At 42.8% G+C, this 118,117-nt stretch overlaps 2 protein-coding genes across 4 annotated transcripts; one reads left to right on the top strand and one right to left on the bottom strand.

Annotated features, from left to right (window-relative positions):
* Positions 1-2,436: 2,436 nt before the first annotated feature.
* LOC139562723 (leucine zipper putative tumor suppressor 2 homolog) lies at positions 2,437-94,611 on the top strand. Of its 3 annotated transcripts, XM_071380688.1 has the most exons (10): positions 2,437-2,869; positions 45,289-47,283; positions 47,472-47,598; positions 82,750-82,989; positions 83,365-83,779; positions 86,378-87,112; positions 88,107-88,229; positions 89,127-89,273; positions 89,385-89,915; positions 90,261-94,611. In XM_071380688.1, exons 4-10 carry the CDS (start codon positions 82,787-82,789, stop codon positions 90,546-90,548), a joined length of 2,442 nt encoding a protein of 813 aa, XP_071236789.1. In that variant the 5' UTR covers positions 2,437-2,869; positions 45,289-47,283; positions 47,472-47,598; positions 82,750-82,786; the 3' UTR covers positions 90,549-94,611. The 3 variants fall into 3 exon arrangements, with proteins under 3 accessions (XP_071236789.1, XP_071236790.1, XP_071236787.1); XM_071380689.1 differs by lacking the exon at positions 45,289-47,283 and having other exon boundaries at positions 2,445-2,869; XM_071380686.1 differs by lacking the exons at positions 2,437-2,869; positions 45,289-47,283; positions 47,472-47,598 and adding an exon at positions 62,677-62,938.
* A 3,677-nt stretch (positions 94,612-98,288) lies between these two features.
* On the bottom strand, positions 98,289-106,715 carry LOC139562626 (PDZ domain-containing protein 7-like). The gene is made up of 5 exons (XM_071380444.1): positions 106,298-106,715; positions 105,839-105,932; positions 104,495-105,043; positions 104,100-104,176; positions 98,289-99,045 (listed from the first exon to the last, which is right to left on the bottom strand). Exons 3-5 carry the CDS (start codon positions 104,745-104,747, stop codon positions 98,860-98,862), a joined length of 516 nt encoding a protein of 171 aa, XP_071236545.1. The 5' UTR covers positions 104,748-105,043; positions 105,839-105,932; positions 106,298-106,715; the 3' UTR covers positions 98,289-98,859.
* Positions 106,716-118,117: the final 11,402 nt, after the last annotated feature.

The raw sequence follows: 118,117 nt of genomic DNA, 5'->3' as shown, positions 1-118,117 counted from the left end.
ACAAACAAACAAAACAAAGCCAAAGTCTTATGCTTTGTTCATTTTGAAAAATCCTTTGACTCAATTTGGCATGAGGGTCTGCTATACAAATTGATGGAAAGTGGTGTTGGGGGACAAACATACAACATTATAAAAATCCATGTACACAAACAACAAGTGTACGGTTAAAATAGGCAAAAAAACAGACACATTTCTTCCCACAGTGCCGTGGGGTGAGACAGGGATGCAGCTTAAGCCCCACCCTCTTCAACATATATATCAACGAATTGGCAAGGAAACTAGAAACGTCTGCACCACCCAGCCTCACCCTACTAGAATCTGAAGTCAAATGTCTACTGTTTGCTGATGATCTGGTGCTTCTGTCACCAACCAAGGAGGGCCTACAGCAGCACCTAGATCTTCTGCATAGATTCTGCCAGACCTGGGCCCTGACAGTAAATCTCAGTAAGACCAAAATAATGGTGTTCCAAAAAGGTCCAGTCGCCAGGACCACAAATACAAATTCCATCCAGACACCATTGCCCTAGAGCACACAAACTATACATACCTTGGCCTAGACATCAGCACCACAGGTAACTTCCACAAAGCTGTGAACTATCTGAGGGACAAGTCAAGAAGGGCCTTCTATGCCATCAAAAGGAACATCAAATTTGACATGCCAATTAGGATCTGGCTAAAAATACTTGAATCAGCTATAGAACCCATTGCCCTTTATGGTTGTGAGGTCTGGGGTCCACTCACCAACCAATAATTCACAAAATGGGACAAACACCAAATTGAGACTCTGCATGCAGAATTCAGCAAAAATATCCTACGTGTACAAAGTAAAACACCAAATAATGCATGCAGTGCAGAATTAGGCCGATACCCACTAATGATCAAAATCCAGAAAAGAGACGTTAAATTCTACAACCACCTAAAAGGAAGCGATTCCCAAACCTTCCATAGCAAAGCCCTCACCAACGGAGAAAAGAGTCCCCTAAGCAAGCTGGTCCTGGGGCTCTGTTCACAAACACAAACAGATCCCACAGAGCCCCATGACAGCGACACAATTAGACCCAACCAAATTATGAGAAAACAAAAAGATAATTACTTGACACATTGGAAAGAATTAATTTAAAAAACTGAGCAAGCTGGAATGCTATTTGGCCCTAAACAGAGAGTATACAGTGGCAGAATACCTGACCATTGTGATTGACCCAAAATAAAGAAACGCTTTGACTACGTACAGACTCAGTGAGCATGGCCTTGCTATTGAGAGAGGCAGACTTGGCTCTCAAGACAAAACAGGCTATATGCACACTGCACACAACATGATGTGGAAACTGAGCTGCACTTCCTAACCTCCTGCGAAATGTATGACCATATTAGAGACACATATTTCCCTCAGATTACACAGACCCACAAAAAATTCGAAAACGTATCCAATTTTGATAAACTCCCATATCTACTGGGTGAAATACCACAGTGTGCCATCACAGCAGCAAGATGTGTGACCTGTTGCCACAAGAAAAGGGCAACCAGTGAAGAACAAACACCATTATAAATACAATCCATATTTATGTTTATTTATTTTCCCTTGTGTTCCCTTTTGAACTCTTTGCACATCATTACAACACTGTACATAATATTACATGTCTATTCCTTTGAAACTTGTGAGTGTAATGTTTACTGTTCATTTCTGATAGATTATGTCACTTTTGTTTATTATCTATTTCACTTGCTTTGGCAATGTAAACATATGTTTCCCATGCAAATAAAGCCCTTTGAATTGACATGAATTGAGAGAGTTATATTTATTTTTCCTTTTGTATTTTAACTATTTGCACATCATTACAACACTCTATATAGACATAATATGACATTTAAAATGCCAATGAAGCCCCTTAAATTGAATTGAAATTGAAGTGAGTCAGAGTTAGAGTTCAACAGTGACCAGGGTCTCAGGCATCAGTCATGTTATATACTTGACACATCCCTGACAATGAACCCATTCAGACACAATAACAGCTCCCGTTTCAAAGCTGTCAGACAGGTAGTGTAGTGCTTAGAGGAATTAAAAATTTAGTTTCTACAGGTTAGTTAGTGAGGGGATAGGATGTCCCTTGGAATATCCTGTTTTTCCCCCAGTTAGGATCCTCTGACTCAAGTGTCTGACTAAAGAGATCTCAGACAGTGAGAGACCAGCCAAGTGGGACATTTTACACACCACGATTTGATCTATGTTGCATTCTATGTTAATACAAGCGCTAGATTATACACTATTTATATGACAAAGGACACATGAACTTTGAAGCAAAGCGGTCGACAGTAAAATTATGTAAAAAGGGATTATTTGCATCAAGCAACGGGATACCGGCCGTCGGAATACCCCCTACGAACGCTCTCTGGTCCCCTCCTCCCCTCACCGGTCATAAACCTTGTCGCTTCAGATAAGCGGTCGAGCCCCGACAAGAGGAGTAAGTTCACCCGCGATGCTCCGTTCGTTTCCTTCTGTCTGCGTGAACGTTTGCACGCACGCGGACCGTGCGGTGGGGGCTGGGATACACACCGTGTGTGAGAGAACAGAGAGAGAGAACGGGACTTGACGAGCACGAGTCGAGCCTGTAGCAAATCTGTTTATTTTCCAAGCGGAAATTTCCACGTGTTTGGGACAGACACAAGAGGAAGAGTGAGAAGGATGAGGGGGGAAGCCTGAGTGGCTTCTGGTGAAAGAAGGAAAAATGTATAGGAAATAGGCCTATCAACGAACAGAGACCGGATTTGTACGGTTTTAAGCTATATCAAGAAAATAACTTACTTATTTCAACCAAGACACATCTGGAAATAGTCGTTCCTCGGACGTTCTCTGCAAGAATTAGATTGAGAGGTGAGTTTCTTGAATGGAACTAAACTGTCAACAAGGTTTTCAAATTGTGTTCATGGAATCGATTGATCCTGTTCTGCATAAAATGTTGTTTATCCCTGAAGTTTCTAAATAGGCTTATAGAGTCCTACGTATATATATATACAATGGACTCAAAAATTACTGGCACCCCTGACTGGCAATGCACAAACACTACTTAAAAAATATAAACAATATAATTATAGAGATAAACTCAAAATACCAACATGTGAAAAATACTGTACTTTATTAATGTTTCAATGGATCATTACAAAATAATGTAATGATTTAATTTAAAATCAATGTCCTCCAAATCAAGGCTTCACAATTAATGGAACCCTTAAATATTATTGTTAAAATCTACACAAATTAAACCAGGAATTCAATTCCACTTATTTAAGTTTATCTAAGTGTTAAGGAACTATATTGAGCCATTACATCACTTCCTTTTTCACTGGGGTATAAAAATTTGGTAACACGTGTAACAGTTTAACTTTAGTCATTTCACATCCGTTACACACGCATCAATATCCCATTGTCATCCAACACCATGAACAAAAGAAAATCCCTGGCAGTTCAAAAGGGGCAGATGGTCGTAGACCTTCATTAATCTGGTAATGGCTACAAGAAGATCCACAAACGATTGAATATACCACTGAGCACTGTCAGGGCAATTATAAAAAAAATCTAAAGATATGGAACAGTTGAAAACCTCACGGGCAGAGGACGTAAATCCTTTTTGCACCCCAGGATAGGGAGGAGGATCGTGATAGATGCAACAAAATCCCCAAGAATCACTGTGATAGAATTGCAAGCCTTGGTGGCGTCTTGGGGTCACCAGGTTTCAAAAAGCACCATGAGACGCCACCTCCACAACCACAGGCTCTTTGGAAGGGTTGCCAGAAGAAAGCCCTTAATGACCTCAAGACACAGACGCAAGCGCTTGGAGTTTGCCAAACGTCATTTAAATTATGATTGGAAGAAGGTGCTCTGGTCAGATTGGACCAAAATTGAACGTTTTGGTCACATACAGCATCGGCATGTTTGGCGTCGAAACAGAGATGCATACAAGGAGAGGCACCTCATACTCACGTTGAAATATGGTGGTGGGTCAGTGATGTTTTGGGGCTGTTTTAATTCCAGAGGTCCAGAGGCACTGGTTAAGATTGATGGCATAATGAATTCCACCAAGTACCAGGCAATTTTGGCTGACAGTCTGGTTGCCTCTGCCAGAAGGCTGGGACTTGGCCGTAGGTGGACTTTCCAACAAGACAATGACCCAAAACATACCTCAAGATCCACACAGAAATGGTTCTGTGACAACAAAATCAATGTTCTGCCATGGCCATCTCAGTCGCCGGACCTCAATCCAATCGAAAACCTGTGGGCTGAGTTGAAGAGGGCAGTTGATAAGCGCAAACCCAAGAATGTGAAGGATCTTGAAAGGATCTGCATAGAGCATGTGTCAGACTAAGATACAGTGGAATAGGATAGAATACAGTATATACATATGGGTGGTTACCTAGAATACCTCACAATCAAATGCAGACCGTATTACCTCCCAAGATAATTATCTTCAGTTATAGTCACAGCCATGCATATTCCCCCTCAAGCTGATACCATGACGGCCCTCAAAGAACTTCCCTTTATGCAAACTGGAAACCACATGTCCTAAGGCCGCATTTATTGTAGCTGGGGAGTTTTACTTTTTAGGGATAGGGGGCAGCATTTTCACTTTGGATGAAGGAAACACTCTGAAGTTTCTAAAACTGTTTGAATGATGTCTGTGAGTATAACAGAACTCATATTGCAGGCAAAAACCTGAGAAAAAATCCAACCAGGAAGTGGGAAATCTGAGGTTTGTAGGTTTTCAAGTCTTTGCCTGTCCAATATACAGTGTAAAATGTGGTCCGATTGCACTTCCTAAGGCTTCCACTAGATGTCAACAGTCTTTAGAACCTTGTTTCAGGCTTCTACTATGAAGGGGGAGCGAATAAGAGCTGTTTGACTAAGAGGTCTGGCAGAATGCCATGAGCTAAGTCAGGCACGCGGCCGTGAGAGCGAGCTCTTGTTCCTTTTCATTTCTAAAGACAAAGGAATTGTCCGGTTGGAATATTATTGAAGATTTATGATACAAACATCCTAAAGATTGATTCTATACATCGTTTTACATGTTTCTATGAACTGTAATATAACTTTTTGACTAAGTGCTTACGCCTCTTGAATTTGGATTTGTGAACTAAACGCGCGAACAAAAAGGAGGTATTTGGACATAAATGATGGACTTTATCGAACAAAACAAACATATATTGTGGAACTGGGATCCCTGGGAGTGCATTCCGAAGAAGATCAACAAAGGTAAGTGAATATTTATAATGCTATTTCTGACTTCTGTTGACTCCACAACATGGCGGGTACCTGTATGGCTTGTTTTGGTGCCTGAGCGCTGTACTCAGATTATTGCATGGTGTGCTTTTTCCGTAAAGCTTTTTTGAAATCTGACACAGCAGTTGCATTAAGGAGAATTATATCTTTAATTCCTTGCATAACACTTGCATTTTCATCAACATTTATGATGAGTATTTCTGTAAATTGATGTGGCTCTCTGCAAAATCACCGGATGTTTTGGAAGCAAAACATTACTGAACATAACGCGCCAATGTAAACTGAGATTTTTGGTTTATCGAACAAAACATACATGTATTGTGTAACATGAAGTGCAATGAGTGTCATCTGATGATGTTGAAGATCATCAAAGGTTTGTGATTAATTTTTACCATGCATTGAAATTATTCTTTAGAGTGATATCTCCAGCAGAGCGTTCAGAACCATGAGAGAGCCATGAGTCATTTCCCCACTGAGATCTCCAGAAAGTACTACGAGCTAAACAACAATCGCAAATCGAGTAAAAATTAAAAGAAACCAGCCTTGCACACCATATAGATTTAAATGATTGAGTGAGAATAGTTTAAGCATAACAAAGATAACTTCCAGACCAAGAAACAACAAAGAGCTTGCTCACTGCCTATACTGCAGGTAAAAATAGCAAAGGTGAGAGAAAAATATAATAATAAATATCCATTACTACAGTAGTCCGCTGCAGTTAGAATGAAAGTTAAATCACCTTAGAGCCGGGAGTGAGATCTGCTCACATCAGAGGTAGCTTATCTAAGTAGCCTTTGTGACCACAGTCTATGATAGTCCTCAAGGGGGAAGGCTGATTTCGGATCCGTTGATGAAAGCGCACCCTCCGATGAAGTAAGCCGCTTTCCCCTCTTTTCGTGCTTTTTCCACAGCTGGCCACAGTTTCTCCTTTCTCTGTCTGCTTTCGAGAGGTCTTCAGCAAACCACAGGTTGTTGTCATGTAGGAAGGTAGATTTCTTTGCTGCTTTCCATGTGGCGTCCCTGTAAATCCGTGATCTGAACTAGAGAATGACACCTCTGGGCTTGGAGTCATCATGCCTTCTCGTGCCGAGGCAATATACAGTGTCGACAACATCTGCTATCTTAGCCTTCTCCTCAGGTAGGACAGCTTGGCAGACTTTGAGGGTCTCTTGCCGCACGTTCTCCCCATCTGCCTCGGGAACGCCATACAGTCTCAGATTCCACCGTCTGCAGTAGTTTTCAAGTTCTGCAATTCTTCTTTGATACAGGTCCATGTTTCCCTCCTATTTTTCGACACGATTTTTGATGTGGGCAACCTTCTTAACATCGTTGATTTTCATGCATGCAAAGTCAACTGTTTTTTTTAAGCCCTCGATTTTCGTTGCGTTGTCGCCGACCATTTACTCTATGACATCAGACCTGGTATTGATGAGCTTGAAAAGAGTGGCGATAACATTGTTATTGGCAGCAGCATCAGGGCCCAGTTCAAAAATGTCTTTCTTGGAAGCTGGAGGTTTGCTTGGGGTTATAGGCAAAGAAGGAAAATCCTTGTCTGACACCGTAAGTGTCATAGAGTCTGTCAGGCCAGTATAGTATAAGGACATTGGATGACGCCTGAGCATTTCTAGCTGAGGAGGTAGCGATAAGATTTCTCTTTCTGTCAGTGCGCTGTGACATTTTTGAAAAATATCATCTTAAATCATCCATTCATTTGGTAGTTCAAAATAATACACTTTTCACTATCTTTCAAAAGTTGGTATGCAGAGCTGGGATTAGCGTGGGCTCAAGCTGCCATCTTGGAGCCTCCCTGTCACTCTGCTACAAACCAAAGCTAGTGGGAGAGAAAAATCGTCTCCAACTACAGTCCCACATCAGAAGCTCAGCTCACATGACGCAGCAACCTGGTCTCAGAGCATTTCCTTTTCTCTATGTATATAAATCCGAGACACTTAATTTAGTATAATATGTTACGTTTCAGCCATATCTGAACCCTGTTGTTGCCAAATCATCCATACTGAAAACATGCAGAACCTAAGGCTATTTTTACCCTGTTTCAAAGGTTATCGTCTCTTAGGAAATAATGTCAATTTCATGGCCTACTCAGTTAAGTCTGTCCCGTTTATATCAGTGGGAAAGTGTCTGTCTACCCACTGGGCACACACTGGTTTAATCAACGTTGTTGAACCAATGTGGAATAGAGATTGAATTGACGTCTGTGCCCAGTGGGAATAAGATGATTTACTTGACATTCCTTCTTTTTGAGATTTGCTACAAAGTGTTTATTGTCTTTAATCATTGACAAAAAGCTATGGACAAATCTCCCATATTTCTCATCATATTTCCAGGATTCTGTCGCCATTTCAGCTGTCTTCCCTCAGACTGCTGTGAGTCTCTGGAGCAGGAATGCTGGGTAATAGTGTGTCTGCCTCTGACTACACAGCTGTTTCAGTGTGTAGTTTCTGAATCCCCCAACCAACCCCACTGGCATCACCCTGTTTGGAAACACACACACACACACACACACACACACACACACACACACACACACACACACACACACACACACACACACACACACACACACACACACACACACACACACACACACACACACACACACACACACACACTCACTCACACTCACTCACGCAAACATGAATAAGAATGCACGAGCATGAGCACACACATACACATATACACACACTCATTCTAGGGTGTCCACCCACTCTGCCCACAGTTGATGAAAACGTGCTTTGGTGATGACGTTTCACTTTCTTATGTCATAAAATACATTTGACCAAGACAAATATGATTCTTCATGTTCTGAATCGCTCAGTGGGGTCGTTCTCTGACGTCATTAATATTATATCCTAGAGGTCATATTTCATAACCTAGTACATCTGATAAAAAGCACTGAGCTCTGTTGACAGAGTGGTGCAGCCTCATCGTCTAAACTTTTGGGGATTTTACATTTTGTGGTCGTCGTCTTCCAAGTTGTTTCCGTGGGTCGCAAATAGATAAGTTAGCATGACACGAGCTGAAATAAATGTAAAAGGCTTTGTAAATAAAAAGCTTGTGGTACGCTCAGTGCTCCGTTGACATTTCACAGAGATACGTCTGTTTTTGTGAGAAGTCTTCGGGGGGGGAAACAGGAACTTCGCATCAATTTGGAAAGCATAAAATAAAATATGAAAATACTAAATGTCATGTCTCAAAATCGATATCTATCTTACCTCTATATTGTTTTATGTCCTCTGGATTTGAAAAGAAAGATGACGAGTTCAATGATAGCCCACTGGGAACAGTTCAACTTCTAGTTTTTATTTGCATTTGGTTGAGTTGTCAACTAATGTAAATTCATCGTAAAATCACCACTTGTTTTCTCAGGCCTTCATTGATTTAGTCGCCCAATTTTGATCATCCTACAAAGGTAAAAACTCAAATAAGTTTGGAACGGATGATGATAGAGACATGAGCTGTAGACCATGGGGTTTCTTAGAGGAGTGTCTACACAATGAACATATTATTTTACACATTGGTCAAAAGATGCGTTTTGATTCGACACCCTACTCATTCCCGCTCGTACCCAGAGTCTTGGCAGAAAACTCTCAGTCTGTTTCTCATGCCATCCCCAGTTGTTTTAGTGTCTCACCGTCTGAGGAAAAATCATGTCTAACACACACAGGGAGAGGAAGAGAGAGAGGGGGGGGTGGAAGAGGCAGAGAGAATGAGGGAGAAGGGGCAGAGAGAAAGCGAGAGAGAAGGGCAGAGAGAAGAGGAGGCATGGAAAGTGACAGAGGACACAGTACATCAGTGAAAGCTGCTGGCAGACAGAGCAGGTGAGAGAGAGGACACAGTACATCAGTGAAAGCTGCTGGCAGACAGAGCAGGTGAGAGAGAGGACACAGTACATCAGTGAAAGCTGCTGGCAGACAGAGCAGGTGAGAGAGAGGACACAGTACATCAGTGAAAGCTGCTGGCAGACAGAGGAGGTGAGAGAGAGGACACAGTACATCAGTGAAAGCTGCTGGCAGACAGAGCAGGTGAGAGAGAGGACACAGGGTGAGAGAAGGAAAGAGAGTGAATGAGAGGGCCGAGTTAGAGTTAAGTTGTGACACTGTAAAAATATATTTGTTTCATGTTCTAAAGTCTCAAGGCCTGTTTTAATGTTTTAATACAGTGTATGGATCAGAATTGGTAACGCTGCTGGTCTGATTGGACCATAAATAATCCTCACACAGAGAGATAAAGAAATGGGATCTTTCTCTCTCTTCTCAATTCAATTCAAGGGGCTTTATTGGCATGGGAAACATATGCTAACATTGACAACGCAAGTGAAGTAGATAATATGCAAAAGTGAAATAAACGATAAAAATGAACTCTAAATTAAATTCGCTTTATTGGCATGACATAATAATGTACATATTGCCAAAGCTTACTTTGGATATTTACAATATGAAAATAATAAGAATCAAAATTGTCAACGGGACAACAGTAACAACAATAAGCAAGGGTCAAAATAACCATACATTGAAGAATAACAATAAGCATACAGTAGAGGACATGTGCAGGTTGATTGGTCTGTCAGACACTGTCCCTCATCTCTCTCTCTCTGTCTCTCTGTCTCTCTGTCTCTCTGTCTCTCTGTCTCTCTGTCTCTCTGTCTCTCTCTGTCTCTCTCTGTCTCTCTTTCCCCCTCTCTCTCTCCCTCTCTCTCTCCCTCTCACTCTCTCTCTCTCTCTCTCTCTCTCTTTCTCTCTCTCCATCTCTCTCTCTCTCTCTCTCTCTCTCTGTCTCTCTCTGTCTCTCTTTCTCCCTCTCTTTCTCCCTCTCTTTCTCCCTCTCTCTCTCCATCTCTCTCTCTCTCTGGCTCTCTCTTCCTCTCTCTCTCCCCCTCTCTCTCTGCCTCTCTCTCCATTAATCCCCCTCTCCAACGTAATTTTCACATTGTCTAAAGAAGTAATCTAGTTGATGTTTATTTGTATTTTATCGGAAACATCTGCTGTATCAGTAATTTTTATTTGGCAGGAGAGTAACAATTCCAGCCAGAATAACCTACTGTTTTTTGGCGAACTCCAAGGTCTGATAGCAATAGTCCCGTGCGAATCGACATCCCTGTGTTTTGAGAAATGTCTGAGATTGACAGGTGTTGCTCGCGGTTTGTGCAAGAAAACAATAACTGATTTGATAAATTGAGCATAAGCTATATATGAATGGCCTACATGTAGCCTATCAACTTTCCCAGTGAATGCTTTTGTATATATGTTTTGTGCGAATTAATTGAATATTGCCAAATGGATCAGTAAAAAACATTGAGCCTATTTAATGCAACCCTTGCTGCTAATAGATGCATACAGCTGACCTACTGTCACGATCCTTATAATGAATCTCGGACCAAGGCTCAGCGTGCGTAGATTTCCACATGTTTAATTTATGAAACTCACCAAAACAATACAGAAACAATCGAAACGTGAAGTCATTGAGTGCTCACAGGCAACTAACCAAAAACAAGATCTCACAACAAACAGGTGGGAAAAGGCTGCCTAAATATGATCACCAATCAGAGACAACGATAGACAGCTGCCTCTGATTGGGAACCATACCAGGCCAACATAGAAATAACAAAACTAGAATGCCCACCCTAGTCACACCCTGACCTAACCAAAATAGAGAATAAAGGATCTCTAAGGTCAGGGCGTGACAGTACCCCCCCGCAAAGGTGCGAACTCCGGCCGCAAAACCTGACTCTATAGGGGAGGGTCCAGGTGGGCATCTAGCCTCGGTGGCGGCTCCGGTGCGGGGATTGTCGCCGGAAGCTCCGGACCATGGATCGTCGCCGGAGGAACCGGACCGTGGATCATCGCCGGGGACTCCGGACCGTGGATTGCCGCCGGAGGAACCTGGCCGTGGATCGTCGCCGGAAGCTCCGGCCCGTAGATCGTCGCCGGAGGAACCGGACCGTGGATCGTCGCCAGAGGAACCGGACCGTGGATCGTCGCCGGAAGCTCCGGACCGTGGATCATCGCCGGCGACTCCGGACCGTGGATCGTCGCTGAAGGCTCTGGACTGGGAACCCTCGCAGGATGCTTCGGACTGGGAACCCTCGCTGGAGGCTCCGGACTGGGAACCCTCGCTGGAGGCTCCGGACTGGAAACCCTCGCAGGAGGCTCTGGACTAGGCACCCTCGCAGGAGGCTCTGGACTGGGAACCCTCGCAGGAGGATCCGGACTAGGAACCCTCGCCGGAGGCTCTGGGCTGGGAACGCTCGCCGGAGGCTCCGGGCCATGGATCATCACTGGAGGCTCCGTGCCATGGATCATCACTGGAGGCTCCGGGCCATGGATCATCACTGGAGGCTCCGGGCCATGGGTCATCACTGGAGGCTCCGGGCCATGGATCATCACTGGAGGCTCCGGGCCATGGGTCATCGCTGGAGGCTCCGAGCCATGGGTCATCGCTGGAGGCTCCGGGCCATGGATCGTCGCTGGAGGCTCCGGGCCATAGATCGTCGCTGGAGGCTCCGGACTGGGAACCGTCGCTGGAGGCTCTGGACTGCAGACCGTCGCTGGAGGCCTGGTGCGTGGAGCTGGCACAGGGCGTACCAGGCTGGGGAGACGCACTGGAGGCCTGGTGCGTGGAGCTGGCACAGGGCGTACCGGGCTGGGGAGACGCACAGGAAGCCTGGAGTGTGGAGCCGGCACAGAACGTACTGGGCTGTGGAGGTGCACTGGAGGTCTGGAGCGTAGAGCTGGCACAACGTGTCCTGGACAGATGACAACCTTCGCACGGCAAGTGTGGGGAGCTAGCACAGGACATACCGGGCTGTGGAGGCGCACTGGAGACACGGTGTGTAGAACCGGCACACATTGTACCGGAACGATAACACGCTCCTCAAAGCGAGTGCGGGTAGCTGGCAGAGGACGTACTGGGCTGTGGAGGCGCACTGGAGACCTGGTGTGTGAAGCCGGCACAGATGGTACCGGACAGATGACACGCTCCTCAGGACGAATACGGGGAGCTGACACAGGTGGCATCGGACGGCTAACACGCTCCTCAGGGCGACTGTCTTGCCTCTCCAGCCAAACCAACAGCTCCTCCGCTTCACTCTCCTCACATTTTGCCAACCGCTCCTTGAAGGTCTTTATCTCACCCCTCCGTTCACTCTCTCTCAATCTATCCATCGCTTCCTCCATGGTCTCTGACTCACCCCTCAGTGTCGCCGACCATCCCGTGTGCCCCCCCAAAAAAATGTATAGACGATAGACAGCTGCGATAGACAGCTGCCTCTGATTGGGAACCATACCAGGCCAACATAGAAATAACAAAACTAGAATGCCCACCCTAGTCACACCCCGACCTAACCAAAATAGAGAATAAAGGATCTCTAAGGTCAGGGCGTGACACCTACACGTTTGTAAATGACAGGTTCACTTTCTCATCCATAGCCTTAAAATGCATCTCAAGTGCAATTGCACTGTTTAGGTCACATCTGAAGGCTGGAGGGGTGGGGGCATTTAGGACGTGCTGCGGATCGCTAAAATATTCTAATGATTATGATCACAGTTCCTCAATTCAATTACTTTGGCCACACTATCGGAAATATGGTTTGGTAGGGTTTAGAAACTTGGGAACCAAGCTTGAGTTATCAGTGTGGCCCTGTCACGTGGACATGTTGGAATACTGTATCTTCACGCCTAGAATAAAAACTTAAAGAAACAATTACACGGGGCAGTTTGTAAAATACGAATGCCGCCTGAATTGTCCTTTGGAATAACGGACATTCTGGAGTAATAATTACATAACCAACGTTCTCGAGTAATACTAGTCCTGTGCGAATAGGTCTTTGGTCACGTGATTTTATTTTTTATTTTTATTTTTTTCACCTTTATTTAACCAGGTAGGCCAGTTGAGAACAAGTTCTCATTTACAACGGCGACCTGGCCAAGATAAAGCAAAGCAGTGCAACAAAAACAACAACACAGAGTTACACATGGGATAAACAAACGTACAGTCAATAACACAGTAGAAAAATATATATACAGTGTGTGCAAATGTAGTAAGATTAGGGAGGTAAGGCAATAAATAGGCCATAGTGGCGAAATAATTACAATTTAGCATTAACACTGGAGTGATAGATGTGCAGATGATGATGTGCAAATAGAGATGATTAGGTGCAAAAGAGCAAAAACAATAACAATATGGGGATGAGGTAGTTGGGGGTGCTATTACAGATGGGCTGTGTACAGGTGCAGTGATCGTTAAGCTGCTCTGACAGCTGATGCTTATAGTTAGTGAGGGAGATATAAGTCTCCAGCTTCAGTGACTTTTGCAATTCGTTCTAGTCATTGGCAGCAGAGAACTGGAAGGAAAGGCGGCCAAAGCAGGTGTTGGCTTTGGGGATGACCAGTGAAATATACCTGCTGGAGCATGTGCTACGGGTCGGTGTTGCTATGGTGACCAGTGAGCTGAGAAAAGGCGGGGCTTTACCTAGCAAAGACTTAGAGATGACCTGAAGCCAGTCGGTTTGGCGACGGATATGTAGCGAGGGCCTGCCAACGAGAGCATACAGGTCGCAGCGGTGGGTAGTATATGGGGCTTTAGTGACAAAACGGATGTCACTGTGTTAGACTACATCAAATTTGCTGAGTAGAGTGTTGGAGGCTATTTTGTAAATTACATCGCCGAAGTCAAGGATCGGTAGGATAGTCAGTTTTACGAGGGTATGTTTGGCAGCATGAGTGAAGGAGGCTTTGTTGCGAATTAGGAAGTCAATTCTAGATTTAATTTTGGATTGGAGATGCTTTATGTGAGTCTGGAAGGAGAGTTTACAGTCTAACCAGACACCTAGGTATTCTTTAGTTGTCCACATATTCTAAGTCAGAACCGTCCAGAGTAGTGATGCTAGTCGGGCGGGCGGGTGCGGGCAGCGATCGGTTGAAGAGCATGCATTTCATTTTACTAGCATTTAAGAGCAGTTGGAGGCCATGGAAGGAGTATTGTATGGCATTGAAGCTCGTTTGGAGGTTTGTTAACACAGTGTCCAAAGAAGGGCCAGATGTATACAGAACGGTGTTGTCTTGGCCAGGTTGATGAAGACGGCTGCACAGTACTGTCTTTTATCAATGTCGGTTATGATATCGTTTAGGACCTTGAGCGTGGCTGAGGTGCACCCATGACCAGCTCGGAAACCAGATTGCATAGCGGAGAAGGTACGGTGGGATTCGAAATGGTCGGTGATTTGTTTGTTAACCTTTCTAGCCCCAGCGTTCCGCTAGCAGAACTCCTCCCACATTCCACTGAAAAGGCAGAGCGCGAAATTCAAAAAATATTTTTGGGAAATATTTAACTTTCACACATTAACAAGTCCAATACAGCTAATGAAAGATACACATCTTGTGAATCCAGCCAACATGTCCGATTTTTTTAATGTTTTACAGGGAAAACACAATATATATTTATGTTAGCTCACCAACAAATAGAAAAAAGCACAGACATTTTTCACAGCACAGGTAGCATGCACAAAATCAACCAAACTAACCTAGAACAAACCAAAGAAACCAAGAAACAACTTCATCAGATGACAGTCTTATAACATGTTATACAATAAATCTATGTTTTGTTCAAAAAATGTGCATATTTCAGGTATAAATCATAGTTTACATTGCGGCTACAATCAGAAATTGCACCGAAAGCAGCCCGAATAATTACAGACACCAACGTGACATACCGAAATACTCATCATAAAACATTTCTGAAAAATACATGGTGTATAGCAAATGAAAGACAAAGATCTTGTGAATACAGCCAATATTTCCGATTTTTTAAGTGTTTTACAGCGAAAACACAATATAGCATTATATTAGCTTACTACAATAGCCTACCACACTACCGCATTCATTCATCAAGGCACGTTAGCGATAGCAATAGGCACGTTAGCGTTAGCGAATAAACCAGCAAAAGATATTACATTTCACTAACCTTCATAAACCTTCCTCAGATGACAGTCCTATAACATCAGGTTATACATACACTTATGTTTTGTTCGAAAATGTGCATATTTAGAGCTGAAATCCGTGGTTATACAACGTAGCATAACGTAGCATAATGTGCTAACGTAGCATCTTTTTCCCAGAATGTGCGGATATTTCTATTAGACTCTCACCTATTCTGACCAAATAGCTATTCATAAACATTACAAAAAAATACATGTTGTATAGGAAACGATAGATCCATTAGTTCTTAATGCAATCGCAGTGTTAGAATTCTAAAAATATCTTCATTACGACATAAGACTTAGTTATGGTAAGGGAATAACCAAAACCTGAGCGCAAAGCTACTAGTACACAGTTTGACAGATATATATGAAATAGCATCACAAAATGGTTCCTACTTTTGCTGATCTTCTATCAGAATGTTGTACAAGGGGTCCTTTGTCCAGAACCGTCTTTGTTTGGATTCAGAACGTTCTTTTTCCCTCTTGAATTAGCAAGCACACTGGCCATGCGGCGCTAAGCTCTCCAACGTCAACAAAGTCAAACAACGCAACACGCCTAACGTCCCGAATAAATTTCAATAATCTAATGAAACTATAACATACTTTAGGATGATATTGTAACATGTATCAAATAAAATCAAAGCCGGAGATCATATTCGCCCATAACGACAGCTTTCCAGTAGGCAATAACAGGTCCCAACACGCGCCTTGCAGAAAACAGAAAATGAGGGACACGTTGTTCCAAGAGGGCTTATTCAACGTCAGACAGAGATAATCAACTCATTTTTCCTCTCACTTCCTCTTGACATCCGGGTGAAGGTGTATGACGTGCACGTATAGTCATACGTATCATGCCCATTTATAGGCAGTCACTTGAACAGAACATAGATTTCAGACTTTCCACTTCCTGGTCACAAAGTGTGCTGCCAAATGAGTTCTGTTTTACCCACAGACAAAATTCAAACGGTTTTAGAAACTAGAGAGTGTTTTCTATCCAATAGTAATAATAATATGCATATTGTACGAGCAAGAATTGAGTACGAGGCCGTTTAAATTGGGCACGTTTTTCCCCAAAAGTGAAAACAGCACCCCCTGTCCTCATCAGGCTTTCAAAGACTTTAGAAAGGCAGGGCAGGATGGATATAGGTCTGTAACAGTTTGGGTCTAGAGTGTCTCCCCCTTTGAAGAGAGGAATTTCCAATCTTTAGGGATCTCAGATGATACGAAAGAGAGCTTGAACAGGCTAGTAATAGGGGTTGCAACAATTGCGGTGGATAATTTTAGAAAGAGAGGGTCCAGATTGTCTATCCCAGCTGATTTGTAGGGGTCCAGATTTTGCAGCTCTTTCAGAACATCAGCTATCTAGATTTGGCTGAAGGAGAAGCGATAGGGAGGCTCGTACAGGTTGCTGCGGGGGGTGCATGGTCGGGTGGAAAGCATGACCGGCCGTAGAAAAATGCTTATTGAAATTCTCGGTGGTGACAGTGTTTCCTAGCATCAGTGCAGTGAGCAGCTGGGAGGAGGTGCTATTATTCTCCATGGACTTTACATTGTCCCAAAACTTTTAGGAATTAGTGCTACAGGATGCACAGTTCTGTTTGAAAAAGCTAGCCTTTGCTTTCCTAATTAACTGGGTATATTGGATCCTGACTTCCCTGAAAAGTTGCATATCGCAGGAGTTATTCGATGCTAATGCAGTATGCCACAGGATGTTTTTGTGCTGGTCAAGGTCAGTCAAGTCAGGAGTGAACCAAGGGCTATATCTGTTCTTAGGTTTTTTTTAATTAATGGGGCATGCTTATTTAAGATGGTGAGCAAAGCACTATTAAAGAACAACCAGGCATCCTCTACTGACGGGATGAGGTCAATATCCTTCCAGGATTCCCGGGCCAGGTCGATTAGAAAGGCCTGCTTGCTGAAGTATTTTAGACTGTGATGAGGGGTGGTCGTTTGACCGCGGACCCATTACGGACACAGGCAATGAGGCAGTGATCACTGAGATCCTGGTTGAAGACAGCAGAGGTGTATTTGGAGGGCAAGTTGGTCAGGATGATATCTATAAGGGTGCCCATGTTTACGGATTTAGGGTTGTACCTGGTAGGTTCCTTGATAATTTGTGTGAGATTGAGAGCATCTAGCTTAGATTGTAGGACGGCCCGGGTGTTAAGCATATTCCAGTTTAGGTCACCTAACAGTACGAACTCTGAAGATAGATGGGGGGCAATCAATACACATATGGTTTCCAGGGCACAGCTGTTGGCTGAGGGGAGTCTATAACAAGCGGAAACAGTGAGGGACTTATTTCTGGAAAGGTGGATTTTTAAAAGTAGAAGCTTGAACTGTTTGGGCACAGACCTGGATAGTAAGGCAGAACTCTGCAGGCTATCTCTGCTGTAGATTGCAACTCCGTCCCCTTTGGCAGTTCTATCTTGATGGAAAATGTTGTAGTTGGGGATGGAAATTTCAGAATTTTTTGTGGCCTTCCTAAGCCAGGATTCAGACAAGGCTAGGACATCAGGGTTGGCAGAGTGTGCTAAAGCAGTGAATAAAACAAACTTAGGGAGGATGCTTCTGATGTTAACATGCATGAAACCAAGGCTCTTACGGTTACAGAAGTCAACAAATCAGTGCGCCTAGGGAATAGGTGTAGTACTGGGGGATACAGGTTCTGGGTTAACCTCTACATCACCAGAGGAGCAGAGGAGGAGTAGGATAAGGGTACGCCTAAAGGCTATAAAAACTGGTTGTCTATTGTGTTGGGGACAGAGATTTAAAGGAGTAGATTTCTGAGCGTGGTAGAATAGATTCAGGGCATAATGTACAGACAAGGGTATGGTAGGATGTGAGTACAGTGGAGGTAAACCTAGGCATTGAGTGACAATGAGGGAGATTGCGTCTCTGGAGGTGAGGTCTCTGCATGTGTGGGGGGTGGTACAAAAGATCTATCTAAGGCATGTTGAGCGGTACTGGGGGCTCTACAGTGAAATAAAACAATAATAACTAAGTGAAACAGCAGTAGACAAGGCATATTGACATTAGAGATAGGCATAAAGCAATCACAGGTGTTGGTCAGGAGAGCTATGACAACAACGGGTAAATGGCGATGAATGGGCAGAGAGGGTCAGTTAGGTACACACAGGACCTGAGTTCGAGGCTGGGGCCGACAGACATCGCAACGGAAAAGCCTGTTGAAACCACATCGGACGATTACGTCGGCAGACCAGTCGTGATGGATCGGCGTGGCTCCGTGTCGACAATAAAGGGTCCAGGCCACTTGGCAAAAGAGGTACTGTAGCCCAACAATTATCTGGTATACGCCGTCTGCTGGCCGGGAGATGGGCCTAGGTCGAGGCTAGCTCAAGGCTAACTGGTGCTTGCTTCGGGACAGAGACGTTAGCCAACAGTAGCCACTCGGTTGCAGCTAGTTAGCTGCGATGATCCAGTGTAATGGTCCAAAGCTTGCGGCAGGAATCCAGTGATGTGGTGGAGAAAAGCGGTCCGATATGCTCTGGGTTGATATTGCGCTGTGCAGACTGGCAGGTAATTGTCCGAGCTAAAGATGAAGACCGCTAGCAGTGGCAAACAATGACTAGTAGCTAGTAGCTAGTTTGCTGGCTAGCTGCTGATGGAGGTTCCAGTTATAAGGTATTAAAAAAAATGCAGATCCGTACCACATTGGTTGAGGCGGGTTGCAGGAAAGTATGTTTAGTTCGTAGATGGAAAGTGAGATTAAAATATATATGAAGAAAAACGAAAAACAGCCTATTTACAAACGAATTAAACTTCTTATGGCTGCAATCCTGTTAATGGGATGATATGACAATAGCCAATGAAAGCGCAGGGCGCCAAATTCAAACAACAGAAATCTCATAATTAAAATTCCTCAAACATACATGTATTTTATAGCATTTTAAAGGTCATCTTGTTGTTAATCCCACCAAAGTGTCCGATTTCAAATAGGCTTTACAGCGAAAGCACCACAAACGATTATGTTAGGTCACCGCAAAATCACAGAAAAACACACCCATTTTTCCAGCCAAAGACAGGAGTCACAAAAAGCAGAAATAGAGATAAAATTCATCACTAACCTTTGATGATCTTCATCAGATGACACTCATAGGACTTCATGTTACACAATACACATATGTTTTGTTCGATAAAGTTAATATGTATATCCAAAAACCTCAGTTTACATTGGTGCCATGTTCAGAAATGCCTACAAAATATCCAGAGAAATTGCAGAGAGCCACGTCAAATAACATAAATACTCATCATAAACTTTGATGAAAGATACATGTTTTACATAGAATTAAAGATACACTTGTTCTTAATGCAACCGCTGTCAGATTTTTAAAAAAAATTACGGAAAAAGCAAACCATGCAATAATCTGAGACGGCGCACAGAAAAGAAAAAATTTTATCCGTCATGTTGGATTCAACAGAAATCAAAAATAACATTATAAATATTCCCTTACCTTTGATGATCTTCACCAGAATGCACAGGATGCACTCCCAGGAATCCCAGTTCCACAATAACTGTTTGTTTTGTTCGATAATGTCCATTATTTATGTCCAAGTAGCTACTTTTGTTAGCGCGTTTAGTACACAAACCCAAACTCTCGTGCAGGTCCAGCAGAACGTCGGACGAAAACTTAAAAAAGTTATATTACAGGTCGAAGAAAATTGTCAAACTAAGTATAGAATCAATCTTTAGGATGTTGTTATCATAAATATTCAATAACGTTCTAACCGGAGAATTCCTTTGTCTGTAGAGAAGCAATGGAACGCAGGTCGCTATCATGTGAAATGCGCGTGACCAGGACCTGGCACTCTGCCAGACCACTGACTCAAACAGCTCCCATCCGGCTTCACATCACAGTAGAAGCTTCATTCAAGGTTCTACAGACTGTTGACATCTAGTGGAAGCCATAGGAAGTGCAAACAAATCCATATCCCACTGTGTATTCAATAGGGGCTGGGTTGAAAATCGACCAACCTCAGATTTCCCACTTCCTGTTTGGATTTATTCTAAGGTTTTTGCCTGCCATATGAGTTCTGTTATACTCACAGACATCATTCAAACAGTTTTAGAAACTTCAGAGTGTTTTCTATCCAATACTAATAATAGTATGCATATATTAGCAACTGGGACTGAGGAGCAGGCCGTTAACTCTGGGCACCTTTCATCCAAGCTACTCAATACTGCCCCTGCAGCCATAAGAAGTTAACACGGGACAAGACAAACACATGTCCGACTGCTATCCCATCTTGGATATGTGATGCATGTGTCACGTAAAGAGAGCAAGGTTTAAGAGAATAGGGAATGTTAACCTAAACAAATGAGGGATTTCTGTAACGGAACTTTTCAATCAGAAATGGCTGTAATTATATTGCAGCTTTAACGAACATGGAGAGCGGGATAAAAAAACGTTGATGTTCTGTGGTGGTCGCTGCAGCAGGGAGGAGAGAGAGACATTGGGTGCTAGTCAGTCACTCGCTGTTTTTATCTTTAACACAGCGCAGCAAGTCTGAGCCTGGCCCGGCACAATCAAATCAATTGCTGGTAGGACTCCCTCTAGTCATTTGTGTGTCTTAATTATTTAATAAACCCGTGTGCTTAAAGCATCAGACAAGTTCAGTGAATATAGTTGATTTGATTAAAACACATAGAATGTGTCAATATATGGAAAACATTGAGTGAGAGACTTGAGAACTCTCAGAACAAAAAGAGTGAGAGACTTGGGAGGGCTGTCCCCGGCAACAAAAAAAAACCTTGGTCGACCAAGAGTCAGAGTTCTCAAGTCTCTCACTCAAGGTCAGCTTTATTGGATTTAGGATTTACAGTCAAACGACCATCTCTCTTTGGCTTCATTTACTATGGCTCAACTCCATGCACAAACCTTGTAAGATCATGTAAGAGTATTACAAAGTGCTCACAGATTTAAAAAATGTGGTCCTCTGGCTCCCAGAACCTATAACTGGGGATTGGGAATTCTCACACATTCGCCATCCTACCCCTGGCCTGTTGTATGGTTCTGGTTGAGTAACCCTGGTTACCCTGGTGGCATCACTCCCAGACAGGGACAACAGTGAAGTAGGTCAAAGGGCACTGGAGCGTCCTGTCTGTGTCGGGCTGGGGACCTGGAGAGGGGGTTGGAGGGTGTTTGGAGGAGAAGAATTTGGCTGTCTGTCTGGGAGTTTTGGCAACGGGTGTGGGGCCTGTTTGGGGGATTTAACGCAAGCTAATATTATCTTGTTTGTTAGCAAAAGTGTACTTGACTGGAACTTGTTACATGTTTTGGCCTGGTTTGTTCCTCTTATATAAAGAGACAATGGGAAATCACAACTAATTATGGTAAAACCTTGATGATTCAGGGATTTGACTTGAGAAAAGAGACAAAGGGAGAGAGAGAGAGAGAATCACAAGAGACACCTGCCTTCTAGTCCTTTACCAGGGTAAAAGGGAGCAAAGGAGAGAAAGAGGAAGAAAGAGAGGGGGAGATGGAAGTAGCATGTCATCTCTTATTTTCTCACTGCAGCGCTGTAAAGAGATTTGATTCAATTACATAACCCCCTACCCCCCTCTCTCCTTCCCCCTCTCTTTCCCCCCTTCCTATTTCCCAACAAATTCTCTCCCTCTTCTAGAGAGAGGATAGATTGCTATTCAGACATCTTTCTAATTGCTATTCAGACATATTTTATTCTGTATTTGTTTGTTTGTTCATCCTCTATTCAGGATGTGAGAGAGAGAGAGAGAGAGAGAGAGAGAGAGAGAGAGAGAGAGAGAGAGAGAGAGAGAGAGAGAGAGAGCGAGAGATCAGAATGAAGGGAGAGGAAGACAGAGAGTGGAAGATGAAAGAGAGAGAATGATGGAATTGGAGGAGAGAAGAGGAGGAGAGGGGGACATATTTATAGTTCAGCCTGCTGTTGGTCTGGAGCGCATGGCCTAGCATCCATGTCAGTCCTCATCAGCTACACACACACACTCCCTCCCTGGGGCAGTAAATACAGGTTGTCACGCAAACCTGGGAATGATGACATCCTGTCACAGAGAGCATTATCTGAGATTGTGCGTGTGCGTGTGCGTGTGCGTGTGCGTGTGCGTGTGCGTGTGCGTGTGCGTGTGCGTGTGTGTGTGTGTGTGTGTGTGTGTGTGTGTGATTGTATAATACAGACTGTGCCTGTCTTCTGCCTTTTTGTCTCAAGCAAACAGCTAGCCATTCAGCATAGGTCTTCAATCAACTCTTCTCTCTCTGTTTTTCTGTCTCGCTGTGCGTCTCTCTGTTTCTCTGTGTCTCTCTCTGTCTCTCTGTCTCTCTGTGTCTCTCTCTGTCTCTCTGTCTCTCTCTGTGTCTTTCTCTGTCTATCTCTGTCTCTCTTTGTGTTTCTCTGTCTATCTCTGTCTATCTGGGTCTCTCTGTGTTTCTCTGTCTCTCCATTCTGTAGGTGTAACTAAAGGGGCTCCCAGAGGGTTCGCTCTAATGACATCAATACCTTTGTTCATTGTCCCTGCTTTAGGCGGAGTGACTGCAACCAACCACACACACACACATTACTACATTGATCATCTCTCTTAGGTCAGTGTGTACAGTAAGTACTGACCTGTCTGTCAGGCAGTAACCTGGCCAGCTGTAAGTACTGACCTGTCTGTCAGGCAGTAACCTGGCCAGCTGTAAGTACTCAGGTGAGTAGATGACTCATGTTTCTATCTGTACCATCATCTGTGACAGCACGGGCAGTGCCATTGAGGCCAACTCCATTTTGAAGAAGTCAATTGTCTTCTTCTTTTGTTTGCATAATGTATTCAGCTTATATTGGTGATTTACCGCTACCTGCAGTGCAGGAGTCCTGAAGCAAATCCCCTTATTGTTTGGGATACCTTTAAATGTACCTTCAGAGGTCATTCAATTCAATATTCATCAATAATAAAAAAGCAGTTTCTGGCTAATGAGACAAGACTAACAAGGGAAATCCATGAACTAATAGTACAGGTAGATAGCAATAAAAACTATACTACGACGCAAAATAAGTTAGAGGAAAAACTAAAAGTACTTGAGGAACTTATTCAAGCACGATCTAATGTAATCTATTACAAAAATAAAGCAAATATGGAGAAAAATTCACAAAATTCTTCCTGAATCTCCGCTAACAAAAAGAATTTGCAGAAACTCGTTACTAAAGACTGAGTCATCTATGATTCTCAGAATTATATTTTAAAAGAGGAAGCTAAATATTTTAGGCAGATGTTCTCTTTTCCATCTCATCCTCTCCCACTGAATGAAGATTACGTTATGGAATTCTTTCCAAATAATATAAAAAATTTAAAATCAACAAATGTATAGAAAGATCAGTGTGAAGGCCAAATTACAGAGGAATATCTTGTTGAGGCTATTAAATCCTTTCAGTCTGGAAAAACCCCAGGGCTGATGGCATACCGGTAGAGGTATATCAAGCCTTTTTTTTATACTAAAAGCTCCATTGTTAGATTGTTTTATCTACTCCTATAGAAATGGTAGTCTGTCAGGTACTCAGCAGGAAGGTCTGATTTCTCTATTATTAAAACAAGACCCAGATGGCAAATATAAAGACCCAGTTTATATAAAAAACTGAAGGCCCCTTACACTTCAATGTTGTGATGCAAAAATACTAGCGAAATGCATAGCACTCAGAATTTAAAGGGTTTTAACAGGTATTGTTCATCCTGATGAGACAGGTTTTTTACATGGACGATACATTGGAAATAATATACAATAACTACTAGAAATAATAATGTATAGCAACCCCAGGTGTAAAATAGTAAATAACGGCTACTTCTCAGAGAGTTTGTATTGTCAAGAGGAGTTAAACAAGGGTGTCCACTGTCACCATATCTATTCGTTTTTGCCATTGAAATGCTAGCTATTAAAATCAGATCCAATAACAACATTAGAGGATTAGAAATCCAAGGCTTAAAAACAAAGGTGTCCATGTATGCTGATGACTCAAGTTTTATATTAAGTCCGCAAGCTAGATCCCTGCAATGTACCATTGAAGATCTAGTAACTTTTCTGGACTCACTGTACTAAAACCGAATTATGATAAGTGTACAATATTACGTATTGGATCTTTAAAAAATACAACTTTTATGTTACCCTGCAGTTTACCTATAAAATGGGCTGATGGTGAAGTAGACATACTTGCTTTTCATATCACAAAATATATAAATAAGCTCTCCACAATGAATTTCAATAGAAAACTTGTAAAAAAGAAACAAGATCCTGCAACCATAGAGAGGTAAATACCTGTCTATTTATGGAAAAAATTGCCCTGATTAACTCCTTAGTCATATCTCAGTTTACTCACTTACATATGGACCTGCCTACTCCTGATGATTAGTTTTTCAAATCATATGAGCAAAAAATATTTTGCTTTATCTGGGACGCTAAACCAGACAAAATAAAACGTGCCTATCAATATAATGAATATGAATTGGGTGGGTTGAGATTATTAAATATAAAAGCACTAAACCTCTCTCTACAAGCTTCACTTATTCAAAAGTTTTACTTGAACCATAAATGGTTCTCAAGTAGATTACTAAGAAAAGCTCATCCATTGTTTAAAATTGCCTTTTTGCCTTTGTGCAGATTGCCATGTCTCATTTTCTATTAATTGAACATGATTCTTTTTTCAAAGTATCTCTCTTTTTCAAACAAGCATTGCAGAGCTGGCTACAATTTCAAATTCATCCCCCTGAAAAGATAGAACAAATATTACAACAAATATTATGGCTGAACTCAAATGTGCTGGTTGATAGAATATCTCTATTTATGGGATGTTTGAAAAGGGTATTTTGTTCTTAGCTGATATTGTAAATTGGAATGGGATTATGTTATGTCCTTCATAGAGTTGTCACATTTGAACGGGAAGGTCTGCTCAATCCAAGAGTACAACCAATTGATTACAGCATTACCCAAAAAATGGAGGAGACGGGAGGCAGGTGGCAGCGGGAGGAGGTAGGGAACTGGTCTGTCTGCCCAATATAAAGGAGCAAAACTTGCGGAGGAATAAAAATAGCATACATAGGAGAGTATACCAGTTTCATTTGAGGACCAGGATGTTGACAATTGTGCCATACAGATTGCAAAATAGTTGGGAAGACATTTGATGTACCAATTCCATGGTACAGAGTGTATGAGTTGATTCACAAAACAATGCAAGATTCAAGACTTTGTGCTTTTCAGCTAAAATTATTATATAGAATTCTTGCCACCTACAAAATGTTGAATATTTGGGGCATAAAATCATCGAAGCTCTGCAGATTTTGTTGTGAGGATACAGAATCAATAGACCATTTATTTTGGTATTGCCCTCAGGTAGCCTGTTTCTGGTCCCTGTTTCTGGTCTCATGGCTGAAAATGCATAGCATTGATCTAAAATATACCCTAGAAATAGTACTGTTAGGAGATATTTTTATTTTTATTCTTGGGGGGACCGTGGGAGTGGTCTCGAATGGTTGAGGGACAGCTATTAGGGAACTGTGGGGGGATCTTGGAGGGTTCGGGTTCACGTTTTTTGGCCTGGTGGGAGATCTGTCAACATGCCCTTGAGCAGGACATTGACCCTGGATGCTTCTGTGTGTCGCTCTGAATCTGTTTGTTGAATGACTGGTATGGTGTAGTTGTTGAGCGGCTTCACTGCAAGTATATTGAATGTTTCGGATATTCAATAAAAAATGTAAATAAAAAAATATATTTTGTCACTAGATGGCGGTTATATAGCTTAATGGCATTTACAAACCAGGTAACCCAATTTGAAAAAGAAGAAGACAACGCTCTGATCATTGGTTGATCCCTCCCAACCCATAGGAATACCCACCCAGTTGACTACTTTAAAATGGTGGGAGCCCTCAATGGCAATGTCCGTGCTAAAACACGTTATATCCAGCTAGAGGTCTGTAACTATCTCAATTGTCTAGTAATGGAACAGGACCTGAAGTTCTACAGAACACTGTGTGTTCCTGCTCCTGTCTCGCCATACTGAAATAACAAACTGTACTGTAGCCACAGCGCGCGCACACACACACACACACACACACACACACACACACACACACACACACACACACACACACACACACACACACACACACACACACACACACACACACACACACACACACACACACACACACACACACACACACACACACACCCTAGCCACAGCACACAGGGTTGATGGAGAGGGCTGTAAACCCAGCAAAGAGACTTAACACAACATGGAAATCATCCCTTGTTTATTTCTCTCTCTCCAAGGCCTCATTTCCCTGGCAAATATTAATGTTTCTCACTCTCTCCCCATCTCTCTCTCTCTTTCTCCATCTCATATATATATATATATAGTCTCTCTCTGTCAGTCTCACTCTCTCGCTCCTTGCTCTCTCTCTGTGTGTCTCTCTCCTCTCACTCTTTCCCCCTCTCTCTCTTTCTCTTCTTTCTTCCACTTTCCTCCCCTCCCTTCTCTAATTGTTTAGTCGTGTTCGACAGTAGATCTGTGGCAAATATGCTGACAGGTTTGCACCCATGGCAACTCCAACAGGCAAGCTCAGCTCTCTGTTTTGAGCAATAGAGATGGAGTAGAAAGTGTCCGATTATCTGTGAGAGAGAGATGTAGGGTTGAAGTGAATCAGAGTGAAGGCAGAGGAAGTCAGAGAGGTAGGGTTGTAGGGTTGAATTGAGTCAGTGAAGGCAGAGAGAGAGCCAGACGCCACAGGAGTTCTCACTGATGACGAAATTATGAAAATAGGAGGCTTGTGTGAAAAAGAGGAGAAATCGAGACAGAAAAAAAAGAGAGTAAGCTGGTCTCATATCATCTCAAACATTCCTACATACCCTCAGGGAGAGAGAGAGAGAGAGAGAGAGAGAGAGAGAGAGAGAGAGAGAGAGAGAGAGAGAGAGAGAGAGAGAGAGAGAGAGAGAGAGAGAGAGAGAGAGAGAGAGAGAGAGAGAGAGAGAGAGAGAGAGAGAGAGAGAGAGAGAGAGATGCCCTCAGATCAGACCTATGCCACTCCTGCCCACCCCATGCACCCCACCCCCGCAAAGAGGGCATCAACATGGAAGTCACACATACGCCCAGGTAGTGAGCGGGCAAACAGGCCCAACCCCCACTCTTACACTCGCCCAAGCCAACGGCATGTACCAGATGCTCAGCAGGCTCTGCTCACACTTACTGGCCTGAGGCCAAACCACACGGCCAACAACATTGGACACTTTATGGAACAAAAAGCCTTCACTATATCATCCTGGAATATCCAAGGCCTGAGGTCATCTGCTTTTGGCCTAAAGAGCAGGAACCCGGACTTCACCAAAGAAATCGGTAATGCAGACATTGTCATCCTGCAAGAAACCTGGTACAGAGGAGACGGACCCACTGGTTGCCCTCTAGGTTACAGAGAACTGGTAGTCCCATCCACCAAACTACCAGGTGTGAAACAGGGAAGGGACTCAGGGGGAATGCTAATTTGGTATAGAGCAGACCTAACTCACTCCATTAAACTAATCAAAACAGGAACATTTTACATTTGGCTAGAAATTCAAAAGGAAATTATCTTAACAGAGAAAAATGTCCTCCTGTGTGCTACCTACAGTGGGGAGAACAAGTATTTGATACACTGCCGATTTTGCAGGTTTTCCTACTTACAAAGCATGTAGAGGTCTGTAATTTTTATCATAGGTACACTTCAACTGTGAGAGACGGAATCTAAAACAAAAATCCCGAAAATCACATTGTATGATTTTTAAGTAATTAATTTGCATTTTATTGCAAGACATAAGTATTTGATACATCAGAAAAGCAGAACTTAATATTTGGTACTGAATCCTTTGTTTGCAATTACAGAGATCATACGTTTCCTGTAGTTCTTGACCAGGTTTGCACACACTGCAGCAGGGATTTTGGCCCACTGCTCCATACAGACCTTCTCCAGATCCTTCAGGTTTCGGGGCTGTCTGTTATGCTGATGAAGGAGGACCCAAAAGCGACGAAATAGAAACAGAGTCTTTATTCCAGTCATAGACAAAAACGATACTCCTGAATATCTAAGGTAAAAACAAAACAGGAAAACTGAAATCCTCTCGTCAGTAGAGATGAACGACTGGAGACGCGACCCCTAGACACCTGCTCACACGCAGCATCTGATGAAGGCAAAAACACGATAGGGCGGAACAAGGACACAGAAACAGCAAACGTCAAACAAGAATCCGACAACGACAGGAGCGGAAAACAGAGGGAGAAATAGGGACTCTAATCAGAGGGCAAAATAGGGGACAGGTGTGAAAGAGCAAATGAGGTCGTAGGGAGAATGAGAAACAGCTGGGAGCAGGAACGGAACGATAGAGAGAGAGAGAGCGGGAGAAAGAACCTAATAAGACCAGCAGAGGGAAGCACAGGGACAAGACATGATAATCAATGACAAAACATGACAGTACCCCCCCACTCACCAAGCGCCTCCTGGCGCACTCGAGGAGGAACCCTGGCGGCGACGAAGGAAATCATCAATCAACGAACGGTCCAGCACGTCCCGAGAAGGAACCCAACTCCTCTCCTCAGGACCGTAACCCTCCCAATCCACTAAGTACTGGTGACCACGTCCCTGAGAACGCATGTCCATGATCCTCCGTTCCTTGTAAATAGGAGCGCCCTCGACAAGGACGGGAGGGGGGGAGGGAAGACGAACGGGGGCGCGAAGAAAAGGCTTGACACAAGAGACATGGAAGACAGGGTGGACGCGACGAAGATGTCGCGGAAGAAGCAGTCGCACAGCGACAGGATTAACGACCTGAGAGACACGAAACGGACCAATGAACCGCGGAGTCAACTTGCGAGAAGCTGTCGTAAGGGAAAGGTTACGAGTGGAAAGCCACACTCTCTGACCGCGACAATACCTAAGACTCTTAATCCTACGTTTATTGGCGGCTCTCACAGTCCTCCCCGCAGACGAAGACAGACCGGTACTAAAGTCTAAGGCGATCTGAGACCATGGTCGAGAAGGAATGGGAAGCGGTCTAAGACGACCGGCAGGAGGAGAGTTACCTGACTTAGTCTGCGCGCAGTCCGAACAAGCAGCCACGAAACGGCGCGTGTCCCGCTCCTGAGTAGGCCACCAAAACCGCTGGCGAATAGAAGCAAGCGTACCCCGAACACCGGGGTGACCAGCTAACTTGGCAGAATGAGCCCACTGAAGAACAGCCAGACGAATAGAAACAGGAACGAACAGAAGGTTACTAGGACAAGCGCGCGGCGACGCAGTGTGAGTGAGTGCTTGCTTTACCTGTCTCTCAATTTCACAGACAGTCAACCCGACAACACGCCCCTCAGGGAGAATCCCCTCGGGTTCCGATGACGACAATCGATGAGAAAAGTAAGCGCAAGGATGGACCTTATCGTCAGACTGGAAGCGCTGGGACAGAATGGCTCCCACGCCCACCTCTGAAGCGTCAACCTCGACAATGAATTGTTTAGTGACGTCAGGAGTAACAAGGATAGGGGCGGATGTAAAACGCTTCTTGAGGAGATCAAAAGCTCCCTGGGCGGTACCAGACCACTTAAAACAAGACTTGACAGAAGTCAGAGCTGTGAGAGGGGCAGCCACTTGACCGAAATTACGAATGAAACGCCGATAGAAATTAGCGAAACCGAGAAAACGCTGTAACTCGACACGTGACTTAGGAACAGGCCAATCGCTGACATCCTGGACCTTAGCGGAATCCATCTGAATGCCTTCAGCAGACAGATAATCATCGAGAGCCTTACGTTCGGGAGCCGACAGAGAGAATAATCTACCCCGAGGAGAAGTGGTCCCCGGATGGAGATCAATACAACAATCATACGACCGGTGAGGAGGAAGAGAGTTGGCTCTGGACCGACTGAAGACCGTGCGTAGATCATGATGTTCCTCCGGCACTCCTGTCACATCACCAGGCTCCTCCTGAGTAGAGGGGACAGAAGAAACAGGAGGGATAGCAGACATTAAACACTTCACATGACAAGAAACGTTCCAGGATAGGATAGAATTACTAGACCAATTAATAGAAGGATTATGACATACTAGCCAGGGATGACCCAAAACAACAGGTGTAACAGGTGAACAAAAAATCAAAAAAGAAATGGTCTCACTGTGGTTACCAGATACTGTGAGGGTTAAAGGTAGTGTCTCATATCTGATACTGGGGAGAGAACTACCATCTAAGGCGAACATGGGTGTGATCCTCCCTAACTCTCTGAGAGGAATGTCATGTTTCCGAGCCCATGCTTCGTCCATAAAACAACCCTCAGCCCCAGAGTCTATCAAGGCACTGCAGGAAGCAGCCGACCCGGTCCAGCGTAGATGGACCGACAAGGTAGTACAGGATCTTGATGGAGAGACCTGAGTAGTAGCGCTCACCAGTAGCCCTCCACTTACTGATGATCTCTGACCTTTAACTGGACATGACATGACAAAATGTCCAGCAGAACCGCAATAGAAGCAAAGGCGGTTGGTGATTCTCCGTTCCCTCTCCTTAGTCGAGATGTGAACACCTCCCAGCTGCATGGGCTCAGTCTCTGAGCCGATGGAAGGAGATGGTCGAGATGCGGAGAAGGGAAGCCCCGCTAACGCGAGCTCTCTTCCCCGAGCTCGGTGACGAAGATCTACCCGTCGTTCTATGCGGATGGCGAGTGCAATCAACGAGTCCACGCTGGAAGGAACCTCCCGGGAGAGAATCTCATCCTTAACCTCAGCGTGGAGTCCCTCCAGAAAACGAGCGAGCAACGCCGGCTCGTTCCAGTCACTGGATGCAGCAAGAGTACGAAACTCTATAGAGTAATCCGTTATGGATCGATCACCTTGACATAGGGAAGCCAGACCCCTGGAAGCCTCCTTCCCAAAAACTGAACGATCAAAGACCCGTATCATCTCCTCCTTAAAGTTCTGATAAACGTTAGAACACTCAGCCCTTGCCTCCCAGATAGCTGTGCCCCACTCCCGAGCCCGACCAGTAAGGAGTGATATGACGTAAGCGATCCGAGCTCTCTCACTAGAGTACGTGTTGGGCTGGAGAGAGAACACAATATCACACTGGGTGAGAAAAGAGCGACACTCAGTGGGCTGCCCAGAGTAACATGGTGGGTTATTAACCCTAGGTTCCGGAGACTCGGAAGACCAGGAAGTAGCTGGTGGCACAAGACGAAGACTCTGAAACTGTCCAGAGAGATCAGAGACCTGAGCGGCCAGGGTCTCAATGGCATGACGAGCAGCAAACAATTCCTGCTCGTGTCTGCCGAGCATTGCTCCCTGGAACCCGACGGCAGTGTTGAGAGAATCCATAGTCGCTGGGTCCATACTGGTCGGATTCTTCTGTTATGCTGATGAAGGAGGACCCAAAAGCGACGAAATAGAAACAGAGTCTTTATTCCAGTCATAGACAAAAACGATACTCCTGAATATCTAAGGTAAAAACAAAACAGGAAAACTGAAATCCTCTCGTCAGTAGAGATGAACGACTGGAGACGCGACCCCTAGACACCTGCTCACACGCAGCATCTGATGAAGGCAAAAACACGATAGGGCGGAACAAGGACACAGAAACAGCAAACGTCAAACAAGAATCCGACAACGACAGGAGCGGAAAACAGAGGGAGAAATAGGGACTCTAATCAGAGGGCAAAATAGGGGACAGGTGTGAAAGAGCAAATGAGGTCGTAGGGAGAATGAGAAACAGCTGGGAGCAGGAACGGAACGATAGAGAGAGAGAGAGCGGGAGAAAGAACCTAATAAGACCAGCAGAGGGAAGCACAGGGACAAGACATGATAATCAATGACAAAACATGACACTGTCGCTGGGCAATACGGACTTTCAGCTCCCTCCAAAGATTTTTTATTGGGTTCAGGTCTGGAGACTGGCTAGGCCACTCCAGGACCTTGAGATACTTCTTACGGAGCCACTCCTTAGTTGCCCTGGCTGTGTGTTTCTGGTCGTTGTCATGCTGGAAGACCCAGCCACGACCCATCATCAATGCTCTTACTGAGGGAAGGAGGTTGTTGGCTAAGATCTCGCAATACATGGCCCCATCCATCCTCCCCTCAATACGGTGCAGTCGTCCTGTCCCCTTTGCAGAAAAGCATCCCCAAAGAATGATGTTTCCACCTCCATGCTTCACGGTTGGGATGGTGTTCTTGGGGTTGTACTCATCCTTCTTCTTCCTCCAAACACGGCGAGTGGAGTTTAGACCAAAAAGCTCTATTTTTGAATCATCAGACCACATGACCTTCTCCCATTCCTCCTCTGGATCATCCAGATGGTCATTGGCAAACTTCAGACGGGCCTGGACATGCGCCTGCTTGAGCAGGGGGACCTTGTGTGCGCTGCAGGATTTTAATCCATGACGGCGTAGTGTGTTACTAATGGTTTTCTTTGAGACTGTGGTCCCAGCTCTCTTCAGGTCATTGACCAGGTCCTGCCGTGTAGTTCTGGGCTGATCCCTCACCTTCCTCATGATCATTGATGCCCCACGAGGTGAGATCTTGCATGGAGCCCCAGACCGAGGGTGATTGACCATCATCTTGAACTTCTTCTATTTTCTTCTATTTTCTAATAATTGCGCCAACAGTTGTTGCCTTCTCACCAAGCTGCTTGCCTATTGTCCTGTAGCCCATCCCAGCCTTGTGCAGGTCTACAATTTTATCCTTGATGTCCTTACACAGCTCTCTGGTCTTGGCCATTGTGGAGAGGTTGGAGTCTGTTTGATTGAGTGTGTGGACAGGTGTCTTTTATACAGGTAACGAGTTCAAACAGGTGCAGTTAATACAGGTAATGAGTGGAGAACAGGAGGGCTTCTTAAAGATAAACTAACAGGTCTGTGAGAGCCGGAATTCTTACTGGTTGGTAGGTGATCAAATACTTATGTCATGCAATAAAATGCAAATGAATTACTTAAAAATCATACAATGTGATTTTCTGGATTTTTGTTTTAGATTCCGTCTCTCACAGTTGAAGTGTACCTATGATAAAAATTACAGACCTCTACATGCTTTGTAAGTAGGAAAACCTGCAAAATCGGCAGTGTATCAAATACTTGTTCTCCCCACTGTATATCCCCCCACTAGAATCCCCATACTTTAATGAAGACAGCTTCTCCATCCTGAATGAGGAAATCAATCATTTCCAGGCCCAGGGACATGTATTAGTCTGTGGCGACCTAAATGCCAGAACTGGACAAGAACCTGACACCCTCAGCACACAGGGGGACAAACACCTACCTGGAGGTGACAGCATTCCCTCCCCCATATGCCCCCCTAGGCACAACTTTGACAACATAACCAACAAAAACGGGTCACAACTCCTGCAGCTCTGTCGCACGCTGGGTATGTACATAGTCAATGGTAGGCTTCGAGGGGACTCCTATGGTAGGTTCACCTATAGCTCATCTCTTGGCAGTAGCACTGTAGACTACTTTATCACTGACCTCAACCCAGAGTCTCTCAGAGCGTTCACAGTCAGCCCACTGACACCCCTATCAGACCACAGCAAAATCACAGTCTACTTGAACAGAGCAATACTCAATCACGAGGCATCAAAGCCAAAGGAACTGAGTAACATTAAGAAATGCTATAGATGGAAGGAATGCAGTTTGGAAATCTACCAAAAAACAATTAGGCAACAACAAATTCAATCCCTTTTAGACAATTTTTAGACAACTTCCTGGGTAAAACGTTCCACTGCAATAGTGAAGGTGTAAACTTGGCAGTAGAAAATCTTAACAGTATATTTGACCTCTCAGCTTCCCTATCAAACCTAAAAATCTCAAATAGAAAACCGAAGAAAATGAACAACAATGACAAATGGTTTGATGACGAATGCAAAAATCTAAGAAATAAATTGAGAAACCTGTCCAACCAAAAACATAGAGACCCGGAAAACCTGAGTCTACGCCTTCACTATGGTGAATCACTAAAACAATACAGAAATACACTACGGAAAAAGAAGGAACAGCACGTCAGAAATCAGCTCAATGTAATTGAAGAATCCATAGACTCTAACCACTTCTGGGAAAATTGGAAAACACTAAACAAACAACAACACGAAGAATTATCTATCCAAAATGGAGATGTATGGGTAAACCACTTCTCCAATCTTTTTGGCTCTATAACAAAGAATAAAGAGCAAAAACATATACATGATCAAATACAAATCCTTGAATCAACTATTAAAGACTACCAGAACCCACTGGATTCTCCAATTACCTTGAACGAGTTACAGGACAAAATAAAAACCCTCCAACCCAAAAAGGCCTGTGGTGTTGATGGTATCCTTAATGAAATGATCAAATATACAGACAACAAATTCCAATTGGCTATACTAAAACTCTTTAACATCGTCCTTAGCTCTGGCATCTTCCCCAATATTTGGAACCAAGGACTGATCACCCCAATCCACAAAAGTGGAGACAAATTTGACCCCAATAACTACCGTGGAATATGCGTCAACAGTAACCTTGGGAAAATACTCTGCATTATCATTAACAGCAGACTCGTACATTTCCTCAATGAAAACAATGTACTGAGCAAATGTCAAATTGGCTTTTTACCAAATTACCGTACAACAGACCATGTATTCACCCTACACACCCTAATTGACAACCAAACAAACCAAAACAAAGGCAAAGTCTTCTCATGCTTTGTTGATTTCAAAAAAGCCTTCGACTCAATTTGGCATGAGGGTCTGCTATACAAATTGATGGAAAGTGGTGTTGGGGGAAAAACATACGACATTATAAAATCCATGTACACAAACAACAAGTGTGCGGTTAAAATTGGCAAAAAACACACACATTTCTTCACACAGGGTCGTGGGGTGAGACAGGGATGCAGCTTAAGCCCCACCCTCTTCAACATATATATCAAGACTGTGCCTGTCTTCTGCCTTTTTGTCTCAAGCAAACAGCTAGCCATTCAGCATAGGTCTTCAATCAACTCTTCTCTCTCTGTTTTTCTGTCTCGCTGTGCGTCTCTCTGTTTCTCTGTGTCTCTCAACGAATTGGCGAGGGCATTAGAACAGTCTGCAGCACCTGGCCTCACCCTACTAGAATCCGAAGTCAAATGTCTACTGTTTGCTGATGATCTGGTGCTTCTGTCACCAACCAAGGAGGGCCTACAGCAGCACCTAGATCTTCTGCACAGATTCTGTCAGACCTGGGCCCTGACAGTAAATCTCAGTAAGACCAAAATAATGGTGTTCCAAAAAAGGTCCAGTCGCCAGGACCACAAATTCCATCTAGACACCGTTGCCCTAGAGCACACAAAAAACTATACATACCTCGGCCTAAACCTCAGCACCACAGGTAACTTCCACAAAGCTGTGAACGATCTGAGAGACAAGGCAAGAAGGGCATTCTATGCCATCAAAAGGAACATAAATTTCAACATACCAATTAGGATCTGGCTAAAAATACTTGAATCAGTCATAGAGCCCATTGCCCTTTATGGTTGTGAGGTCTGGGGTCCGCTCACCAACCAAGATTTCACAAAATGGGACAAACACCAAATTGAGACTCTGCATGCAGAATTCTGCAAAAATATCCTCCGTGTACAACGTAGAACACCAAATAATGCATGCAGAGCAGAATTAGGCCGATACCCACTAATTATCAAAATCCAGAAAAGAGCCGTTAAATTCTACAACCACCTAAAAGGAAGCGATTCCCAAACCTTCCATAACAAAGCAATCACCTACAGAGAGATGAACCTGGAGAAGAGTCCCCTAAGCAAGCTGGTCCTGGGGCTCTGTTCACAAACACACCCCACAGAGCCCCAGGACAACAGCACAATTAGACCCAACCAAATCATGAGAAAACAAAAAGATAATTACTTGACACATTGGAAAGAATTAACAAACAAACAGAGCAAACTAGAATGCTATTTGGCCCTAAACAGAGAGTACACAGTGGCAGAATACCTGACCACTGTGACTGACCCAAACTTAAGGAAAGCTTTGACTATGTACAGACTCAGTGAGCATAGCCTTGCTATTGAGAAAGGCCGCCGTAGGCAGACATGGCTCTCAAGAGAAGACAGGCTATGTGCTCACTGCCCACAAAATGAGGTGGAAACTGAGCTGCACTTCCTAACCTCCTGCCCAATGTATGACCATATTAGAGACACATATTTCCCTCAGATCACACAGATCCACAAAGAATTCGAAAACAAATCCAATTTTGATAAACTCCCATATCTACTGGGTGAAATTCCACAGTGTGCCATCACAGCAGCAAGATTTGTGACCTGTTGCCACAAGAAAAGGGCAACCAGTGAAGAACAAACACCATTGTAAATACAACCCATATTTATGTTTATTTATTTTAACTTGTGTGCTTTAACCATTTATACATTGCTACAACACTGTATATATATAATATGACATTTGTAATGTCTTTATTGCTTTGAAACTTCTGTATGTGTAATGTTTACTGTTAATTTTTTTTGTTTATTTCACTTTTGTATATTATCTACCTCACTTGCTTTGGCAATGTTAACACATGTTTCCCATGCCAATAAAGCCCCTTGAATTGAATTGAATTGAGAGAGAGAGAGAGAGAGAGAGAGAGAGAGAGAAGAGAGAGAGAGAGAGAGAGAGAGAGAGAGAGAGAGAGAGAGAGAGAGAGAGAGAGAGAAAGGGAGATGGAGGGAGAGAGAGGGAGAGAGTTAGCTGGTCTCATAGCGTCTCAAACATTCCTACAGAATACCCTCAGGGGGAGAGAGAGAGAGAGAGAGAGAGGAGAGAGAGAGAGAGAGAGAGAGAGAGAGAGAGAGAGAGAGAGAGAGAGAGAGAGAGAGAGAGAGAGAGAGAGAGAGAGAGAGAGTTAGCGTCTCAAACATTCCTACAGTATACCCTCAGGGAGAGAGAGAGAGTTAGCTGGTCTCATAGCGTCTCAAACATTCCTACAGTATACCCTCAGAGAGAGAGAGAGAGGGAGAGTTGAAGCTGGTCTCATAGCATCTCCAATATCCCTCCACACAACACAGTATACCCTCAGAGAGAGAGAAGAAAAAGAAAAGTATTTATAACAGAAAGGAAATGATTCCCACCCTCCAGACTGAATTCCCTGAGACATGGACTGTATCAGGAAGTTTGAGAAACTCTGAGAAAGGCTTCGGGTTACGGACGTGGATGCAGTGTAGTTTTGAGAGGAGGAGGGGAAGGAGGAGGAGGAGAGGAGAAGAAAAAGAGAAGAGAAGGAAAGAAAATAGAAAAGTTGTTAACAGCAGACCATTAGATCACCATGGGGATGATGTCCAGGTTACCGTGGAAATTAGATACTTTCTCAAGGGACCTCCGGGTTAAATAAAGGAGAGGTAAAAAAAAAGCGTGCTGGTTGAGTGTGTTGAATTAGTCAATTAGGCAGAGTCTGAGATGGTCTGTCCAGAAAGCTCCGAATGATCTGGAAACATAACGGCAATGAGGGTCCTTCTAATGCCATCGAAAGGAACATTTAAAGATTCGACATATTTTCCAGATTAGGACTTTGGCTTAAAATACTATTTGAATAAGTTCATCATAACTACATTGCCCTTTATGGTGGTGAGGTCTGGGGTCCGCTCACCAACCAAGAATTCCCAAAAAAACGAACGTGTGTTTGAGTGTGTTGTTTCATTAGGCAGAGTCTGAGAGTCTTCCAGAAAACTCTGAATGATCTGAGAGATAAGGCAAGAAGGTCCTTCTATGCCATCAAAAGGAACATAAAATTCGACATACCAATTAGGATCTGGCTAAAAATATTTGAATAAGTTATATAACTCATTGCCCTTTATGGTGGTGAGGTCTGGGGTCCGCTCACCAACCAAGAATTCCCAAAATAGGATGAACACCAAATTGAGACTCTGCATGCAGAATTCTGCAAAAATATCCTCAGTGTACAATTCTGCAGAGCAGAATTAGGCCGATACCCGCTAATTATCCAAATCTAGAAAAGAGACGTTAAATTATACAACCACCTGAAAGGAGGCGATTCCCAAACCTTCCATAACAAAGCCATCACCTACAAAGAGATGAACCTAAGCAAGCTGGTCCCGGGGCTCTGTTCACAAACACAAACAGACCCCACAGAGCCCCAGGACAGCAACACAATTAGACTCAACCAAATCATGAGAAAACAAAAAGATAATTACTTGACACATTGGAAAGTATTTACAAAAAAACAGAACAAACTAGAATGCTATTTGGCCCTAAACAGAGAGTACACAGTGGCAGAATACCTGACCACTGTGACTGACCCAATATTAAGGAAAGCTTTGACTGTGTACAGACTCGTGCGCATAGCCTTGCTATTGAGAAAGTCCGCCGTAGGCAGACCTGGCTCTCAAGAGAAGACAGGCTATGTGCACACTGCCTACAAAATGAGGTGTAAACTGAGCTGCACTTCCTAACCTCCTGCCAAATGTATGACCATATTAGAGACACATATTTCCCTCAGATTACACAGACCCACAAAGAATTTGAAAACAAATCCAATTTTGTTAAACTCCCATATCTACTGGGTGGAATACCAGTGTGCCATCACAGCAGCAAGATGTGTGACCTGTTGCCACAAGAAAAGGGCAACCAGTGAAGAACAAACACCATTGTAAATACAACCCATATTTATTTATTTTCCCTTTTGTACTTTAACTATTTGCACATCGTTACAACACTGTATAAAGACATAATATGACATTTGAAATGGCTTTATTATTTTGGAACTTGTGTGAGTGTAATATTTACTGTTTATTGTTTATTTCACTTTTGTTTATTCATTTCACATGCTTTGGCAATGTAAACATAAACTCAGCAAAAAAAGAAACATCCTCTCACTGTCGACTGCGTTTATTTTCAGCAAACTTAACATGTGTAAATATTTGTATGAACATAACAAGATTCAACAACTGAGACATAAACTGAACAAGTTCCACAGACATGTGACTAACAGAAATTGAATAATGTGTCCCTGAACAAAGGGGGGGGTCAAAATCAAAAGTAACAGTCAGTATCTGGTGTGGCCACCAGCTGCTTTAAGTACTGCAGTGCATCTCCTCCTCATGGCACCTGCAAGTTCCCGGACATTTCTGTGGGGAATGTCCCTAGCCCTCACCCTCCGATCCAACAGTTCCCAGACGTGCTCAATGGGATTGAGATCCGGGCTCTTCGCTGGCCATGGCAGAACACTGACATTCCTGTCTTGCAGGAAATCATGCACAGAATGAGCAGTATGGCTGGTGGCATTGTCATGCTGGAGGGTCATGTCAGGATGAGCCTGCAGGAAGGGTACCACATGAGGGAGGAGGATGTCTTCCCTGTAACACACAGCGTTGAGATTGCCTGCAATGACAACAAGCTCAGTCCGATGATGCTGTGACACACCTCCCCAGACCATGACGAACCCTCCACCTCCAAATCGATCCCGCTCCAGAGTACAGGCCTCAGAGTAACGCTCATTCCTTCGACGATAAACGCAAATCCGACCATCACCCCTGGTGAGACAAAACCGCGACTCGTCAATGAAGAGCACTTTTTGCCAGTCCTGTCTGGTCCAGCGACAGTGGGTTTGTGCCCATAGGCGACGCTGTTGCCTGTGATGTCTGGTGAGGACCTGCCTTACAACAGGCCTACAAACCCTCAGTCCAGCCTCTCTCAGTCTATTGCGGACAGTCTGAGCACTGATGGAGGGATTGTGCGTTCCTGGTGTAACTTGGGCAGTTGTTGTTATCATCCTGTACCTGTCCCGCAGGTGTGATGTTCGGATGTACCGATCCTGTGCAGGTGTTGTTACACGTGGTCTGCCACTGCGAGGACGATCAGCTGTCCGTCTTGTCTCCCTGTAGCGCTGTCTTGGGCGTCTCACAGTACGGACATTGCAATTTATTGCCCTGGCCACATCTGCAGTCCTCATGCCTCCTTGCAGCATGCCTAAGGCACATTCACGAAGATGAGCAGGGACCCTGGGCATCTTTTTTTTTGTGTTTTTCAGAGTCAGTAGAAACGCCTCTTTAGTGTCCTAAGTTTTCATAACTGTGACCTTAATTGCCTACAGTTTGAAAGCTGTTAGTGTCTTAGCGACCGTTCCACAGGTGCATGTTCATGAATTGTTTATGGTTAATTGTTTCATGGGAAACAGTGTTTAAACCCTTTACAATGAAGATCTGTGAAGTTATTTGGATTTTTACAAATTATCTTTGAAAGACAGGGTCCTGTTTCTTTTTTTGCTGAGTTTATGTTCCCATGCCAATAAAGCCCCTTGAACTGAATTGAATTGAGTTGAGTCTACCCTCTGCTGGTGGGTTGTAGTACAACACTGTCACTTCAGAGCCACTGATATCACAGCAAGCTTGATCCAGCCTGATGCCCTCTACAACTCTGTTATGATAATATATGACTGTAATGGTGAAAACAATGTAGTAGACAATAGATCTGAAACAAAGTCATGGAAGGAAGGAAGGAAGGAAGGAAGGAAGGAAGGAAGGAAGGAAGGAAGGAAGGAAGGAAGGAAGGAAGGAAGGAAGGAAGGAAGGAAGGAAGGAAGGAAGGAAGGAAGGAAGGAAGGAAGGAAGGAAGGAAGGAAGGAAGGAAGTCATTAGATTGTCAAAGTACTACTCCACCAGGGTTAATGTAGAGTAACCAGGATGGATCCTAGTGTCCACTGGCCTTAGGGGATCCATTCACTGAGTTTAACGAACCGTATAGATCTATCGTCAGGGCAGTACAGGCAAACACAGTCTCTTTTTACTTCATCTTAACTAGACGATAAATGGTGTTCATTAATCATCACAGTCATTTGACGTGTACATTGTCTGGAGGTCATTACCTGTATTCTCTCCATTCTCTCTCTCTCATTCTCTATCGGTCTCTCTGTTTCCTTCGCTCTCTGTTTCCCTCTCTCTCTCTCTCTCTCTCTCTCTGCAGAGATCAGAAGACGACTGTTTAGCTCTAGTGTTGTCTGCCACCAAATCCCCCTTTGAATAAAAGTCAGAAATTGAAGCGGGCAAATCATGTTTTATGTATGTGTGATTACACAATGAAAGCAGAGGGAAAGTGGGGCAAGCATCACACAGCTTGGCGTATTATAGCAACAAAGCTGCTTTCCCCCGTTTCTTAGAAAATAAATGACAGCAGCAGAGAGAGAGAGAGAGAGAGAGAGAGAGAGAGAGAGAGAGAGAGAGAGAGAGAGAGAGAGAGAGAGAGAGAGAGAGAGAGAGAGAGAGAGAGAGAGAGAGAGAGAGAGAGAGAGAGAGAGAGAGAGAGAGAGAGAGAGAGAGAGAGAGAGAGAGAGAGAGGACTTTAGCTAATGACTAGCAAAGCGGAAGGAACACTACATAATAATAGCATTAGCTTCCTACTGTACGTGTTCTATCTGTGCCACTAACTCTTGGGTTTGATTGAGTTGAAGAATACAGTGAGACTGGCTGGGTTCAGATGGAAACTAGTGTTGTACTGCAGTAGGCTGAATCAGGGTCACACAGAGTGATTCTTGGTAGTCTTAAACAAATCTACTTTGAAACAAAAGTATCCACCTCACACACATCGGTATGGGCTTAAAAAAAAAAATTGAGTTTGCATCCCAATATTACACTTTATAAAGTTGAAGTCGGAAGTTTACATACACTTAGGTTGCAGTCATTAAAACTCGTTTTTCAACCACTTCACAAATTTCTTGTTAACAAACTATAGTTTTGGCAAGTAGGTTAGGACATCTACTTTGTGCATGACACAAGTAATTTTTCAACAATTGTTTACAGACAGATTATTTCACTTATAATTCACAGTATCACAATTCCACTGGATCAGAAGTTTACATACACTAAGTTGACTGTGCCTTTAAACAGATTGGAACATTTCTGATAGACTAATTGACATCATTTGATTTAATTGGAGGTGTACCTGTGGATGTATTTCAAGGCCTACCTTCAAACTCAGTGCCTCTTTGTTTGACATCATGGGAAAATCAAAAGAAATCAGCCAAGACCTCCACAAGTCTGATTCTTCCTTGGGAGCAATTTCCAAATGCCTGAATGTACCACGTTCATCTGTACAAACAATTGTACGCAAGTATAAACACCATGGGACCAGGCAGCCATCATACCGCTCAGGAACGCATTCTGTCTTCTAGAGATTAATGTACTTTGGTGCGAAAAGTGCAAATCAATCCCAGAGCAACAGGAAAGAACCTTGTGAAGATGCTGGAGGAAACAGGTACAAAAGTAACCGCCATAAAAAGCCAGACTACGGTTTGCAACTGCACATGGGAACAAAGATCGTACTTCTTGGAGAAATGTCCTCTGGTCTGATGAAACAAAAATATAACTGTTTGGCCATAATGACCATCGTTATGTTTGGAGGAAAAAGGGGGAGGCTTGCAAGCCGAAGAACACCATCTCAACCGTGAAGCACGGAGGTGGCAGCATCATGTTGTGGGGGTGCTTTGCTGCAGGAGGGACTGGTGCACTTCACAAAATAGATGGCATCATGAGGAATGAAAATTATGTGGATATATTGAAGCAACATCTGAAGACGTCAGTCAGGAAGTTAAAGCTTGATCGCAAATGGGTCTTCCAAATGGACAATGACCCCAAGCATACTTCCAAAGTTGTGGCAAAATGGCTTAAGGACAACAAAGTCAAGGTATTGGAGTGGCCATCACAAAGCCCTGACCTCAATCCTATAGAAAATGTGTGGGCAGAGTTGAAGAAGTGTGTGCGAGCAAGGAGGTCTAAAAAACCTGACTCAGTTACACCAGCTCTGTCAGGAGGAATGGGCCCAAAATTCACCCAACTTATTGTGGGAAGCTTCTGGAAGGCTACCCAAAACATTTGACCGAAGTTAAACAATTTAAATGCAATGCTACCAAATACTAATTGAGTGTATGTAAACTTCTGAGCCACTGGGAATGTGATGAAAGAAATAAAAGCTGAATTTTTTTTTTAAATAAAATAAAGTTGTGATCCTAACTGACCTAAGACAGGGAATTTCTACTAGGAATTGTGAAAAACTGAGTTTAAATGTATTTGGCTAAAGTGTATGTAAACTTCCGACTTCAACTGCATGAAAACCAGGCCTGGTGTCCCCGATATTTCATAGTATTCTATTGTTTCCAGTACTTGTCTTATATTATCTCCAATGTATCATCCATGTAAAAAACCTGTCTGATTAGGATGAATAATATCTGACAATACTTTTTAATTCTCTGCGCCAAGCATTTAACTAGAATTTTTGCATCACAACACTGAAGTGTAAGAGGTCTCCAATGTTTTAATGGACTGGATCTTTATATTTACCACTTGGATCCTGTTTCAGTAAGAATGAAATCAGACCTTCTTGTAGCGTGTATGATTTATCTACCATTTATATAGGAGTGGTTAAATCATGCTAATAATGGTGCTCTGAGTATATAAAAAAAGGTTTGGTATACTTCAACTGGTATGCCATCCAGCCCTGGAGTTTTCCCAGCCTTAAAGGATTTAATTGCACCAAGAAGTTCCTCCTCTGTAATTTGGTCTTCACATGAGTCTTTCTATACAGATGTTAATTTTACATTATTAATAGGGGAAAAAATTCATACAATTAGCTTCAGTTAGTTGAGATGGGGGAGACTGAAACAAAAATATATTCTTCAAGTACTTTACTTCCTCTTTCAAAATATCATTAGGTGAATGATGCCTGACTCCATCTTTTGTAACAAGTTTCAATAAAAAAAATTGGTAGCATTTCTATTTTGAAGATTTAAAAAGTATTTGGTGCATTTTTCCCCATATTACGTCCAGTTCACTTTATTTTTATAATATATTACACTGGATCTTTCTTGAATAAGTTCTGCCATTTCTTCTTTTTTTAACTTATTCTGAGCCTATATGGTACAGTTTTTATTGCTATCTATCTGTTCTGTTAATCCTTCAATTTCCTTTGTTAATATGGGCTCTTTGACCTAAATTGCTTTTGTTTTATAGATGAGTACTGAATTGCATGGCCTCAAAAGGCACATTTAAAAGTGTCCCATACAATAAGGGGATCTGCTGTACCTATGTTATGTCGGAAAAAGACAGTTATAAATTATTCTGTCCTAGTTAAAAACAAGTTATCATCCAGTAGGCTTTGATTCAATTTCCAATATCCTCACCCACGTGGAAATTCTGTAATATATATGCCAATTATGTGATGGTCCGACCGCATTCTGTCCCCTATCAATACTTTTTAAACTTTTGGTGCCAGAGAGAATGTCATAAGAAAGTAATCAAGACGACTAGCTTGATTAAGCCTCCGCCATGTATATCTCACTAGGTCAGGGTATTTAATCCTCCATATATCCACTAATTCCAATATATCCAGGACATTCATGATTTCCTAAGTGCCTGAGGGTGATAGTTTGTAGTGTGATTTCCTTTACGGTCCATAGAGGTATTTAAAACCGTATTAAAATCTCCCACCATAATAATAGAGTCTAGTGCTGCTTGTAGAGTTGATAAATTCTTATATATATTTTCAAAGAAGCTTGGATCATCATTATTTGCACCTTATAGGTTAATAAACCATATATGTTTATGGTCCAATAACATATTTAAAATGATCCATCTACCTTCCTGATCTGTTGGACATTTTGCACATTTGGATCAAAATTACTGTTAATTAATATCATCAAAACTTTTGAGTTTCTTTGCCCATGGGAGAAATATATTTCACCCCCCAGTCCCTTTTCCACAAAACTTAATCTAAAATTGTTGAATGAGTTTCCTGTAAACAATAGATATTATATTCCTTCTCTTTTAGCCAGTTAAATACTGATCATCTTTTCTTATTATCTGCTAAACCATTACAATTGTAACTGGCTATACTTATTTCACCACTTACCATAATGAGACACAACTTTCAATTATATTTATATATGTTTGTAAATGTACCATTAAAAAGTAGCATGAAGATTGGGTGTCTATATAGCTGTACCATATTTGGATTGCTACTAAGTAAACCTCCAATTGGTCCCCACTATTTCACAGCTAAAACCCCTCCTCATCCCGAGTTGGGTTGTCATCCCAATGCCTGGCAGACCACCCCCGACCCCCCGGATCCCATGGCCCCGGAGAGACCGGGGCCCATCTTTCGAAAAGAGCCCACAGAGCCACCCACAGAACAGAAGCAGATCAACCACCAAATGCATTTCCATCGCCCTCACCTCGATTTGTATTATATATAGCCATTAAAAATATATATATTTTTAAAAATCGTGTTATATCGTGCTCTGCATGCATTATTTGGTGTTTTACATTGTACACTGAGGATATTTTTGCAGAATTCTGGAGACAGGAGGACAAGCCCTGGTGTCTCTCCTTCCTTCAGGAGGATGATTATGATACTGTTCTGCTCTGTACTTGTGTTCAGCTGATTAGTGGTCAAGGGGGTCAGTATTAAATAAATCATATATTATTTATGTTGGATACACAGACTGAAAGGGGGGTAGGGAGTGGGACATCATTTTTTGTTATTCTTGGTCTCATCTGTTCATCACTATAGAACACTATAGGCTGAGTATAGAACAGTTTCAATTTATCTTGCTCATCCCAATGAAATCAGGGGGACCCCCATTAGCCTAAAAATATTAACTTGACAGACACACCCCCGATACAGCGTTTAACACTGTTACGCTATATCAGAAACACACTGACAGAACAAAGTAATAATCATCCTGAGAATACTTCCAGAACCACCTGAATGTCACTTTACGGCAACTGCAGGAAGAGAGGTTAAAGATACAGCATGACACTGCAAGTAGGCCGAAATCAATCAGCTGAATTCTATCATTCATCAGAGAGGGGAGAGAGAGAGATAGGGATAGAGTTAAATGTTGTCCTCCACTCTCCTCCTCTCTTCCCTCTCTCCTCCTCTCTTCCTTCTCTTCCCTCTCTCTTCTCTATCTCCTCCTCTCTTCCTTCTCTTCCTTCTCTTCCCTCTCTCCTCCTCTCTCCTCTCTTCCCGCTCTCCTCCTCTCTCCTCTCTTCTCTCTCTCCTCCTCTCTCCCCCAATCTTCCCTCTCTCCTCCTCTCTCCTCCTCTCTTCTCTCTCTCCTCCACTCTCCTCCTCTCTTCCCTCTCTCCTCTCTTCCCTCTCTTCCCTCTCTCCTCCTCTCACCTCCACTCTTCCCTCTCTCCTCCTCTCATCTCCTCTCTTCCCTCTCTCCTCTTCTCTTCCCTCTCTCCTACTCTGTTCCCTCTCTTCTCCTTTCTCCTCCTCTCTTCCCTCTCTCCTCCACTCTTCCCTTTCTCCTCCTCTCTTCCCTCTCTCCTCCTCTCTTCCCTTTCTTCCCTCTCTCCTCCCCTCTTCCCTCTCTCCTCCTCTTCCCTCTCTTCCCTCCTCTTTTCCCTATTTTCCCTCTCTCCTCCTATTTTCCCTCTCTTCTCCTATTTTCCCTCTCTTCCCTTTCTCTTCCTCTCCTCCCTCTCTCCTCATCTCTTCCCTCTCTCCTCCTCTCTTTCCTATCTCCTCCTATCTTCCCTCTTCCCTCTCTCCTCCTATCTTCCCTCTCTCCTCCTATCTTCCCTCTCTCCTCCTCTCTCCTCCTATCTTCCCTCTCTCCTATTGGATGTGGATCAGAGAATGTTGTTGTTTCATGTTGAAGTGACCTATTTCGGAATGTGTGAGAGAGCACACACACACACACACACACACACACACACACACACACACACACACACACACACACACACACACACACACACACACACACACACACACACACACACACACACGCGCGCGCAAGATGAGACTGCAGTCAAAGCTATAAATGGTAGAGATAAACAAACACAGAGTGTAATATCACTCTGCTCTCCCCTCAGATGTGTGTGTTTGTGTGTGCGTGTGTATCGGGGTCTGTGTGTGCACTTTTTTTGTTGGGGTATTGTCCTGTGAATATCACGGTGGCCGTGGCAGTTTGCCTGAGTAACCAGAAGGAGGCAGTGGATTCCTCTTCTCTCCTTTCACAGAAGACAGCATTTTGGGTAGTACATTTAACTGAATGACCAGTGTATTGTACTAAAAACTGTTACTTTTAAGATATACTACAGAGTTACAGTTTCACATGATAAAAGTCATAGAAATTGCTACTAACATATATTTGCTGTTCTGTTTCTGTATGTGTATTAAGTCCTTGTTCCTCTCTGTCTCTCTTTGCTCTCTGTGTTTCCAGGCTCCAGGTCAGTGGGTGTAGTGGAGTAGAGGCGTCCCAGGGAGGAGTGAGATTCTGGGGATGAGAGGTACCTCTTCCCTCCCTGTCTCCCGCAGAGAAACAGGAGAACACTGGGACTCACTAACAGGTATGACCAGGGCTTAACATTCTATTCTCTTTCAATATCCCTATGGATCTAGCGTGCATGACTATATGGTGTTGGTCTACCATTTTCCCATACAAATGAAAACACCATTTGTGTTATATTATCAGCTATGTACATGTTTTAGCAATGTAGGCCTACCTTATTGCTTCTTATCCCTTGTGCAAATAGCCTACAGCTGTGTCTGTCCGGAGATCACTGGCTTGGGAAACTCTGAGGGCCCAGAATATTTGATCAATGTTGCAAGTTTGCTAGAGCAACTTCAGGACCAACTAGGTTGATAGTTGATACAATGTTTCAAGTTCCTTGCAGACAGGCCATGCGTAGCCAATGGGATGGATAGGATCCTTGCAGACAGGCCATGCATAGCCAATGGGATGGATAGGATCCTTGCAGACAGGCCATGCGTAGCCAATGGGATGGATAGGATATGTATTTTTATCAGGATATGTTCTACCTTCAGGGTGCAATGTTTTTATTGGTTGGCTTTATGTAGGCTATTTTTACGTAGTTGGCAATAGAAGTTACTTTTAGATTTGTATCATTTTCATTTAGCTTTAGATAGACAGTGATTTTGAGGTATGAAGACATTATAAATGAAAATGAAACTGTTCCACAAAAATGTGCATATGAAAACCATAACTGGCACGCAGATTGGTAGAAATGGTCAAATAAATTGGCACTTGACATGAAAAAGGTCGTCGACCCTTGGTGTAGCCAGTTACTGGCAAGAGAGGATGGTCGGGTCGGGCACGGGTGTTTTCTTCTGGTTATGTTGATCTCTGGCTCCGTCTTGAGTAATTTGTGCGTCTTAATTATTTAATCACAGTGCCCTTAAAGCATCAGACAAGCTCAGTACATATAGTTGATTATATTAAAACACATAGGGTGTGTCTATAGATGAAGAAATACACCCTTAAAAATTTTGACCAATCGAAACAGACAACTTTCTGTCGACCAAGATGTTTTGGGGTCGGGGACAGCCCTGAAATAGTTGTTGTAAGAATAGTAGGGAAAGATAAAGAAAAAGGTGAAAATGGGTGGTATGTACGATGTTGTTTGTGCTCCAGTGGTTGCTATTTTCTCATGGCAACGGGCCACAAATCTTACTGCTGTGATTGCACATTGTGGTATTTCGCCTAACAAATGGGAGTTTATCATTGGCAAAAAAAGTACCCAATTGTAATACTTGAGTAAAAATATAGATACCTTAATAGAAAATGACTCAAGTAAAAGTGAAAGTCAGCCAGTAAAATACTACTTGAGTAAAAGTCTAAAAGTATTTGGTTTTAAATATACTTAACTTTTACTTGGTACTCATCCCGGATCCGGGAGCACCCCCCACAGTAAAAAAGCTGACTAGCATAGCCTAGCATAGCGTCACAAGTAAATACAAGCATCTAAATATCATTAAATCACAAGTCCAAGACACCAGATGAAAGATACAGATCTTGTGAATCCAGCCATCATTTCTGATTTTTAAAATGTTTTACAGGGAAGACACAATATGTAAATCTATTAGCTAACCACGTTAGCAAAAGACACCACTTTTTTTACTCCACCAGTTTTTTACTCCATCAGTAGCTATCACTAATTTGACTAAATAAAGATATATATAGCCACTAACCAAGAAACAACTTCATAAGATGACAGCCTGATAACATATTTATGGTATAGGATATGTTTTTTTAGAAAAATTTGCATTTTTCAGGTATAAATCACAGTTGTACATTGCAGCTGCAATCTGAAATAGCGTTGGAAGCAGCCGGAATAATTACAGAGACCGACGTCAATTACCAAAATACTCATCCTAAAACATTTCAGAAAAATACACAGCCTACAGCAATCGAAAGACACAGATCTTGTGAATCCAGACAATATTTCAGATTTTCTAAGTGTTTTACAGCGAAAACACAATATATCGTTATATTAGCATACCACATGAGCTAACATCACACCAGCATTAAATCAAGGCAAAGGGGGCGATAACGTTATCGCCACCAAAATATATTAATTTTTTCACTAACCTTCTCAGAATTCTTCAGATGACAGTCCTGTAACATCATATTACACAATGCATATAGAGTCTGTTCGAAAATGTGCATATTTAGCATCACAAATCGTGGTTATGCAATGTAATCTGTCAAAACATGGCATGCATTCGGGCCGGCACCATCTTGGAAAGGCACCTATGTTTACGATTATTTATCGATTAGATTGACTAAAAAAATACAGGTTGGACAGCTAATGAAAGATGCATTGGTTATTAATGCAACCGCTGATTTAGATTTTTAAAATTTACGTTACTAGACATACATTGTGAGTTACAGCCAGACTAGTGCCGCAAAAAATGGCTGACAACTGCGTTTACATTTTTCCACATAAATACGGACGAGCTTCCATCAGTATCTTGGGCAATGTGTCCTTTGTCCAAAAGAATCGTTGCTTTGTTGTAAAACGACCTCCTCAACTTCCGAACTAGCAGCTAACGATAGCTACACGGCACACACATGCCCAAATCCTCAAACGCAATACTAAGGAAATTCAGAAAAATAGCAATATACTCGCATAAACTGATATAAATCGGTTTCAAATAACTTCGTTATGATATCTCTAACACCTATATCGAATTAAATCACAGACGGATATATCTTTGATCAATAACGAGAGCTTTTGAGCATGCGATTCTGATGTCCTCCCTTGCGTCCTGGCGAGCGTCAAAAAGAAGGGTCATCTCACTCCATTCCCTTTTATAAACTCTGAGAAGCACCTAGAGACACCATTCCACTTCTCATTGGTTACTGACATCCAAGGGAAGGCGGGTGCAGTTCATTTCGATCCATAGGGCATACACAGAGCTTAAAACTGATCCGAGATCAGAGACTATTTTTCAGAGCTTCGCATGTCCTGTCATGAGTTCGCTGTAGAAAGAGTTCTGGTTCACACACAGACATAATTCAAACGGTTTTAGAAACTAGAGATTGTTTTCTATCCAATAGTAATAATAATATGCATATTGTACGAGCAAGAATTGAGTACGAGGCAGTTTAATTTGGAAATGTAAAAAAATTAATAATGCTAACAGCTCCCCCTATTGAGAAAAGGTATCAAAAGTAAATGTAGTTGCAAAAATATACTTAAGTATCAAAAGTACAAGTATAAATAATTTCAAACCAGATGGCACCATTTTCTTGTTTTTTTTATTTACAGATAGGTAGGGGTGCACTCCAACACTTACACATCATTTACAAACGAAGCATTTGTGTTTAGTGAGTCCACCAGATCAGAGGCAGTAGGGATGACCAGGGATGTTTCCTTGATAAGTGTGTGAATTGGACCAATTCCTTTCCTGCTAAGCATTCAAAATGTAACGAGTACTTTTGGGTGTCAAGGGAAATGTAGGGAGTAAAAAGTACAATATTTTCTTTAGGAATGTAGTGGAGTAGAAGTAAAAGTTATCCAAAAATATAAATAGTAAAGTAAAGTACAGATACCCCCAAAAACGACTTAAGTAGTACTTTAAAGTATTTTTACTTAAGTACTTTACACCACTGGAGTTTATCGATGTTTGATTTATTTTCAAAATTCTGTGTAATCTGAGAGGAAATATGTCTCTAATATGGTCATACATTTGGCAGGAGGTTAGGAAGTGCAGCTCAGTTTCCACCTCATTATGTGTGAAGTATACACATAGCCTGTCTTCTCTTGAGAGCCAGGTCTGCCCACGGCAGCCTCTCTCAATAGCAAGGCTATGCTCACTGAGTCTGTAGATAGTCAAGGATTTTCTTAATTTTGGGTCAGTCACAGTGGTCAGGTATTCTGCCACTGTGTACTCTCAGTTAGGGCCAAATAGCATACTAGTTTTCTCAGTTTTGTAGTTGTTTCTTTCCATTGTGCCTTTTTGTTTTCTCATGACTTGGTTGGGTCTAATTGTGTTGCTGTCCTGGGGCTCTGTGCGGTCTGTTTGTATTTTTGAACATAGCCCAAGTCCGACAAAATCTGCGCAGAAGATCTCTCTCTCTCTCTCCTTCTCTTGCTCTCTCTCCATCTCTCTCTCTTTCTCTCTCGCTCTCTGTCTCTCCCTCTCTCTCTGTCTCTGGGAGGCCCTGGACATTGTGAATGTTCTGAGTCTGTGTGTCGGCCGCTGGGCTGAAACTGACAGCGGAAGGACCCAGGGATGAAAGATAAGGGTTTACATTCAAGTTAGTGCACATCGATGAATGTGTACTCAGCATTTTAAAAAGAGAACACAAAACCTGTGTCTTATTGCCAGCTCCCATGGAGGGCTCTGCTTGTTGCAGTTTCAACCCTGCTGCTCCAGTTTGTATGGTGATAGTGGTGTGTGGTCTGGTCTACACAGCTGCTGTCCTTTCCTCTTACCTCTGTCTACATTACCAGGTTCAGCCTCTTTCTCTCCCCTCCGTACCTCCCTCCCATCTCTCCCATCACCTCTCCCCAGCCCAGCTGTTCCCTTCCCTCACTTTGCTCAGGCATTGTAGGGCTGGTCAACTATATCTCTCTATATATATCTAGCTCACTCTATATATACAGTGGGGAGAACAAGTATTTGATACACTGCCGATTTTGCAGGTTTTCCTACTTACAAAGCATGTAGAGGTCTGTCATTTTTATCATAGGTACACTTCAACTGTGAGAGACGGAATCTAAAACAAAAATCCAGAAAATCACATTGTATGATTTTTAAGTAATTCATTTGCATTTTATTGCATGACATAAGTATTTGATACATCAGAAAAGCAGAATATCTATCTCTCTCTACATCTCTCTATATATCTCTCTCTATATCTATCTCTCTCTAAATATATCTCTATATATCTATCTCTCTATATAAATCTCTATATCTCTCTATATATCTCTTTCTCTATGACTATGTATCTCTCTCTATATATCTCTCTTTATATATCTCTATATATCTCTCTATATATATCTCTCTATATATTTCTCTATATATCTCTCTCTAGATCTCTCTCTATATGTCTATCTCTCTATGTATCTCTCTCTATATCTCTCTATATATCTCTATATATATATATCTATATCTCTATATATATCTCTTGAGCTCTATATCTCTCTCTATATATCTCTCTCCATACATATCGCTATATATCTCTCTCTATATATATATCTCTCTCTCTATATATTTCTCTATATATCTCTCTCTAAATCTCTCTCTATATATATATCTCTATATATCGCTCTCTATATATCTCTCTCTATATCTCTCTATATATAGCTCTCTCTATATCTCTCTTTGTATCTTGCTCTATATGTATCTCTCTATATCTCTCTATATAGCTCTCTTTATGTGTCTCGCTATCTATATAGCTCTCTATATATATCTCTCTCTCTATATATATAGCTCTCTATATATATCTCTCTCTATATATATATAGCTCTCTATATATATCTCTCTATATATATCTCTCTCTGTATATATATATAGCTCTCTATATATATCTCTCTATATATATATCTCTCTGTATATATATATAGCTCTCTATATATATCTCTCTATATATATCTCTCTCTGTATATATATATAGCTCTCTATATATATCTCTCTATATATATATCTCTATATATATATCTCTATATATATTTCTCTCTCTTTATATCTCTCAATCTTTCGCTCTATATCTCTCCCTATATATATATCTCTTTATATATCTCTCTATATGTCTCTCTATATATCTCTATACATATATCTCTCTATATCTATCTCTCTAAATCTCTCTCTATAAATCTCTCTATATTGCTCTATATATCTCTCTATATCTATCTCTCTATATCTCTCTATATACATCTCTCTATATCTCTCTATGTATATCTCTTTCTATATATATCTCTATGTGACTTTATATATCTCTATATATATCTCTCTGTATATATCTCCCTATATCTCTCTCTATATATATCTCTATATCTCTCTCTATATCTCTCTCCATATATCTCTCTGCATATCTCTCTCTATATATATCTCTCTATATATATATCTCATTATATATCTCTCTATATATCTCTCTCAATGTATATCTCTATATATATCTCTCTATATATCTCTCTATTTATATATATATATATATATTCTCTATATATTTCTCTCTATATCTATCTCGCTCTAAATATCTCTCTATATATCTATCTCTATATATCTCTCTATATCCCTCTCTATATATCTCTCTCTCTATATCTTTATATATATATATATATATATCTCTTGATCTCTCTCTCTATATATATCTCGCTCTCTATATCTCTCTCTATATCTCTCTCTAAATCTCTCTCTATATCTCTCTATATATATCTCTCTCTATATATCTCTCTCTATATATCTATCTCTCTATATCTATCGCTCTATATCTATCGCTCTATATCTATCGCTCTATATATATATATATCTCTCTATATCGCTCTCTATATATCTCTATCTATATATCTCTCTATATTTATCTCTCTCTTTATCTCTCTATGTCTCTCTCAATACATCTCTATCTCTATATCTCTCTCTATATAGCTCTCTCTATATAGCTCCCTCTATATATCGCTCTCTCTTTCCCTCTCTCTTTCCCTCTCTCTATATCCCTCTCTCTATAACCCTCTCTCTATATCTCTATATATATATATCTCTCTATATATCGCTCTCTAACTCTCTCTCAATATATATCTCTCTATATATCTCTCTCTCTGTATCTCTCTCGGTATCTCTCTCTATCTCTCTCTCTCTCTCTACATACATATATATATATACAGTTGAAGTTGGAAGTTTACATACACCTTAGCCGCAGTTTTTCACAATTCCTGACATTTAATCCTAGTAAAATATATAGTCTTGGCTGATTTCTTTTGATTTTCCCATGATGTCAAGCAAAGAGGCACTGAGTTTGAAGGTAGTGTCAGGACCCGGTGAGAGAAACAGTCACTAATAGTCGGCAGAACCCAGAAGATGAGGCAGACTCAGCAGTACTAGAGATGGTGGTTTAATAAAAGGACAAGATCTTCAGGCAAAGAATATAAATCCACCACGTCCAAAAATAAAGCCAAGAGGCACAAAATGGATATCCTCCAAAATACAAAGAAACTCCACAAAGTGGTAAAAACCACAGGGAAAAACAAACCTCAAAAGACTACTCAAAAATACACAAGCACTAAACCAGAGAACCTCTGGAAAATCCAATAAGAGAAATATGTTCACAACAAGGCTGGGGCTGGGTGCTAACATACAAACACTGAGCAAAGAACTGAGGAACACACAGGGTTTAAATACTAACAAGGGAACGACACACAGGTGCAAACAATAATTAGAGCAAGGAAAAAACAAAAGGTACAAAAAAGGTGCAATGGGGACATCTAGTGACCAAAACCTGAACAGTCCTGGCCAAAACCTGACAGGTAGGCCTTGAAATACATCCACAAGTACACCTCCAATCTACTCAAATGATGTCACTTAACCTATCAGAAGCTTAAAAAGCCATGACATCATTTTCTGGAATTTTCCAAGCTGTTTAAAGGCACAGTGAACTTAGTGTATGCGAATTCTGACCCACTGGAATTGTAATACAGTGACTTATAAGTGAAATAATCTGTCTGTAAACAATTGTTGAAAAATTACTTGTGTCATGCACAAAGTAGATATCCTAACCGACTTGCCAAGACTAGTTTGTTAACAAGAAATTTGTGGAGTGGTTGAAAAACGAGTTTAATGACTCCAAACTAAGTGTATGTAAACTTTCGACTTCAACTGTATATCTCTGTATCCCTCTCTCTATATCCCTCTCTCTATATATATCCCTCTCTCTATATCTCTCTCTATATATCTCCATCTCTCTCTCTATATATCCCTCTCTCTATATCTCTCTCTAAATGTCCCTCTCTCTATATCTCTCTATCAAAAATCCATCTCTATTTTCAATTGCATTCAAAGGGCTTTATTGGCATGGGAAACGTATGTTTACATTGCCAAAGCAAGTGGAATAGATAATAAACCAAAATAAACAGTAAACATTCATTCCCACAAGCTTTAAATGGAATAGAGACATTTCGGAGGATATTTTTGCAGAATTCTGCATGCAGAGTCTCAATTTGGTGTTTGTCCCATTTTGTAAATTCTTGGTTGGTGAGCGGACCCCAGACCTCACAACCATAAAGTGCAGTGGGTTCTATAACTGATTCAAGTCATTTTAGCCAGATCCTAATTGATATGTCAAATTTTATGTTCCTTTTGATGATGTAGAAGGCCCTTCTTGCCTTGTCTCGCAGATCGTCCACAGCTTTGTGGAAGTTACCTGTGGCTCTGATGTTTAGGCCGAGGTATGTATAGTTTGTGTGCTCAAGGGCAACGGTGTCTAGATTGAATTTGTATTTGTGGTCCTGGCAACTGGACCTTTTTGGAACACCATTATTTTTGTCTTACTGAGATATAACCGCACACTTGTCCAAATCAAATCAAGTTTTATTTATCACATGCGCCGAATACAACAGGTGTAGTAGACCTTACCATGAAATGCTTACTTACAAGCCCTTAACCAATAATGCAGTTTTAAGAAAATAGAGTTAAGCTTATATTTACTAAATAAACTCAAGTAACACAATAAAATAACAATAACAAGGCTATATACAAGGGGTACCGGTACCGAGTCAGTGTGCGGGGGTACAGGTTAGTCGAGGTAATTTGTACATGTAGGTGGGGGGTGAAGTGACTATGCATAGATAATAAACAGCCAGTAGCAGCAGTGTAAAAACAAAGGGGGTGGGGGTCAATGCAAATTGTCCAGGTTGCCAGTTGATCAGTTGTTCAGCAGTCTTATGGCTTGGGGATAGAAGCTGTTAAGAATCCTTTTGGCCCTAGACTTGGCGCTCCGGTACCGCTTGTCGTGCGGTAGCAAAGATAACAGTCTATGACTTGGGTGACTGGAGTTTTAAAAAATAATAATTGGGACTTCCTCTGACACCGCCTAGTGTTGTTTGTGTACGTTGATTTTATAATGTTGTATGTTTTTCCCCCAACACCACTTCCCACCAATTTGTATAGCAGACCCTCATGCCAAATTGAGTCAAAAGCTTTTTTGAAATCAACAAAGTATGACAAGAATTTGCATTTGTTTTGGTTTGTTTGTCAATTAGGGTGTGCAGGGTGAATACGTGGTCTGCCATACAGTCATTTGGTAAAAAGCCAATTTGTTATTTGCTCAGTACATTGTTTTCACTGTGGAAATATACGAGTCTGCTGTTAATCATAATGCAGAGGATTTTCCCAAGGTTTCTGTTGACGCATATCCCACAGTAGTTATTGGGGTCAAATTTGTCTCCACTAGCCCTCTCTCTATATCTCTCTCTCCGTATCTCCCTCTCTATATCTCTCTCTCTCTACTGTATATATCTCTTTCTATATGTCTCTCTCTATCTATCTCTTTATATCTCTCTATATATATATCTATCTCTCTATATCTCTCCCTATATATAACTCGCTCTATATATATCTCTCTCTATATATAAATATATCTCTATATATCTCTCTATCTATATCTCTATATGTCTATCTCTATATCTCTCTCTATAGCTCTCTCTCTATATATATCTCTCTCTATCTATATCTCTCTATAAATCTATCTCTATATATCTATCAATCTATATCTCTATCTCTATATATCCATCGCTCTATATCTCTATCTCTCTATATATCTCTCTATATATATCTCTCTTTCTCTATTTCTCTCTATATATCTCTCTATATATATCTCTACCCCATCACTCCTTTGTCTAGCTTGTCTCTCTTCCTCTTCTCACCCTTCACCATCTCTTTCCTCATCTCTCTGATCTGTCTTTTTCTCTCTTTCTCTTGTGGAAAAGGACAAAAGAAGAAGTGGGAGATACACAGAGAGGGAAAAAGAGAATGAGTGATGGAGAGGGAGAGGGGATTGCCCTGCTGGGACTTAATGGAGTTAATTGGTAGAGTAAGAACACCATTCACCAAAAGAGATTTACTGGACAGATTGATTTGTGTGCGTGTGTGCGTGCGTGGATGGACACGTGTTAGGTCTTAGCTCTGTCTCTTACATCCAGTTATAATGTAGAGTTGTGTGTCTGAGTGATTTGCAACCTGCTTCCTTCTATTGTTCTGGCCAACACTGGGCCTCTTTTTCCCTCTTTCTCCTGTTCTCTCTTTCTCTCTCTCTCTATCGCTCCCTCTCTCTTTCTCTCTCGCACCCTCTCTTTCTCTCTCGCACCCTCTCTTTCTCTCTCCATCTCTCTCTTTCTCTCTCCCTCTCTCTCTCTCACCCTCTCTCTCTCACACCCTCTTTCTCTCTCCATCTCTCTCTCTCTTTCTCTCTCCATCTCTATCTCTCACCCTCTTTCTCTCTCCATCTCTCTCTCTCCCAACCTCTCTCTCTCACCCTATCTTTCTCTCTCCATCTCTCTCTTTCTCTTTCTATATGTCACTCTCTCTCTCCATGTCTCTCTTTCTCTCTCCATCTCTATCTCTCTCACCCTCTTTCTCTCTCCATCTCTCTCTCTCTCTCTCCCTCTCTCTCTTTCTCTCTCTCACACACCTTCCTTTTCTCTCTCCATCTATCTCTTTCTCTCTTGCTACATCTCTCTCTTTCTCTCTCCATCTCTCTCTTTCTCTCTCTCCCTCACCTCCATCCTCTCATCCCTCTCTTCTCTCCTCCTTTCTTTTCTTATTGATGTGGTTATTACCTGCTAAGATGGAAACTCCCTGTGACACACATATACAGTACACATAGACACACATACACGCCAGATACATTGACCACAACTTTCCATCTTGTGTTCTATTTTTAGCGCTGAGAGGTTGCTAATGCTAGCAGTAGGAATGTGCCAAGTCACAGCGTTGAGGTTAGTTCAGCACTCACACCCACCTCATCCGCTCCCTGTTACCAATACCTCATCCGCTCCCTGTTACCAATACCTCATCCGCTCCCTGTTACCAATACCTCATCCGCTCCCTGTTACCAATACCTTTACCAGGGAGAAAGGGAGAGGAACGGTTGCTGGCCGGAAGGAGGACAGAGCAGGAGAGAGAGAGAATGTGATGAAGAGACAAAGGGATACAACAAAATAAGTAATGGTGGGATGGAGGAACTTCATTAGATGTATACTGACTGTAGAATGTGTCTGTCTCTCTCCCACTCTTTTCTTCTCTGTGTCCATCACTCTCTCTCTCTCTCTACAGCGTTCACTCAATTCTCGTATTTCTTTTCCATGGCAGCTCACAAAGCAATAAAACTAGATTGGTTTGGTTCATAGAGGCCAGTGCTGAACACACAGACACACACTATACTAAAATGTCCACTCATGCAGTCGGTGTGCTCTAATTCTGTGCAGATGGACAATTATACACAGCTGTGTGTGTGTGTGTGTGTGTGTGTGTGTGTGTGTGTGTGTGTGTGTGTGTGTGTGTGTGTGTGTGTGTGTGTGTGTGTGTGTGTGTGTGTGTGTGTGTGTGTGTGTGTGTGTGTGTGTGTGTGTGTGTGTGTGTGTGTGTGTGTGTGTGTGTGTGTGTGTTATGTAACTCTGCTCCCCTCCCTCAGGGTTAATCAAGGTCACATCTCTATCTCTCTCTCTGTCCTTTTCCCTCCCTCTCTCTCCATCTCTTTCTCTCTTTTTCTCCATTGTTCCCCTGTTGCAACTGTAGTTCCTAAATTAGAGCCTGTTTGATAATGAAAACAGTCAGTGTTATTATTTACTATGCAGGGCAGCTGCTGCAGAGGTAGTCCCATAGGTAGTCCCACACAGACACACATACGCACACGCACATCTCACAAGCACATGCACATGCTGCACATGCACACAGAGAGAGAGGATCAAATGAAAAATGACATGAGAAGGGAGAAGTGATTTTGATATCTGAATGAAGGTTTATGATTAATTTCAGTAGGCCGATGGTATATTCATGAATATTAACATCAATTCAATCCCCCAGATCTGCAGGATGTTCAACCATCATACGAGGATGAGTGGATAGAGGGTTTACTGTGATAATCCAGTTACCAACACAGCCTTTGACTGGGACTAGGGTTTCTCACCAGGGAATGAAGGGGTTGTAAAGCTGGTTAAACGGATAGAGTAGTTCACCCCCAAAATAAAGGTTTGAGACAGTCAGAGGTAGAACAAGAGACATAGAAAGAGAGAGAGAGGGAAGAAAATTAACAACAATGACAAATGGTTTGATGAAGAATGCAAAAACCTAAGAAAGAAATTGAGAAACCTATCCAACCAAAAACGTAGAGACCCAGAAAACCTGAGTCTATTCACTATGGTGAATCACAAAAACAATACACTACGGAAAAAGAAGGAACAGCACATCAGAAATCAGCTGTCACGCCCTGACCTTAGTTATCTTTGTTTTCTTTATTATTTTGGTTAGGTCAGGGTGTGACATGGGGGATTTATGTGTTTTGTCTGGTCTAGGGGTTTTGTACGTTTATGGGGTGTTTTACTTGTCTAGGTGTGTGTATGTTTATGGTTGCCTAGATTGGTTCTCAATTAGAGGCAGCTGTTTATTGTTGTCTCTGATTGGGAACCATATTTAGGCAGCCATATTCCGTTGGGTATTTCGTGGGTTATTGTCTATGTGTAAGTTGTCTGTGTCTGCACTTATTAATTATATAGCGTTACGTTCGTTTGTTATTTTGATAGTGTGTTTAGTGTTCTTCGTTTCGGTAAATAAATAAGAAGAATGTATTTATATCACGCTGCGCCTTGGTCCTCCTCTCTTCCACCATACGACGAACGTGACATCAGCTCAATGTAATTAAAGAATCCATAGAATATATCCACTTCTGGGAAAATTGGAACACACTAAACAAACAACAAAACGAAGAGTTATCTTTCCAAAACAGAGATGTGTGGATAAACCACTTCTTCAATCTTTGTGGCTCTATAACAAAGAACAAACAGCAAAAACATGATCAAATACAAATCTTAGAACACTTATTAAAGACACCAGAACCCACTGGATTCTCCAATTACATTGAATGAACTACAGGACAAAATACAAACCCTCCAACCCAAAAAGGCCTGTGGTGTTGATGGTGTCCACAATGAAATGATCAAATATACAGACCACAAATTCCAATTGGCTATACTTAAACTCTTTAACATCATCCTCAGGTCTGGCATCTTCCCCAATATTTGGAACTAAGGACTGATAAGCCCAATCCACAAAAATGTTGACAAATTTGAACCCAATAACTACCGTGGGATATGCGCCAACAGCCACCTTGGGAAAGTCCTCTGCATTATCATTAACAGCAGACTCGTGCATTTCCTCAGGAAAAACAATGTATTGAGCAAATGTCGAATTGTCTTTTTAACAAATTACCGTACAACATACCACGTATTCACCCTGTACATCCTGATTGACAAACAAACAAACAAACCAAAACAAAGGTAAAGCTTTTGACTCCATTTGGCATGAGGGTCTGCTATACAAATTGATGGAAATTGGCAACAAAAAAAAAACATTTCTTTCCACAGGGCCGTGGGGTCAATCTCAGGAAGACAAAAATAATGGGGTTCTGAAAAGGTCCAGCTGCCACGACCACAAATACGAATTTCATCTAGACACCGTTGCCCTAGAGCACACAGAAAAAGTATACATACCTCAGCCTAAACATCAACGCCACAGTAACTTCCACAAAGCTGTGAACGAGCTGAGAGACAAGGCAAGAAGGGCCTTCTTTGCCATTAAAAGGAACACAAAATTTGACATACCAATCAGGATCTAGCTAAAAATACTTGAATCAGTTATAGAACCCATTGCCCTTTATGGTTGTGAGGTCTGGGGTCCGCTCACCAACCAAGAATCCACAAAATGGGACAATCACCAAATTGAGACTCTGCATGCCGAATTCTGCATAAAATCCTATGTGTACAATGTACACAGAGCACAAATGCATGCAGAGCAGAATTAGGCCGATACCCACTAATTATCAAAATCCTGAAAAGAGCAGTTAAATTCTACAACCACCTAAAAGGAAGCGATTCCCAAACCTTCCATAACAAAGCCATGACCTACAGAGAGATGAACCTGGAGAAGAGTCCCCTAAGCAAGCTGGTCCTGGGGCTCTGTTCACAAACACATACAGACCCCACAGAGCCCCAGGACAGCAACACAATTAGACCCAACCAAATCATGAGAAAACAAAAATGTATTTACTTGACACATTGGGAAAAAATTACAAAAAACTGAGCAAACAGGAATGCTATTTGGCCCTAAACAGAGAGCACACAGTGGCAGAATACCAGACTACTGTGACTGACCCAAAATTAAGGAACACTTTGACTACGTACAGACTCAATGAGCATAGCCTTGCTATTGAGAAAGGTTGCTGTAGGCAGACCTGGCTCTCAAGAGAAGACAGGCTATGTGCACACTGCCCACAATATGAGGTCGAAACTGAGCTGCACTTCCTGACCTCCTGCCAAATGTGTGACCGTGTTAGAGATACAAAGAATTCGAAAACAAATCCAACTTGATAAACTCCCATATCTATTGGGTGAAATACCACATTGTGCAATCACAGCAGCAAGATTTGTGACCTGTTGCCACAAGAAAAGGGCAACCAGTGAAGAACAAACACCATTTATTTATTTTCGCTTTTGTACTTTACCCATTTGCACATCGTTACAACACTGTATAAAGACACAATATGACATTTGAAATGTCTTTATTCTTTTGGAACTTTTGTGAGTGTAATGTTTACTGTACATTTTTATTGTTTATATCACTTTAGGTTATTATCTAGTTCACTTGCTTTGGCAATGTTAACATATGTTTCCCATGCTGATAAAGCATGGGAAACATTGAATTGAAAATGTAATTGAGAGAAAGAAGAGCGAAGAGAGAAACAGAGGAAAGCTGAGTGTGTGAGAGAGAGGCAGGGGGGCCAACAAACAAAGTGAGAGAGCAGAGGGAGGAGGGGAGGGGAGGGGAGTGGAGGAGGGGTAGAGGAGGGGAGTGGAGGAGGGGTAGAGGAGGGGAGTGGAGGAGGGGTGGAGGGGAAGGAGGCGGTACTAAGAAAGACAGCAGGGAAGGAAGGAGAGCAGAGCAGAGGAAGAGAGAGAAGAGACTGAAGAGGAGAAGGAAAGAGGGCTTCCCTTCAAGACTCCCCACAGTGGTCTGTGAAATAAAGGAAAGTTAGAGGAGAGGAGAACAAGGGAGGAGAACGAGAGAGGAGCACAAGGGAGGAGAACGAGAGAGGAGCAGCGAACTGGGACTGTAGTGATTTTCTTAAGGAGAGAAGGAGACAAGTGGAGGCAGCGATGCAGCGATTTCACGGGGGTGAGTGTGTTTGTGTGTGTGTGCAAGCCAAAGCATGGCACATGATCAAAGTTACTCTGAAGTGTGTGTGTGTGTGTGTGTGTGTGTGTGTGTGTGTGTGTGTGTGTGTGTGTGTGTGTGTGTGTGTGTGTGTGTGTGTGTGTGTGTGTGTGTGTGTGTGTGTGTGTGTATGTGTGTTCACGTGCATTTTGTGCGTGCTTAGAAAATATTTAACATTTTCTCTGTTTAGAGAATCTAAGTTCCTCATGGAAACATTAGGCACTCGAGGCGGTGTGGAAAAGCTGCTGTTGAAGTTCTATCAATGGAAGGTGTGTGTGTGTGTGTGTGTGTGTGTGTGTGTGTGTGTGTGTGTGTGTGTGTGTGTGTGTGTGTGTGTGTGTGTGTGTGTGTGTGCGTGCGTGTGTGCGTGCGTGCGTGTGTATGTGTGTATGTGTGTGTGCGTGTGTGCGTGCGTGTGCGCGTGCGTGTGCATGTGTGTGTGGCCTGCTCAAAAAGAAACACAGGAAACTACTGTAGAAATGGCACAGTAAGCCAGGCTGTTTCAGCCAAATACAGCAATTGCAACCTGGCTGGCAGTACGGGCTGACTCTAGATCAGTTGATACTGGAGTTTATATGGGGACAGATACACAATTACTACAACTCTGAACAGACCTCCAGTCAGTTGTTGGGTGTTATTCAGGGGCCAGTTCTATAGTAACTCTGATGTGTGTGTGGGTGGGTCGTGAAGGTTGGGTGTTTGGAGATGGTTTAAGGGCTAAGCTGGGGGGTTTGGGGTAAAGTTTAGGTGGGGCGAAGGGGGATTTTGTGGAGATGGGGCTCAGGATTTTGGGGTAACGGTTTAGAGTTGGGGGAGGTGAGGTGGGTTTTTGGGAGAGAAGACAGATTTCGGGGGACTGGGGATTATATTTGATTATTGATATTCAGCAATCTGTTTATTGGCTGTAGGTTATTGATCTGTGGTCTGTGTTACTGAGGTTTTAACTGGATAACATCTATTACCCCTCTGTTTGATAGCTGGCTGGGAGAAGGGAGTTATTCAGTCTGTCCACACACACGGACAGCACACATACACTTAGACACACACACACACACACACATGCACATACACTTACACACACACACACACACACACACACACACACACACACACACACACACACACACACACACACACACACACACACACACACACACACACACACACACACACACACACACACACACACACACACACACACACACACACACACACTGTGTCTGGATGAGAGAGTAGATCACAGAACTAGTCATTGTTGTTTAGTCTTCTTTATAATTAGCTGTTTCTTCATCATAGGAACATTGTCATTTCTCCTTTGTGTTGTTATGAATGATGTGTCACTGTGTCACTGTCAGCACATTTGGCAGAGTTTTCACTGCAGCTATCTTGTGTAGCCTGGTTAAACCAATCTAAATACCGAGCTCACCATTGATTCATTTCAACAACAGAGAATCTGTTTCAGATTCCAGGCTATATAAGTTCAGCTCAACCTCATATTCAAGCTTTTTGTTTGGCCACATAGAGGTTGATGATCTATCTGAGACATTCTACACAATTATAGAGTGAGTGAATGTAATAGACTGTAATTGTATAGACTGGTTCAACTGTGATTAGGGTGATGGCATATTTCTGTGAGACAAGATGTCAGGATGGAAAGAAACAAGGGATTAAAGAGAGACAGACAGAGATAAGGTGAGAATGTCAGAGAGAGGGGGAAGGAGATAGAGCATGGCCTTGCTATTGAGAAAGGTCGCCGTAGGCAGACCTGGCTCTCAAGAGAAGACAGGCTATGTGCACACTGGCCACAAAATGAGGTGGAAACTGAGCTGCACTTCCTCAGCTCCTGCCAAATGTACTGTGTGACCATATTAGAGACACAAACATTTTTAAAACAAATCCAATTTTGATTAACTCCCATATCTACTGGGTGAAATACCACAGTGTGCCATCACAGCAGCAAGATGTGTGACCTGTTGCCACAAGAAAAGGGCAACCAGTGAAAAACAAACACCATTGTAAATACAACCCATATTTATTTATTTTCCCTTTTGTACTTTAACTATTTGCACATCGTTACAACACTGTATAAATACATAATATGACATTTGAAATGTCTTTATTCTTTTGGAACTTGTGTGAGTGTAATATTTATTGTTATTGTTTATTTCATTTTTGTTCGTTATCCATTTCATTTGCTTTGGCAATGTAAACATATGTTTCCCATGCCAATAAAGCCCCTTAAATTGAAAGGAATTGATAGACAAAGAGAGAGACCGGGTTAGGGAGACAGGACAGAGAAAGAGATGGACAGGATGGTTACCTCATATTACCTCATAGACTTTGGATCAAAACAGATGAGGTAAATGTGTGTCACATGTTGCAGGTCTCAAAACCCTTTCGAATGGAAAAGAACAGAGGAAAGAAGAGAGAGAAAATGAGAGAGTCAGAAGGGAGAGGAGGGATTCAACATGGATTCAATCAATTTGATTTCACAACCATCTACACGTTGTGTTTTCCATACCACTCTGTTCACCCCTCATCCCTCCATCCACCCTGCCCTCATCTCTCTATCCACCCTGCCCTCCATCCCTCAAGCCACCCTGACCTCCATCCCTCCATCCACCCTCCCCTCATCCCTCCATCCATCCACTCTACCCTCATCCCTCCATCCACCCTACCCTCCATCCCTCCATCCACCCTGCCCACCATCCCTCCATCCTCCCTGCCCTCCATCCCTCCATCCATCCACCCTACCATCATCCCTCCATCCATCCACCCTACCCTCATACCTCCACCCACCCTACCCTCATCCCTCCATCCACCCTACCCTCCATCCCTCCATCCACCCTGCCCACCATCCTCCCTGCCACACCATCCCTCCATCCTCCACCACTCCATCCAGCCCTCCACCCCTCCAGCCCTCCATCTCTCAATCTCTCTGGCAACTAGAGTTAAAGTGACAGTACTGTCTGTCTTTTCGTGTGTGTGTGTGTGTGTGTGTGTGTGTGTGTGTGTGTGTGTGTGTGTGTGTGTGTGTGTGTGTGTGTGTGTGTGTGTGTGTGTGTGTGTGTGTGTGTGTGTGTGTGTGTGTGTGTGTGTGTGTGTGTGTGTGTGTGTGTGTGTGTGTGTGTGTGTGTGTGTGTGTGTGTGTGTGTGTGTGTGTGTGTGTGTGTGTGTGTGTGTGTGTGTGTGTGTATTTAATAATTTTTCTGCTCCTTGTGGTTTCCCCCTACTCTCTCAGACTCTCTCTATGATGGGATATCCTGAATTATACTTTATAGTTCTCCTGAATTATACTTTAAAGATATCCTGAATTATACCTTATAGATATCCTGAATTATACCTTATAGATATCCTGAATTATACTTTAAAGATATCCTGAATTATACTTTATAGTTATCCTGAATTATACTTTATAGATATCCTGAATTATACCTTATAGATCTCCTGAATTATACATTATAGTTATCCTGAATTATACTTTAAAGATATCCTGAATTATACCTTATAGATATCCTGAATTATACCTTATAGATATCCTGAATTATACTTTAAAGATATCCTGAATTATACCTTATAGATATCCTGAATTATACTTTGAAGATATCCTGAATTATACTTTATAGTTCTCCTGAATTATACTTTGAAGATATCCTGAATTATACTTTATAGTTCTCCTGAATTATACCTTATAGATATCCTGAATTATACCTTATAGATAATCCTGAATTATACTTTAAAGATATCCTGAATTATACTTTATAGTTCTCCTGAATTATACCTTATAGATATCCTGAATTATACCTTATAGATATCCTGAATTATACTTTAAAGATATCCTGAATTATACTTTATAGTTCTCCTGAATTATACTTTATAAATATCCTGAATTATACTTTATAGTTCTCCTGAATTATACTTTATAGTTCTCCTGAATTATACTTTAAAGATATCCTGAATAATACTTTAAAGATATCCTGAATTATACTTTATAGTTCTCCTGAATTATACTTTGAAGATATCCTGAATTATACTTTATAGTTCTCCTGAATTATACCTTATAGATATCCTGAATTATACCTTATAGATATCCTGAATTATACTTTATAGTTATCCTGAATTATACTTTATAGATATCCTGAATTATACCTTATAGATATCCTGAATTATACTTTAAAGATATCCTGATATATACCTTATAGTTCTCCTGAATTATACTTTATAGTTCTCCTGAATTATACTTTAAAGATATCCTGAATAATACTTTATAGTTATCCTGAATTATACTTTATAGTTATCCTGAATTATACCTTATAGATATCCTGAATTATACCTTATAGATATCCTGAATTATACCTTATTATACCTTATAGATATCCTGAATTATACCTTATAGATATCCTGACTTATAATTTATAGATATCCTGAATTATACCTTCTAGATATCCTGAATTATACCTTATAGATATCCTGAATTATACCTTATAGATATCCTGAATTATACCTTATTATACCTTATAGATATCCTGAATTATACCTTATAGATATCCTGAATTATACCTTATAGATATCCTGAATTATACCTTATTATACCTTATAGATATCCTGAATTATACCTTATAGATATCCTGAATTATAATTTATAGATATCCTGAATTATACCTTCTAGATATCCTGAATTATACCTTATAGATATCCTGAATTATACCTTATAGATATCCCAAATTATACTTTATAGATATCCTGAATTATACCTTATAGATATCCTGAATTATACCTTATAGATATCCTGAATTATACCTTATTATACCTTATAGATATCCTGAATTATACCTTATAGATATCCTGAATTATAATTTATAGATATCCTGAATTATACCTTCTAGATATCCTGAATTATACCTTATAGATATCCTGAATTATACCTTATAGATATCCCAAATTATACTTTATAGATATCCTGAATTATACCTTAAAGATATCCTGAATTATACCTTATAGATATCCTGAATTATACCTTATAGATATCCTGAATTATACACTGCCTGGCACAGTTTGACTGAGGCAGCACAGCTTATGTAACAGCTGGTGTGGAATACATTTTCCTGTTTGTGTGTGTGTGTGGGGGGGGGGGGGGGGGGTGAATGTGCACGTGCGTGTGTGTCTGATCTTACCAACTATGCATTCTGCTTGAAGTCAGCAGCGAGGAAACTGCTAATGATTAATTGAATGATTGTTTTACTGTCTCGGTAACATAACTTAAGTCCTTTATTGAAAATCTTGACTTTGCCGTGCAGAAACAGGAGACATTTTGAATCTCTGTGATAGTGTGGCCTTGTTTCTCCTGCTGAAGCCTGTGTGTGGTAGCTATCCTCTCCCCAGATGCAGGGCTCTGTTACTGGGCTTCCCTATTATTTTTCTGCCGCCTCCTCTTGTTCATTAAAGAGTGAGATTGGATTTAGAGTGAGATAACAAAAAACCCCACCTTTGTCTTTGTCGTCTTTAACTCTTAAACAATAGCTGTCCACCTACTATAGAAACAACTCCTCAGTAAGGAAGGAGAGTTTTGGAGGGAAGTTTTGTTTATCCCCTCACTTTTTGTTCCTTTTGTCTCTCTCGTTCTTTGAGCTCCTCGTCAATCGCTGTCAGACTAATCAGGGTTGGTTGTAAAAGTGAAGAAACCCAACAATAGACCCTAAGGGGATCACCTTAACTAGTATACAACAGTGTGAGCTACTTTTCCCATTGGCTTACAGCAACAGAACAACACAGTCAATGTAGCTGAGGCTTTTGCTCCAGACCAGTACCAACACACTGGATTCAACTAATCCAGATGTTGCTGAGGAGGTCCCAACACACTGGATTCAACGAATCAAGGTGTTGATGATGAGGTACCAACACACTGGATTCAACTAATCCAGATGTTGCTGAGGAGGTCCCAACACACTGGATTCAACGAATCAAGGTGTTGATGATGAGGTACCAACACACTGGATTCAACTAATCCAGATGTTGATGATGAGGTCCCAACACACTGGATTCAGCTAATCAAGGTGTTGATGATGAGGTACCAACACACCTGATTCAACTAATCCAGATGTTGATGATGAGGTACCAATACACTGGATTCAACTAATCCAGATGTTGCTGAGGAGGTACCAACACACTGGATTCAACTAATCAAGGTGTTGATGATGAGGTACCAACACACTGGATTCAACTAATCCAGATGTTGATGATGAGGTACCAACACACTGGATTCAACTAATCCAGATGTTGCTGAGGAGGTCCCAACACACTGGATTCAACTAATCAAGGTGTTGATGATGAGGTACCAACACACTGGATTCAACTAATCAAGGTGTTGATGATGAGGTACCAACACACCTGATTCAATTAATCCAGATGTTGATGATGAGGTCCCAACACACTGGATTCAACTAATCCAGATGTTGATGATGAGGTACCAACACACTGGATTCAGCTAATCAAGGTGTTGATGATGAGGTACCAACACACTGGATTCAACTAATCAAGGTGTTGATGATGAGGTACCAACACACTGGATTCAACTAATCAAGGTGTTGATGATGAGGTACCAACACACTGGATTCAACTAATCAAGATGTTGATGATGAGGTACCAACACACTGGATTCAACTAATCAAGGTGTTGATGATGAGGTACCAACACACTGGATTCAACTAATCCAGATGTTGATGATGAGGTACCAACACACTGGATTCAACTAATCAAGGTGTTGATGATGAGGTACCAACACACCTGATTCAATTAATCCAGATGTTGATGATGAGGTCCCAACACACTGGATTCAACTAATCCAGATGTTGATGATGAGGTACCAACACACTGGATTCAGCTAATCAAGGTGTTGATGATGAGGTACCAACACACTGGATTCAACTAATCAAGTTGTTGATGATGAGGTACCAACACACTGGATTCAACTAATCAAGGTGTTGATGATGAGGTACCAACACACTGGATTCAACTAATCAAGATGTTGATGATGAGGTACCAACACACCTGATTCAACTAATCCAGATGTTGCTGAGGAGGTCCCAACACACTGGATTCAACTAATCAAGATGTTGATGATGAGGTACCAACACACTGGATTCAACTAATCAAGGTGTTGATGATGAGGTACCAACACACTGGATTCAACTAATCCAGATGTTGCTGAGGAGGTCCCAACACACTGGATTCAACTAATCAAGGTGTTGATGATGAGGTACCAACACACTGGATTCAACTAATCCAGATGTTGATGATGAGGTACCAACACACTGGATTCAACTAATCAAGGTGTTGATGATGAGGTACCAACACACCTGATTCAATTAATCCAGATGTTGATGATGAGGTCCCAACACACTGGATTCAACTAATCCAGATGTTGATGATGAGGTACCAACACACTGGATTCAGCTAATCAAGGTGTTGATGATGAGGTACCAACACACTGGATTCAACTAATCAAGGTGTTGATGATGAGGTACCAACACACTGGATTCAACTAATCAAGGTGTTGATGATGAGGTACCAACACACTGGATTCAACTAATCAAGATGTTGATGATGAGGTACCAACACACCTGATTCAACTAATCCAGATGTTGCTGAGGAGGTCCCAACACACTGGATTCAACTAATCAAGATGTTGATGATGAGGTACCAACACACTGGATTCAACTAATCAAGATGTTGATGATGAGGTACCAACACACCTGATTCAACTAATCAAGATGTTGATGATGAGGTACCAACACACTGGATTCAACTAATCAAGATGTTGATGATGAGGTACCAACACACCTGATTCAACTAATCAAGATGTTGATGATGAGGTACCAACACACTGGATTCAACTAATCAAGATGTTGATGATGAGGTACCAACACACTGGATTCAACTAATCAAGATGTTGATGATGAGGTACCAACACACCTGATTCAACTAATCAAGATGTTGATGATGAGGTACCAACACACCCGATTCAACTAATCAAGATGTTGATGATGAGGTACCAACACACTGGATTCAACTAATCAAGATGTTGATGATGAGGTACCAACACACTGGATTCAACTAATCAAGGTGTTGATGATGAGGTACCAACACACTGGATTCAACTAATCCAGATGTTGATGATGAGGTAGACCAGACAGACCAGATAGACCAGATAGACAGAAATGATAGACAGACCAGACAGACCAGACAGACTAGACTAGACCAGACAGACAGACAGACCAGACCAGACCAGACAGACTAGACTAGACTAGACCAGACCAGACAGACAGACAGACAGACATACCAGACCAAACAGACCAGACCAGATAGACAGACTAGACCATACAGGCCAGACAGACTAGACCAGACAGACAGACAAACCAGACAGACAGACCAGACAGACCAGACCAGACAGACCAGATAGACAGACTAGACCAGACAGGCAAAACAATACAGGCCAGACAGACCAGACCAGATAGACAGACCAGACCAAACAGACCAGACCAGATAGACAGACCAGACAGATCAGACGGACCAGACAGACAGACCAGACAAACCAGACCAGACAGGCAAGACCAGACAGGCAAGACCAGACAGGCCAAACAGACAGACCAGACCAGACAGACAGACCAGGCAGACCAAGCAGACCAGACCAGACAGGCCAGACAGACGGACCAGACAGACCAGACAGACAGACCAGACAGACCAGACCAGACAGACCTGACAGACCATACCAGACAGACCAGACCAGACAGACCAGACCAGACAGACCAGACAGACCAGACCTGACAGACCAGACCAGACAGACCAGACCAAACAGACCAGACCAGACCAGCTGACTAAGGACCAACTGTAAACCTCATCTGCCCCAGAGCTGTCTCCTACTGTATTCCTTATGGCCACACCCACAGACTAAATAACATGGAACATAATAGAATAAAGTGGAATAGATTAATATACACACACATGGCCAAAGGTATGTGGACACCTGCTCGTCAAGCATCTCATTCCAAAATCATGGGCATTAATATGGAGTTGGTCCCTCCTTTGCTGCTAAAACAGCCTTCACTCTTCTGGAAAGGCTTTCCACTAGATGCTGGAATATTGCTGCGGAGACTTGCTTCCATTCAGCCACAAGAGCATTAGAGAGTCGGGCACTGATGTTTGGCGATTAGGCCTGGCTCACAGTCGGCGTTCCAATTCATCCAAAAGGTGTTCGATGGGGTTGAGGTTAGGGCCCTGTGCAGAACAGTCAAGTTCTTCCACACGAATCCCGACAAACCATTTATGTATGGAGCTCGCTTTGTGCACAGGGGCATTCTCATGCTGAAATAGGAAAGGGCTAGACCCAAACATTTGCCACAAAGTTGGAAGCACAGAATTATCTAGAATGTCATTGTATGCTGTAGTGTTAAGATTTCCCTTCACTGGAATGAAGGGGCCTTGCCCTAACCATGAAAAACAGCCCCAGACCATTATTCCTCCTCCACCAAACTTTACAGTTGGCACTATGCATTCGGGAAGATAGCATTTTCTTGGCATCCGCCAAACCCAGATTTGTCTGTCGGACTGCCAGATGGTGAAGTGTGATTCATCACTCCAGAGAACGCGTTTCCACTGCTCCAAAGTCCAATGGCGGCGAGCTTTACACTACTCCAGTCGATGCTTGCCATGGGCATGGTGATCTTAGGCTTGTGAGTGGCTGCTCAGCCATGGAAAACCATTTCATGAAGCTCCCAACGAACAGTTCTTGTGCTGAGGTTGCTTCCAGAGGCAGTTTGGAACTCGGTAGTGAGTGTTGCAACGGAGGACAGACAATATTTACACACTTCAGCACTCGGCGGTCCCGTTCTGTGAGCTTGTGTGGCCTACCACTTCGCGGCTGAGCCATTGTTGCTCCTAGACGTTTCCACTTCACAATAACAGCACTTTATTTATTTATTATTCAATCCTTGTAACAACTATGATGACCAGTCAAGGCCTGATTAATCAATCCTTGTAACAACTATGATGACCAGTCAAGGCCTGATTAATCAATCCCTGTAACAACTATGATGACCAGTCAAGGCCTGATTAATCCATCCCTGTAACAACTATGATGACCAGTCAAGGCCTGATGAATCAATTCCTGTAACGACTATGATGACCAGCCAAGACCTGATTAATCAATCCCTGTAACGACTATTATGACCAACCAAGGCCTGATTAATCAATCCCTGTAGCAATTATAATGATTAATGCTGTAGACCAATACCACTGTCACACCAACATCACAGCACTCCTCCTATGCCCATACAGTGAACCCCACCTGCTGTGTCTGCCTGCGTGCATTTGTTTGTGTGTTTGTGTACACTATACCAGTATACTCCCGGGTGGTGCCACTGAAGACGCTCCTCGTGTGATTGACAGCTACTGTACCCCAGATGTTTGTGTTTCTCCTTATGTCTTCTTGAGGTCTCTGACTACATCCACTTACAATGGATTACTGCCTGCTCTTCTCGCTCTCTCAACCCCCATAGGGACTCACTGTGTGTGTGTGTGTGTGTGTGTGTGTGTGTGTGTGTGTGTGTGTGTGTGTGTGTGTGTGTGTGCGTGCGTGCGTGCGTGCGTGCGTGCGTGCGTGCGTGCGTGCGTGCGTGCGTGCGTGCGTGCGTGCATGCGTGTGTGCGTGCGTGTGTGATTCTATACTCTATAGTCAGGCCATAATGGAGCCCAGATGCTTTGAGATGCTAAGGAGCCAACCTGCCCCCTGTCAGAGTGACACACACACACACACACACGCACACACACACACACACACACACTCATTCACTCTTTCTTTCTCTCTTTTTTTTCTTTCACCTATTCCCAGTGTCTTATTTCATTCTTTCTTTTGTTCTTTCGTTCTGTCTTTCTTTTCCTTTCTTTCTTTCTCTCATTCCAGCCCTCCCTCCCTACCTCCCTCTCTCCCTCCCACCCTCCCTCTATTGCATTTCACCCTGGGCGTAAAACATGTGGGCCTCTCTAGTGCCGTGGCAACTGATCCAAACAGAGAGAGTAGCAGAAGTTTGCAATAGCAACAAGTTGACCTTAAAAAAGGCTTTTGTTGCTGGTGTACTACAGACAGCGTTCACTAGCTGGTTTCATCTGACTACAGGCAGCGTTCACTAGCTGGTTTCATCTGACTATATCCAGCGTTCACTAGCTGGTTTCATTTGACTATATCCAGCGTTCACTAGCTGGTTTCATCTGACTATATCCAGTGTTCACTAGCTGGTTTCATCTGACTACAGGCAGCGTTCACTAGCTGGTTTCATCTGACTACAGGCAGCGTTCACTAGCTGGTTTCATCTGACTATATCCAGCGTTCACTAGCTGGTTTCATCTGACTACAGGCAGCGTTCACTAGCTGGTTTCATCTGACTACAGGCAGCGTTCACTAGCTGGTTTCATCTGACTATATCCAGCGTTCACTAGCTGGTTTCATCTGACTATATCCAGCGTTCACTAGCTGGTTTCATCTGACTACAGGCAGCGTTCACTAGCTGGTTTCATCTGACTACAGGCAGCGTTCACTAGCTGGTTTCATCTGACTACAGGCAGCGTTCACTAGCTGGTTTCATCTGACTATATCCAGCGTTCACTAGCTGGTTTCATCTGACTACAGGCAGCGTTCACTAGCTGGTTTCATCTGACTATATCCAGCGTTCACTAGCTGGTTTCATCTGGCTATATCCAGCGTTCACTAGCTGGTTTCATCTGACTACAGGCAGCGTTCACTAGCTGGTTTCATCTGACTACAGGAAGGGTTCACTAGCTGGTTTCATCTGACTACAGGCAGCGTTCACTAGCTGGTTTCATCTGACTACAGGCAGTGTTCACTAGCTGGTTTCATCTGACTACAGGCAGTGTTCACTAGCTGTTTTCATCTGACTACAGGCAGTGTTCACTAGCTGGTTTCATCTGACTACAGGCAGCGTTCACTAGCTGGTTTCATTTGACTACAGGCAGCGTTCACTAGCTGGTTTCATCTGACTACAGGCAGCGTTCACTAGCTGGTTTCATCTGACTACAGGAAGGGTTCACTAGCTGGTTTCATCTGACTACATCCAGCGTTCACTAGTTGGTTTCATCTGACTACATCCAGCGTTCACTAGCTGGTTTCATCTGACTACAGGCAGCGTTCACTAGCTGGTTTCATCTGACTACAGGCAGCGTTCACTAGCTGGTTTCATCTGACTACAGGAAGGGTTCACTAGCTGGTTTCATCTGACTACATCCAGCGTTCACTAGTTGGTTTCATCTGACTACATCCAGCGTTCACTAGTTGGTTTCATCTGACTACATCCAGCGTTCACTAGCTGGTTTCATCTGACTATATCCAGCGTTCACTAGCTGGTTTCATCTGACTATATCCAGCTTTCACTAGCTGGTTTCATCTGACTATATCCAGCGTTCACTAGCTGGTTTCATCTGACTACATCCAGCGTTCACTAGCTGGTTTCATCTGACTACATCCAGCGTTCACTAGCTGGTTTCATCTGACTATATCCAGCGTTCACTAGCTGGTTTCATCTGACTATATCCAGCGTTCACCAGCTGGACTTTAATGTAGTGGGTTAGTAACCTGGTGGCAGACTTTAATGTAGTGGGTTAGTAACCTGGTGGCAGACTGATTCATTCAGCAAAGCTACGTACTTTTTACGTACTAGGAACAATTGGCAAACACAGAAACCGACTGGCAGCCATAGAGGCTATTTTTTATTTAATTTTTCTATTTAACTAGGCAAGTCAGTTAAGAACACATTTTAATTTACAATGACGGCCTACCCCGGCCAAACCCGCCCCTAACCCGGACGATGCAGGACCAATTTTGCGCCGCCCTATGGGACTCCCGATCACGGCCGGTTGTGATACAGCCCGGGATCGAACCAGAGTGCCTTAGACCAGTGCGCCGCTCAGGAGCCATAAGCTAGTAAGGAGTGGACACACGCGCTACAGGTCTAAAAGCCATGTGAGGGAAGGTGACAGAGACATCAGACAGACAGTCTCTGTGGAGGAATGTAAGGGCAATAACCTCCAAGCTTTTGGACAGGCATGAAAGGAGATCTCTCTTTGTTAAAGAGTTAAAGTAACAGTATCTGTTTCAACCCGTCTGAGATTTGAATGTAAAGTTTCAGTGGATGTGTGACCAATGGACATGGCTCCTTATTAGGTATGGTTTAAACTTTAACATGACTCACTCATTCTTTTCCTATATCTCTGTTTCTCCTAGCCAGTCAGCGAGTCAGAGAGTCAGCCAGTCACTCAGTCAGTCAGTGAGTCAGAGAGTCAGCCAGTCACTCAGCCAGTCAGCGAGTCAGAGAGTCAGCCAGTCACTCAGTCAGTCAGCGAGTCAGAGAGTCAGCCAGTCACTCAGCCAGTCAGTGAGTCAGAGAGTCAGCCAGTCACTCAGTCAGTCAGTGAGTCAGAGAGTCAGCCAGTCACTCAGTCAGTCAGTGAGTTACTCACTAACTATCTTGCTTCTCTCGCTCTCTTTCTCTCTCTCTTCTCTATCTCTCTATCTCTCTTATCCCTTCTCTCTTCTCTATCTCTCTCTCTCTTCTCTATCTCTCTTGTCCCTTCTCTGTTCTCTGTGTTAAACCTCTCTGCTCATTTATATGTCTGTCTGATATCGTTAACTGTGACAGTGTATTATTGGGATCTCTATAGTCAGTTTAGAATTTATCTATTTTAAAGGTGCACTATGCAGTAATCACTCCGCCATTTCCTGGTTGTTAAAATTCTAATAGTTCGCCTAATTTCAGTTTATGTGACAAAACCAGCAACTATAGTGTAGAGAATCAACCACTGTGAAATATCTTTTCAATAACCAATAATATTGTATTTTCTGCTGTTTGAAGCTGGTGTACAAACCCGAAAGTAGAAGACGAAAAAAACGAAACTTAAGACCAGGAACCATAGAAATAGCGCACATAGAACAGATCTACCACTTCTTAGACCTGCTTTCAATGAGAACAACCGATCTATAACTTCCATTCCAAAATTGTACATATTGCAGCTTTAAGTGTTCAAGTGTGTGTGTGTGTTCGTGTGCATGTGTCTTTGCGTTAATCAACAGAGAGACCCATAATTAAGCTTTATTCCTGAAACGTAAATCCCTCCTTACATCAATTATACATCCATGTCGTAACACTTGTGTGCGTGCGTGCATTTCTGCCTCCAGACAACACAATCTTATCTGATAAACGGAGACAATGCTTCTGCAGCTGTGTGTGTTACTGCATACTTGGAGCTAGGAACACAAGCATTTCGCTATACCCGCAATAACATCTGTTAAATATGTGTATGTGTCCAATAAATGTTGATTTGAAGCACGTGTGTGGGGATGTTTCTTTGCCGTTGTTGTGACCTAGATCCAACTGTCGTCACTTCAGCCATGCTAGAGAGGAGGGAAGTATGACAGTCACCATATGGGCAAGCATTGTTTGTAGATTTTACTCATTTATCAGACGCTCTTATCCAGAGCATCTTACAGGAGCAATTAGGGTTAAGTGCTTTGCTTGAGGGCACATCGACAGATTTTGCACCTTGTCAGCTCAGGGATTCGAACCAGCAACTTTTCAGTTACTGGCCCAACGCTCTTAACCGCTAGGCTACCTGCCGTTCCACAGGTGTGATTTTCACCACAAACCCTAACTGTTACCCTAACCCTAAGCTGCTGTAAGGACAAAAAGCTTATGCACTTGCTCAATGCCCATGAGTTCTGTGAAATTAATATTGTCACTTTTGACCTTTGGATTCCCCTACTGTATTCCTACTGTAATCAGATTGATATCCTACACCTGTTGCTCACGGTTGCTTTGCCATGGTTCCGTCACGCTATGGTGGCTTAGTAAGGGAAATGATACATCGAAATGGAGCGGTGTGGAAATGGGGTTGGAGAGGGAAGGGACAGGAGGAAAGACAGGAGTGCGGTGGAGTGATAATCCAGAACAGGAAAAAATTAAGGGAGAAAGGGAGGAAGAGGATGTGGCAGAAAATAAACATGGACAGGAAAGAGGAATGAGTGGAGGGAGGAGAAGAGGTAAAAGACGGAAACATTGTGTTGGCTCCATGCTGAAGTAAGTTACTTGACATTTACTGCTCTCTGCAACTCTATCTATCCTTGTTGCTAGACAGAAGATCAGGGAGGGAAGGAGAGCATTCTTCAGCCAAATGGCCAGACACCCTACAGCAACTAGGGAGAACTTGGTTATTGAAAAGGACTTTTGATATGACATGTCATGAATCATGATTACTAAGGCAGTACAGAGCACAGGAGGTTGGTGGTATCTTAATTGGGGAGGACAGACTCGTGGTAATGGCTGGAGTAGAATCAGTGGAATGGTATCAAATACATCAAACACATGGTTTGATGTCATTCCATTCTGTAATTCTGTTCATCCGAAGAGGAGGAGCAGGGATTCGACCAAAACGCAGCGTTGTAACTTTACATGATTTATTTAAACAAGACAAAAAACGAACTATACTTGATACTAAACAAAATAACAAAACGAATGTAGACTGACCTGAACGTAAGAACTTACATGTAACGAAGAACGCACGAACAGGAAAAACAGACTACACAAAAGAACGAACATACAAACAAACCGAGACAGTCCCGTGTGGCGCGACAAACACAGACACAGGAGACAACCACCCACAACAATCAATGTGAAAACACCTACCTTAATTTGGCTCTCAATCAGAGGAAAGGAAAACCACCTGCCTCTAATTGAGAACCATATCAGGTCACCCTTTACCAACATAGAAACACATAACATAGACTGCCCACCCAAACTCACGCCCTGACCGACTAACACATACAAAATAACAGAAAACCGGTCAGGAACGTGACACATTCACTCCGTTCCGGCCATTATTATGAGCCGTCCTCCCCTCAGCAGGTACATAAATAATATATTATATGTGTACATACTTTTCTTGAATTGTTAAAGATTTTTATTAGCATGATCAAACGTACAAGTAACTGCCAAAATAACCTTTGAACAGGTTATGGTAGTAGGTGCCAGGCGCACTGGTTTGAGTGTGTCAAGAACTGCAACGCTGCTGGGTTTTTTACGCTGAACAGTTTCCCATGTGTATCAAGAATGGTCCACCAACCAAAGGACATCCAGCCAACTTGACACAACTGTGGGAAGGATTGAAGTCAACATGGGCCAGCGTCCCTGTAGAATACTTTTGACATTTTGTAGCGTACATGCCCCAACAAATTAAGGCTGTTCTGAGGAAAAAGGGGGTGCAACTCAATATTAGGAAGGTGTTCATAATGTTTTGTACACTCAGTGTATGTGCGTACAGAGACAGGAGATGGCCATTCCTTGAAAACCCCTCTTACCCATGATGCTCAGTATCTGTATGCACACCAAACACTAACCAAACAGGATTAAGTCTCAAGTGTCCTCATTCCCAAGAGATTTGGGATCTCTGCTGTGCCTCTTGATTGGAATACCTGGCTTTTCCACCCTTTCTTTCTCTCTGGAGCACCATAGACATTCCGGAAGTCTGTAGAGATTCTGTAAAATCCCAGAGGTTACTCAGATATCCGTAATAATCCTTTCCTCCCTGTGGCAACCCTGGAGTTATTAACAGATTTATCATGTACTTCCCAGTGACTGATCCTATCTGGGTAGAGGTAGAGGTAAAGATCCTCGGTCACACCACTACCCCTCAGTCTCATCTACTAGATATCAGAAAGAGAGAGTTCTCTGGAGCCTCATTCCTCTTTTACATCTCTTCAGTCATTCGTCAGATGCTATTCAAAGATGGGGAATGGAGTTGCATCACCAGACAAGCTCGTTAGGCACTTTGTTACAGTTTAAAGCATTTTCTGTTAAGGCATTGTCATACTTTAAAGTTTTTCAAAACTTATTTACATAAGCTTCCAAAGAACAAGATACTTCTGCAGTGTTTTTGTGGCATTCTCCCAAATCATCCTCTGCTAATTACCCTCACTGCATCTGAGGCAAAGTAGAGCTCAGACAACAAACACACTTTCTCAGCATGATTTGGAGAAGAGAAGGTGAAGTGTATTTTAGCTCGGTCTAACTAGTGAAGGAGAATGGAGCGGGGAATGTGTGTGTGAGGGAGGAGGAGGAGTTACTTCAATAACTTTAGAAATAATCGGTGAACAACATCAGAGAGAAATTAGCTCTGGGGATTTGTATCCCAGAGTAGCAGGAACAAAACCGGGCCCCTGGAGGTCAAGGGGGAGAGGAGGGAGTCTGCCCAGCAACGGCCCACTCCTGCTGGGGTCACAGGGTTAGGGTAGGGGGGGGCACCTACCGTCCTGGAGGGTCCTCTAATGCCATTATTTCAGGCAGAGTAGACCTTGGCTGGGCTGGGGGTGAGGAGAGGGGTGGGGGGCTGAAGGTGAAAGGAGGATGTGATCCATGATGATTCTGGCCTGGGAAGTGGTCAACTTCTCACACACACACACTCACTCAGCACACAGTCACCCTCATACCTGCACAACGCGTCACCGGGGTCAAACTACCTGCCCTCCAGGACACCTACAGCTCCCGATGTCACAGGAAGGCCAAAAAGATCATCAATGACAACAACCTGAGTGATGATGGCGCCGAAGAGGAACGCTGGCGTTTTACATGCTCGTAACCAATTGTGCTATTTTGTTAGTTTTTTTGCGTTGTTTGTAACTTATTTTTTAACTTATTTTGTACATAATGTTTCTGGTACCGTCTCTTATGACCGAAAATAACTTCTAGACATCAGAACAGCTATTACTCACCACGAACTGGTAGAAGCTTATTCCTTCAACAAGTTTGACGAGAAAGATATACTGCTCTCCCGGGAACAGGCCCAGATCCCTGCCATTTGCGTGAAAAAAAGACGGAGGAAAATAGGAATGCATTTGGCAAATCTGACAATAATTATTTCGTCCTGAATCCTGCTTACAAGCAAAAACTCAAGCAGGAAGTACAAGTGACTCGCTCAATACAGAAGTGGTCAGATGACAAGGATGCTACGCTACAGGACTGTTTTGCTAGTACAGACTGGAATATGTTCCGGAATTCATCCAATGGCATTGAGGAGTATACAACCTCAGTCATCAGCTTCATCAATAAGTGCATCGACAACGTCATCCCCACAGTAACCGTACGTACATATCCCAACCAGAAGCCATGGATTACAGGCAACATCCGCATCGAGCTAAAGGCTAGAGCTGCCGCTTTCAAGGAGTAGGACACTAATTCGGATGCCTATAAGAAATCCCGCTATGCCCTCAGACGAACCATCAAACAAGCAAAGCATCAATACAGGATTAAGATTGAATCCTACTACACCTGCTCTGATGCTCGTCGGATGTGGCAGAGCTTGGAAACTATTACGGACTACAAAGGGAAACCCAGACGCAAGCTGCCCAGTGACTCGAGGCTACCAGGCGAGCTAAATGCATCTATGCTCGCTTCGAGGCAAGCAACACTGAAGCATGCACGAGAGCACCAGCTGTTCTGGATGACTGTGTGATAACGCTCTCGGTAGCCGATGTGAGCTAGACCTTTAAGCAGGTCAACATTCACAAAGCCGCGGGGCCAGATGGATTACCAGGATGTGTACTCAAAGCATGCGCCGACCAACTGGCTAGTGTCTTCACTGACATTTTCAACCTCTCCTTGACTGAATCTGTAATACCTACATGTTTCAAGCAGACCACCATAGTCCCTGTGCCCAAGGAAGCAAAGGTAACCTGCCTAAATGATTACCGCCCCGTAGCACTCACACTCACAGTAGCCAATAAAGTGCTTTGAAAGACTGGTCATGGCTCACATAAAAGGCATCCTCACGGATACCCTAGACCCACTCCAATTCGCATACCACAACCAACAGATCCACAGATGACACAATCTCAATTGCACTCCACACTGCCCTTTCCCACCTGGACAAAAGGAACACCTATGTGAGAATACTGTTCATTGACTACAGCTTAGCATTCAACACCATAGTACCCATGAAGCTCATCACTAAGCTAAGGACCCTAGGACTAAACACCTCCCTCTGCAACGATATCCTGGACTTCCTGACGGGCCGGCCCCAGGTGGTAAGGGTAGGCAACAACACGTCTGCCACGCAGATCCTCAACACTGGGGCCCCTTAGGGGTGTGTACTTAGTCCCCTCGTGTACTCCCTGTTCACCCACGACTGAGTGGCCAAACACGACTCCAACACCATCATTAAGTTTGCTGATGACACAACATTGGTAGGCCTGATCACCGACAACGATGAGACAGCCTATAGGGAGGAGGTCAGAGAACTGGCAGTATGGTGCCAGGACAACAGCCTCTCCCTCGATGTGAGCAAGACAAAAGAGCTGACCGTGGACTACAGGAAAAGGCGGTCTGAGGTCTACTCCTTGGTGTCCACATCACCAACGATCTATCATGGTCAAAAACCCTGTCTTCTCTTGAGAGCCAGGTCTGCCTACAGCGGCCTTTCTCAATAGCAAGGCTATGCTCACTGAGTCTGTACATAGTCAAAGCTTTCATTAATAATTGGTCAGTCACAGTGGTCAGGTATTCTGCCACTGTGTACTCTCTGTTTAGGGCCAAATAGCATTCTAGTTTGCTCAGTTTTTGTGTTAATTCTTTCCAATGTGTAAATATATTTTAGTTTTCTCTTCATTGGGTTGGGTCTAATTGTGTTACTGTCTCTCTCTCTCTCTCTCTCTCTCTCTGCAGAGTGTGTTGGGTGTATGTCTGGTGTTGTCCAGGTAACATGGCTCTGGTTCAGACCCTGCCTGTGTCTGTGACTGACCACCCCAAGCCTCCCACCAGCCTCCATATCGTCACCCTCTCCCCTGTCGTCGGAGGGCCCTGTGGCCCCTTTGTCCCCGGAGCCACCATGGGCTCCGTCAGCAGCCTCATCTCTGGCCGGACCCATCAGGAGCAGCGACACTGCCGGGCTGCCAGAGAGTTCAGGTAGGGTGCTACTCATTGGTCGTAGCCCGGGTGCCAGTCTGTTCATGCCCTTGCCAGCTCTATTGGTGTCCTGGTTAAGACAAACATGGCTTGAGAATAAGTGACAAGGAGTTGGCATGGTAGCACAAACAGATCTGGCACTCAGACTATATTGGTTGTGGACAAGGTGATTTTCTAGCCTGGATGCCAGTCTTTTGCCTTGTTTCTGCTCTCTTGCCAACTCCTTATGGGATTGTCATACCAAACAAGAGCACAAACAGACCTGGGGCCAGGCTAGTGATTATTCCCTTACTATGGAAAAGAGCTACTGGAAAAGTGCTGTGTGCTGTAATTCTTATCAATCATTATTCTAAATGCTAATAATTTTTATTTCAGCACTAAGCCACGCCGTAACACCCCAACCACCAATTGTTTCAGGCTCCAGGGTGATAGCCACACCCTGCGCAGCGGGAGCTCCCTGGAACAACTACTGGTCATCAACAACCAGACCCAGCTCCAGCCCACCAAGCTCCAGCCGCCGCCACTGCCCACCAAGAAGCAGCCCCGAGCGGGTAACTCTGCTGGCGGAGCTGGGTGTGTGGCTGGAGGTGGTGGTGGTAGTGGAGGGAATGGGAACTATGGGTTTGTGAGTGAGGAGGTAGTGACTGTAGGAGACCAGAATGATAACCATGTGGTGACGGTGGGGAGTCCGTGTAGCGACTTGGAGGAGCAAAGGGATAACCGAGGTCTCAACGGGAATATCGGCGGTCCTCCGCCCAAACTCATCCCTGTGTCGGGAAAACTGGAGAAGGTGAGTTTCGGAGGGGGATTCCCAAAATGTCAAGTGGTTTCCGAGCTTGTGGTATCTGTGTATCCCTAATAAGTCCTATATTAACTATATAGTCAAGAAATGACCATCCCAGCTTCCTGTTGGTAATGCCCACTATCATTAGTATACTTTTCTTTCTTTCTCAGTTGTAAGTTTGACTTGTAAAATCCTCACTAACCTCATATACAGAACATAGAGTCTAGCTAGCTAATAATACTTCTATATAATGGTGAACGTTTCAGTACCTCACTATTAACCAACTACTCCCAGCTAATAAGCAGCACCGGTGGTGAGGTGCTACTATGCGACATGTTTTACCTTAGATCCTCTCTGCTGTCTGATTGGCTATTCATTTCTATTTATAGAGCGGGAACCATAATCACATATTTTAACAGTCAGTCACCTCGCGTCTTATAATCAATGTCAGAGCTATCTTATATTCTCTGACGCACTCAATGAGGGCTGAGGGAAACCATGAAGAAAACCGCTTACCAAACCTGTGTAGAGAGCTGTCATTCTCTGTCGCTCTCTCTCCTCCTTCTCTTGATCCGTCCCTACCTCTCTCTCTCCTCCTTCTCTTGATCCGTCCCTACCTCTCTCTCTCCTCCTTCTCTTGATCCATCCCTACCTCTCGCTCTCCGCCCCCCCCCCCCCGTCTCTCTCTCTCCTCCTTCTCTTGATCCGTCCCTACCTCTCGCTCTCCTACCTCTCGCTCTCCGTCCTTCCATCTTTCTCTGTCTCTCTCTCTCCTCCTTCTCTTGATCCGTCCCTACCTCTCGCTCTCCGTCCCTCCATCTTTCTCTTCCTCTCCCCACCCTCTCCGCCCCCCGTCTCTTTCTCTCCCACCCCCTCTCTTATGTCGTGACATACTCAAAATCATTAGAAAAGCTGCGTACTGGAAACCTGTGACTATTAATGAAGCCAATCAGAGCTTTCAGAATGACCTTCCGTCCTATCAGTGTGCCTGTCTTCAATGGGAGGAGACCAGGAATTAACACTGCTGGTATAAATCACCAACGTCAGTTTCTTTTATATTTCTTTCCCTTTATTTAACAAGGAAATGCCAGTAAAGTGTTGGTCGGAGCTATGATACTACAGGATTGAGAGGGTCTTGTCTAGATTCAATTGATTTTGATATCAGGCAATAAGGAAAATCATGAACATGATAATAATTCATTATTTATCGTTAACAACAACAATGTTAAGATGTATTAAAGTGAGTTTTCTGGAAATGCACTTGATACGAACAACAGGAACCATTAACAAATACTGTCTTCATTAACAAATACTGTCTTCATTAACAAATAATGTCTTCATTAACAAATACTGTCTTCCATTAACAAATACTGTCTTCATTAACAAATACTGTCTTCATTAACAAATAATGTCTTCATTAACTAATACTGTCTTCATTAACAAATACTGTCTTCATTAACAAATACTGTCTTCATTAACAAATAATGTCTTCATTAACAAATAATGTCTTCATTAACTAATACTGTCTTCATTAACAAATAATGTCTTCATTAACAAATAATGTCTTCATTAACAAATAATGTCTTCATTAACAAATACTGTCTTCATTAACAAATAATGTCTTCATTAACAAATACTGTCTTCATTAACAAATACTGTCTTCATTAACAAATACTGTCTTCATTAACAAATACTGTCTTCATTAACAAATACTGTCTTCATTAACAAATACTGTCTTCATTAACAAATAATGTCTTCATTAACTAATACTGTCTTCATTAACAAATACTGTCTTCATTAACAAATACTGTCTTCATTAACAAATACTGTCTTCATTAACAAATAATGTCTTCATTAACTAATACTGTCTTCATTAACAAATACTGTCTTCATTAACAAATACTGTCTTCATTAACAAATACTGTCTTCATTAACAAATAATGTCTTCATTAACAAATAATGTCTTCATTAACAAATAATGTCTTCATTAACAAATAATGTCTTCATTAACAAATACTGTCTTCATTAACAAATAATGTCTTCATTAACAAATACTGTCTTCATTAACAAATACTGTCTTCATTAACAAATACTGTCTTCATTAACAAATACTGTCTTCATTAACAAATACTGTCTTCATTAACAAATACTGTCTTCATTAACAAATACTGTCTTCATTAACTAATACTGTCTTCATTAACAAATACTGTCTTCATTAACAAATACTGTCTTCATTAACAAATACTGTCTTCATTAACAAATAATGTCTTCATTAACAAATACTGTCTTCATTAACAAATACTGTCTTCATTAACAAATAATGTCTTCATTAACTAATACTGTCTTCATTAACAAATACTGTCTTCATTAACAAATACTGTCTTCATTAACAAATACTGTCTTCATTAACAAATAATGTCTTCATTAACAAATACTGTCTTCATTAACAAATAATGTCTTCATTAACAAATACTATCTTCCATTAACAAATACTATCTTCATTAACAAATAGTGTTTTCATTAACAAATACTGTCTCCCATTAACAAATACTGTCTTCATTAACAAATACTGTCTTCATTAACAAATACTGTCTTCCATTGCAGAACATGGAGAAGATTCTGATCCGTCCCACCGCGTTCAAACCGGTGGTCCCGAAGAACCGCCACTCAGTGCAGTACCTCTCCCCGAGACCAGGGGGCAACCTCTCTGAGAGCCAAGGCACCCTCAACCTCCTCCTGCCCCTGTCTATCAACGGGAATAACGGAAATACAGTGGTCAATAACGTGAATACCGTGTTCAATAATGTGGTCAATGGCACGGGGAGCTACGGGAACGTTGTACCTCTGGTCGGCTCGTCCTCTTCCTCAGATAGCAAGAGGAACTCATACAGCGGAGGACGCAACGCTTGCAGCAGCCATTCCTGCTCCATGTCAGACTCTGGCCGTAACTCCCTGTCCAGCCTGCCCACCCACAGCAGCCTGGCCAATAGCGAGGCCTCCGGGTCGGGTTCAGGGTCTGTGGGGTCCGGGGTGGGCCCGGAGCCTGGGAGAACCACCACCACAAACGGAGGGTCGGGGATCAACGGAGGTCACGCCCACTCTACCTCCCACGGTCACTCAAACTCGGACAGCGGGCGGTCGTCGTCCAGTAAGAGCACAGGGTCGCTGAGTGGGCGAGGCCAGCCCCTGTCGGACAGCGGGTCGTGTGGGCGCTCGCCCCCGACCTTGGAGGGTTACGAGGGGGTGGTTAGGGAGCTGGAGGAGAAGTTGAGGGAGAGAGACCTGGAACTGCAGCAACTCAGAGAGAACCTGGACGAGAACGAGGCCGCCATCTGTCAGGTGAGAGGGGATTTAAGCAGGCCTAAACTGTTTCCTCGAGGAGCAATATGATTAAAATGTTTGTTTCTGTAATTTCTGCTGGTTCTATTACTAAGCTCAATTATTCCATATATACTGAACGAAAATATAAATGAAACATGCTTCAATTTCAATGATACAGTTGATATTTAAATAAATAAATTACGCCCTAATCTATGGATTTCACATGACTGGGCAGGGGCGCAGCCAGGGATTGGCCTGGGAAGGCCTAGGCCCACCCACTTGGGAGCCAGGCCCAGCCAATCAGAATTAGTTTTTCCCACAAAAGGGCTTTATTACAGACAGAAATACTCCTCAGTTTCATTAGCTGTCTGGGTGGCTGGTTTCAGACGATCCCGCAGGTGAAGAAGCCGTATGTGGAGGTCCTGGGCTGGCGTGGTTAAACATGGTCTGCGGTTGTGAGGCCTGTTGGCCGTACTGCCAAATTCACTAAAACGATGTGGGAGGTGGCTTATGAACATTAGATTGTCTGGCAACAGCTCTGGTGGACATTCCTGCAGTCAGCATGCCAATTGCACGCTCCCTCAAAACTTGAGACATCTGTGGCATTGTGTTGTGTGACAAAACTGCATATTTTAGAGTGTTTTTTTATTGTCCCCAGCACAAGGAGCACCTGTGTAATGATCATGTTATTTTATCAGCTTCTTGATATGCCACACCTGTCAGGTGGATGGATTAACTTGGCAAAGGAGAAATGCTCACTAACAGGGATGTAAACACATTTGTGCACATAATTTGCAAAAAAATAAGCTTTTTGTGCGTATGGAAAATGTCTGGGATCTTTTATTTCAGCTCATGAAACATGGCAACAACACATTACATGTTACATTTATATTTTTGTTCAGTGTATACTTTTGAGCCATACTAGTGCTGGTTCACAGTTTGACCTCTGGATGTGGTAACTGTATGTAACCTCTAAACTGTGACGTCTAACCCCTGACCTCCTGTCCTGTAGGTATACGAGAAGAAGCAGCTTCGCTGTGAGAGAGAGCTGGAAGAGCTGAGACAGAGCTGTTCCTCTAAGATGAAACAGGCTTCACAGAAGGCCCAGAGAGTACAACAGGCCTTACAGCTACAGGTAACAGACAGAGATACTTCAGTCAACTTAGTTTGAGAAGCAGGGCCCTTCTTTGTGTGACAGGTATTGTTGCAAGTTACATAAAAAGCTATTATTATTATTGTTTATTACTGTATGATATGTTACTTCTGTTTCGGTAGCGTCTCTTCATTTTCGGACTGTCAAAATGTCACCCTAACACCGTACCCAAACAGGCCGCGCACGTGCACCATTGTGCGCAAATTGATTTTGTTCCCCACACCAAACGCGATCCCGACACGCAGGTTGAAATATCAAAACAAACTGAACCAATTATATTAATTTGGGGACAGGTTGAAAAGCATTAAACATTTATGGCAATTTAGCTAGCTAGCTTGCAAATGCTAGCTAATTTGTCCTATTTAGCTAGCTTGCTGTTGCTAGCTAATTTGTCCTGGGATATAAACGTTGAGTTGCTATCTTACCTGAAATGCACAAGGTCCTCTACTCCGAAAATTAATCCACACATAAAACGGTCAACCGAATCGTTTCTAGTCATCCCTCCTCCTTCCAGGCTTTTTCTTCTTTGGACTTTATATGGCGATTGGCATCTAACTTCCATAGTTACCACGATGACCGACCGAACTCAGTTCATCTTTCAATCACCCACGTGGGCATAACCAATGAGGAGATGGCACGTGGGTATCTGCTTCTATAAACCAATGAGGAGATGGGAGAGGCAGGACTTGCACTCCATTCAGCGTCACAAATAGAACTGACTTCTATATTAGCGCTTGGCAACGCAGACGCTCAATGGCGCACGCGAGCAGTGTGGGTGCAATAATTGAATAACATGTATGTTACAATTTATTTTGCAATGCTCGCAAACGCGACATGAGCGGTGTGGTCAGCATGTAACTGTCTGTGTCTTTATTTCAGGTGTTCCAACTGCAGCAAGAGAAGAAGAAGCTTCAGGAGGACTTCTCCTCTCTGCTGCAGAACAGGGAAGAGCTGGAGAGGAGGTGTGCCTCTATACAGAGAGAGCAGACCCAGCTGGGACCACGCCTAGAAGAGACCAAGTGGGAGGTGGGTGGGTCAGACGTTAGGGTTGATTCATGTACACCATTTCAAAGTAAGTGATCTCAATATTCACAAAATATTTATTCTCCCTCATTTCCTCCTTCCTTCCCTCCCCAGGTGTGTCAGAAATCAGGTGAGATCTCCCTTTTGAAACAGCAACTGAAGGAGAGCCAGTCAGAGCTGAGCCAGAAGGGCGGGGAGCTGGTGGTCCTGAAGTCCCAGTTGAGAGAGGTCAGGTCCGATCTCCAGAACAGCCAGGCTACGACCCAGGAGGCTGGGTCGGCCCTACGAACACGCTCCCTGGAGCTGGAGGTCTGCGAGAATGAGCTCCAGCGCAGGAAGAGCGAAGCCGAGCTGCTCCGCGAGAAAGTCGGACGCTTGGAGGAAGAGTTGGCCCGCCTCCGAGATGCCCTGGCCAATCAGGAAGGAGGTTATCTTCCTGGAGGCCAGGCACTAGCCACTAAGGGCCAATGTATGAGCCTGCCCCTCCCCCAGGGGCGTGGGGGTGTGGGGGGTGGAAGGGAGGGCCTCAGCCCCTCTGTGGGGTACCGAGATGCGGAGGAGGGGAGGCTGGGTTGGGGAGGGGAGAGTGATGAGACCAAGGCTCAGAGGCAGAGTGCTGAAGCTGTGCTGGGACTCAGGCAACAGGTGAGCTCCAACAACAACGATGTTTATACTTTCTTTCAGTCTCATATGAACCCCCAACCCTCACACCATTGCACTAGTTTCTGTGGTTTCTCTATTGGTGTTCAGACAGTAAAACCTGTACTGTAATACATGTTAAAACCACACACTTGAAAAAACAATGACCGACCTTGTTTCAATAATTTTTTTACCATTTTCATTGCAGAATAGTGCTTGAATAATACTTATACTGCTCTGTTGTGTATTGTTTTAACATTGTGATAGAACAACTTCATATGGATTTTGAAATTATCAAATAACTTCCACTAATCAGTTAATCAACCAATCAATCCATGTGTTGTGTGTCAGGTGGAGAGGCTGAGGGCAGAGCTGATGTACGAGAGGAGGAGCAGTGAGGAGCAGCTGGGCAGATTTGAGGAGGAGAGGAGGGTCTGGCAGCAGGAAAAGGAAAAGGTGATCCGCTACCAGAAGCAGCTGCAGCAGAACTACATCCAGATGTACAGGAGGAACAGAGATCTGGAGAGAGTGATGAGAGAGCTCAGTCTAGAGCTGGAGAACAGAGATGTAGAGGACTACGACATCCACAGCGGCAGCAACGACATCCACTTCGAGGAGATCGCCGCTACTGAGATCTAGAGGGACCATACAGGGTGTCCTCTCGCCCCAGTGAGATTTAGAGACCAGACAGGGGCGTTGTCTAACCCCAGTGAGATTTAGAGACCAGACAGGGCGTAGTCTAACCCCAGTGATATTTAGACACCAGACAGGGCGTTGTCTAACCCCAGTGAGATTTAGAGACCAGACAGGGCGTAGTCTAACCCCAGTGAGATTTAGACACCAGACAGGGCGTAGTCTAACCCCAGTGAGATTTAGAGACCAGACAGGGCGTAGTCTAACCCCAGTGAGATTTAGAGACCAGATAGGGGCGTTGTCTAACCCCAGTGTCCTCTCGCTCCCATGACAATTAGTACCAGCACCCTGATTTGATCTGATTTCCCCATCACTGCTACTGAGAGGTCTGCGTCCAAAATGGAACCCTATTCGCTATGTAGTGCACTTATTTTGGATAGAGAACAGGTTACCGTTTTAAATTTGCATCCAGACTACAGAGGGTGTACCTGGACTTACTCCCCTAACCACAGTACCAGCACTCTTTACTTCTCTACACTCTTGGGAAAGAATGTGCTATCTAGAACCTAAACGGGTTCTTTGTCTGTTCTCATAGGATAACCCTTTGAATAACTAGTTTTGGTTCCAGATAGAACCCTTTTGGTTCCAGGCAGAACCTCAAACCAAAAAGGGTTCCCCCATGGGGACAGCCGAAGTATACTTTTGGAACCCTTTTTTCTAAGTGTGTATGCTGGCATGGACATTAAGGGAGCATCTCTGTCTCAGGGTTGATTTACTGTACTAGACACTGGGATGCACCCTCCTCTAGGCCCTCACAGGAACAGCTGACTACCTGCAGTCAGAAAGGACTCCATCACTTCGTCATTCGGACTTGAAAGAAGTTTAGGGTGTATCTCAACAGTTTAAAGTGGCTTCCTTTCCAGATTGAGATTCACCCTCAGACCAACACATCCTCATTGCCTTCTCACATGGGTTTGATTTCCCAGCTATAGTACCAGCACTCTATGGGACGTATACTATGACTTTTGACTTGAGAAACAAGCAGGCATCACTCAAACCTTGCTCAAATCAGGGTATTGAAAGCAATGGGAGTCGCAGAAAAAGGGCACAGATCTCAGATCAAGTGAAATCATATCTGTATATAGCACACAGGGGTGACTATCTGACGACCAGCACATAATGATGACATCACAATAAAGATGACATCACCCCTCGACTGTGTTTACGTTTGTCCACAGGACTCAGAGCAAAAGTCCCACTTTTACAATGTGTTCTCATGTTACATATACACTATTCAATGGATCATCAACTGATCTAGACGTAGCAATTTTAAGCTACAGCCTGGTCTTTTCTGAGTTACAGAAACACTGGAGTATTTTAATGGAATGTATAAGGACTCTTTGCACATAGTAGGTGTCAACCATTCAGTTATCAACACCGGCTAAGACACAAACTAGGCTACACCAAGAGAATACCTGGGATCATTGTGCACAAAAACTCATAATGCTCTTTTCAGTTCTGGACGTGACTGTTCTGTCTTTCTCATGTAGTTGACCTCTTTGTATGGACACAGAAGAGATAGAAGCATGTAGCAATAAGAGGGAGTGCAGCTTGGGAGATCTCGCTCTCATATCAAAGGAAGAAACAAATCTCTCTCTCTTTCCTGTTAACTAGCACAGATTTTCATATCAAAGGAAGAAACAAACATTTATTGGTTAAAACTAAAGCTGCCCGTCAAAGATATTGATGCTGCATCGGCTGCTGGGACTGTTATGGAGCCTTCTTGGATCCGTGAGGTTAGGGGTCGTGGATCAGGAAGCCTTTGGTGGCACTTTCCCTGATGGTATCACAGTGAAAGCAACAAAACATCAATGCCAAACTGTACTGTAGACCTCCCTCCCTTGTCCTCTCTCACTGTCACACACTCTGGACTGTGAATACTCTTCCGAGTATTACTAGACCCCCCCCCTCTCCCTCCCTCACTCAAAAAAACCAAATAACACTTCCTAGTCTTCCTGTCCATGACTGTGAGACTCCCTCACTGACATGTAGATAATGTGGGTGGCATGATTGCATGTCTTTCCCTGTCTGTCAGAGTCGGTCCAGATAATGTAGGGGTTTGTGCTGGACATTGCATGATAGATTAGCCTAAGGCATGACACCCCGGTCATTATGGAACTGTTACACTGGTTATGTTATTGCCTTGGGAGCTCCAAGGGGGATGGGACTGAAATCTCTGGTCAACATATTGGCAGCCACCGGGAACCATAGAAATAAACTTACTATAATGTAATTCTATGTCTATGCTGGGAACCATGAATTAATAAGGTGGTCTTCAGTTGTGCTTTCTCATAAGAATGGATTCAACTAGAGGTGTGATCTTTTGTATTACAGAGTAAAACAAAGTATATAAAAAAAGATTCTTAACAGATAAATAAAAATCAATATGATCTATGATGATGATGTGTATATTTTTTATATAGCGCCTGAAGATATTTTGTGGTAACACCGGTACCATTGTGGGTTTAATATACAAAGTATAATAAAGATTTGTATATATCTTTGCAGCACCACACATATCCCAATGAGATGATCAATAAGAATTGGAAAAGGTCTAGAAAGAGTGGAGTGATCTATTGCATGCATTAAAAATCATTTTTTACATCATATTTTACAAACTCAATAATTTTTTGTTGACCAAGCTGCATTTTGATTCAACTTACTGTAATATAAACGCAACATGCAACAATTTCAAAGATTTTACTGAGTTACCGTTCATATAAGGAAATCAGTCAATTGAAATAAATAAATTAGGCCATAATCTATGGATTTCACATGACTGGGCACAGGTGCAGCCATGGGTGGGCCTTGGAGGGCATAGGCCCACCCACTGGGGAGCCAGACCCAGACAATTTTTTCCCCACAAAAGAGCTTTATTAATGACATAAATACCCCCCAGACAATCTCACAGGTGAAGAAGCCAGATGTGGAGGTCCTGGGCTGGCGTGGTTACACATGGTCTGCGGTTCTGAGACCGGTTGGACGTACTGCAAAATTCTCTAAAACAACGTGGGAGGTGGATTATGGTAGACAAATAAACATTTAATTATCTGGCAACAGCTCTGGTGGACATTCCTGCAGTCAGCTGCCAATTGCACGCTCCCTCAAAACCTGACACATCTGTGGCATTGTGTTGTGTGACAAAACTGCACATTTTAAAGTGGCCTTTTATTGTCCCCAGCACAAGGTGCACCTGTGTAATAATCATGTTTAATCAGCTTCTTTTTATGCCATACCTGTAAAGTGGTTGGATTATTTTAGCAAAGGAGAAATGCTCACTAACAGGGATGTAAACAAATTTGAGAGAAATAAGCTTTTTGTGCATATGGAAAATGTGTGATTTTTTGGGGGGGACCAACACTTTACATGTTCCATTTATATTTTTGTTCAGTGTATATACAAAAATTTGGGAAATATCCAGCTTTTAGCCAAGGTTTACATTGGTCAGCACATTAATGGTCATCATTGTTCAATGCGATTGATCTTTCATTTGGCTGTCATCATCATCATTCATGTCACATATCTTCATAATTTGTTGTGTTTGGCATCTTCAGACTACATGTGTTAACACAAAGCATTTAATCCAAATAATATTTCATGTGTGTTCATCACATAGAAACAGATACCTCCATCATATCCTCTGTAGCATGATTTTAACACAAGTGGAATAAGTAGCACAGGTGTAGTGAACCCTTTTCACATCTCTCACTGTTTTTCAGTATCCCATAATAACCATTTGCTGTGTAAATGTCTGACAACGAACGACATTCTAGTCCTTTACGCAGACAAAATATATATTTCAAATGTAGCCACTGCGTCTAGACCAAAGCAACGCGTTTGTTTATTAGTCTTGTTTGTTTTCTTCCTTAGTGTGCATAAATATACAATTATATATTTGTGTATTTAGTGTTTTGTTTATTAATCTGTGGTGTTTGTAGTCATTCATGTATATTTTCATGCTGTAAATTTCTTCGACAAAATGACTTTTTATTAAAAGATACACAATGTCCCCATGGTTGTTGGAATTCCCTGTAGTGCATTGGTACACATACATATATATATGTGTGTGTATATATATGTGTGTGTGTGTGTGTGTGTATATATATACAGTGGGGCAAAAAAGTATTTAGTCAGCCACCAATTGTGCATGTTCTCCCACTTAAAAAGATGAGAGAGGCCTGTAATTTTCATCATAGGTACACTTCAACTATGACAGACATAATGAGAAAAAAAATCCAGAAAATCACATTGTAGGTTTTTAAATGAATTTATTTGCAAATTATGGTGGAAAATAAGTATTTGGTCAATAACAAAAGTTTATCTCAATACTTTGTTATATACCCTTTGTTGGCAATGACAGAGGTCAAACGTTTTCTGTAAGTCTTCACAAGGTTTTCACACACTGTTGCTGGTATTTTGGCCCATTCCTCCATGCAGATCTCCTCTAGAGCAGTGATGTTTTGGGGCTGTTGCTGGGCAACACGGACTTTCAACTCCCTCCAAAGATTTTCTATGGGGTTGAGATCTGGAGACTGGCTAGGCCACTCCAGGACCTTGAAATGCTTCTTACGAAGCCACTCCTTCGTTGCCCGGGCGGTGTGTTTGGGATCATTGTCATGCTGAAAGACCCAGCCACGTTTCATCTTCAATGCCCTTGCTGATGGAAGGAGGTTTTCACTCAAAATCTCACGATACATGGCCCCATTCATTCTTTCCTTTACACTGATCAGTCGTCCTGGTCCCTTTGCAGAAAAACAGCCCCAAAGCATGATGTTTCCACCCCCATGCTTCACAGTAGGTATGGTGTTCTTTGGATGCAACTCAGCATTCTTTGTCCTCCAAACACGACGAGTTGAGTTTTTACCAAAAAGTTATATTTTGGTTTCATCTGACCATATGACATTATCCCAATCTTCTTCTGGATCATCCAAATGCTCTCTAGCAAACTTCAGACGGGCCTGGACATGTACTGGCTTAAGCAGGGGGACACGTCTGGCACTGCAGGATTTGAGTCCCTGGCGGCGTAGTGTGTTACTGATGGTAGGCTTTGTTACTTTGGTCCCAGCTCTCTGCAGGTCATTCACTAGGTCCCCCTGTGTGGTTCTGGGATTTCTGCTCACCGTTCTTGTGATCATTTTGACCCCACGGGGTGAGATCTTGCGTGGAGCCCCAGATCGAGGGAGATTATCAGTGGTCTTGTATGTCTTCCATTTCCTAATAATTGCTCCCACAGTTGATTTCTTCAAACCAAGCTGCTTACCTATTGCAGATTCAGTCTTCCCAGCCTGATGCAGGTCTACAATTTTGTTTCTGGTGTCCTTTGACAGCTCTTTGGTCTTGGCCATAGTGGAGTTTGGAGTGTGACTGTTTGAGGTTGTGGACAGGTGTCTTTTATACTGATAACAAGTTCAAACAGGTGCCATTAATACAGGTAACGAGTGGAGGACAGAGGAGCCTCTTAAAGAAGAAGTTACAGGTCTGTGAGAGCCAGAAATCTTGCTTGTTTGTAGGTGACCAAATACTTATTTTCCACCATAATTTGCAAATAAATTCATTAAAAATCCTACAATGTGATTTTCTGGATTTCTTTTTCTCATTTTGTCTGTCATAGTTGAAGTGTACACCTATGATGAAAATTACAGGCCTCTCTCATCTTTTTAAGTGGGAGAACTTGCACAATTGGTGGCTGACTAAATACGTTTTTGCCCCACTGTATATATATATATATATGTTGCAACTGGCTGAAGTGAAGAAGGCTTTTCGGGGCGAATCCTAACACATTTTCACTCTCTGCCATTGATATTAATGCACGACTAGAGCATATCTATATAAAAGGCGAGATGGTGCACTGTGCAGTGCACAATGCGCCTTTGGACGAATCCCGGCCTTAGTAAAAATGTGACTTAAGTGGAAGTTAGGATTCACATTTATCAGTTGATAACTGAACTACTTCCATTAACGACAGAACACGATCCAGAGACACAGGAAGACTGTGTAAAGTGTAAATAAAATGAACATTTACTGTGATCAATTTGTATGATGATCAAAAGGCATTATAGATGCACCTGATTACATGCTAGTTACGTGCGTAGTATGCATCAACTAAATGTATATAACAGAAGCTTATTTCACCATACTGCCTTTGAACATTATACAGCAGCCAGACACTCCAGCAAGTCATATGTAAGCATCTCTCTTTGTCTCATAAATGTAAAAGGCACTATGCGTAATGTACTACACTGGTGATTCTTTGGAGTTAGGAACCTAAACTTAGCCTTTGACCTGGCATCAGTCCTTCCCAGACCCATGTAGTCCCTCTTTTCCATGGATCTATCCCAGCTCTAGCCAATCTTTCCCAGCCTTAGCCCCACTCCCTGCACCAGACCCACACAGTCCCTCTCCCACCCTCTCACCCCAGTCCTAGCCCCTCTCTCCTACCTTCTCTCACCCCAGCCCCTCTCCTACCTTCTCGCTACCCCCAACTTCTCTCACCCCAGCCCTAGCCCCTCTCCTACCTTCTCTCTACCCCCTTCTCACCCCAGCCCCTCTCCTACCTTCTCACCCCAGCCCCTCTACCCCCAACTTCTCAACCCAGCCCCTCTCTCCTACCTTCTCTCTCACCCCAGCCCCTCTCCTACCTTCTCTCACCCCAGCCCTAGCCACTCTCCTACCTTCTCTCACCCCAGCCCCTCTCCTACCTTCTCTCTACCCCCCAACTTCTCTCACCCCAGCCCCTCTCCTACCTTCTCGCTACCCCCAACTTCTCTCACCCCAGCCCCTCTCCTACCTTCTCGCTACCCCCAACCCTAGCCCCTCTCTCCTACCTTCTCTCAGCCCAGCCCCTCTCCTACCTTCTCGCTACCCCCAACTTCTCTTACCCCAACCCTAGCCCCTCTCTCCTACCTTCTCTTACCCTAGCCCCTCTCCTACCTTCTCGCTACCCCCAACTTCTCTCACCCCAGCCCCTCCTACCTTCTCTCTACCCCCAACTTCTCTCACCCCAGCCCCTCTCCTACCCCCAACTTCTCTCACCAGCCCCTCTCTCCTACCTTCTCTCTACCCCCAACTTCTCTCACCCAGCCCTAGCCCCTCTCTCCTACCTTCTCTCTACCCAGCCCCTCTCTCATACCTTCTCTCTACCCAGCCCCTCTCTCCTACCTTCTCTCACCCCAGTCCTAGTTTAAGCCATGCCACTGGTCCTCATATCCTGCATTTAACATTTAGGTTCTCCAACTCCTACACGTCTTCACAGGCTCAGTCCACAAGCCTGATCCAGAAACATGGCTCTGTTGGCCAGAAACAGTTTTAAACAGGCCAGAAACACTACTTTAAACAGAGCTGAATTTTGTACCAATGTACTAGACATCTATTAAACTACAACAATGACTTTTGACATAATACAGAGGCTTAATCTGGACTATAAATCTCATAACGCTGGATACAGTCATCGCTCTCTGGCAGGACCCCTACGGACTGAGATGCTCCCTGGAACGGTGCGTGTGGTTACGTGTGCATGTTTTTTGTTCTCTGCTTTCACAAAATAAAGTTCCCATCCATTGATGATCCATATACTAATATGGATAGCTAGCTGCTGACTTCTGACAATGCTAGATAACCTTTTTATTCTATGGGGTGTTTTCTCCAAAAATGTAAGTTCATATAAGAAAACGGATACATATAATCAAGTCCATCTTTGATAAATAGTATTTATCACATTATTGTTATACACAAAGCAAGCACAGTAGTCCCACATGTCGACTGCAGTTACAACAAAATGTAAAAACATTTTAATTTTGGCAGTATTTCCTGTTTGCTATGGAAACAACCATTATCCTTTTTGCCCTAGAGGAGAAGCAAGCTTATTGGTCAGTGTCGAGGTACCCATGCTGCTCTCCTCTGAGAATAGACCATTCCCTTCCATTGCAGCCTAGCTGGAGCGAGCCATCTCCTCCTCTTTAAGTCGACATGTGTTCTGGTTTGAACACCATCTCAGATAATTTCCAGTGGATGGGTGAACTGCACCTCAGAGCATCCTTGTAGACAGGCCAGTAGTACTGGGCTCCCGAGTGGCGCAGCGGTCTAAGGCACTACATCTCAGTGCAAGAGCCGTCACTACAGTCTCTGGTTCGAATCCAGAATGCATCACATATGTTTGTGATTGGGAGTCCCATAGGACGGCGCACAATTGGCCTAGCGTCTTCCGGGTTTGGCCGGTGTAGGCCGTCATTGTAACTGACTTGCCTAGTTAAATAAAGGTTCAATAAAAATACTGTGTGTAGTACTTGTGTAAGCCTGACAGTGGATTCCTCTGATGCAAGTCAGCTGTTCCCTTGAAAATCTTGACGAACACCACTGGGTCATTGGCCTTGTTGCTGAACACTGCATGCGGATGGGTCACACGCTGCAGAGACTCACCGTCCACTGAAACCAGCTCATACCTCGCCTGGAGACACACACAAAGACAGGTTAGAGGTACAGACGCCAACACATGCTTACTGTGCAGTGACCTGGGCTCCCACTCAGCATCTACTGCTCTCCTTCATCCCAGTACATTCATTACCATATTCTCTCGCTCGCTCACACACACACGCTCAAGGTTTACCCTCAGCGGAAGGTTATGTTGAAAACACACACACACACACACAATGCATTGTTTAATGCAGGAAGAGTTCTAGAACCCTGAGGAGAGGAACTTCCTGTGATGTCATCAGGGCTCGCTGAGGATGCACCTGGCGGACAACCCCAATGAAGGGTCACACACAATCACAAGGCCAGAGGTATGTGACATTACAAGGTCTCTTCTCGATTTCCCCCAAACCAGGGCCCTGTTGGAACTCTGAAAATACATCTCCCCTCATGAAACTAATGTTTGATAGCGTTGGTTAACCCAAAACATTGCTGCCTTCCCTTCCGTGACACCAGCACCAAAATACTTCAATCCATTTATCTATAAAGCAAAGTAATTTTGAATATTAGACAATCTCATTCATCCTCTTAGGTAAACATTTACTTATCTTTTTGGGCCTTTCTCTCTCGCCCTGTCCCTGTCTAGCCAATGGGCATAATCCACATGTAAGTGTGTTTAACATTAGTTAGATGGGCATTGCTCCTAGTAGGTAGTGGATCACTGTCCAGACTCCAGGTCATATGTCTGGAGACAGCAACACCAGAACTCTAGGACAGGGTAAATCGTATAATCCTGGTGCTGTTGACTACACAGTGACCTTACTCAGCTAACAGCACAGATGAAAAGGAGACACACACACACACACACACACAGAGAGAGACACAGAGAGAGAGACACAGAGAGAGAGACACAGAGAGAGAGACACAGAGAGAGAGACACAGAGAGAGAGACACAGAGAGAGAGACACAGAGAGAGAGACACAGAGAGAGACACACAGAGAGAGACACACAGAGAGAGACACACACACACCTGGTGGCTAGCTAAAAGGTAGGGTGTTTTCAGACAGGAACAGGGGGACAGGAAAGCCTGCTGTAGTTGTCTACTTGGTCTCTGTGTGGGAGACAGCCAGCAGACACACCAGATAAGGACCGGCTATCAGACTACGCCAGCGAGGTGTGAGGCTGAGTTAAGAAACTGGAGATGGGGGGGGGGTCAGAGTAGAGCAAACCAACCATGTCTCTGTTTCCCTCTCTCTCCCAACCATTTCTCTCCCTCCTTGTCCTTCCCCTCCTTCTCAAAGGTCTCTGTCGCATGCGTATGTATGTGTGTGTGAAAGGGGGATTCTAAGGGGAAGTTCTTAGAAACTGAAAGGCTTAGCCGACACCAGATCCCCAGAGTGTATGACACTAATCGGACCTGGGAAGTGCTGTCACCAGGTTCACGGCAGCAACACACACACGATATTGCTGCACTGTTGGAGCTAGAAACATAAGCATTTTGCTGCACCTGCGATAACATCTGCAAAACTCTACTGTACGTGACCAATAAATGAAGCTGTGACCTAGTATCTCTCAGGTTAGAGAGCTGTGACCTAGTATCTCTCAGGTTAGAGAGCTGTGACCTAGTATCTCTCAGGTTAGAGAGCTGTGACCTAGTATCTCTCAGGTTAGAGAGCTGTGACCTAGTATCTCTCAGGTTAGAGAGCTGTGACCTAGTATCTCTCAGGTTACAGAGCTGTGACCTAGTATCTCTCAGGTTAGAGAGCTGTGACCTAGTATCTCTCAGGTTAGAGAGCTGTGACCTAGTATCTCTCAGGTTAGAGAGCTGTGACCTAGTATCTCTCAGGTTAGAGAGCTGTGACCTAGTATCTCTCAGGTTAGAGAGCTGTGACCTAGTATCTCTCAGGTTAGAGAGCTGTGACCTAGTATCTCTCAGGTTACAGAGCTGTGACCTAGTATCTCTCAGGTTACAGAGCTGTGACCTAGTATCTCTCAGGTTACAGAGCTGTGACCTAGTATCTCTCAGGTTACAGAGCTGTGACCTAGTATCTCTCAGGTTACAGAGCTGTGACCTAGTATCTCTCAGGTTACAGAGCTGTGACCTAGTATCTCTCAGGTTACAGAGCTGTGACCTAGTATATCTTAGGTTACAGAGCTGTGACCTAGTATCTCATAGGTTACAGAGCTACAGTATGTCTCTCAGACATCACCCCCCTTTCACCTCACTGTAACCTCTGACCTGATCCCCCTGCTTCATTCAGGATCTTTCTTTCTGGTAATACACTCTGGCTAAGATATTATAGGGTGTCCAATCAAAAACATTTTGACCAATATGTAAAATAATATGTTAATTGTGTAGATACTCCTCTAAGAAACCCCATGGTCTCCATCATAATCCGTTGAAAAGTTATTGGAGTTTTTACCCTTGTAGGATGGTCAAAATTAGAGTGACTAAATCAATGGAGGCCAGAGAACAGTGGTCATAAATCAGGAGAATAGCATTGTGTCAGCCAGGCTGGATGCTGTGAGAGAATTAAGGCTAACTCATTTTTCTTCTCAAATCCGGAGGACATAAAACAATATAGAGGTAAGATCGATATCAATGTTGAGACATGACATTTTGTATTTTCATATTTAATTCTATGCTTTTAATTTTAATATGAACAAAAACAGGCGTATCTCTGTGAAATGTCAACGGAGCACTGAGCGTACCTACCACAAGCTTTTTATTTTCAAAGCCTTTTACATTTATTTCAGCTCGTGTCATGCTAACTTATCTATTTGCGACCCACGGAAACAACTTGGAAGACGTGAAATCCGATGAGGCTGCACCACTCTGTCAACAGAGCTCAGTGCTTTTTATCAGATGTATTAGGTTATGAAATATGACCTCTAGGATATAATATTAATGATGTCAGAGAACGACCCCACTGAGCGATTCATAACATGAAGAATCATATTTGTCTTGGTCAAATGTATTTTATAACATAAGAAAGTGAAACGTCATCACCAAAGCGTGTTTTCACCCACTCTGGTTAGAGTGGGTGAGTGGAGTGGACACCCTACATATCATTCAGGAGACGCACACTCACACACTCAGCTATTGTACACTATTCTCCTCACAGAGCTGTGAGCAAGGTGACTTCCTCATGTTTTGGTCAGCTGGCGCCCATCCGAACTCGGCGAGGTGAACCGAACGATTATACTCAAATACTCCCTTGAAAGACAGTACTATGTTCAGACACCGTTGTCAATATACACTTCCTCAAAATAGTCACAATGTATGTAATTAAGGAATTCATTTTGGCGTTTTTGCCGAGGATATCTTCGTCACTCAACTTTACATCTAACTAAGATGTTTGGTGCAGTATTTCTCCAGTGAAAAAATTTGCATGAAAGCGAGTCGGCTATCATTGAATGACAAACACTTCATTGAACAATCCCTACTGTTGACCAATAACCAACGAAGGGGCGAAGACTTCGGCACTGAACTTAGTCTTGCCTCGAGAAGGGGAAAAAAGTGTGCACGAACAGCTGAAAAAACCCTTTGATGACCAAAACGAACAAAAACATCACAAAACATTATAATGCATTATAAATACAAAAGTATGTGGACACCCCTTAAAATTAGTGGATTCAGATTTTTCTGCCACAACTGTTGCTTCGAGCACAAAGCATTGCAATCTCCATAGACAAACATTTGTAGTAGAATCGTCTGTCCTCGGTTGCAACACTCACTAGTTCCAAACGGCCTCTGGAAGCAGCGTCACCATAAGAGCTGTTTGTCGGGAGCATCATGAAATGGCCGAGCAGCCGCTCACAAGCCTAAGATCACCATGCGCAATCCCAAGCATCGGCTGGAGTGGTGTAAAGCTCGCCGCCATTGGACTCTGGAGCAGCGGAAACGCATTCTCTGGAGTGATGAATCAAACGTCACTATCTGGAAGTCCGACTGACGAATCTGGGTTTGGTGGATGCCAAGAGAACGCTACCTGCCCCAATACATAGCATCAACTGTAAAGTTTGGTGGAGAAGGAATAATGGTCTGGGGCTGTTTTTCATGGTTTGGGCCCCGTATTTCAAGTGAAGGAAAACGTTAAAGCTACAGCATACAATGACATTCTAGATGATTCTGTGCTTCCAACTTTGTGGCAACAGTTTGGTGAAGGCCCTTTCCTGTTTCAGCATGACAATGCCCCTGTGCACAAAGCGAGGTCCATACAGAAATGGTTTGTTGAGATCGGTGTGGAAGAACTTGACTGGCCTGCACAGGGCCCTGACCTCAACCCCATGAACACCTTTGGGATGAATTGGAACGCCGACTGCGAGCATTAGTGCCCAACCTCACGAATGCTCGTGGCTGAATGGAAGCAAGTTATTGAACAATCCCGAGCGGCACAGCGGTCTAAGGCACTACATATAAGTGCCTGAGGCGTCACAACAGACCCTGGTTCGATTCCAGGCTGTATCACAACCGGCAGTGATTGGGAGTCCCATAGGGCGGCGCACAATTGGCCCAGCGTCGTCTGGGTTAGGGTTTGGCCAGGGTAGGCCGTCATTGTAAATATGACTTGCCTAGTTAAATAAAAGGTAAAAAATATTTAAATAAAGTACCCGCAGCAGTGTTCCAACACCAAGTGGAAATTCTTCCCAGAAGAGTAGAGGCTGCTATAGCAGCAAAGGGGGGGACCAACTCCATATTAATGCCCATGATTTTGGAATGAGATGTTTGACGAGCTGGTGTCCACGTAATTTTGGTCATGTAGAGTATACGCAAACTGTTCTGGATGGGAAGCATGCGGGTGTCTTAAAATAGTTTCCTCTCTCCACCACTTCGCTCTCATTCTACCACTCATAAGACTGTCAGTCAGACAAAAGCCTGACACACCAACACAGGCACACACACTAGCAAAGCCTTTTCATTCAGGTATTGTAGACTCAGAGTTCTGAGCCCAGGCCAAACTTGACTGTTGTTTACAAACGTCACAGACCAATACATATCGCTAAACACATCACCTTGTATTATATGGCTCAGCTTGGATTAAAGCATGAGCTGCCGGAATATTACAGTGATCTCCTAAAGAAGCTTACCATCAGAGCGTCACTGGTAGAGGCAGCTCCTCCTGGAAACATCATCTCATTCTCCATCCCACCTGAGATACTGATACCTGTAGAGACACGGAATATCTCCACAGAGTGCCAGTGTAGGTGTAGGCTTTTGCCAATCAACTAAAAATCATAGTCTTTAGTACAAGACTAAGTTGAATCAGTTGTGTTACTGCTTTGGCAAGATTGAAATCCTGCATCTACAGGGGAAGATTACCAACTGTTGCTGTAGACTAAAGAGACACAGTAAATAGCCTTACTAAGGGTCTTTTTCAGACTGGGCCATTAATAACAATAAGCAGGTGATGCACTGACCTCTACTGGTGGGGCCGGGTACTAGGCTACTGATTAGTGGGCGGCTGACTGATGGGCATACTCACCCAGAGACTGTTTCGTCTTAAAGATGGTCAACGTGGCGATCTCATGTCCTGAACTGGTACAGGTGGTATGTTTCCATGGTGACCATTCTGCAACTGTCCTGGCGAATATCTGTTCACTTGTTTCCCCTTCCCTGTCTGTCCCAGTCCCCCCTCTCCCTCCCTGTCGAGAGGGTTCAATCCTGCGGAGGGGGCTCAGGGGGAGGGGTTGAGTGTTCCTACCTCCCCTCTCAGCACTGCACTCCCATTGGTCCATTTTGCCCCTCCCGCTGTGTCCATTCCTCACAGGCGACCACCCCCGCTCTGGAGTGGTATCTTCCGACAGCAATGAGGTCTAATCATAGAGCCGGGGCGTACCATTCTCACTACGTGGGGAGTAGATCGGTTGGCGTTGGCGTAGGGTGGTGTGTGGGGACTTGGCGAGGAGCCATTTGAGCGGTGAGGGGATCATGAGCGGAAGGTGTGGTGTTTGTTGCAGGAGACCTGAGAGGCCAGACAGACGGTCTATCTTAAAGTCCTGGGCTGGCTGAAGCTGGAAACCACCATGGTAGTCTGGAGAGAAGATATACATGACATCATACATATTAGCAGACACACGCAAAGACAGACACAGACTCAGTCCTTTAACCCCAGTAGACCAACAGTATTGTACTATAGTTTTACACCCTCCCAGCCCTGGTCAACCCTCTGTGTTTGACAGTGACATTGCGTGGGAGTTCTCTTGTGTCAGTCAACACAAAATGGAGTCCATTCACCCCAGGAACCATCAGCAACTCTCTATCGGAAGCCATCACACCCACCTACTCAGTAACATGAGTAATAGTAGGCAATTAAGGTCACAGTTATAAAAACTTAGAACACTGAAGACACCATTCTACTGACTCTGAAAAACACCAAGAAGAACTACCTGTACACAGCCAATCTGTAAATAGCACACCCGACTACCTCCTCTCCATGTTATTACTTACCCTCTTGCACCCCAGTATCTCTACTTGCACATCATCATCTGCACATCTATCACTCCAGTATTAACGCTAAATTGTAAATATTTTCGCCTGTAGGGCCTATTTATTGCCTACCTCCCTACTCTTCTACATTTGCACACACTGTACATAGATTTTTCAATTTCTTTTATTTTGTGTTATTGACTGTACTTTTGTCTATGTTTAACTCTCGCACTGCTTTGCTTTATCTTCGCCAGGTCGCAGTGGTAAATGATAACGTGTTCTCAACTGGCCTACCTGGTTAAATTAAAAGGTGAAATAAAAAAAATAAAAAACATTTTTAAGCTGCCAGTTGATTCTCTGACTATAACACCCCTTCAGGGCTTTGAGGTAGGCTACTCACTTCTGAAGAGTTCTGTCAAACATGGCAGAAAGGACGGAAAGACCATTCTGCTTTTGGGGCGCACGCTCAGCCGGTTGACACAGAGACGCAGCACCTGGGAAGAAATGTGTATTCAGTTACCAGAACAGGGCAGGATCCAGCAAACACTACTAACCCTTACACTTAGATATGAAAAGAATATGGCTCAAATGCTGAAAGACCATCAGAAGGCATGCTGGAGCTATTACCATATGGCCTTAACATATCAAATACTTTCTAATCCTAGGGGTTGGGGGATAGTGGTCGCTTCAAGGGAGGGCCCAAGTGATTACAAAATACATTCAAGAGTGGAAATTAAGAAATATACATTTACAACACTACATGATAACACAAGATGATAACTGAAATAGCAAAAGTCTTGAATAAGCTAATTAACAGTTAACATTTCATTAACAAAAATGCAGCATAAAGGCTACATACCCTTTGTTCCAAAGACACTCCAAAGTATGCCAGAAAGAAACTCCTTTTAGGCAGTCCACAAATGGGAGAAGTATGAAGACTTTCAAAAAAGTGTGTTAATCCTCCCAGGAAAAAAAAGGAAAAATAAACAAAATAAATCAGCCTCCAAAAATGGCTGAAACTAACATCTGCTCAGAAAAATGTACATCACAAAAACATCCACGAAACTGTAAGCACTTGGATAAGAGTCTAAATGACAAAAAAAGTAGATATTTATTCATTAAAATATAAACAAAGACAATCCACTCATTTGTCTAAAAAAGGTGACAAAAAGTCCAACAAAGAAAATGCCAAGTAGACATTAAAAAAAAGTTGCTGTACATTCTTAGTGTTTCCATGGTGTTTCAAAACAATGCGGTAGCGATGTCTCAAGGATCCCGGATAGACCGGTTTGCAAGTTTTAAAGTTTGAATGGCAAGCAGTAGAAAAAGCTGCAATGTGCATCTCAGTCACACATTTACTTGCATACCCTGTAATGCCACAGGTGTCAGAGGAACACCTGAGAATGTCAATGAAAGTGTCCTTAAAAATAAAAATACTTTCACTTCATAGTTGACCTTAGAATAGAAAAGTATGGGTAACTGCAAAGCAAGTCTTGATGCAGTGTCTTTCTTAATCTCTCCTCATTTTATTTATTTTTTTATGAAATAGAAATAGCCCACAGATAAAAGTCACTCCAAAAATGTCTGAAAAACAAACTTGCAAAAAGAAAAAGATTATCCATAGGATTTTTTTACCAATGCCTAGGGCTACTCTTATTTAGAAAAAATATCCTTGTTCACCTTATTTACATCAAAAAAGATCAGGAGGTTCATCTACAGAGGCTTTGAAAGGTAGAAAAGTTAGGCTAGTCAATGAACATGTCGTTTAATGGGGAAGAAAAAATACGTCTAGAAATAAATCAGTCTTCACAGCAAGAACAAAAGTGAACCAACAGGAGGCCAAGGGAATCTGCAAAATCCACTATTTAAAGATTTAACCGTTAACACAAATCCCATACACAAAAGTATGTGGACACCTCTGACTATATTCTTATAGAATTTTCACAAATGCCTTACTATACTTCATTCTCAAACATTCAATGAATTTATAAAAACGACCATATCTAAAAGTGATCACGTGTCTGAAAACGGTAAAAAAATATATATATAATCTTCCTGGGATGTATATGAACAGATCTAAGATTACATATTGCTAAAACGCTGTCAGTTCCACTTTAAGATCAAAAATGTATTCTAGGCTATCAGAGAGAAAAGACGCATATCCTTTAGCCTTTTTACATCCTATTAGTAAATATTTACACCATTACCAGTAACTGAAATGTAAGTTTTGTTTTTTGCAGGTTTGGATGCAATGTCGAGGTCCAGGCCTATTTCCTTGCAGCGTGGGTAGCACTTTTGAACGCAGATTGCTAAGGACATTGTTTAATTTAATACATTTTATAATATGGCTGTAACGTAACAAAATGTGGAAAAAGTCAAGGGGTCTGAAAACTTTCCGAAGGCACTGTATGCAAATAGGTTTTTGCCCATGTAAGGGAGTATTGTCCTGCTTTCATTGTCTTTGGATCAGGAAGTTCAAACACTTCTGTTAACCACCCAGGTTTTCTTCTCTTGTAATGCATCTTGCTTCTGGCCATTTTTAAAGTCATATCGTTACTCATTTTGCAAAAGAAGATCAAAGTTGTATTCTACAATATCTCAGACATCATGTTGGCAAGCTCTACTAATCCACTTACCTAAATCCAAAAACCTCAACCATTACAGCATTAGCCAGTAAAAATGCAAATCAAGATAATATTTTGCTCCAATTCCGACATTCAATTCTAAGCCTATTTCTTGGCACTTTCAAATATCTTCCAGTCCATTTTGGGGAAGGTTGAGTAACTGACGACACTGACAAATAAACTCAGGAAAAAAAGAAATGTCCCTTTTTCAGGATCCTGTCTTTCAAAGATAATTCGTAAAAATCCAAATAACTTCACAGATCTTCATTGTAAAGGGTTTAAACACTGTTTCCCATGCTTGTTCAATGAACCATAAACAATTAACAAACATGCAGCTGTGGAACAGTCGTTAAGATACTAACAGCTTAAAGACAGTAGGCAATTAAGGTCACAGTTATAAAAACTTAGGACACTGAAGACACCGTTCTACTGACTCTGAAAAACACCAAAAGAAAATGCCCAAGTTCCCTGCTCATCTGCATGAAATGTGCCTTAGGCATGCAAGGAGGCATGAGGACTGCAGATGTGGCCAGGGCAACAAATTGTAACCCACCGTCGCTAGACCAGACAGGACTGGCAAAAAGTGCTCTTCACTGCCGAGTCGCGGTTTTGTCTCACAAGGGGTGATGGTCAGATTTGCATTTATCGTCGAAGGAATGAGCATTACACCGAGGCCTGTACCCTGGCGAGGGATCGATTTGGAGGTGGAGGGTCCGTCAAGGTCTGGGGCGGTGTCACAGCATCATCGGACTGAGTTTGTTGTCATTGCAGGCAATCTCAAAGTTGTGCGTTACAGGGAAGGCATCCTCCTCCCTCATGTGGTACCCTTCCTGCAGGCTCATCCTGACATAACCCTCCAGCATGACAATGCCACCAGCCATACTGCTCATTCTGTGCGTGATTTCCTGCAAGACATGACTGTCAGTGTTCTGCCATGGCCAGCAAAGAGCCCGGCTCTCAATCCCATTGAGCACGTCTGGGAACTGTTGGATCGGAGGATAAGGGTTAGGGCCAATCCCCTCAGAAATGTCTGGAAACTTGCAGGTGCCTTGGTGGAAGAGTGGGGTATCGCACAGCAAGAACTGGTAAATCTGGTGCAGTCCATGAGGAGATTTACTGCAGTACTTAATGCAGCTGGTGGCCACACCAGATACTGACTGTTACTTTTGATTTTGACCCCCCTTGTTCAGGGACACATTATTCCATTACGGTTAGTCAGATGTCTGTGGAACTTGTTCAGTTTATGTCTCAGTTGTTGAATCATGTTCATACAAATATTTACACGTTAAGTTTGCTGAAAATAAATGCAGTTGACAGTGAGAGGACATTTCTTTTTCTGCTGAGTTTATATTCATCCTCTACAGTTTTGACATTCAAGACTTCAGAGGGAAAGTTCAAATGATTCACAATTGGCTGGAAGAGGAGGACTAGTAGGTAGTTCTACATTGCAGCCGATTTCTGTAGCAGATGAGGATAGAACAAAAGGTATGGCAGTACCATGTTTTGGGAGATTGTTGGCCTGATCTTGTCGTTCAGTTGGTGTTTGGCTAAATATCTGAAGTTGGGTTGACTTGACTTTCAAAAGAACCCTTTTCTGCAATGCGTAGTGACAATTCTGGGAGGCTGAATACATTTCCTGTCAGAATATCAATTGGCGTTGAGCCATTCCATGAACAATCTTTGATTAAATGCTCTTCGTGGCGATAGTGTTTGCCATGATTAGGTTATACCAGTCTTGCATCTTGTTCCATGGTTTTCCGTGAGATTTCTTTGATATTCCTTTAGGTAAATCATCTGAAAGCACTGTTTTTTTTTGTTGTTGCACGGCTTTGAAATCACATTAGGTATTATGAACACTTCTTTCGACATTTTACCCTTTCCCAAGAGCTCAGGTTTGTGTTTTCGAACCGTCACTTTACTCTAAATCCATAATTGAGCTTGATAACGTCTCTGATTTTGCAAACTACGATCAAAATTGTATTCTAGAATATCAGAGAGCAAACAAAATATCCACCCATCTTTTCCAATCTTACCTCAACGATTCTTACGCAAGTATGTATGAACCTCGATAACGACACTGTTAGTCAGTAAATTCAATTCCAGTTTCGTTTTTGCAGGTTAGGATGCAACATCAATGTCCAGACCTATTTCATGAGAGATCGGGTAGCACTCTTACACCCATTTGTGTGTTAAACTTCACATATCTAAGTTGGTAACATTTTGCTTCGATTCATCAGCACAAAGTGCAAGGTCAATCTTATCAGAGATGCTCTCTAGCTGGACCCAATGAGGTTCTACTTGTCTGACTTCCAGCAAATTGCCTCCCTTCGACACCCTGGCTAATAACATGTCCATTTCTTATTTTTTTCTTCATTAAAGCCAACCTCCTCCTTTTTGTTACTTCTTTCAGTCTTTGGTATTTCGGCTCAAGTGTTACTGTAGTGGCCTTCTGGTGATTGGAAAACTCTGCAGAATTCTTTTGTTTGCGACGTTTTTTCATGAAAGGATCCTTGTAAAATTCACATCTCTTTCGACCATGTAAATGTGTCTTTCTCATCCAAACTACTCCTAACCCATCCATAATCTCTTGAGCCAGCTCAGTTTTCCCACTTTGTAAATCCAGATCAAAATTTTGGTCTAGAACATCACAGACAATCTGCCTGTAATTTCCACACACGTCTGAAGCAAAATCAGCCACTTCAAACATGACATCTCTGGTCAATAGATGCAAGTCAAGTTTCTCCTTTTTCACACATTTAGATTTCACATCCAGGTCAAGTCCTTTTTCCTTACAGAGAGGGTAGAGGTACTCCAATGCTTCTTCTAATGTGGGCATCATTAAGGATTCCTCCATTGTTATGTCTTTCTGAGTGAAGATGCTTTCTGTCTGGACATGTTGAGGATAGATCACATCCAGATCAGCCTCATCCTTTGCGCATATTTCATGAGGTCCATTTCCAGGACCAAAGAGTGCAGTCTCATCCGCACACCGTGTTAAAACTGTCTCAGTAAAGAGGCTTTCAGTCTTCACATGCGGAGATATCAGGTCCACAACAGGCTCCTCCTTTATGCAGATGTCAACGAGTGTACAATTTTCTGAGACGCTGTTATGCAAATTGCACCTTGCCCATGTAAGAGAGTAGTTACTTGCTTTCATTGTCTTTGGATCAGGAAGTTCAAACACTTCTGCTAACCACCCAGGTTGTATCTTCTTGTAATTCTTTTTCATGTCTTTTAGTTTTGCCATAGTCCGGGCAGCCAAAAGTCATATTGTACTTCATTACAAACACCAAGATCAAAGTTGTATTCTAGAATATCATAGATAACATGCTGTTGAGCTCTTTTAATCTCTTTAGCATATTCAGACACCTCAACCATTACACCATTTGTCAGTAAATGACGATCAAGTTTCTGTTTCGCTCCAGATCCAACATTGAAATCTACACCAATTTCCTTGCACTTCTTGTATGGAGCTTTCCAATACTTTCCACAATCTCTTGGGTTATGTTTTGAGTAACTGACACGCCACTGCCGTATATATTTATCCTCTACCGCTTTTTGGCATTGCAGTCTTCGTCGTCTTCTATCGGCATTGTAGTCTTCGTCTTCATCAGAAGGAAAGTTGAATGGCTCACAGTAATCAGAAAGAATAGGCCTCGATCTAGTAGATACAGCTAAATTACATCCGCTTTCTGTAGCAGGTGAGGTTTGCACAGAAGGAACGGCAGTACTATATCTTGCTAGATGAACATTTTCAGCAGGCAATGGCAATTCAATATTGGTCTGGGTTTGGTTTACGCTAAACACCTGTGAAGTTGGGTTGATTTGAGCTTCAAAATAACCACAGTGAGTGAATGCAGGTTTGGATGCAACATCAAGGCCCAGACCTATTTCATGACAGAGTGGGTAGCAGTCTTTCACCAGTTCTTTGGTGTTAAACGTCACATTTGAATGGTCTAAGTTGGTAACATTTTGCTTCGTTTCATCAGCACAAAGTGCAAGGTCAATCTTATCAGAGATGCTCTCTAGCTTGACCCAATGAGGTTCTACTTGTCTGACTTCCAGCAAATCGCCTCCCTTCGACACCCTGGCTAATAACATGTCCATTTCTTTTCTTTTTCTCATGAAAGCCAACCTCCTCCTTTTTGTTACTTCTTTCAGTCCTTGGTAATTCGGCTCAAGTGTTACTGTAGTGGCCTTCTGGTGATTTGAAAACTCTGAAGAATTCCTTTGTTTGCGACGTTTTTTCATGAAAGTATCCTTGTAAAATTCACATCTATATCGACCATGTAAACGTGTCTTTCTCTGCCAAACTGCTCTTAACGCAACCATAATCTCTTGAGCCAGCTCAGTTTTCCCACTTTGTAAATCCAGATCAAAATTTTGGTCTAGAACATCACAGACAATCTGCCTGTAATTTCCACACACTTCTGAAGCAAAATCAGCCACTTCAAACATTACATCTCTGGTCAATAGATGCAAGTCAAGTTTCTCCTTTTTCACACATTTAGATTTCACATCCAGGTCAAGTCCTTTTTCCTTACAGAGAGGGTAGAGGTACTCCAATGCTTCTTCTATTGTGGGCATCATTAAGGATTCCTCCATTTTTATGTCTTTCTGAGTGAAGACGCTTTCTGTCTGGACATGTTGAGGATAGATCACAGCCAGATCAGCCTCATCCTTTGTGCATATTTCATGAGGTCCATTTTCAGGACCAAAGAGTGCGGTCTCATCCGCACACCGTGTTAAAACTGTCTCAGTAAAGAGGTTTTCAGTCTTCACATGCGGAGGAGATATCAGGTCCACAACAGGCTCCTCCTTTATGCAGATGTCAAAGGGTGTACGATTTTCTGAGACGCTGTCATGCAAAATGGACCTTGCCCATGTAAGAGAGCGGTTACTTGCTTTCATTGTCTTTGGATCAGGAAGTTCAAACACTTCTGCTAACCACCCAGGTTGTATCTTCTTGTAATTCTTTTTCATGTCTTTTAGTCTTGCCATAGTCCGGGCAGAAAAAGTATATTGTACTTCATTACCAACACCAAGATCAAAGTTGTATTCTAGAATATCATAGATAACACGCGGTTGAGCTGTTTTAATCTCTCTAGCATATTCAGACACCTCAACCATTACACCATTTGTCAGTAAATGACGATCAAGTTTCTGTTTCACTCCAGATCCAACATTGAAATCTACACCCATTTCCTTGCACTTCTTGTATGGAGCTTTCCAATTCATTCCATAATGTCTTGGGGTTTTTCTTGAGTAACTGACACGACACTGCCGTATATACTCATCCTCTACTGTTTTTTGGCATTGAAGTCTTCGTCTTCCATCGCCATTGTAGTCTTCGTCTTCATCAGAAGGAAAGTTGAATGGTTCACAATAATCTGAAAGAATAGGCCTCGGTCTAGTAGATACAGCTAAATTACATCCGCTTTCTGTAGCAGGTGAGGTTTGCACAGAAGGAACGGCAGTACTATATCTTGCTAGATGAACATTTTCAGCAGGCAATGGCAATTCAATATTGGTCTGGGTTTGGTTTACGCTAAACACCTGTGAAGTTGGGTTGATTTGAGCTTCAAAATAACCACAGTGAGTGAATGCAGGTTTGGATGCAACATCAAGGCCCAGACCTATTTCATGACAGAGTGGGTAGCAGTCTTTCACCAGTTCTTTGGTGTTAAACGTCACATTTGAATGGTCTAAGTTGGTAACATTTTGCTTCGTTTCATCAGCACAAAGTGCAAGGTCAATCTTATCAGAGATGCTCTCTAGCTGGACCCAATGAGGTTCTACTTGTCTGACTTCCAGCAAATCGCCTCCCTTCGACACCCTGGCTAATAACATGTCCATTTCTTCTTTTTTTCTCATTAAATCCAACCTCCTCCTTTTTGTTACTTCTTTCCGTCTTCGGTATTTCAGCTCAAGTGATGCTGTAGTGAAATTCTGGTTACTGCAAATCTCTGCAGGATTCTTTCGTTTGCGACATTTTTTCATGAAAGTATCCTTGTAAAATTCACATCTCTTTCGACCATGTAAATGTGTCTTTCTCTGCCAAACTGCTCGTAACGCAACCATAATCTCTTGAGCCAGCTCAGTTTTCCCACTTTGTAAATCCAGATCAAAATTTTGGTCTAGAACATCACAGACAATCTGCCTGTAATTTCCACACACGTCTGAAGCAAAATCAGCCACTTCAAACATTACATCTCTGGTCAATAGATGCAAGTCAAGTTTCTCCTTTTTCACACATTTAGATTTCACATCCAGGTCAACTCCTTTTTCCTTACAGAGAGGGTAGAGGTACTCCAATGCTTCTTCTAATGTGGGCATCATTGAGGATTGCTCCATTGTTATGTCTGTCTGAGTGAAGACGCTTTCTGTCTGGACATGTTGAAGATAGATCACATCCAGATCAGCCTCATCCTTTGTGCATATTTCATTAGGTCCATTTTCAGGGCCAAGGAATGCAGTCTCATCCGCACACCGTGTTAAAACTGTCTCAGTAAAGAGGCTTTCAGTCTTCACATGCGGAGGAGATATCAGGTCCACAACAGGCTCCTCCTTTATACAGATGTCAAAGGGTGTTAGATTTTTTGAGACGCTGTTATGCAAATTGGACCTTGCCCATTGACGAGAGTAGTTAGTTGCTTTCATTGTCTTTGGATCAGGAAATTCAAACACTTCTGCTAACCATCCAGGTTGTGTCCTCTTGTAATTCTTTTTCATCATTTCTTTTAGTTTTAACATAATCCGGCTGCCAAAATCATATTGTAATTCCCTACCAACACCAAGATCAAAGTTGTATTCTAGAATATCATAGATAACATGCCGGTGAGCTCTTTTAATCTCTTTAGCATATTCAGACACCTCAGCCATTACACCATTTGTCAGTAAATGACGATCAAGTTTCTGTTTCGCTCCAGATCCAACATTGAAAACTACACCCATTTCCTTGCACTTCTTGTATGGAGCTTTCCAATACTTTCCAAAATGTCTTGGGGTTTTTCTTGAGTAACTGACACGACACTGCCGTATATACTCATCCTCTACTGTTTTTTGGCATTGAAGTCTTCGTCTTCCATCGCCATTGTAGTCTTCGTCTTCATCAGAAGGAAAGTTGAATGGCTCACAGTAATCAGAAAGAATAGGCCTCGATCTAGTAGATACAGCTAAATTACATCCGCTTTCTGTAGCAGGTGAGGTTAGCACAGAAGGAATGTCAGTACTATATCTTGCTAGATGAACATTTTCAGCAGGCAATGGCAATTCAATATTGGTCTGGGTTTGGTTTACGCTAAACACCTGTGAAGATGGGTTGATTTGAGCTTCAAATGAACCACATAGGGTGAATGCATTTGCTATGGGAATATCACTGGACGGTGATCCATGCCATGACTCCTCTTTGAGAAAATGCCCTTCGGATGTACTAACGGGATCTTGGGCATTACAGAAATAAACCACTTTGACAGCGTTATTCTCCCCATCACTTGTGCCTGTCTTTTCAGGGAAAAGACGTAAAATCTGCCCTTGACTTGTTGTTTGGGAACTGATGGAAGGTACATGTGAATGCTCTTTTGGTAAACCCACATAGGAACATGAAGACCATGGGACAGTTGGGGATATTCCCATGTCATTCTCCTCAAGCTTTACATCAATCTCAGAAGGAAAATAACTGTCTGATAAATTGTTGGTAGTTTGGATCACTGTATAGTCATGTTCATATGTTGAATTGGTTTTGGTTTCCAGATAACTTGTTTCTGTGTTTCCTGACACTGGAGAATGTGGGTAATCTATGCAGGCATTAATTGAATCAGACCAAATGGTTACTTGGGATCTCTCTGCTTCATCGTCCTCCATCTTAACATCCATTTTGCACCAATAAACTACAAAAACAAACTCGTCAAAAAGCCCTGATGACAATCTCTAAACTGAGAACAGTCGATTGTTAGATATGACAGAACAACTTATTAAAAAAAGGAATATCAACGTCACTTTACGGTACAACCAGTCACCAGCAGCAATTGGTCATTTATTTAATATTGATAAATACTGTAAATTCTTTTTCAGACCCCCCCGGGAATCAGACTCGCTGTCAGACTGGTAAATTATATATTTTTAGCAATTTGCGACTACCCGTGTCTTTCCAATACATACATGGGCTATAAAAATTACCATACAACTGATCTGACCAAGCTAGCCAGTCAACTTCCTAGCTAGCTAGCTGCTAGCCAGCCAACTTCCTAGCTAGCTAACGAGCTAGCTAGCTAGCTAAATGGCAACAAACGCCCAAATCGTATTTGGCGATGTATTTAACGTTAGCTATTTAGATTTAACTTTTTATTGTATTTTGCTAACTAGGTTAATGCGGTTAGCAACTGCTAACCAATCGTTCGCAAGCTAGCTAGTTGTCAGTAACATAACTAGCTAGCGTTAAGTTTGCTACTAGGCTACCTACCTAAGATAACGTACGGTTACCTTTACTGGTGGTGGACTACAGCAAATCCCTTGGCCTGCATTGTGTTTAAAGAAAATCGAGACACAAAAAGTTGACTTCACAGATCTGTTCAGCATTATTTCTTAAAACCGCCTGCTAGCTAGCAGCAGCATGCGTCGGAGTGGAATTTTTAAGTAGCTCTTTAAGTCCCTCGTCAGGTGGTTGTGGCTAGTTGGGGTACAGCTACAGACGAACGTGACGTTATTCTCCCGCCGTGCAATTCGGTTTTGACTAATTTTATATGTAGTCACAGATGATCCGTTATATTGACCAGATACTATAGTGACTAGTAACCGAAAGGTTGCAAGATAGAATCCCCAAGCTGACAAGTTAAAAATCTGTCGTTCTTTTCCCGAACAAGGCAGTTAACCCACTGTTCCTAGGCTGTCATTGTAAATAAATAAAAATTCTTAACTGACTTGCCTAGTTAAATATATATATTTTTTAAATAAATAAGGCTGCAGTATGGTGATCACCACTGACCCAGATATGCCAAGACCCTCAAAATGGGGTCAGTGGTCCAGTAGTCCCTCACAGAGCCCTTCTTCACTAGCCCCATCAGCAGCACCGCGACCTGGAAGGTATATATTTCACTGATGGTATTGTTCACCCATTTTGAGAACTTCCCTTTTATGCCAGCGACAGTCTTTTCTTTCAGTTCATGAGAATACTTGCAAACAAATTATGCACATTTAGTAGGCTAAAGGCATTATGAATTTTGATACATTTGAAAAGAGCCTTGGGGTTTTCTGTAATATGATAACGATAATACCTGTTGGTTTCCTGCACCACACTCTCCACCAATTCCTCAAGGAACAGTTTAAAACACTCTGCCTCTGAGGAGGTAGGCAGGGTGCTTTGTACACCAGACAGGGTGTCATTAAAGTCTATCTCTGATTGTTTGATGTGACAGGATCTCCAGCAGCGGGGAGCGACCTCCTCAACTTCAACCTCTTCTCCCTTACAGCCTACAAGATTGGCAGTAGCACCAGCATCTTGGGAAGGTGAGGGATGCTCATTGCCTGCAAGGTTGGACTGGGCACCCTTGTCACTCTCATACACAGGTTCTTCAGAATTACAAAATATTTATTGTACCTCCTCATCAGTGAGGCGTTTCCTTTTGAAACCGGACATTATCTCTATACTCAAAGGCTATCAGTGTCTGTCAAGAGTTACGATTTTTTGTCATGACTGACTTAGATTCTAGGTATGGTTACTCTGGGTTGCCAGCTTAGACCCCTCCTTCCCAGGAGTTTTATTTTTATTCAGATTATAAACATCTGTGTTTATTGATGAATCACCCATCATAGTAATATTTCCTCCATCATATCCCCTCATGATACCTTCCCCCATTTCTACCCCGATGAATTGAAAACCCCCCACAAATGAAATGACCCCCCCATATACCCCCCTAAAATGGTTTTAAATAAATCTGTCAATCCTGTTTAGCTTTCGCGCTACGTCTAGGCAGTAGACTTGTATTTGGGGTGATGATCTGTGAGGTGATAGCATTTGATTTGCTTTGTGATTCGTCAAAAACTGTAAACGACTTGTC

This window comes from Salvelinus alpinus, chromosome 32, assembly GCF_045679555.1.
Source record: "Salvelinus alpinus chromosome 32, SLU_Salpinus.1, whole genome shotgun sequence".
NCBI lineage: Eukaryota > Metazoa > Chordata > Actinopteri > Salmoniformes > Salmonidae > Salvelinus > Salvelinus alpinus.
Note: the sequence above shows the minus strand (reverse complement) of the source record. Positions and strands in the feature narration are given on the sequence as shown.

Bases quoted from the DNA above. Each gene is read 5' to 3' on its own strand.
- LOC139562723 (XM_071380688.1), top strand. From the start codon at position 82,787: ATGGCTCTGGTTCAGACCCTGCCTGTGTCTGTGACTGACCACCCCAAG. The intron at 82,990-83,364 runs GTAGGGTGCTAC...TTTTTATTTCAG, and splicing joins CGGGCTGCCAGAGAGTTCAG to CACTAAGCCACGCCGTAACA. The intron at 89,274-89,384 runs GTGGGTGGGTCA...TTCCCTCCCCAG, and splicing joins TAGAAGAGACCAAGTGGGAG to GTGTGTCAGAAATCAGGTGA.
- LOC139562626 (XM_071380444.1), bottom strand. From the start codon at position 104,747: ATGGACCAATGGGAGTGCAGTGCTGAGAGGGGAGGTAGGAACACTCAA. The intron at 104,177-104,494 runs GTGAGTATGCCC...GTGTCTCTACAG, and splicing joins TAAGACGAAACAGTCTCTGG to GTATCAGTATCTCAGGTGGG. The intron at 99,046-104,099 runs GTAAGCTTCTTT...GTGTGTCTCCAG, and splicing joins CTACCAGTGACGCTCTGATG to GCGAGGTATGAGCTGGTTTC.